We start from the raw sequence: 144,179 nt of genomic DNA on the forward strand, positions 1-144,179 counted from the left end.
TAAATGATTATCATATGTGCATGTAGAATTGCTCACATTTTCCTACCATGCATTTTAGCCATATTTATACTACAGTATCACTTGTTTACAAAAGAAACAAGTAGTTCTTTCTCCATTGCTCTTCATTCATTTCTTATGTTTCCTCTCTTATCTGGTTTTGCTGCTCTGTTCATGTACTGAGTAAATTTCTATTCTTTGTACATTCTATTTTACTAGTGTTGTAAGTGGGACTTGCTTTACGTACTTGATAGGCAAATTAGCATGCACAATCTTTAGCTTATTCCAAATATTGCCAGAGAATTTTTATCACCATATGTGTTGGTGGTCATCTACTATAGTGGTTAGAAAGGATTCTGCTCACATCACCCTTTATTTTTATAGAAAGTTTCTACAGATTTTTTCCTTTGTGTTAGAGATGAAAACTTCTATTGACTGTACCCGATTGGTTTAAATGTACCATATATCAAAACAACTTAAAAGGCTATCTCATTAATAGTGAAATATTTAAGATTGACACAATTAACTAAAATGTGTGCTTGACAGAAATTAGAGGTCTTTGAGTGTTGGTAATTTCACTGAAGGCAAGGAAAATGTATCATTTGTAAATATGCATGTAAGTTATGTTTCCACTATCAGTATTTAGCTTCAGAATGAAATGGCTTGTATGAATGAATTCTTTTATCACACATCCATGATTTATACAGTGTTTATAGAGGCACTGGTTCCTAGGTTAGTAGGGACTGATGTAAGATGGGCATCTTACGTTGGCATGGCTTTTTAAGGATTCTATAAACAGAGTTGTCTTGTTAGTCATAGTATGAAGTGTGGATAGAAAAGAATGCTGCAAAACTTATAGAAAGTAGAAAGATCATTAATTACAGATGGTATACTTGATGGGGAAGATAACAAGAGGAACCACTTGACATTGGGAGGGAAAGTGAGGTTCATTTAATGAAGTGGAGGAGATTAGATTATTGGGTGAGAGGCTGGGAAAGGGTCCAAATGTGTGTTTAGTTATGATGGAGGAATGTAAGCTTAGGTAAGTGTTGAAAGGTGGGCAAATTTTGGGCAATGTGAGAAAGAAAGGTCATAACGGGTAGATGTTGGTATATTAAAGTTTTGCAAGGCACAATTCATTATGAACTACAGGATTATAGAATTGGCAGAGTGCAAACTATAAGATAGATACTTGATGAAGGAATACTATATAAGAAGATGGAAATTGTTTGAGCTTGCTTGTTAGATCCTAGAAGACTGTATTGGATGTACATATAGATAGATGACCTTATACTAGTCATAGTTTTTAGTTGTAATCTTGACATATGCATAAAGTTTGCCGACTTTGGGAAATTGTGAATGTATATATATATATATATATATATATATATATATACCAATAATGAGTTTGTTTTATCATGTTACATCAATACTTGATATTTCAGGCAGTACAGGCTTACTTAAAAAAATTTCTTTTGTGATTGAACTTTACAAATTGTATGCTTATCTTCTGTTGATGCTTGGCTGTTTACTGCAGAGTGGGTTGGCAACTTAAAGAGAAAATCTTGGCTCATTGGGATATTGATGTCAGTTATGATGTCCTAAGCCTGCCATTGCTAGTGTTTAATGCCGTAATTGCCTTTGTGAGTTGGCTCATCCATGATGAATTAGTAAAATGAGAACATGTGTAATGCCTCAATACACAGATTTCTCAGATAAAGGCTTTGTCTTTGTCCATTCCTTCTCATAGGATTAATCTTGCAATGCTAATCCTAGTTTAGAATTTGTCTGTCATTTTAATTGTTACTTGCCGTTAAGGAAATCTCTTTGAATTATATAATATACACTTAACGCTGATAGCTTACCTCATTTACTTGTGATAAGCAATAGATTGCCCTAGTGCATGTCCCATAAGTCTCATTTTCTACTGTGTGCATCAGAAAATTAGAAGTAATGGAATAGTTTTATATTTTTCAAACTGATATTGCAGGTCTTCTTTTGTCAGTTTATTTTTGAATGTAAAATGCTGCATATATTTTAATTTCAAGGTGAGTGTTTACATTCTGATGCATTCATTTATGCATATGGAATGAGGGAGTATCTTGATTTTTCATCTTTAACTTCAGGTTATTGATTTCAGCACTACTCATCTGTCTTGTTTATGTTACATATGGCCTTAAAAGTATTATGTTCTTGAAAACTGGTAAATCTTGGTATCACTTTTAAAACAAAAATTTCTTTAATGTCTTCAAACCAGGTATAATTAATATGTCATACATCATTATCATTTATTTAAGGGTGGTACCTAGTAAATCAGTTATTTCATATTTTTGGATAGGGCTAGCATCTTCATTAATTCATGTCTGTTCTGCACACCTCTATCATATGTTAAGTTGTATGGAAATATATAAAAGTATAGAGCATTTAGTGAGTTTTAATGATAAGTCCGTGTAAAAAAGATGAGTCAGGAGCAATTGAATATGAATAGTAGCCTCCTTTTCACACAACCATTCCCAGGCTTTTGTGAGTGATGTACCAAGGCCAAGCCACATAAGTTACTTCATGGATTACCATGCATTTCAGGCCACCTCCACATCCTTCTCAGTCTCCCATTTCCTTTATCCCTATAGGATGGAGACACAAATTCCTTTTGACTTGAGTTCTGGGTATGCGAAGAATGGAAATACCATTTGTCTAAGAATTGTTTACATAGCAGAAATGTATGAAAGGCTATATTCCTTATTTCCTTTGAACCAGTAAACAGGTCATTCCAAGAGAAATTACCTCATGCACGCATTTAATTTTTCTCCATACCTAACACATGCATTTACCACTAGTACTGAGAATCCCCAGAAAGTGTAATTATGACTCTTAGCATGTTGAGTGGATTGGGAAGGAAGCAGTAGCCTGCAAAGAATCTATGTTACTTGATGACTGTATGACAGTTATATTTTAGGTTTATTTGACAAGAAGTCTAAGCATAATACACTCTTTATTTTATTGTTTCTTTTCAGGCATGACTTTTTACTTCAAATAATGATGAAAAAAAATTTCATACCTGATTGCTCTTTCCCACATTACTGAGGCAGTGCCAGAAAACTGATGAAGGAAGACACATATCCATTCACTTACACCCATATAAACATATATGCACATACACATATACATGTATTATTATACTTAATCGGTTCCCATGTCAGCGAGGTAGCGCAAGGAAACAGACAAAGAATGGCCCAACCACTCACATACACATGATTATACATAGATACCCATACATGCACATATACATTTCAATGTATACATACAGGTACACCACTGATTTTCCAGCACTCTTGGTTCCAAAGCATTGCCGAATTAACCATTTTGCCGGAACAACCGTGGTCATGTAATAATTCATCAGCACCTTTAACCCACTAATTATATATCTCCCAAGTGTGTAAAGTATACCATGGACTGCTAGAAATTTAAATTAAACAAATATGAAATGTAAATTAAACAAATGAATGAAATACATTATACACCTGCTCAGGACTGAGGTGCTTGTCAGCTACAAGTTTTGCAAATTCATCCACATACTCAGCAGCTCCTTCGTGGTTTTCAGACCTTTTTTTCTCTGCACACTTTATTCATGGAAATTCCATGACGCTTCTTGAATCTTTGAATCCATCCTTCACTATAGTCATGCTCATGTTGTAATTTAAGTTCTTAATGGAATAACTTAGCCTGATACATTATCATGCTATCTGACAAGTCCACTCCATCACTCCGACACTGTGGAAACCATTGCATCATCACTCATTCATGCTCAGTACTCTTACCATCTTTCGTAGATTATCTAATCGTCATTTTCTTCTTGGAATCGCTATCTGCATAGAATTTCAATATTTTCTCCATTTGCTTCTTTATATCATAAACAGCTGATGAACCAATACTGTATGTCAAACAGCTTATGCACCGAAATACCACGGTCCATTTTTTCAACAGTTATACTTTATCTTGGATCGACTTGGACTGGTGTTTATGTTTGACACCATGACTGACACTCTCATATGTCTTAGAAGCCATAGCTAGGGTTAAATTTAAGCAAAATAAGCTAATAACTCGCAGAATTGCGGTATCACCACTAACAAGTGCAGTGTAAAGAATGTAAATAAGTGTGCCCTACACACAACACCATCTGTGGCTGCCCAGTAAACTAGTCTGGTGGCCGCAGTAATTTCAAATGCCCTCACATAATTTTGTCCGGAGTAAAGGAGGTCCCGAACCATCAGTTGCTGGAAAATCAGTGGTGTATCTGTACGATACATATGTTTCTTTTCTTTTATACTATTTGCCATTTCCCGCATTAGCGAGGTAGCGCTAAGAACAGAGGACTGGGCCTTTGAGGGAATATCCTCACCTGGCCCCCTTCTCTGTTCCTTCTTTTGGAAAAAAATAAATGAGAGGGGAGGATTTCCAGCCCCCCGCTCCCTTCCCCTTTTAGTCGCCTTCTACGACACGCAGGGAATACGTGGGAAGAATTCTTTCTCCCCTATCCCCAGGGATACATATGTATATATATATATTATTTACTTACACATGGAATAACAACCCCCTCCCCCCCTCATGTGAGCGAGGTAGTGCTAAGAAAAGACAACAAAAGCCCCATTCGTTCACACTCAGTCTCTAGCTGTCATGTAATAATGCACCGAAACCACAGCTCCCTTTCCACATCCAGGCCCCACACAACTTTCCATGGTTTACCCCAGACGCTTCATATGCCCTGGTTCAATCCATTGACAGCATGTCGACCCTGGTATACCACATCGTTCCAATTCACTCTATTCCTTGCACTCCTTTCACCCTCCAGCATGTTCAGGCCCCGATCACTCAAAATCTTTTTCACTCCATCTTTCCACCTCCAATTTGGTCTCCCACTTCTCATTCACTCCACCTCAGACACACATATCCTCTTGGTCAATCTTTCCTCACTCATTCTCTCCATATGACCAAACCATTTCAAAACACCTTCTTCTGCTCTGTCAACCACACTCTTTTTATTTCCACACATCTCTCTTACCCTTACATTAATTACTCGATCAAATGACCTCACACCACATATTATCCTGAAACATCTCATTTCCAGCACATCCTCCCTCCTCTGCACAACTCTATCCATAGCCCACACCTCACAACCATACAACACTGTTGGAACCACTATTCCTTCAAACATACCCCTTTTTGCTTTCGGAGATAATGTTCTCGACTTCCAAACATTTTTCAAGGCTCCCAGAATTTTTGCCCCCTCCCCCACCCTATGATTCACTTCCGCTTCCATGGTTCCATCTGCTGCCAGATATCTAAAACACTTTACTTCCTCCAGTTTTTCTCCATTCAAACTTACTTCCCAAATGACTTGACCCTCAACCCTACTGTACCTAATAACCTTGCTCTTATTCACATTTACTCTTAACTTTCTTCTTTCACACACTTTACCAACCTCAGTCACCAGCTTCTGCAGTTTCTCACATGAATCAGCCACCAGCGCTGTATCATCAGCAAACAGCAACTGACTCACTTCCCAAGCTCTCTCATCCACAACAGACTGCATACTTGCCCCTCTTTCCAAAACTCTTCCATTCACCTCCCTAATAACCCCACCCATAAACAAATTAAACAACCATGGAGACATCACACACCCCTGCCGCAAACCTACATTCACTGAGAACCAATCATTTTCCTCTATTCCTACACGTACACATGCCTTACATCCTCGATAAAAACTTTTCACTGCTCCTAACAACTTTCCTCCCACACCATATATTCTTAATACCTTCCACAGAGCATCTCTATCAACTCTATCATATGCCTTCTCCAGATCCATAAATGCTACATACAAATCCATTTGCTTTACTAAGTATTTCTCACATACATTCTTCAAAGCAAACACCTGATCCACACATCCTCTACCACTTCTGAAACCACACTGCTCTTCCCCAATCTGATGCTCTGTACATGCCTTCACCCTCTCAATCAATACCCTCCCATATAATTTACCAGGAATACTCAACAAACTTATACCTCTGTAATTTGAGCACTCACTCTTATCCCCTTTGCCTTTGTACAATGGCACTATGCACGCATTCCGCCAATCCTCAGGCACCTCACCATGAATCATACATACATTAAATAACCTTACCAACCAGTCAACAATACAGTCACCCCCTTTTTTAATAAATTCCACTGCAATACCATCCAAACCTGCTGCCTTGCCGGTTTTCATCTTCCGCAAAGCTTTCACTACCTCTTCTCTGTTTACCAAATCATTTTCCCCAACCCTCTCACACTTTGCACACCACCTCGACCAAAACACCCTATATCTGCCACTCTATCATCAAACACATTCAACAAACCTTCAAAATACTCACTCCATCTCCTTCTCACATCACCACTACTTGTTATCACCTCCCCATTTGCGCCCTTCACTGAAGTTCCCATTTGCTCCCTTGTCTTACGCACTTTATTTACCTCCTTCCAGAACATCTTTTTATTCTCCCTAAAATTTAATGATACTCTCTCACCCCAACTCTCATTTGCCCTTTTTTTCACCTCTTGCACCTTTCTCTTGACCTGTCTCTTTCTTTTATACATCTCCCACTCAATTGCATTTTTTCCCTGCAAAAATCGTCCAAATGCCTCTCTCTTCTCTTTCACTAATACTCTTACTTCTTCATCCCACCACTCACTACCCTTTCTAATCAACCCACCTCCCACTCTTCTCATGCCACAAGCATCTTTTGCGCAATCCATCACTGATTCCCTAAATACATCCCATTCCTTCCCCACTCCCCTTACTTCCATTGTTCTCACCTTTTTCCATTCTGTACTCAGTCTCTCCTGGTACTTCCTCACACAGGTCTCCTTCCCAAGCTCACTTACTCTCACCACCCTCTTTACCCCAACATTCACTCTTCTTTTCTGAAAACCCATACAAATCTTCACCTTAGCCTCCACAAGATAATGATCAGACATCCCTCCAGTTGCACCTCTCAGCACATTAACATCCAAAAGTCTCTCTTTCGCATGCCTGTCAATTAACACGTAATCCAATAACGCTCTCTGGCCATCTCTCCTACTTACATAAGTATACTTATGTATATCTCGCTTTTTAAACCAGGTATTCCCAATCATCAGTCCTTTTTCAGCACATAAATCTACAAGCTCTTCACCATTTCCATTTACAACACTGAACACCCCATGTATACCAATTATTCCCTCAACTGCCACATTACTCACCTTTGCATTCAAATCACCCATCACTATACCCCGGTCTCGTGCATCAAAACCACTAACACACTCATTCAGCTGCTCCCAAAACACTTGCTTCTCATGATCTTTCTTCTCATGCCCAGGTGCATATGCACCAATAATCACCCACCTCTCTCCATCAACTTTCAGTTTTACCCATATTAATCGAGAATTTACTTTCGTACATTCTATCACATACTCCCACAACTCCTGTTTCAGGAGTATTGCTACTCCTTCCCTTGCTCTTGTCCTCTCACTAACCCCTGACTTTACTCCCCAGACATTCCCAAACCACTCTTCCCCTTTACCCTTGAGCTTCGTTTCACTCAGAGCCAAAACATCCAGGTTCCTTTCCTCAAACATACATGTATGTATATATATACATACATATACATATATGTATATATATGTATGTGTGTGTTGCGTATATGTGCGTATGTATGTGTATGTGTATATGTATATATATATGTATGTTATCCCTGGGGATAGGGGTGAAAGAATACTTCCCACGTATTCCTCGCGTGTCGTAGAAAGCGACTAGAGGGGACGGGAGCGGGGGGCCAGAAATCCTCCCCTCCTTGTATTAACTTTCTAAAATGGGAAACAGAAGAAGGAGTCACGCGGGGAGTGCTCATCCTCCTCGAAGGCTCAGAGTGGGGTGCCTAAATGTGTGTGGATGTAACCAAGATGTGAAAAAAGGAGAGATATACATATATACATATACATTATCTCGGAAAGCAAAAATGGGTATGTTTGAAGGAATAGTGGTTCCAACAATGTTGTATGGTTGCGAGGTGTGGGCTATGGATAGAGTTGTGCGCAGGAGGATGGATGTGCTGGAAATGAGATGTTTGAGGACAATGTGTGGTGTGAGGTGGTTTGATCGAGTAAGTAACGTAAGGGTAAGAGAGATGTGTGGAAATAAAAAAAGCGTGGTTGAGAGAGCAGAAGAGGGTGTTTTGAAATGGTTTGGGCACATGGAGAGAATGAGTGAGGAAAGATTGACCAAGAGGATATATGTGTCGGAGGTGGAGGGAACGAGGAGAAGTGGGAGACCAAATTGGAGGTGGAAAGATGGAGTGAAAAAGATTTTGTGTGATCGGGGCCTGAACATGCAGGAGGGTGAAAGGAGGGCAAGGAATAGAGTGAATTGGATCGATGTGGTATACCGGGGTTGACGTGCTGTCAGTGCATTGAATCAGGGCATGTGAAGCGTCTGGGGTAAACCATGGAAAGCTGTGTAGGTATGTATATTTGCGTGTGTGGACATATGTATATACATGTGTATGGGGGTGGGTTGGGCCATTTCTTTCGTCTGTTTCCTTGCGCTACCTCGCAAACGCGGGAGACAGCGACAGAGCAAAAAAAAAATAAAAAAAATTGTATATATATATATATATATAGTGAATGAGTTTGGTAAAGTGTGTGAAAGAAGAAAGTTGAGAGTAAATGTGAATATGAGTAAGGTTATTAGGTACCGTAGGGTTGAGGGTCAAGTAAATTGGGAGGAAAGTTTGAATGAAGAAAAACTGGAGGAAAAGAAGTGTTTTAGATATCTGGGAGTGGATTTGGCAGCGGATAGAACCATGGAAGCGGAAGTGAATCATAGGGTGGGGGAGGGGGCGAAAATTCTGGGAGCTTTGAAGAATGTGTGGAAGTCGAGAACATTATCTCCGAAAGCAAAAATGGGTATGTTTGAAGGAATCGTGGTTCCAACAACGTTGTATGGTTGCGAGGCGTGGGCTATGGATAGAGTTGTGCGCAGGAGGGTGGATGTGCTGGAAATGAGATGTTTGAGGACAATATGTGGTGTGAGGTGGTTTGGTTGAGTAAGTAATAATAGGGTAAGAGAGATGTGTGGTAATAAAAAGAGTGTGGTTGACAGAGCAGAAGAGGGTGTTTTGAAATGGTTTGGTCACATGGAGAGAATGAGTGAGGAAAGATTGACCAAGAGGATATATGTGTCAGAGGTGGAGGGAATGAGGAGAAGTGGGAGACCAAATTGGAGGTGGAAAGAGGGAGTGAAAAAGATTTTGAGTGATTGGGGCCTGAACATGTAGGAGGGTGAAAGACGTGCAAGGAATAGATTGAATTGGAACGATGTGGTATACCAGGGTCGACGTGCTGTGAATGGATTGAACCAGGGCATATGAAGTGTCTGGGGTAAACCATGGAAAGGTCTGTGGGGCCTGGATGTGGAAAGGGAGCTGTGGTTTTGGTGCATTATTACATGACAGCTAGAGACTGAATGTGAACAAATGGTGCCTTTGTTGTCTTTTCCTAGCGCTACCTCGCACACATGAGGGGGGAGGGGATTGTTATTACATGTGTGGCGGGGTGGCGATGGGAATGAATAAAGGCAGACAATATGAATTATGTCCATGGTTATACATGTATATGTCTATATGTGTATATATATGTGTACATTGAGATGTATAGGTAAGTATATGTGGTGTGTGTGGACGTGTATGTATATACATGTGTATGTGGTTGGGTTCGGCCATTCTTTCGTCTGCTTCCTTGCACTACCTCGCTAACGTGGGAGACAGCGGCAAAGCAAAATAAATTCCCTCAGAGGCACAGTCCTCTGTTATTAATGTTATATATATATTTTTTTATTTTTTATTTTTTTTTTTTTATTGTCGCTGTCTCCCGCGTTTGCGAGGTAGCGCAAGGAAACAGACGAAAGAAATGGCCCAACCCCCCCCCCATACACATGTATATACATACGTCCACACACGCAAATATACATACCTACACAGCTTTCCATGGTTTACCCCAGACGCTTCACATGCCTTGATTCAATCCATTGACAGCACGTCAACCCCGGTATACCACATCGCTCCAATTCACTCTATTCCTTGCCCTCCTTTCACCCTCCTGCATGTTCAGGCCCCGATCACACAAAATCTTTTTCACTCCATCTTTCCACCTCCAATTTGGTCTCCCTCTTCTCCTTGCTCCCTCCACCTCCGACACATATATCCTCTTGGTCAATCTTTCCTCACTCATCCTCTCCATGTGCCCAAACCACTTCAAAACACCCTCTTCTGCTCTCTCAACCACGCTCTTTTTATTTCCACACATCTCTCTTACCCTTACGTTACTCACTCAATCAAACCACCTCACACCACACATTGTCCTCAAACATCTCATTTCCAGCACATCCATCCTCCTGCGCACAACTCTATCCATAGCCCACGCCTCGCAACCATACAACATTGTTGGAACCACTATTCCTTCAAACATACCCATTTTTGCTTTCCGAGATAATGTTCTCGACTTCCACACATTCTTCAAGGCCCCCAGAATTTTCGCCCCCTCCCCCACCCTATGATCCACTTCCACTTCCATGGTTCCATCCGCTGCCAGATCCACTCCCAGATATCTAAAACACTTCATTTCCTCCAGTTTTTCTCCATTCAAACTCACCTCCCAATTGACTTGACCCTCAACCCTACTGTACCTAATAACCTTGCTCTTATTCACATTTACTCTTAACTTTCTTCTTCCACACACTTTACCAAACTCAGTCACCAGCTTCTGCAGTTTCTCACATGAATCAGCCACCAGCGCTGTATCATCAGCGAACAACAACTGACTCACTTCCCAAGCTCTCTCATCCCCAACAGACTTCATACTTGCCCCTCTTTCCAAAACTCTTGCATTTACCTCCCTAACAACCCCATCCATAAACAAATTAAACAACCATGGAGACATCACACACCCCTGCCGCAAACCTACATTCACTGATAACCAATCACTTTCCTCTCTTCCTACACGTACACATGCCTTACATCCTCGATAAAAACTTTTCACTGCTTCTAACAACTTTCCTCCCACACCATATATTCTTAATACCTTCCACAGAGCATCTCTATCAACTCTATCATATGCCTTCTCCAGATCCATAAATGCTACATACAAATCCATTTGCTTTTCTAAGTATTTCTCACATACATTCTTCAAAGCAAACACCTGATCCACACATCCTCTACCACTTCTGAAACCACACTGCTCTTCCCCAATCTGATGCTCTGTACATGCCTTCACCCTCTCAATCAATACCCTCCCATATAATTTCCCAGGAATACTCAACAAACTTATACCTCTGTAATTTGAGCACTCACTCTTATCCCCTTTGCCTTTGTACAATGGCACTATGCACGCATTCCGCCAATCCTCAGGCACGTCACCATGAGTCATACATACATTAAATAACCTTACCAACCAGGTAGGTATGTATATTTGCGTGTGTGGACGTATGTATATACATGTGTATGGGGGGGGGTTGGGCCATTTCTTTCGTCTGTTTCCTTGCGCTACCTCGCAAACGCGGGAGACGGCGACAAAGTATAATAAAAAAAAAAATAAAACCAACCAGTCAACAATACAGTCACCCCCTTTTTTAATAAATTCCACTGCAATACCATCCAAACCTGCTGCCTTGCCGGCTTTCATCTTCCGCAAAGCTTTCACTACCTCTTCTCTGTTTACCAAATCATTTTCCCTAACCCTCTCACTTTGCACACCACCTCGACCAAAACACCCTATATCTGCCACTCTATCATCAAACACATTCAACAAACCTTCAAAATACTCACTCCATCTCCTTCTCACATCACCACTACTTGTTATCACCTCCCCATTTGCTTTGTCGCTGCCTCCCGCGTTTGCGAGGTAGCGCAAGGAAACAGATGAAAGAAATGGCCCAACCTACCCCTATACACATGTATATACATACACGTCCCCACACGCAAATATACATACCCATACATCTCAATGCACACATATATATACACACACAGACATATACATATATACACATGTACACAATTCACAGTCTGCCTTTATTCATTCCCATCGCCACCTCGCCACACATGGAATAACATCCCCCTCCCCCCTCATGTGTGCGAGGTAGCGCTAGGAAAAGACAACAAAGGCCCCATTCGTTCACACTCAGTCTCAGCTCCCTTTCCACATCCAGGCCCCACAGAATTTTCCATGGTTTACCCCAGACGCTTCACATGCCCTGATTCAATCCATTGACAGCTCGTCGACCCCGGTATACCACATCGATCCAATTCACTCTATTCCTTGCCCGCCTTTCACCCTGCTGCATGTTCAGGCCCCGATCACTCAAAATCTTTTTCACTCCATCTTTCCACCTCCAATTTGGTCTCACACTTCTCGTTCCCTCCTCCTCCTCGAACACATATATCCTCTTGGTCAATCTTTCCTCACTCATTCTCTCCATGTGCCCAAACCATTTCAAAACACCCTCTTCTGCTCTCTCAACCACGCTCTTCTTATTTCCACATATTGTCCTCAAACATCTCATTTCCAGCACATCCACCCTCCTGCGCACAACTCTATCCATAGCCCACGCCTCGCAACCATACAACATTGTTGGAACCACTATTCCTTCAAACATACCCATTTTTGCTTTCCGAGATAATGTTCTCGACTTCCACACATTCTTCAAGGCTCCCAGGATTTTCGCCCCCTCCCCCACCCTATATATATATGTATATATATATATGTTTGTTGAATGTGTTTGATGATAGAGTGGCATATATAGGGTGTTTTGGTCGAGGTGGTGTGCAAAGTGCGAGGGTTAGGGAAAATGAGTTGGTAAACAGAGAAGAGGTAGTAAAAGCTTTGCGGAAGATGAAAGCCGGCAAGGCAGCAGGTTTGGATGGTATTGCAGTGGAATTTATTAAAAAAGGGGGTGACTGTATTGTTGACTGGTTGGTAAGGTTATTTAATGTATGTATGACTCATGGTGAGGTGCCTGAGGATTGGCGGAATGCGTGCATAGTGCCATTGTACAAAGGCAAAGGGGATAAGAGTGAGTGCTCAAATTACAGAGGTATAAGTTTGTTGAGTATTCCTGGCAAATTATATGGGAGGGTATTGATTGAGAGGGTGAAGGCATGTACAGAGCATCAGATTGGGGAAGAGCAGTGTGGTTTCAGAAGTGGTAGAGGATGTGTGGATCAGGTGTTTGCTTTGAAGAATGTATGTGAGAAATACTTAGAAAAGCAAATGGATTTGTATGTAGCATTTATGGATCTGGAGAAGGCATATGATAGAGTTGATAGAGATGCTCTGTGGAAGGTATTAAGAATATATGGTGTGGGAGGCAAGTTGTTAGAAGCAGTAAAAAGTTTTTATCGAGGATGTAAGGCATGTGTACGTGTAGGAAGAGAGGAAAGTGATTGGTTCTCAGTGAATGTAGGTTTGCGGCAGGGGTGTGTGATGTCTCCATGGTTGTTTAATTTGTTTATGGATGGGGTTGTTAGGGAGGTGAATGCAAGAGTTTTGGAAAGAGGGGCAAGTATGAAGTCTGTTGGGGATGAGAGAGCTTGGGAAGTGAGTCAGTTGTTGTTCGTTGATGATACAGCGCTGGTGGCTGATTCATGTGAGAAACTGCAGAAGCTGGTGACTGAGTTTGGTAAAGTGTGTGAAAGAAGAAAGTTAAGAGTAAATGTGAATAAGAGCAAGGTTATTAGGTACAGTAGGGTTGAGGGTCAATTCAATTGGGAGGTGAGTTTGAATGGAGAAAAACTGGAGGAAGTGAAGTGTTTTAGATATCTGGGAGTGGATCTGGCAGCGGATGGAACCATGGAAGCGGAAGTGGATCATAGGGTGGGGGAGGGGGCGAAAATTCTGGGAGCCTTGAAGAATGTGTGGTAGTCGAGAACATTATCTCGGAAAGCAAAAATGGGTATGTTTGAAGGAATAGTGGTTCCAACAATGTTGTATGGTTGCGAGGCGTGGACTATGGATAGAGTTGTGCGCAGGAGGATGGATGTGCTGGAAATGAGATGTTTGATGACAATGTGTGGTGTGAGGTGGTTTGATCGAGTAAGTAACGTAAGGGTAAGAGAGATGTGTGGAAATAAAAAGAGCGTGGTTGAGAGAGCAGAAGAGGGTGTTTTGAAATGGTTTGGTCACATGGAGAAAATGAGTGAGGAAAGATTGACCAAGAGGATATATGTGTCGGAGGTGGAGGGAACGAGGAGAAGAGGGAGACCAAATTGGAGGTGGAAAGATGGAGTGAAAAAGATTTTGTGTGATCGGGGCCTGAACATGCAGGAGGGTGAAACTCCGGAGGGCAAAGAATAGAGTGAATTGGAGCGATGTGGTATACCGGGGTTGACGTGCTGTCAGTGGATTGAATCAAGGCATGTGTATGGGGGTGGATTGGGCCATTTCTTTCGTCTGTGTCCTTGCGCTACCTCGCAAACGCGGGAGACAGCGACAAAGCAAAAAAAAAAAAAAAAAAAATATATATATATATATATATATATATATATATGCATTTCATGTGTGGCGGGGTGGCAGCAGGAATGGATGAAGGCAGCATGTATGAATATGTACATGTGTATGTACGTGTACACATATACTTAGAAAAACAGATGGATTTGTATATAGCATTTATGGATTTGGAGAAGGCATATGATAGAGATACTCTGTGGAAGGTATTAAGAGTATATGGTGTGGGAGGCAAGTTGTTAGAAGCAGTGAAAAGTTTTTATTGAGGATGTAAGGCATGTGTATGAGTAGGAAGAGAGGAAAGTGATTGGTTCCCAGGGAATCTCGCTTTGTGGTAGGGGTGCGTGATGTCTTCATGGCTGTTTAATTTGTTTATGATAGGGTTGTTAGGGAGGTGAATGCAGGAGTTTTGGAGAGAGGGGCAAGTATGCATTCTGTTGTGGATGAGAGGGCTTGGGAAGTGAGTCAGTTGTTGTTCGCTGATGAGACAGCGCTGGTGGCTGATTCAGGTGAGAAACTGCAGAAGTTGGTAATTGAGTTTGGCAAAGTGTGTGAAAGAAGAAAGCTGAGAGTAAATGTGAATAAGAGCAGGGTTATTAGGGACAAGTAAATTGGGAGGTAAGTTTGAATGGAGAAAAACTGGAGGAAGTGAAGTGTTTTAGATATCTGGGAGTGGATTTAGCAGCAAATGGGACTGTGGAAGCGGAAGTGAGTCACAGGGTGGGGGAGGGGGCGAAGGTTCTGGGAGCGTTGAAGAACGTGTGGAAGGTGAGAACGTTATTTTGGAGAGCAAAAATGGGTATGTTTGAAGGAATAGTGGTTCCAACAATGTTATATTGTTGTGAGGCATGGGCCATAGTAGGGTTGTGCAGAGAAGGGTGGATGTGTTGGAAATAAAATGTTTGGACACAATATCTGGTGTGAGGTGGTTTGATCGAGTAAGTAATGAAAGGGTAAGAGAGATGTATGGTAATAAAAAGAGTATGGTTGAGAGAGCAGGAGGTGTATTGAAATGGTTTGGTCCATGGAGAAAATGAATGAGCAAAGATTGACAAAGAGGATATATGTGTCAGTGGTGGAGGGAACGAGAAGTGGGAGACCAAATTGGAGGTGGATGGATGGAGTGAAAAAGATTTTGAGCGATCAGCGCCTGAACCCACAGGAGGGTGAAAGGTGTGCAAGGAATAGAGTGAATTGGAATGATGTGGTATACCAGGGTCAATGTTTGAACCAGGGCATGTGAGGCGTCTGGGTTAAACATGGGAAGTTTTGTGGGGCTTCGATGTGGAAAGGGAGTTGAGGTTTTGCTGCATTACACATGACAGTCACTTTCCAATCTTCCAGCTTGTACACCTGCCTTACATACTTGGTACAAACTTTTCTCTGCTTCTAACAACTTTCCTCCCACACCATATATATACTCTTAATACCTTCCACAAAGCATCTGTATCAACTCTTTAATCTTATTCCTTCTCCAGATCCATAAATCCTACATACAAATCCATCTGTTTTTCTAAGTATTTCTGACAGAAATTCTTGAAAGCAAACACCTGATCCACACATCCTCTACCATTTCTGAAACCACACTGCTCTTCCCCAATCCGATGCCTTCTTCCTCTCAATCAGTACCCTCCCGTATAATTCCCAGGAGTACTTAACAAACTTATGCCTCCGTAAGTTTGAACACTCACTTTTATTCCCCTTGCCTTTGTACAAAGGCACTATGCATGCATTCTGCCAATCCTTAGGCACTTCACCATGATCCATGCATACACTAAATATCCTTACCAACCAATCAACGTCACCCCTTTTTTTTAATAAATTCTACTGCAATACCATCCAAACCTGCTGCCTTGCTGGATTTCATCCTTTGCAAAGGTTTCGCTATCACTTATCTCTTAACTAAATCATTCTCACTTCTCTCCTAACTAAATCATTCTCCCTGACCCTTTCACTTCACACCACCCTGACCAAAGCACCCTATATTTGCCCTTCTATCATCAAACACATTCAACACACATCTCCTCACTTCATCGCTACGTGTTATTACTTACCCACTTGCCCCCTTCACTGATGTTCCAATTTGCTCTCTTGTCTTACACACGTTATTTACCCCCTTTCAGAACATCTTTTTATTCTCCCATATGTTTACTGATACTCTCTCACCCCTCTGATTTGCTATCTTTTTCAACTCTTGCCCCCTTTCTCTTGACTTCCTGCCACTTTCTTTTATACATCTTCTAGTCATTTGCACTCCTTCCATGCAAGTATCGTCCTAACACTTCTCTTTTCTCTATCACTAACAACTTTACTTCATCCCACCACTCACCACCCTTTCGAATCTGCCCACCTCCCACCTTTCTTGTGCCACATGCATCTTTTGCGCAAACCATCACTTCTTCCCTAAATGCTTTCCATTCCTCACCCACTTCTCTCACGTCATTTGCTCTCACCTTTTGCTGTACTAGACTCTTATCTCTCCTGGAACTTCCTCCCTCAAGTCCATTCCATTCTCACTTACTCTCACCACTCTCTTCTCCCCAACATTCTCTCTTCTTTTATGAAAACTTCTACAAATTATCACCTTCACCTCCACAAGATAGTGATCAGAAATCCCTCCATTTGCCCCTCTCAGCACACTTACATCCAAAAGCCTTTCATTTACATGCCATCAATTAAAACATAATTCAATAATGCCCTCTAACCATCTCTCTTACTCACATGCATATACTTGTGTATATCTTTCTTTTTAAACCAGCTATTTCCAGTCACCAGTCCTTTTTCAGCACACAAATCCACAAGCTCTCCTTCCATGCAAGTATCGTCCTAACACTTCTCTTTTCTCTATCACTAACAACTTTACTTTATCCCACCACTCACCACCCTTTCGAATCTGCCCACCTCCCACCTTTCTCGTGCCACATGCATCTTTTGCGCAAACCATCACTTTTTCCCTAAATGCTTTCCATTCCTCACCCACTTCTCTCACGTCATTTGCTCTCACCTTTTGCTGTACTAGACTCTTATCTCTCCTGGAACTTCCTCCCTCAAGTCCATTCCATTCTCACTTACTCTCACCACTCTCTTCTCCCCAACATTCTCTCTTCTTTTATGAAAACTTCTACAAATTATCACCTTCACCTCCACAAGATAGTGATCAGAAATCCCTCCATTTGCCCCTCTCAGCACACTTACATCCAAAAGCCTTTCATTTACATGCCATCAATTAAAACATAATTCAATAATGCCCTCTAACCATCTCTCTTACTCGCATGCATATACTTGTGTATATCTTTCTTTTTAAACCAGCTATTTCCAATCACCAGTCCTTTTTCAGCACACAAATCCACAAGTTCTTCATCATTTCCATTTACAATGCTGAATACCCCATGTACACTCCTTCACGTTTAAATCACCCATCAAAGCTGTTGACACACTCACTCAGCTGCTCCCAAAACACTTGCCTCTCATGATCTTTCTTCTCATTACCAGGTGCATAAGCACAAATAATCACCCATCTCTATCCATCCACTTTCAGTTTTACCCACATCAATCTAGAATTTACTTTCTTACACTGTATCACATACTTCCACAACTCCTGCTTCAGATAGGGGAGAAATTCTAACTCCGTATTTCCCACATGTTGCATGTGACTAAAGGGGGTAGAAGTGAGTGTTTAGGAAACCTTTCCCTTCTTGTATTTCAATTTCTAAAAGAGGAAACAGAAGAAGTCAAGTGATGAATGCTCATCCTCCTCAAAAGCTCAGATTGGGGTGTCTGAATGTGTTTTGATGTTCCTAAGATGAGAGAAAGGTAGTATGTTTGAAGAAAGAAACCTGGATGTTCTGGTTCTGAGTGAAACGAAGCTCAAGGGTAAAGTTTGGAAATGTCAGGGGATGGTGAGAGGACAGTGCTAAGGAAGGAGTAGCACTATACATGAAGCAGGAGTTTGGGGAGTGTTTGATAGAGTATAAGTAATCAAATTCTAGATTGCTATGAGTAAAACTGAAAGTGGATGGCAAGAGGTGGGTGATTATTGGTGCTTATGCACCTGGCCATGAGGAGAAAGATCATGAGAGACAAGTGTTTTGGTAGAAGTTGGATGTGTCAGTTCAGGGTATAATTAGTGTGCATGGGGTATTTAGTGTTATGAATGGAAATGATGAAGAGCTTGTGGATTTGTGCTGAAAAAAGACAGGTGATGGGGAATACCTGGTTTAAAAAGAAGTGGTAGAGGATGTGTGGATCAGTTGTTTGCTTTGAAGAATGTGTGTGAGAAATACTTAGAAAAATGGATTTGTATGTAGCATTTATGGATCTGGAGAAGGCATATGAAAGGGTTCATAGAAATGCTTTGTGAAAGGTTTTAAGAGTATATGGTGTGGAAGGTAAGTTGCTAGAAGCAGTGAAAAGTTTTTACCAAGGATGTAAGGCATGTGTACAAGTAGGAAGTGAGGAGAATGACTGGTTTCCAGTGAATGTCGGTTTGCGGAAGGGGTGTGTGATGTTCTCATGGTTAATTTGTTTATGGATGTGGGTTGGTTAGGGAGGTAAATGCAATAGTTTTGGAGAGAGGGGCAAGTATGCAGTCTGTTGTGGATGATAGGTCCTGAGAAATGAGTTGGTGGTTGTTCACTGGTCATACAGATCAGTTGGCTGATTTGGGTGAGAAACTGCAGAGGTTAGTGACCGAGTTAGGTAAAGTGTGTGAAAGGAGAAAGTTGAGATTAAATGTGATTAAGAGCAAGGTTGTTAGGTTCAGTAGGGTTGAGGGACAAGTTAATTGGGTTGTAAGTTTGAATGGAGGAAAATTGGAGGAAGTGTTTTAGATATCTGGGAGTGGACTTAGCAGCGGATAGAACCATGGAAGCGGAAGTGAGTCACAGGGTGGGGGAGGGGGTGAAGGTTCAGGGAGCGTTGAAGAAGGTGTGGAAGGCGAGAACGTTATCTCAGAGAGCAAAAGTGGGTATGTTTGAAGGAATAGTGGTTCCAACAATATCATATGGTTGTGAGGCATGGGCTATAGATAGGGTTGTGTGGAGGAGGGTGGATGTGTTGGAAATGAAGTGCGATTTCAACTTCATACTATCATCATGGACAAGTGAGATCATCATCATATACATATTTATATTTATTATACTTAACCGCTGTCTCCTGCGTTAGCAAGGTAGCGCAAGAAACAGACGAGGCATGGCTCAAACCACCCACATACACAAGTATATACATAAATGCCCACACACGCACAAGTACATTTCACCATATACATACACAGACATATACATACATACACATGCACATAATCATCATTGCTGCCCTCACCCATTCCCGTCGCCACCCAACCACACACGAAATAGCATCCCCCCCACTTCCAGTGTGGTAGCACCAGGAACAGTCAAAAAAAAGGCCACATTCATTCACGCTCAGTCTCTAGCTGTCATGTGTAATGCACCAAAACCACAGCTCCCTTTCCACATCCAGGCTCCACAAAACTTTCCATGGTTTGCCCTAGACACTACACGTGCCCTGGTTCAGTCCATTGACAGTACATCGACCCTAGTATACCACATCGTTCCAATTCACTCTATTTTTTGCACGCCTTTCACCCTTCTGTACGTTCAGGCCCTGATTGCTTAAAATCTTTTCCACTCCAATCTTCCACCTCCAATTAGCTCTCCCGCTTCTTCTTGTTCCCTCCACCTCTTGACACATATATCCTATATCCTCCTTGTCAATCTTTCCTCTCTCATTCTCTCCAAGTGTCCAAACCATTTCAACACACCCTCTTCTGCTCTCTCAGTCACACACACACACACACACACACACAAACATTTTTTTTCATACATATTTGCCATTTCCCGCATTAGCGAGGTAGCGTTAAGAGCAGAGGACTGAGTCTTAGAGGGAATATCCACCCCCTTCTCTGTAGTGCCAGGAAAACAGACAAAAAGGCCACAGTTGTTCACATTCAGTCTCTATGTGTCATGTGTAGTGCACCAAAACCTCAGTTCCCTATCCACATCCAGATTTGGTGGCATAACAGACCATCTATTATGTTGGTGAAGGATGAGGATCACTTACCTGGCTAGTTAGTGACATCTGCATACAAAGTTTTTATCCACCTCATTCACTAATTTCCTAAGCTTTTTTGTTTTCCAATCTTTGCTACCAGTTTAGAAATAATAAGGATCACTCTACTCCCAATCACCTCTTATGATATTTTGATTAATTGGTGGACTGATATCTTCCACCAACTGATAAGGTGGTAGCACTAGATGATCTGGGAAGGACAGACAGTTACTAACCTAGAATAAACAAACTTTGCCTAGAGATGATGAATGATCCATACCTGTTAGTTCCTCAGAGACAAAAAGCATTCTACAACTTGTGACTAAGTTTTCATAGCAGATGTCCCTAGTGGATTTAAGCATTTCCCTTTGCCCTTGCACAAAAAATTGATATTTTAGAAACGAGTTAAAAGAAAAAAACTCATGCTGAGGTAAAGGGTCAAGAAGTAAAGGTGATGCCATCTGATACTGGGTTTCAGAAACACAAATGAATTTAAAGATCTTGTATTCAAATTATTTATAATGAGCTCACAGTGAGTAACTGGTCCTTTTGGGTGAACTAGAGGTCACTGCATATTCATTATTTTGGTCTTTAGTTTGATTATACAAGTCAGCTCAATGTATGGGTAAGACTGGAGAGATGCTCATCTGCAGCTTCCTGTCAAACTCAAAACTGTAAGAAGTAGAATCCAGAGTAAAACTAACATCAGAGCTTTTATTATACTAACATCAGTATCCACAATCATGAGTCTTTCCCTGACTGAAGTCCAGCAAAAATTTCATTAGTCTGCTGAGTAACACGGATGAAAGTGGTACGTTTTGGTAGTTCCTTGAGTTTACCAGCTCCTGTGTAGGTACATGCAGATCGCAAACCACCCAGGATGTCTAGAATGGTGCCATTTACATCTCCTTTGTATGGGATCTCTACAGATTTTCCTTCACTTGCTCTGTGGGAGAGAAATAGTAAATTTATAGTTACATTTCTTACTGTATCTCTTGACACAACATAAACTTTGTTTAGCTAACATAAAACTATCTGAAACCAAGACAGTCCTGAATGATTATATGCTCTTTGTCATGGAGGAGTGGTTGTAACTAAAGACAATCCAGGGCAACCTCTTTAGGGAAACTGGATTGCACTCTCCTGAGATTACAAAGTACATTCAAGCTCTTCCACGTACAATTTATAAAGTGTGCCAATTCTTTCACTTCTAAGGCAGCTCTGCCATCCAGTCTCACAAGAAATATAAGAGCAAGCCTCAGTATTGTTTGTCTACTCACTTTCAGCCTACAGTGATCAAGAGACTATTCCCCTTTACTTCAGATTTTTCTGCTTTTTTATGGCTATTTTTCTTAGTGTGGGAATAGTGTGTGGGACTGTTAACTATGCTCAAGACTTATATGTGTAGATTCCACAACATCAATTTTGTTTGCAATGGGGACACTTTCTTTTTCTTGTGTTATTTTCCCTCATATTTATTATGTCCTAAATACATTTACTGTTTTGAATGTTTCCATCTTGTAAGTTAGTGTTAGGTGTGTTTTCTTTGTCTCTCCACTTCAAGCCTGATTATGGCCTCCAGTTGCAATTCTAATACCGTTTGTTTTCATACCAATAATTTACTCAAACACATACATACAGAACACTGCGTATGGGTATTTTTAAAATTGTGGGGTTGCGAGATGCAATTCTAATGCCATTTGTTTTCATACCAATAATTCACTCAAACACATACACACATAACACTGAGTATGGGTATTTTTAAAACTGTGGGGTTGCGAGATGCAATTTCTGGGGCTTGGCAACAGACTGTGAGCAAGCTGACTGCAGTAAGACAGGAATCTGGGGACACTGAAGCTGAAGTACCCAAAGCAGAGTAAAGCAGTGGATAGAACAGTATGTACTGTTAAAGTCAGAACATTTAGTAAAATTTATGGTCCAATATATCAGAAAAAAACAGAGAGAGAGAAATACTGGTGTCCACAAAAAGCTTTCCTTGTTCCCTATATATTTTCAAAGGCAATACACGGCTAAGGTTCATTGTGGGTACAAGTATATGATACTCTTAAGGGAAGTCATCCTGTATCTGTTTGCCAAGACTGGTGTTTCTAATGATGTGAGCTCTGGGAACCTGTTTCAGTGTGCCCTAGGCTATCATTACGGAAGTTTTTTTTTTTTTTTTTTTAGCTGCCAATTCATTAAGAAACTTCCTCTTCTGGGCACTGTATTTCTTTCATCTTTACTTCAAGATGGTTGGCTCTTACCTGTCTAAGAAGGAGAAAGCCCACATTCTTGCCTGGAAGCAAAAAATATAAGTACATGTGAAAGTTCTAGAATTAACTATCAGGTGGCTGCTTACTCTAATACCTCTTCAATGCCTCACCTCATTTAGATCAAAACCCTATTGACCCAGAATACTTCAGGAAACTTGCCATTCCATTCCCAGATATCTACAGATGGTAATCAAGGCAAGAGGAGAGATGACGAAGTACTAAAATGTAAGTGTGCCATTACCTTTGAAAATAAGTGGGGTTGACAAACAAGGCTTTTTGGGGATACTGTACAGAGTTAACCTGAGAATCAGAGGTTGCTGGACCAAAACTGATGGACTTAGCTAATTTAAGTGGATGGCAACTGAATTAGGAGGATTAGTTAACCAGGAACTCAACAAATGTAAATCTGATTATTTTTGGACTGGAAGAAGAACATACAACACATAGAAGAAAAGGGAGGTGAAGATTATATGCTCACTAAAGAGTTCCTAAAGGCAAAAGAATTATCAGATGCAGTCTCGGTGAAAAGGAAAGAATTTGTGGTTGTGATCAAGACTTAAAGGATAACTAATTATGGCTATGTTTGATTTGCAGTCATCTAGCCATACTAGGATAGGCTAAGAAATCAAAAGATGAGGAATCGGCAGTTTTCATCAAGGGGGATGTGACAGCAGTAAGAAGGCAAGAATTGGAAGACATCAAATTCGATGACAAAGCACCCCCGCCAGTGTTCGCCAAGAGGTCTGGAACACTAGTCAATAGTAAAATCAGACTAAAAGTACTGAAAACAAATGCTGATGAATTTGTAGTTATGGTAAAGGCCTGGAATTTAAGAGCTGCATGAGGGAAAACGCACCTGATTCTGTTGGAGCTGTGGAAACAAAGCTTACTAAAGAGATAAGAGCTCATCTTTTCTGTTTAGGGGTCTACATCATAGTAAGACGAGAAAGAGATGATAAAGGAGGAGGAAGTCTGGCTCTTCTAATAAGATATCACCTTAAATTTCAGGAAACGGAAGTAGATGGCCCATTTAGGCAATACATGATGGGAGAGGAGCATAATGGTGTTGATAATATATGCATAATACTCCCCAAAGAATTTTAATGATAACAGATTTCAATTATAAGGGGTGTGTACAGGACAAGTTACTACACCAGCAAGTCACTGAGCACACACTAGGATGAGAGGGACTGATTCACCCTCATTAGTAGACCTTATCTTCACAGACTCGCATGGATTTTGAAAATATGAATGATACACCCCTCGAAAAAATTATTATGTACTGCTTAAGGCTGATTATGTAGTAAATGAAGAGGAGATACAATCGTGGACACTACAAAGAGTTCAACCATATCTATGGTAATATAAATTGGGAAAGGCATTCTGTAGCCAGGAACCAGAGTATAGTAGTGAAAGGTCCTGTGAAATTTATTGTAGAGTGGGAAAACATGTACCTCTAGCCTCAAATACAGAGCAATGTTAAGAGAAGAATGCTTTAATCAAAGGTGTTTATGAGCAAGAGAGTTTTGAGATGTGCAGCAGCAGAGGGATGGGCAACACTCCAAACAGCCAGCTTATGCAAGGCATAAAGGAATAAGAAAGACGGAACAGAAATTTTGAAAAAGTACTGTGACTAAAGCAGCTGAAAATCCATAACTTTTCCATAAATTTGTTAGAGAAAGAGCAGCTACTAAGATTATGGGAATCAAGGGAAAAATAGTTGAATGTTATGTACGGATATATTAGGAACTCAAAAACAAGTTCAAAAGTGTTTTCACATTACAGCCACATCACTAGTAAATCTGCCCACCTTGGAAATGAAGAGTGAGGGGTTACCTGATAACAGTGTATAGAACAGACTGATGATGAGAACAGTTCTTTGAGAGCTGTAAGGATAGAGCAACCAGAGGACATAAAATGAAGGTAAGCAAGAAACTTGTCATATACCATTTAATGCATTCTTCCACAATTTCTCTCCCTTCAGTACTCTTCCACTCTATTTTCCCACTTCACAGGTGGTCTTCGTCTTACACCATTTTCACTCCATACACCCTACCCAAGGATATGGGTTTCCCCAATCCCCAGCTCATTCGAACTATAACCTATTTCTTCCAAAAATTACCTCCTTTTTACTCTAATCAGTCATTAACCAGTCATCCCATTACCATATACAGTCATCCCCTTAATCACTCATCCATTTTACTCCCCGGCAATAGCTGGTGGACTCCAGCGCTGCTTCTCTTCCTTTATTGCCTCATCCCTGACAGGCCACTGGCAAAGGGTGACTCCAGGACAATGTTTCCCAGAGGCAGCAAGGCTCTAAGGTTGTCTAAAAACTAATAATTGCAGTACACCTTAAGTGTTTGTATGTTTTAAAAACTACAGCCCTGATGGAGTTGGGCAACACCAAAGAGTGAACTATTGAGGACACTTCTCTGAGAAGGCAGGGTGAAATGTGGATATTTAGAATATCCCCTTAAGGCACTGAATTCTAACTTTTCCCATTCATTGAGCTCTCTGCTGCAACAGCAGCACCTCCTAATCTCATTGGTTATGATGATGCCACAGCACAGTATATTAGTGCAAGTATTAGTGAGCATGAGTGTAAATATCAGAAAAATATGTACTTAACATGTGGTCAGAGGTTACTATGGTGCTAGTAAAACTTTCTGTATGATTTTTCTGTATAATTCGTTTCATATGAATGGACAATGAATGTGTGATGTGTGGGAAATAATACAGCAGAAAGAAACATACAAACACTACCTGCATGGGTATTGGGAGGGCTAGTGATGGCTGTGTAGTACTGGTCACCACTTCATTGGTTGTCATGTTGCACTCCTATGACCCAGGTAGCTGTCTTTTCTTTCTGATTTACCCACATGTGGACTGCTGGCATTCTCTCCACAAACATAACTCTAGATTTTTCTCTAGTGAGTGCTATGTGGTAACCCTTCCTTTTGACAAAATGGTAAGAGCGATAAATAGAAGCAGTAAGTAGGAACATTTAGGTGGGAGCATTAGGTAGAAGCAGTAGATTGGAATATCAGGTAAAAGTAGCTGTTAGGAACATTAGGTAGGAGCCTCTGGAAACACTGCACTAGAGTTGCCCTATGCCAGTGGCCTGTTAAGGGTGAGGCACTAAAAGGATAAGAAGTGGCACAGGAGTTCACCAGTTATGGAGATTCTTTTGCTGTGGCCATCCCTCTTGAAGGCATTCCCAAAGAGAATGGGCATCAGAGATATAGAAAGGTAAATAGTGTCTAGAAAGAGTAATCAACCAGTCAAGCACTTACCCAGCTGGCACTCCAAGCTTAAATACTTATAAAGAAAGATGTTATCTTACCCATTTTTCTTTAATGTTTCTTTAACCAATAATACCCAAAAAATTATTTTTAATTTTTTAATAGCCCCCGTCATCCTAGGAATGCCACTTAGATTTCCTGGCTCTGTTCTGCAAGGGTTAAATGCAACAGAATTCTCAACTTCGTCTTTCATTTTCATGATTTTCAGCACTTGTAATGCTCATCACTGATGATGGGCTTCTACAGGGTTAATGAGCAGGTTGCACTACTAAAATTAGGCTGTTCCTTTTGCTTTCCATAATGCTTAACAATTGTAATAGGCAATGTTGTGCACTGATAACTAAAAAGTTAACTTCTATAATGGTAATCTGATAACCCCAATTTTTAAGTCCGATATCGATAATTTGATAATTTTAATGCCTAATCATCGGAAGTTAATGATAATTCGATAATGATAACTTTTTAATAGAAATCTTAACAAAAACAAGGAAAAAAGCTTCAAAACCCACAGAAAAGGCTTATTTATCCAGGAATAAGTAGCCATTTTTACAAGTTTTGCAACTTTTGCTTCATCATTTTTTTTAAATTTTTATTAAAAAATATAGTTTTTGAAAACCTTATTACCTAACCAATATCATGTACTTTTGTTTTACCAGATAGTTATTGCAGCAGGAACTGAAAGGTAAGTCTGAAATTTAAGTACATTTATTAAACTATCAAGCATACTGTACATTACATTATTTATATTTAAACTCAGAATTAACAATGAGTCAACTTAAAATGTAAAAAAATAGTAATTACTAATTACTGACAACTTAAGATGATATAATCATCACGTTATAACAATGAGTCTTTTTAGGGTCTATGAGTCACACACTCACACTATGTGCTGGTTGCCCTTCAGGAAGGCCAACTTCTCAAAGTTAGACCCAGCTGACATTCTTGACCTCTTGGGCCTCAGGATGTCCATTCCACTACAGCAAAGGATGGAATGGGCATGTACTTCAGAAAGAGGTCGGTGAAGACTCCAGCTCCCATGAAGTCAAAGTCAGCTATGCCCTCCTTCCCATCAGTGTCCAGCCAGGTGACAAGTTTCTTGGCCATCTGCTTGACACTGGTACTTAAGCCAGTGGCAATCCACCCAGAGAAGAGGTCATCAGGCATGCACGGAAGTGACTGCATGATGCTGTTGCTGGAGCGGGTAGTGCTGTCACCATTCCAGTCCCTCAGTGCTCTCTTGATCTTGTCCTCCATGGTGGCCTTGATAGACATTGTTAAGTTGCTGTGAACCTGTGCAGCCAGTGGAACTGGAACTTTGGGTGGAAGGCAGCTGCCAGCTGGCAGTCCTGGTTGTTAAGGTCATAGTTAAACCAGGAAGAGATGGCTGCTACCAGGGCTTCGACCAGTTGCTTACAGACGGCCAAGCTTTTCCTCACATCCTGGAGCTTCATGAGGTTGATGGCCACTGTGGAAAAGAGAGTTCCAAGGTAGGCGTTCTTCTCCCCCTGGTGATAGCCACATGGGACATGACTTAGGCCCACTCCCTCAGGAAGGCTATCCTCTGGTCATTGAAGGCTGAGAGGTTCTCCATGCGATTAAGGAACCTGTTGAGCTCAGCCTTCTTGGTGGCCAGGACGTTGTTGAGGACAATGATTGAGTCAAACAAGGCATTCCACTTTGCTTCGCCAAGGACCACCAGTCTCTTGCCCAATGCCTTCTCAATGGCATCGCTGGTGTGAGGACTCCTCTCCTGGGCATTGAAAAATGCCTTATCCATGCCATGGGCCTTCTTGTTGAGGGCAGTGATGGCAGAGCCCCTCTGCTTGAGGAGGTCCTCCCCCAAGTCCAAAGAGGCCATCAGATTGAAGGTGCGAGCCACACACCTCGTGGACTGGTAGACTGGGGTGCTTGTGTTCCTCACCAAGGAGTTCACTAAGGGTTACATCGTTGATGGTATTGTCACCATCAGCCGTGTCGTCTTTGTTGTCTGAGTCAGCCTCAGGCAGTCTGCCAACATCACTGAAGTCAGGCAACAGGTACACCTGGCCACCATACTGGGTGAAAACGCTTTCATGAAGTTTGACCCATTGTTGGTATTGTCCTGAATGTTGAAGCACTTGTGGACCTGTACCATAGCCCCCATTAAGACACCATAAGTGTGGTGACCAGTCAGAAGGGTACAGGTGAGGACAGCATGCTTATTGGCCCTGGTGACTGGGTCAATCCAGTTAGCTGTCATGCCGAGGAAAGATCTGAAACAAAGTTTAGTGATTATTGAGTAATACACTGTACAATACTGATGAAGTGATTACTGAATAATACACTGATGATTAAGTTTTACTTTAAACATTTTAAAATGAAAGTTGTTTAATTTATGCAAATTATTATAATAAGAAACATTAATGTACTACATTATGGATTTGTGATTAGTACTGGTTAATGGTTAAGTGATCATCAAATTTTATTTCAACATTTGAAAATTCAACAATTTCAGTTTCCACCAATTTTTATAAAAAAAAAAACAAACAGTGATTTTCACTCTATGTGCAAAATTACTTACTCTACTAACTACATTAAATGTACTACTTAGTACAATGAATATTTATAGATAAATGAATAAATGATAATTACCTGTTGCGAGGAGTGGTCACCAAGTATGTCAGCCCATCACAAGTGTTAATGGGGGCCTCCTTGACTGCCTGTTGTTTGTCATCAATGTGCTTGCCCAGAGGGCAGTGGGACATGCTGACCTTTGTTGAGTTGAGGGTCCTGATCAGGTCAACAAACTCCTCAAACTCATCCATGTGGAGTGGGAGTATGTTGTTGATGAAAAGATGGACAATCTTTTCGTCAAAACTGGACTGGCGTACGGCAGTGCCAGTGCTGGCAGAACCCAGGGCCTCGTGGATGGCAGGCTGCCAGACCTTCTTGGCAGGCAGCTTGGGGGTGGCAGTGTCAGAGATGTGCACGCTGCTGCTGCTACTAGAGGAGTGGTGGTGGCAGTGCTTGCCACAGACAGAGCCAGCCTTGATCTTCTCAAACTAGATGGCTAAGGATGACAGTCATCTTGATGTGGGACTTCAAATTATTAATGCTGGTGACATGGCCTCTGACAATTTTCTTGGTCAGGTGCCATTTTTTGCACTCCAAATAGAGTACCTTGTTGTTGTCCTTGTCCTGATGGCTGAGCTTAAAATAGCACTTCAGGTGGGGCCAGGGGTTTTGGAAAGGCTCCTGGTCCTGGTTGGCAGCGACCTGGCTGGCAGATGGCTGAGAAGTCTTCTCCATATACAGAGTCAGGCTGAGACTCAGAAGTGCCTGAGACAGAGGCAGTCTCAATGTTGAGAACTTTGTCTTGGTGTTCCATGGACCATGGTCCATTGTAGTCATGCACTGTTGTTAGTTAACTTGTGGAGACCAGAGTGTAAGAGAGGTTAGAGAACTGAATGCTGTCAAGTTGACGATGATACTAAACAGCGTTACCAGCTACTGCCAAATCCACAGTGTGTGATAGGGTTGCTAGGTCTGTCCTTTTTATTTGAGAAAAAAAGAACAGCCTATATCTGTAATTTTTTTTTAAAGTATTTCGTTTAGCTTTACGCATAATAATTACAAAGTTTATGAATCTTAATAGAATTTCTTCCATGCCAGATAACTGGCAACTGACAACCAACAAGATCCATAGACACATCCACTTCTGCCTGTAACCTTGCACTGCACCTGTTCAGTACGGGAACAGTATAGGGGAGGGAAGGGAGGGGGGACTGGGACAGTTAGAACTGGGATCTGAGAGGGACTCAGTAATGGCATTTTAGGTGGTTGAACTGTTACTAACATAAAATGTAAGGCAAAGATTAATCTGATTTTAATGTTTGTTTGTATTATTTTTATATTTTATTATACATAATCGCTGTTTCCCATGTCAGCGAGGTAGTGCCAGGAAACAGACGAAGAATGGCCCATCCACTCATACACATTTAAGTACATAACACCCACATACGCACATATACATACATGTACATACACTCCTATGAGTCCATGGGGAAAATGAAACACGGACTCATAGGAATATCTTGATCACGCGCAAAACTGTGATCCTTTCTGTATATATACATATCAACATATTCATACATACACATATGCAGGCAATACATACATACACATGTACATATTCATACTTACTTTCCTTCATCCATACCTGTTGCTACCCCGCCCCACAGGAAAACAGCATCACTATCCCCTGCTTCAGTGAGGTAGCATCAGGAATACAGACAAAAAAGGGTCCATTTATTCGCACTCAAGTCTCCAGCTGTTGTGTAGTGCACCAAATTCACATCTCCCTATCCACATCCAGGCCCCATAGACCTTTCAGTGATTTACCCCAGACACTTCACATGCCCTAGTTCAGTCCAATGACAGCACGTTGACTCTGGTATACCACATTGTTCCAATTCACTCTATTCCTTGCATGCCTCTCACCCTCCTGTATGTTCAGGTCCCAATCGCTCTGTTTTTCACTACATCTTTCCACCTCCAATTTGGTCTTCTACTTCTCCTTGTTCCCTCCACCTCTGACACACATATCCTCTTTGTCAATCTTTCCTCACTCATTTTCTCCATAGGTCCAAACCATTTCAACACACCCTCTTCTGCTCACTCAACTGTACTCTTTTTATTTCCAAACATCTCTCTTACCCTTACATCACTTAATCAAACCACCTCACACCACATATTGTCCTCAAACATTTCATTTCCAACACATCCACCCTCCTCCATACAGCCCTACCTATAACCCATGTCTCACAACCATATAACATTGTTGGAACTACTATTCCTTCAAACATACCCATTTCTGCTCTTCAAGATAATGTTCTCTCCTTCCACACATTCTTCATTGCTCCCAGAACCTTCGCCTCCTCCTCCACCCTGTGATTCACTTCCACTTCCATGATTCCATCTGCTGCTAAGTCCACTCCCAGATATCTAAAACACTACTTCCTCCAATTTTTCTCCATTCAAACTTACATCCCAATCAACTTGTCCCTCAGCCCTGCTGAACCAACTCTCAACTTTCTTCTTTCACATACTTTTCCAAAATCAGTCACCTACCTCTGCAGTTTCTCACACAAATCAGCCACTAAAGCTGTATCATTGGCAGACAAGAACTGACTCACTTCCCAGGCCCTTTCATGTACAACAGACTGTATACTTGCCCCTCTCTCCAAAAGTCTTGCATTTACCTCCCTAACCACCCCATCCATAGACAAATTAACAATATAATTTTCATCACAATACAGAAATGATAAAAATTAATCATTGCATGATTATGTTGGATATGTGAAACAAATAAACAATATATCTGAGCTATATATTTTATTTATATAACATGTGACATGTATACATACATGTAAATGACAACAAGCAGAATGGACAACAAAGTATATCAATTATATAACCAATTATAGTTTAGACTTTCCTATTACAAGACATAGGATTAACAAAGAATAAAAGTTATAGTGAAGAACATAAAAAAGAAGACCCGAAGAACCTAAAAAGACCGTAAAATGATAAAAATTTTATCAAACAAAAAATTAACGGACATTATCAGACAAAAAATTGACTTATAGAAAGTTAACTGGTCCGATAACAATTATGGAAGTTAACTTCCAATAATAGTCTGATAAAAAAATTTATTTATTTATTCATGCTTTGTTGCTGTCTCCTGTGTTAGTGAGGTAGCGCAAGGAAACAGACAAAAGAATGGCCCAACCCACCCACATACACATGTATATACATACACGTCCACACACGCAAATATACATACCTATACATCTCAATGTATACATATATATACACACACAGACATATACATATATACACATGTACATAATTCATACTGTCTGCCTTTATTCATTCCCATCGCCACCCCGCCACACATGAAATAACAACCCCCTCACCCCTCATGTGCGTGAGGTAGCGCTAGGAAAAGACAACAAAGGCCACATTCGTTCACACTCAGTCTCTAGCTGTCATGTAATAATGCACCGAAAGCACAGCTCCCTTTCCAAATCCAGGCCCCACAGAACTTTCCATGGTTTACCCCAAATGCTTCAGATGCCCTGGTTCAATCCATTGACAGCACGTCAACCCTGATATACCACATCATTCCAATTCACTCTATTCCTTGCACGCCTTTCATCCTCCTGCACGTTCAGGCCCCGATCACTCAAAATCTTTTTCACTCCATCTTTCCACCTCCAATTTGGTCTCCCACTTCTCCTTGTTCCCTCCACCTCTGACACATATATCCTCTTGGTCAATTTTTCCTCTAATTCTCTCCATGTGACCAAACCATTTCAAAACACCCTCTTCTGCTCTCTCAACCACACTCTTTTTATTGTTACACATCTCTCTTACCCTTACATTACTTACTCGATCAAACCACCTCACAGCACATGTCCTCAAACATCTCATTTCCAGCACATCCACCCTCCTCTGCACAACTCTATCTATAGCCCATGCCTCGCAACCATATAACATTGTTGGAACCACTATTCCTTCAAACATACCCATTTTTGCTTTCCGAGATAATGTTCTCGACTTCCACACATTCTTCAATGCTCCCAGAACTTTCGCTCCCTCTCCCACCGTATGAATCACTTCTGCTTCCATGATTCATTCCGCTGCCAATCCACTCCCAGATATCTAAAACACTTCACTTCCTCTGGTTTTTCTCCATTCAAACTTACCTCCCAATTGACTTGTCCCTCAACTCTACTGTACCTAATAACCTTGCTCTTATTCACACTTACTCTAAGCTTTCTTCTTTCACGCACTTTACCAAACTCAGTCACCAGCTTCTGCAGTTTCTCACATGAATCAGCCACCAGTGCTGTATCATCAGTGAACAACAACTGACTCACTTCCCAAGCTCTTTCATCCACAACAGACTGCATACTTGCCCCTTTCCAAAACTCTAGCATTCACCTCCCTAACAACCCCATCCATAAACAAATTAAACAACCATGGAGACATCACACACCCCTGGCGCAAACCTACATTCACTGAGGACCAATCACTTTCCTCTCCTCCTACACGTACACATGCCTTACATCCTCAATAAAAACTTTTCACTGCTTCTAAGAACTTGCCTCCCACACCATATATTCTTAATACCTTCCACAGAGCATCTCTATCAACTCTATTATATGCCTTCTCCAGATCCATAAATGCTACATACAAATCCATTTGCTTTTTCTTTGCTTTTCTAAGTATTTCTCACATACATTCTTCAAAGCAAACACCTGATCCACACATCCTCTACCACTTCTGAAACCACACTGCTCTTCCCCAATCTGATCCTCTGTACATGCCTTCACCCTCTCAATCAATACCCTCCCATATAACTTCCTAGGAACACTCAACAAACTTATACCTCTGTAATTTGAGCGCTCACTTTTATCCCCATTGCCTTTGTACAATGGCACTATGCAAGCATTCTGCCAATCCTCAGGCACCTCACCATGAATCATACATACATCAAATAACCTTACCAACCAGTCAACAATACAGTAACCCCCTTTTTTAATAAATTTCACTGCAATAGCATCCAAACCTACTGCCTTGCTGGCTTTCATCTTCCGCAAAGCTTTTACTACCTCTTCTCTGTTTACCAAATTATTCTCCCTAACCCTCTCACATTGCACTTCACCTCGACCAAAACACCTTATATCTGCCACTCTATCATCAAACACATTCAACAAACCTACAAAATACTCACTCCATCTCCTTCTCACATCACCACTACTTGTTATCACCTTCCCATTAGCCCCCTTCACTGAAGTTCCCATTGATTCCCTTGTCTTACGCACTTTATTTACTTACATCCAAAACATCTTTTTATTCTCCCTAAAATTTAGTGATACTCTCTCACCCCAACTCTCATTTGCCCTCTTTTTCACCTCTTGCACCTTTCTCTTAACCTCCTGCCTCTTTCTTTTATACATCTCCCAGTCATTTGCATTATTTTCCCGCAAAAATCATCCAAATGCCTCTCTCTTTCACTAACAATCTTACTTCTTCATCCCACCACTCCCTACCTTTTCTAATCTGCCCACTTCCCACGCTTCTCATGCCACAAGCATCTTTTGCGCAAGCCATCACTGCTTCCCTAAATACATCCCATTCCTCCCCCACTCCCCTTATGTCCTTTGTTCTCACCTTTTTCCATTCTGTACTCATTCTCTCCTGGTACTTCCTCACACAAGTCTCCTTCCCAAGCTCATTTACTCTCACCACTCTCTTCACCCCAACATTCTCTCTTCTTTTCTGAAAACCTCTATAAATCTTCACCTTTGCTTCCACAAGATAATGATCAGACATCCTTCCAGTGGCACCTCTCAGCACATTAACATCCAAAAGTCTCTCTCGCGTGCCTATCAATTAACACATAATCCAATAACGCTCTCTGGCCATCTCTCCTACTTACATACGTATACTTATGTATATCTCTCTTCTTAAACCAGGTATTCCCAATCACCGGTCCTTTTTCAGCACATAAATCTACAAGCTCTTCACCATTTCCATTTACAACACTTAACACCCCATGTACACCAATTATTCCCTCAATTGCCACATTACTCACCTTTGCATTCAAATCACCCATCACTATAACCCAGCCTTGTGCATCAAAACTAGTAACACACTTACTCAGCTGCTCCCAAAACACTTGCCTCTCATGATCTTTCTTCTCATACCCAGGTGCACATGCACCAGTAATCACCCATCTCTCTCCATCCACTTTCAGTTTTACCCATATCAATCTAGAGTTTACTTTCTTACACTCTATCACATACTTCCACCACTCCTGTTTCAGGCGTAGTGCTACTCCTTCCCTTGCTCCTGTCCTCTCACTAACCCCTGACTTTACTCCCAAGACATTCCCAAACCACTCTTCCCCTTTACCCTTGAGCTTCATTTCACTCAGAACCAAAACATCCAGGTTCCTTTCCTCAAACATACTACCTATCTCTCCTTTTTTCTCATCTTGGTTACATCCACACACATTTAGACACCCCAATCTGAGCCTTCGAGGAGGATGAGCACTCCCTGCATGACTCCTTCTTCTGTTCTCCTTTTAGAAAGTTAAAATACAAGGAGGGGAGGGTTTCTAGCCCCCTGTTCCTGTCCCCTTTAGTCACCTTCTACAACACGTGAGGAATGCGTGGGAAGTATTCTTTCTCCCCTATCCCCAATAATTCAATAATTATCTGTTATTAGATTATCGCTTTAGTGCCCACCTTTACTAATAGGCAGAGTAACCTTTGGCATGCACTTGTCATTTCCTAACCCAGTAATCACCAAATAATTGACAGCATCTAATATCCCCTCCAACAAGTGGTACTGACTGTGTTCAGTGGTACTACATCGATGGAATAGAACTGTAATGCTCTTAATTTGGGGTTAGCAAAGGGGTTATACACATTCTTTTTAAATAATATTGTCAATAAACTTGCCCACATCGGAATGAAGGACAAAGGGAGACATGATTAGATCTAAGGTTCTAAGAGAATCTTTCAATAATAATGAGGCAAAGTTGTAAGAAATAGGGAGGAACTGATCAACTAGGGCAAAACATGAAAATAAGTTCAAAATATGAAGATATACTTTTAAAAGAACAACAATATAAAAGTAGATCAAGCTTAGTAAGGAAGTACTGAGTGTGGTGAAAAGAAATTCAACAGACTGCCTACAAAAATAGAGGGGATATGATCACAGACAAAAACTTGCTAAAAGACCAACTGCCTTGATTTGGGATATATTGTCTATGACATTTTGTTGGGCAAGAAACACACAAAAACTTTCATACACACTAACTGCTTTGATCTGGTATATAATGTCTATGATAACTTGTTTAGCAAGATTTAACAAGATTTATTCTGTATGTGATGTGAGATGTAAGGGAGGAGTATGCAGTGATTTCATAATTCACTATACAGTCATAAATAACTCATTTTCATACCTGTATTCAGCTACTCCACCAGAATACTTCTGCATTGCTGTTGCACTTGACATGCCATAGAACTGCTTCCACTTCTTTCCATTACGTTCTATCATTTCTCCTCCCGACTGATCATGGCCGGCCAACATTCCACCCATCATAACAAAATCTGCTCCGGCACCGAAAGCCTTGGCAATATCTCCAGGACATGTGCAGCCACCATCCTGAGAATTACAGGGAAAGGGAAAACTTAAGCAAAACGTACTCCATTTAGGCCAAATACTGTATATCCGTCTTTCTATATACTGGTATTACTGGACTCCATCTGCATCTGGCAAGGCTGATCATCAGAAATACAGTCTTGTTGAAGAACTTCTCACTCCCAAGGAGTCCATCATTTCCCTATTACTGAAAGTAATGCAGCCTTGGAGCTACTGGGGTTATTATTAATAAATAAATGCATATATACATATATAGTATATTGCAGAAAATGCAATTGAGTGGGAGATGTATAAAAGAAAGAGACAGGAGGTCAAGAGAAAAGTGCAAGAGGTGAAAAAGAGGGCAAATGAGAGTTGGGGTGAGAGAGTATCATTAAATTTTAGGGAGAATAAAAAGATGTTCTGGAAGGAGGTAAATAAAGTGCGTAAGACAAGGGAGGAAATGGGAACTTCAGTGAAGGGTGCAAATGGGGAGGTGATAACAAGTAGTGGTGATGTGAGAAGGAGATGGAGTGAGTATTTTGAAGGTTTGTTGAATGGGTTTGATGATAGAGTGGCAGATATAGGGTGTTTTGGTTGAGGTGGTGTGCAGAGTGAGAGGGTTAGGGAAAATGATTTGGTAAACAGAGAAGAGGTAGTAAAAGCTTTGCGGAAGATGAAAGCCGGCAAGGCAGCAGGTTTGGATGGTATTGCAGTGGAATTTATTAAAAAAGGGTGTGACTGTATTGTTGACTGGTTGGTAAGGTTATTTAATGTATGTATGACTCATGGTGAGGTGCCTGAGGATTGGCGGAATGCGTGCATAGTGCCATTGTACAAAGGCAAAGGGGATAAGAGTGAGTGCTGAAATTACAGAGGTATAAGTTTGTTGAGTATTCCTGGTAAATTATATGGGAGGGTATTGATTGAGAGGGTAAAGGCATGTACAGAGCATCAGATTGGGGAAGAGCAGTGTGGTTTCAGAAGTGGTAGAGGATGTGTGGATCAGGTGTTTGCTTTGAAGAATGTATGTGAGAAATACTTAGAAAAGCAAATGGATTTGTATGCAGCATTTATGGATCTGGAGAAGGCATATGATAGAGTTGATAGAGATGCTCTGTGGAAGGTATTAAGAATATATGGTGTGGGAGGCAAGTTGTTAGGAGCAGTGAAAAGTTTTTATCGAGGATGTAAGGCATGTGTACGTGTAGGAAGAGAGGAAAGTGATTGGTTCTCAGTGAATGTAGGTTTGCGGCAGGGGTGTGTGATGTCTCCATGGTTGTTTAATTTGTTTATGGATGGGGTTGTTAGGGAGGTGAATGCAAGAGTTTTGGAAAGAGGGGCAAGTATGAAGTCTGTTGTGGATGAGAGAGCTTGGGAAGTGAGTCAGTTGTTGTTCGCTGATGATACAGTGCTGGTGGCTGATTCATGTGAGAAACTGCAGAAGCTGGTGACTGAGTTTGGTAAAGTGCGTGAAAGAAGAAAGTTAAGAGTAAATGTGAATAAGAGCAAGGTTATTAGGTACAGTAGGGTTGAGGGTCAAGTCAATTGGGAGGTAAGTTTGAATGGAGAAAAACTGGAGGAAGTAAAGTGTTTTAGATATCTGGGAGTGGATCTGGCAGCGGATGGAACCATGGAAGCGGAAGTGAATCATAGGGTAGGGGAGGGGGCGAAAATCCTGGGAGCCTTGAAGAATGTGTGGAAGTCGAGAACATTATCTCGGAAAGCAAAAATGGGTATGTTTGAAGGAATAGTGGTTCCAACAATGTTGTATGGTTGCGCGGTGTGGGCTATGGATAGAGTTGTGCTCAGGAGGGTGGATGTGCTGGAAATGAGATGTTTGAGGACAATGTGTGGTGTGAGGTGGTTTGATCGAGTAAGTAATGTAAGGGTAAGAGAGATGTGTGGAAATAAAAAGAGCGTGGTTGAGAGAGCAGAAGAGGGTGTTTTGAAATGGTTTTGGGCACATGGAGAGAATGAGTGAGGAAAGATTGACCAAGAAGATATATGTGTCGGAGGTCGGAGAGAACGAGGAGAAGTGGGAAACCAAATTGGAGGTGGAAAGATGGAGTGAAAAAGATTTTGTGTGATCGGGGCCTGAACATGCAGGAGGGTGAAAGGAGGGCAAGGAATAGAGTGAATTGGATCGATGTGGTATACTGGGGTTGACGTGCTGTCAGTGAATTGAATCAGGGCATGTGAAGCGTCTGGGGTAAACCATGGAAAGTTGTATGGGGCCTGGATGTGGAAAGGGGGCTGTGGTTTCGGGCATTATTGCATGACAGCTAGAGACTGAGTGTGAACGAATGGGGCCTTTGTTGTCTTTTCCTAGTGCTATCTGGCACACATGAGGGGGGAGGGGGATTGTATTCCATGTGTGGCTGGGTGGCGATGGGAATGAATAAAGGCAGACAGTGTGAATTGTGTGCATGGGTATATATGTATGTGTCTGTGTGTGTATATATATGTGTACATTGAGATGTATAGGTATGTATATTTGCGTGTGTGGACATGTATGTATATACATTGTGTATGGGGCTGGGTTGGTTGGGCCATTTCTTTCGTCTGTTTCCTTGCGCTACCTCGCAAACGCAGGAGACAGCGACAAAGCAAAATAAATATAAAAAACAAAATAAATATATATATATATATATATATATATATATATATATATATATATATATATATATATATATATATATCCCTGGGGATAGGGGAGAAAGAATATTTCCCACGCATTCCCCACGTGTCGTAGAAGGCGACTAAAAGGGATGGGAGCGGGGGGGCTAGAAACCCTCCCCTCCTTGTATTTTAACATACTAAAAGGAGAAACAGAAGAAGGAGTCACGTGGGGAGTGCTCATCCTCCTCAAAGGCTCAGATTGGGGCGTCTAAATGTCTGTGGATTTAACCAAGATGAGAAAAAAGTAGAGATAGGTAGTATGTTTGAGGAAAGGAACCTGGATGCTCTGACTCTGAGTGAAACGAAGCTGAAAGGTAAAGGAGAAGAGTGGTTTGGGATTGTCTTGGGAGTAATGTCAGTGGTTGGTGAGAGGATAAGAGCAAGGGAAGGAGTAGCACTACCTGAAACAGGAGTGGTGGGAGTATGTGATAAAGTGTAAAACAGGAAACTCTAGATTGATATGGGTAAAACTGAAAGTGGATGGAGAGAGATAGGTGATTATTGGTGCATATGCACCTGGGTATGAGAGAAAAGATCATGAGAGGCAAGTGTTTGGGAGCAGCTGAGTGAGTGTGTTAGTAGTTTTGATGCAAGCGACCGGGTTATAGTGATGGGTGATTTGAATGCAAAGGTGAGTAATGTGGCAGTTGAGGGAATAATTGGTGTACATGGGGTGTTCAGTGTTCTAAATGGAAATGAAGAGCTTGTAGATTTGTGTGCTGAAAAAGGACTGGTGATAGGGAATACCTGGTTTAAAAAGAGATATACATAAGTATACGTATGTAATTAGGAGAGATGGCCAGAGAGCGTTATTGGATTACGTGTTAATTGATAGGCATGTGAAAGAGAGACTTTTGGATGTTAATGTGCTGAGAGGTGCAAATGGAGGGATGTCTGATCATTATCTTGTGGAGGCGAAGGTGAAGATTTGAAGAGGTTTTCAGAAAAGAAGAGAGAATGTTGGGTTGAAGAGAGTGGTGAGAGTAAGTGAGCTTGGGAGGGAGACTTGTGCTAGGAAGTACCATGAGAGACTGAGTACAGAATGGGAAAAGGGAGAACAAAGGACATAAGGGGAGTGGGGGAGGAATGGGATGTATTTAGGGAAGCAGTGATGGCTTGCGCGAAAGATGCTTGTGGCTGTAGAAGCGTGATAAGTGGGCAGATTAGAAAGGGTAGTGAGTGGATGGATGAAGAAGTAAGATTATTAGTGAAAGAGAAGAGAGAGGCATTTGGATGATTTTTGCAGGGAAATAATGCATATGACCGGGAGATGTATAAAAGAAAGAGGCAGGAGGTGAAGAGAAAGGTGCAAGAGGTGAAAAAGAGGGCAAATGAGAGTTGGGGTGAGAGAGTATCATTAAATTTTAGGGCGAATAAAAAGTGTTGTGGAAGGAAGTAAATAAAGTGCGTAAGAGAAGGGAACAAATGGGAACATCAGTGAAGGGGGCTAATGAGAAGGTGATAACAAGTAGTGGTGATGTGAAAAGGAGATGGAGTAAGTTTTGGTCGAGGTGGTGTGCAAATTGAGAGGGTTAGGGAGAATGATTTGGTAAACAGAAGAAGTAATAAAAGCTTTGTGGAAGATAAAGCCAGCAAGGAAGCAGGTTTGGATGGTATTGCAGTGGAATATATTAGAAAAGGGGGTGAATGTGTGATGACTGGTTGGTAATGTCATTTAATGTATGTATGATTCATGGTGAGGTACCTGAGGATTGGCGGAATGCTTCCAAAGTGCCATTGTACAAAGGCAAAGGGGATAAAGGTGAGTGCTAAATTTACAGAGGCATAACTTTGTTGAGTATTCCTGGGAAATCATATGGGAGGGTATTGATTGAGAGGGTGAAGGCATGTACAGAGCATCAGATTGGGGAAGAGCAGTGTGGTTTCAGAAGTGGTAGAGGATGTGTGGATCAGGTGTTTGCTTTGAAGAATGTATGTGAGAAATACTTGGAAAAGCAGATGGATTTGTATGTAGCATTTATGGATCTGGAGAAGGCATATGAGAGAGTTGATAGAGATGCTCTGTGGAAGGTATTAAGAATGTATGATGTGGGAGGCAAGTTGCTAGAAGCAGTGAAAAGTTTTTATCAAGGATGTAAGGCATGTGTATGGTAGGAAGAGGGGAAAGTGATTGGTTCTCAGTGAACGTTGGTTTGCGGCAGGGGTACGTAATGTCTCCATGGTTGTTTAATTTGTTTATGGATGAGGTTGTTAGGGAGGTGAATGCAAGAGTTTTGGAAAGAGGCAAGTATGCAGTCTGTTGTGTATGAGAGAGAGCTTGGGAAGTGATTCAGCTGTTGTTCGCTGATGATACAGCACTGGAGGCTGATTCAGGTGAAAAATTGCAGAAGCTGGTGACTGAGTTTGGTAAAGTGTGTGAAAGAAGAAAGCTGAGAGCAAATGGAATAAGAACAAGGTTATTAGGTGCAGTAGGGTTGAGGGACAAGGCAATTGGGAGGTACATTTGAATGGAGAAAAACTCGAGGAAGTGAAGTGTTTTAGTTGTCTTGGAGTGGATTTGGCATCAGATGGAACCATGGAAGCAGAAGTGAGTCATAGGGTAGGGGAGAGGGCGAATTTTCTGGGAGCGTTGAAAAATGTGTGGAAGATGAGAACGTTATCTCTCAATGCAAAAATGGGCATGTTTGAAGGAATAGTGGTTCCGACAATGTTATATGGTTGTGAGGCATGGGCTATAGATAGAGTTGTGCGGAGGAGGGTGGATGTGCTAGAAATGAGATGTTTCAGGACAATATGTGGTGTGAGGTGGTTTGATCGAGTAAGTAATGAAAGGGTAAGAGAGATGTGTGCTAATAAAAAGACTGTGGTTGAGAGAGCAGAAAAGGGTGTTTTGAAATAGTTTGGTCACATGGAGAGAATGAGTGAGGAAAGATTGACAAAGAGGATATATGTGTCAGAGGTGGAGGGAACAAGAAGTGGGAGAACAAATTGGAGGTGGAAAGATGGAGTGATAAAGATTTTGAGTGACTGGGGCCTTGATATGCAGGAGGATGAAAGACGTGCAAGGAATAGAGTGAATCGGAACGATGTGGTATACCGGGGTCGATGTGCTGTCAGTGGATTGAAACAGGGCATGTGAAACGTCTGGGGTAAACCATGGAAAGTTTTGTGGGGCCTGGATGTGAAAAGGGAGCTGTGGTTTCGGTGCATCATACATGACAGCTAGAGAGTGAGTGTGAATGAGTGTGGCCTTTGTTGTCTTTTCCTAGTGCTACCTTGCACACATGAGAGGGAAGGAACCCGGGTTGTCATTTCATGTGTGGTGGGGTAGCGATGGGAATGAATAAGGGTAGACAGTATGAATTATGTACATGTGTATATATGTACATGTGTATATATGTATATATGTCTGTGTGTGTTTATATGTGTAAATGTTGAGATGTATAGGTATGTATATGTCCATGTGTGGACGTGTATGTATATACATGCGTATGTGGGTGGGTTGGGACAATCTTTTGTCTGTTTCCTTGTGCTACCTCGCAAACAAGGGAGACAGCGACAAAGTATAATAAAATAAAAAATATATATATATATATATATATCCCTGGGGATAGGGGAGAAAGAATACTTCCCACGTATTCCCTGCGTGTCGTAGAAGGCGACTAAAAGGGGAGGGAGCGGGGGGCTGGAAATCCTCCCCTCTCAATTTTTTTTTTAATTTTCCAAAAGAAGGAACAGAGAAGGGGGCCAGGTGAGGATATTCCCTCAGTGGCCCAGTTCTCTGTTCTTAACGCTACCTCGCTAACGCGGGAAATGGCAAATAGTCTGAAAAAAAAAAAAAAAATATATATATATATATATATATATATATATATATATATATATATATTTTTATTTTTTTTATTATACTTTGTCGCTGTCTCCCGCGTTTGCGAGGTAGCGCAAGGAAACAGACGAAAGAAATGGCCCAACCTCCCCCCATACACATGTATATACATACGTCCACACACGCAAATATACATACCTACACAGCTTTCCATGGTTTACCCCAGACGCTTCACATGCCCTGATTCAATCCACTGACAGCACGTCAACCCCGGTATACCACATCGCTCCAATTCACTCTATTCCTTGCCCTCCTTTCACCCTCCTGCATGTTCAGGCCCCGATCACACAAAATCTTTTTCACTCCATCTTTCCACCTCCAATTTGGTCTCCCTCTTCTCCTCGTTCCCTCCACCTCTGACACATATATCCTCTTGGTCAATCTTTCCTCACTCATTCTCTCCATGTGCCCAAACCACTTCAAAACACCCTCTTCTGCTCTCTCAACCACGCTCATTTTATTTCCACACATCTCTCTTACCCTTACGTTACTCACTCGATCAAACCACCTCACACCACACATTGTCCTCAAACATCTCATTTCCAGCACATCCATCCTCCTGCGCACAACTCTATCCATAGCCCACGCCTCGCAACCATACAACATTGTTGGAACCACTATTCCTTCAAACATACCCATTTTTGCTTTCCGAGATAATGTTCTCGACTTCCACACATTCTTCAAGGCCCCCAGAATTTTCGCCCCCTCCCCCACCCTATGATCCACTTCCGCTTCCATGGTTCCATCCGCTGCCAGATCCACTCCCAGATATCTAAAACACTTCACTTCCTCCAGTTTTTCTCCATTCAAACTCACCTCCCAATTGACTTGACCCTCAACCCTACTGTACCTAATAACCTTGCTCTTATTCACATTTACTCTTAACTTTCTTCTTCCACACACTTTACCAAACTCAGTCACCAGCTTCTGCAGTTTCTCACATGAATCAGCCACCAGCACTGTATCATCAGCGAACAACAACTGACTCACTTCCCAAGCTCTCTCATCCCCAACAGACTTCATACTTGCCTCTCTTTCCAAAACTCTTGCATTTACCTCCAACAGCCAGGATCAAACCCGGGACCTTTGTGTAACAGGCAGGAATGCTACCGCTACGATATGGGCCCATAGCCTAGTGGTAGCATTCCCGCCTGTTACACAGGGGTCCCGCGTTCAATCCTGGCTGTTGGAGGTTTATATGTTCTATGAAGGTGCACGTTCCTATGCACTTTGTTCGTATATATATGTAAGTGTATATATATATATATATTTTCTTTTTTTTTCATACTATTCGCCATTTCCCGCGTCAGCGAGGTACCGTTAAGAACAGAGGACTGGGCCTCTGAGGGAACAGCCTCATCCTGCCCCCTTCTCTGTTCCTTCCTTTGGAAAATATATATATATATATATATATATATATATATATATATATATATATATATATATATATATATATATATTATATATATATATATTTATTTATTTATTTATTTATTTATTTATTTTGCTTTGTCGCTGTCTCCTGCATTAGCGAGGTAGCGCAAGGAAACAGACGAAAGAATGGCCCAACCCGCCCACATACACATGTATATACATACATGTCCACACATGCACAATATACATACCTACACATCTCAATGTACACATATATATACACACACAGACATATACATATATACACATGTACATAATTCATACTGTCTGCCTTTATTTGTTCCCATCGCCACCTCGCCACACATGGAATAACAACCCCCTCCCCCCTCATGTGTGCGAGGTAGCGCTAGGAAAAACACCAAAGGCCCCATTCGTTCACACTCAGTCTCTAGCTGTCATGTAATAATGCACCGAAACCACAGCTCCCTTTCCACATCCAGGCCCCACACACTTTGCATGGTTTACCCCAGACGCTTCACATGCCCTGGTTCAATCCATTGACAGCACGTCAACCCCGGTATACCACATCGTTCCAATTCACTCAATTCCTTGCACGCCTTTCACCCTCCTGCATGTTCAGGCCCCGATCACTCAAAATCTTTTTCACTCCATCTTTCCACCTCCAATTTGGTCTCTCACTTCTCCTCGTTCCCTCCACCTCTGACACATATATCCTCTTTGTCAATCTTTCCCCACTCATTCTCTCCATGTGACCAAACCATTTCAAAACACCCTCTTCTGCTCTCTCAACCACACTCTTTTTATTTCCAGACATCTCTCTCACCCTTACATTACTTACTCGATCAAACCATCTCACACCACATATTGTCCTCAAACATCTCATTTCCAGCACATCCACCCTCCTGCGCACAACTCTATCCATAGCCCACACCTCGCAACCATGCAACATTGTTGGAACCACTATTCCTTCAAACATACCCATTTTTGCTTTCCGAGATAATGTTCTCGATTTCCAAACATTCTTCAAGGCTCCCAGAATTTTCGCCCCCTCCCCCACCCTATGATTCACTTCCGCTTCCATGGTTCCATCCGCTGCCAGATCCACTCCCAGATATCTAAAACACTTTACTTCCTCCAGCTTTTCTCCATTCAAACTTACCTCCCAATTGACTTGACCCTCAACCCTACTGTACCTAATAACCTTGCTCTTATACACATTTACTCTTAACTTTCTTCTTTCACACACTTTACCAAACTCAGTCACCAGCTTCTGCAGTTTCTCACATGAATCATCCACCAGCGCTGTATCATCAGCGAACAACAACTGACTCACCTCCCAAGCTCTCTCATCCACAACAGACTGCATACTTGCCCCTCTTTCCAAAACTCTTGCATTCACCTCCCTAACAACCCCATCCAGAAACAAATTAAACAACCATGGAGACATCACACACCCCTGCCGCAAACCTACATTCACTGAGAACCAATCACTTTCCTCTCTTCCTACACGTACACATGCCTTACATCCTCGATAAAAACTTTTCACTGCTTCTAACAACTTGCCTCCCACACCATATATTCTTAATACCTTCCACAGAGCATCTCTATCAACTCTGTCATATGCCTTCTCCAGATCCATAAATGCTACATACAAATCCATTTGCTTTTCTAAGTATTTCTCACATACATTCTTCAAAGCAAACACCTGATCCACACATCCTCTACCACTTCTGAAACCACACTGCTCTTCCCCAATCTGATGCTCTGTACATGCCTTCACCCTCTCAATCAATACCCTCCCATATAATTTACCAGGAATACTCAACAAACTTATACCTCTGTAATTTGAGCACTCACTCTTATCCCCTTTGCCTTTGTACAAAGGCACTATGCTCGCATTCCGCCAATCCTCAGGCACCTCACCATGAGTCATACATACATTAAATAACCTTACCAACCAGTCAATAATACAGTCACCCCCTTTTTTAATAGATTCCACTGCAATACCATCCAAACCTGCTACCTTGCCGGCTTTCATCTTCTGCAAAGTTTTTACTACCTCTTCCCTGTTTACCAAATCATTTTCCCTAACCCTCTCATTTTGCACACCACCTCGACCAAAACACCCTATATCTGCCACTCTATCATCAAACCCATTCAACAAACCTTCAAAATACTCACTCAATCTCCTTCTCACATCACCACCACTTGTTATCACCTCCCCATTAGTGCCCTTCACTGAAGTTCCCATTTGCTCCCTTGTCTTATGCACTTTATTTACCTCCTTCCAGAACATCTTTTTATTCTCCCTAAAAGTAAGGTTATTTAATGTATGTATGACTCATGGTGAGGTGCCTGAGGATTGGCGGAATGCATGCATAGTGCCATTGTACAAAGGCAAAGGGGATAAGAGTGAGTGCTGAAATTACAGAGGTATAAGTTTGTTGAGTATTCCTGGTAAATTATATGGGAGAGTATTGATTGAGAGGGTGAAGGCATGTACAGAGCATCAGATTGGGGAAGAGCAGTGTGGTTTCAGAAGTGGTAGAGGATGTGTGGATCAGGTGTTTGCTTTGAAGAATGTATGTGAGAAATACTTAGAAAAGCAAATGGATTTGTATGTAGCATTTATGGATCTGGAGAAGGCATATGATAGAGTTGATAGAGATGCTCTGTGGAAGGTTTTAAGAATATATGGTGAGGGAGGCAAGTTGTTAGAAGCAGTGAAAAGTTTTATCGAGGATGTAAGGCATGTGTACTTGTAGGAAGAGAGGAAAGTGATTGGTTCTCCGTGAATGTTGGTTTGCGGCAGGGGTGTGTGATGTCTCCATGGTTGTTTGATTTGTTTATGGATGGGGTTGTTAGGGAGGTGAATGCAAGAGTTTTGGAAAGAGGGGCAAGTATGAAGTCTGTTGTGGATGAGAGAGCTTGGGAAGTGAGTCAGTTGTTGTTCGTTGATGATACAGCGCTGGTGGCTGATTCATGTGAGAAACTGCAGAAGCTGGTGACTGAGTTTGGTAAAGTGTGTGAAAGAAGAAAGTTAAGAGTAAATGTGAATAAGAGCAAGGTTATTAGGTACCGTAGGGTTGAGGGTCAAGTCAATTGGGAGGAAAGTTTGAATGGAGAAAAACTGGAGGAAGTAAATGTTTTAGATATCTGGGAGTGGATCTGGCAGCGGATGGAACCATGGAAGCGGAAGTGAATCATAGGGTGGGGGAGGGGGCGAAAATCCTGGGAGCCTTGAAGAATGTTTGGAAGTCGAGAACATTATCTTGGAAAGCAAAAATGGGTATGTTTGAAGGAATCGTGGTTCCAACAATGTTGTATGATTGCGAGGCGTGGGCTATGGATAGAGTCTGTGTGTGTATATATATGTGTACATTGAGATGTATAGGTATGTATATTTGCGTGTGTGGACGTGTATGTATATACATGTGTGTGGGGGTGGGTTGGGCCATTTCTTTCATCTGTTTCCTTGCGCTATCTCGCAAACGCGGGAGACAGCGACAAAGCAAAAATAAATAAATAAATAAATAAATAAATAAATAAATAAATATATATATATATATATATATATATATATATATATATATATATATATATATATATATATATATAGCACAAGGAAACAGACGAAAGAAATGGCCCAACCCACCCCCATACACATGTATATGCATACATCCACACACGCAAATATACATACCTACACAGCTTTCCATGGCTCGCCCCAGATGCTTCACATGCCCCGATTCAATCCACTGACAGCACGTCAACCCTGGTATACCACATCAATCCAATTCACTCTATTCCTTGCCCTCCTTTCACCCTCCTGGATGTTCAGGCCCCGATCACACAAAATCTTTTTCACTCCATCTTTCCACCTCCAATTAGGTCTCCCACATCTCGCTCCCTCCACCTCCGACACATATATCCTCTTGGTCAATCTTTCCTCACTCATTCTCTCCATGTGCCCAAACCATTTCAAAACACCCTCTTCTGCTCTCTCAACCACGCTCTTTTTATTTCCACACATCTCTCTTACCCTTGCGTTACTTACTCGATCAAACCACCTCACACCACACATTGTCCTCAAACATCTCATTTCCAACACATCCACCCTCCTCTGCACAACCATATCTGTAGCCCATGCCTCACAACCATATAACATTGTTGGAACAACTATTCCTTCAAACATAGCCATTTTTGCTTTCCGAGATAATGTTCTCGCCTTACACACATTATTCAATGCTTCCAGAACTTTTGCCCCCTCCCCCACCCTGTGACTCATTTCCACTTCCATGGTTCCATCCGCTGCCAAATCCACTCCCAGATATCTAAAACACTTCACTTCCTCTAGTTTTTCTCCATTCAAAATTACCTACCGATTGACTTGTGAGGACCCTACTGTACCTAACAACCTTGCTCTTATTCACATTTACTCTCAGCTTTCTTCTTTCCCACACTTTACCAAACTCAGTCACCAGCTTCTGCAGTTTCTCACCTGAATCAACAACCAGCACTGTATCATCAGCGAACAACAGCTGACTCACTTCCCAAGCCCTCTCATTCACAACAGACTCCATACTTGCCCCTCTCTCCAAAACTATTGCATTCACCTCCCCAACAACCCCATCCATAAACAAATTTAGCAACCATGGAGACATCATGCACCCCTGCTGCAAACCGACATTCACTGAGAACCAATCACTTTCCTCTCTTCCTACTCTTACACATGCCTTACATCCTCAATAAAAACTTTTCACTGCTTCTAGCAACTTGCCTCCCACACCATATATTCTTAATACCTCCACAGAGCATCTCTATCAACTCTATCAGCCTTCTCCAGATCCATAAATGCTACATACAAATCCATTTGTTTTTCTTAATATTTCTCACATACATTCTTCAGAGCAAACACCTGATCCACACATCCTCTACCTCTTCCGAAACCACACTGCTCTTCCACAATCTGATGCTCTGTACTTGCCTTCACCCTCTCAATCAATATCCTCCCATACAATTTCCCAGGAATACTCAATACAGTTATACCTCTGTAATTTGAACACTCACCTTTATTCCCTTTGCCTTTGTACAACGGCACTATTCTTAATACCTCCACAGAGCATCTCTATCAACTCTATCAGCCTTCTCCAGATCCATAAATGCTACATACAAATCCATTTGTTTTTCTTAATATTTCTCACATACATTCTTCAGAGCAAACACCTGATCCACACATCCTCTACCTCTTCCGAAACCACACTGCTCTTCCACAATCTGATGCTCTGTACTTGCCTTCACCCTCTCAATCAATATCCTCCCATACAATTTCCCAGGAATACTCAATACAGTTATACCTCTGTAATTTGAACACTCACCTTTATTCCCTTTGCCTTTGTACAACGGCACTATTCTTAATACCTCCACAGAGCATCTCTATCAACTCTATCAGCCTTCTCCAGATCCATAAATGCTACATACAAATCCATTTGTTTTTCTTAATATTTCTCACATACATTCTTCAGAGCAAACACCTGATCCACACATCCTCTACCTCTTCCGAAACCACACTGCTCTTCCACAATCTGATGCTCTGTACTTGCCTTCACCCTCTCAATCAATATCCTCCCATACAATTTCCCAGGAATACTCAATACAGTTATACCTCTGTAATTTGAACACTCACCTTTATTCCCTTTGCCTTTGTACAACGGCACTATGCCTGCATTCCGCCAATCCTCAGGCACTTCACTGTGAGCCACACACATTGACTATCCTCCCCAACCAGTCAACAACATGGTCACCCCCTTTTTTAATAAATTCCACTGCAATACCATCCAAACCCACTGCCTTGCCATCTTTCATCTTCCACAAAGCTTTCACTACCTCTCCCCTGTTTACCAAACCCTTCTCCCTGACCTTCTCACTTCGCACACCATCTCGGCCTAAACACCCTATTTCTGCCACTCTATCATCTAACACATTGAACAAACCTTCAAAATACTCTCTCCATCTTCTCACATCACCACTACTTGTTATTACCTCCCCATTAGCCCCCTTCACTGATGTTCCCATTTGTTGTCTTGTCTTACGCACTTTATTTACCTCCTTCCAAAACATTTTTTTATTCTCCCTAAATTTTAATGATACTGTCTCACCCCAACTCTCATTTGCCCTCTTTTTCACCTCTTGTGCCTTTTTCTTGACATTTACCCTTTTTTTTACACCTCTTGCGCCTTTCACTTGACCTCATGCCTATTTCTTTTATACATCTTCCAGTCATTTGCACTATTTCCCTGCAAAAATTGCCCAAATGCCTTTCTCTTCTCTTTGACTAATAATCTTGCTTCTTCTTCCCACCACTCACTACCCTTTCTAATCTGCCCACCTCCCACGTTTCTCATGCCATAAGCATGTTTTGCACAAGCCATCACAGCTTCCCTAAATACATCCCATTCCTCCCCCACTCCCCTTACGTCATTTGCTCTCACCTTTTTCCATTCTGCACTCAGTCTCTCCTGGTACTTCCTCACACAAGTCTCCTTCCCAAGCTCAATTACTCTCACCACCCTCTTCACCCCAACATTTTCTCTTCTTTTCTGAAAACCTCTACATATCTTCACCTTCGCCTCCTCAAGATAATGATCAGACATCCCCCAGTTGCACCTCTCAGCACATTAACATCCAAAAGTCTCTCTTTCATGCGCTTATCAATTAACACATAATCCAATAACGCTCTATGGCCATCTCTCCTACTTACTTATGTATACTTATGTTTTTTTTTTTTTTTTTTGCCTTGTCGCTGTCTCCCGCGTTTGCGAGGTAGCGCAAGGAAACAGACGAAAGAAATGGCTCAACCCGCCCCCATACACATGTATATACATACGTCCACACACGCAAATATACATACCTACACAGCTTTCCATGGTTTACCCCAGACGCTTCACATGCCCTGATTCAATCCACTGACAGCACGTCAACCCCGGTATACCACATCGATCCAATTCACTCTATTCCTTGCCCTCCTTTCACCCTCCTGCATGTTCAGGCCCCGATCACACAAAATCTTTTTCACTCCATCTTTCCACCTCCAATTTGGTCTCCCACTTCTCTCGTTCCCTCCACCTCCGACACATATATCCTCTTGGTCAATCTTTCCTCACTCATTCTCTCCATGTGCCCAAACCATTTCAAAACACCCTCTTCTGCTCTCTCAACCATGCTCTTTTTATTTCCACACATCTCTCTTACCCTTACGTTACTTACTCGATCAAACCACCTCACACCACACATTGTCCTCAAACATCTCATTTCCAGCACATCCATCCTCCTGCGCACAACTCTATCCATAGCCCACGCCTCGCAACCATACAACATTGTTGGAACCACTATTCCTTCAAACATACCCATTTTTGATTTCCGAGATAATGTTCTCGACTTCCACACATTCTTCAAGGCTCCCAGGATTTTCGCCCCCTCCCCCACCCTATGATCCACTTCCGCTTCCATGGTTCCATCCGCTGCCATATCCACTCCCAGATATCTAAGACACTTTACTTCCTCCAGTTTTTCTCCATTCAAACTTACCTCCCAACTGACTTGACCCTCAACCCTACTGTACCTAATTACCTTGCTCTTATTCACATTTACTCTTAACTTTCTTCTTTCACACACTTTACCAAACTCAGTCACCAGCTTCTGGAGTTTCTCACATGAATAAGCCACCAGCGCTGTATCGTCAGCGAACAACAACTGACTCACTTCCCAAGCTCTCTCATCCCCAACAGACTTCATACTTGCCCCTCTTTCCAAAACTCTTGCATTCACCTCCCTAACAACCCCATCCATAAACAAATTAAACAACCATGGAGACATCACACACCCCTGCCGCAAACCTACATTCACTGAGAACCAATCACTTTCCTCTCTTCCTACATGTACACATGCCTTACATCCTCGATAAAAACTTTTCACTGCTTCTAACAACTTTCCTTCCCACACCATATATTCTTAATACCTTCCACAGAGCATCTCTATCAACTCTATCATATGCCTTCTCCAGATCCATAAATGCTACATACAAATCTATACTTATACTTATGTATACTCTCTTTTTTTAAACCAGGTATTCCCAATCACCAGTCCTTTTTCAGCACACAAATCTACAAGCTCTTCACCATTTCCATTTACAACACTGAACACCCCATGTACACCAATTATTCCCTCAACTGCCACATTACACACCTCTGCATTTAAATCACCCATCACTATAACCCAGTCTCGTGCATCAAAACTACTAACACACTCACTCAGCTGCTCCCAAAACACTTGCCTCTCATGATTTTTCTTCTCATGCCCAGGTGCATATGCACCAATAATCACCCATCTCTCTCCATCAACTTTCAGTTTTACCCATATCAATCTAGAGTTTACTGTTTTACACTATTACATACTCCCACAACTCCTGTTTCAGGAGTAATGCTACTCCTTCCTTTGCTCCTGTCCTCTCACCAACCCCTGACTTTATTCCCAAAACATTACCAAACTAACCTTCCTCTTTACCCTTGAGCTTCGTTTCACTCAAAGCTAAAACATCCAGGTTCCTTTCCTCAAACATACTACCTATCTTTCCTTTTTTCTCATCTTGGTTACATCCACACACATTTAGACACCCCAATCTGAGCCTTTGAGGAGGATGACCACTCCCCGTTTAACTCCCTCTTCTGTTTCCCCTTTTAAAATACAAGGAGGGGAGGGTTTCTAGCCCCCACTCCTGTCCCCTTTAGTCGCATTCTATGACAGGCAAGAATGCATGTGAAGTATTCTTTCTCCCCTAAATATTAGAAAAAAAAAAAAGAATGGATGTGTTTAATAAGTAATAAATAAGTAGGAGAGAGCTGTGGTAATTGGAAGAGTATGGTTGAGAGAACTAAAGAAGGTGTGCTGGAATGAATGGTTTGGATATATCAAGATTATAAGTGAGGAGTCATAGATAAAGAGGATGTATATGTCAGAAGTGGAGGGAACAAGAAGTAGGACTCCAAAATGGCCATGGAAGGAGTGTAAAAAGATTCCGAGTGCTTGGGGCCTGAACATGGCATCCACAAGATAGAGTGGACTGGAGCAATGTGGTATCCAGGTGATGTGCCATTGATGGATTGAGCTAGAGCATATGGAGCAGCTGGGGGAAACCATGGAAAGGTCTGTGGGGCCTGGCTGGGGACAGGAGGCTATGATTTCAAAGTATTATACAAGATAGCAAGAAAATGGATGTGAGCAAATAAGGCCATTTCTCTGTCGGTTCATGGCAGTAATTCACTCATGCAGGAAAAGATAAAGAAGTATGAATATGTACCTCCCTAAATAAATTAAACAACCATGGTGACCTGACACAACCTCACTCTCCTCTCTTCCTACTTGTACACATGCCTTACACCCCTGATAGAAACTTTTCACTGCTAGCAGCTTACCTGAGAGTTAATGTGAATGAAAGTAAGGTATTAAATATAACAGGGTAGAAAAACAGGTTGGATGAAGTGTGAGGTTGAATGGAGAGGACCAGGAGGAAGTGGAGTGTTATAGATATCTGGAAGTGAGACTGGCTGTGGACGGAAACATGGGAGCTGAATCAACCATAAGGTGGGAGGGGATGCAAAAGTACAAGGCACACTGAGGAGTATGTGGAAAGTGAGGTCACTATCTATGAAGGCAAAAAAGTTGTAAATGTTAGGCTTGGGCCCTATATGAATAAGTATGGATGAGGGTGGATGTTTGAAGACAATATGTGGTATGAGGATGGTTAATTGTATTAAAAATGACTGGATAAGAGAAAGGTGTGGTAGCATGATGAGTATGTGTGAGAAAGGTGTGCTGAAATTAGTTGGACATAAGGAAAGGATCAGGGAGAGGCTGACAAAAAGGGAATATATGTTGGAAGTGGAGGAAACAAGGAGAAAGGGGAAACTAAGGAAGATGTGGAAGGAAGGAGTGAAACATGCTGTGAATGTTGAGGGACTGAACATGCACGAAGGTGTGAGGCATGCATAAGACAAAGCAAACTGGAATGATGTGGTATGCAGGAGACGACGTACTGTCAATGGGCTGGACCTAGGTATATGAAGTGGTCAAGGGAAACCATGGATAGATCAACCTCACTAAGCCAGATGTAAGAGGCCATTAGGTTTGAAAGATGGTATATTTTACAGTAAATGACACAGAATGAGAAAAAAACATGCACTAATCAAGGCTAGCTTGAATGATTACAAAACAAGGAGGGCAAGAAAAAGAAACAAATTATTTTAAAATGAGCACATTAGGCATTTGTAGCCTTGATTCTTACAGGTACAGAAAGGTTCTGGGAAGAAGGAAAGACAAAAGAAGGAAGAGAATTCCAGAGCTTTCCAGCATGAGGATAGATGGAAGCACATAAAAATTTACAATTCAGGTAAACAATAAGGTAAAAAGAAAAAAAAATAATCATGTCCAACATCTCAAAGTGCCAGAAGTAAGGGCCTACAAAGTGAAAACACAGCAACTGATGAAACTGAGTAGCATTACTGATCAGTAATACAAAATGAAAACGTGAACAAGTGAGTATGAGGGTTGTAGGCCATGACACATTACCTATACCTTTGCGTCAGATACATCATGGGCCTGGGTGGAATACTGTACAGCTGCTGGGTTTCTACAAGGGAGCATCAGCAAACCCTACAGATATTATGACAGTGAAAAAGATTGAAACCCTGGTAGAAGCAGCCCATTAAGGGAGTAAAGCAGTGTTCTGACTCCCCTGTGAGCAAGTGCTCTTTCTGATGCTCACAGGGCTCAGGCTTGAAAGAAGAAATTAAATGGTATGTATTATATAGTGTCTCTTACAGATATAATGTGTCCAGCAAGACCATGTGCTGCATCAGCACACTCTATCACAGCTGAGAGTTGAGGGTACCCGACACCAGCCTTCCTCCTGGTGGTGCAGACTGATCCAGGACCAATGCCCACCTTAATGATGTCAGCACCTGAGAGAATCAATTCTTCAACCATCTCTCCTGTTACTACATTCCCAGCCTGAGGAAGAAAAAAGGGCAGGAAGTGTACTGGCTCTCAGGTATGGCAAATGCTACTAAATATAGTCTACAATCAAGTAAAAATTTAGACATAGCCAAGCCTTTTAACCTTAAATACAACGAACTGTCATTCATTCACATTTCATTTTTTATGAATTCCTCTTATCCATATGGTCACTGAGAGAAGCAAACCATTTTAATATATTTTTCTTTTTTTATATATATCTGGACCCCCCATTATACAATCCCAGAAAGCATTCCAGGATCAGAGTAGTAAATTATTCATGTATCTCTTACTTATACATGCTAACAAGTGACAAACAGAAAATAAGAGGTTACTACTGGGGAGAGGTTGTAGTAGCTAAAATTCTGTTGGTGAGGTACATGAGCAGCAGTTTCTGAAGGCTTCTGTGATGATGTGAACTATTTTAGTAACATGTTAAAACAGCTGCTCCTCATAAGTTTAGTACATGGGTGAGGACTCTTATCATATGAGTATTTTGTTTCATCCCATTTGCTTCTCATCTTCAATCTTTATCCACCGACTTTTTTAATAGTCTTTCCTGCTCTTGTATTTTACTTGAACTGACATTAAAAGCTTTCAAATTTAGAAATCAGTTATGGGAAAAGTACCCCAACATGCAAGCTTCACCTTAACTTACATTACATTCATTATTTTTCTTCCATGGATGAATGTATGTTACTGTCATCTTAACTTCCCTAGAATTATCCTTTCTGAATATAACCCATATGTGATTTACTTAATTACAATGTCTAATTCTCCATTCACCCAGAAACTGCCTTGTAACAGCATATCTCTTTGAGACACTTGAATCTTTCATTCACCATCAACATTCCTTTTCCAGCACACATCAACAAAGTGACTCACAATTTGATCCATCTCTTCCTCTGATTCAGCTACCAAAATAACATCATCATCATCCAACAACTGAGGCAACAGCCATTCCTTTGCACCATGCTTCAATGTTAAATATTACCCTATCTTACTGTCATCTCACATAATCATCCATAAAGGCATTAAACTACCAAGGAGAAATTACAAAGTAATAATGTAATCCCTTAATTTTTCAAACTGTTAAAGCACATCCCCATATACTCCCATGAAAGTAATACTTCCACTATAAAAGCTCTCAAGAGTGTTCTAAAATCTCAGCAAACTACAGCTGAAACTTCCTTTTCTATTAACTTTATCAAAGCCTTTATCAACTACATTACCTGTCTAACTTCAAAATCTTATGTGCACACTTCTTACCCTCATAAATCCACCTTTTTCTTCACTTACTGGTATTAACATTCTTTTAACATGATCAAATAAATCACAACCCATGCTACAGCACTTTCCAAATCCAGTCAACATCAACTGCTTGTCAAATCTTCACCATTTCACTCATCATTCCATCTTTACCTCTTTAGGTGAATGACTGCTATTTCTCACCACCTCAGTTGTCTTTCTCTGTCCGAAAAATGCTAATTCCACATTATCCTGACCACCAATCCAAATATAACAATATTCAAATGTCATTTACCATCATTAACTATTATTTCTTTAAAGTATTCCCCACAAACTTCATCCTTCATTCCAAGTAGTCTCCCTGACTTGCTATCACCTTCTCCTAATTACTTCCTTTCATTATATCTTGTCCTTTCTTAGATTAGATTTCCACCATCCTACATCTGAGATCCTTATTTGTTTCCCCTTTATCAGTATGCACCACTTTTTGGACTTCATATTCTCCACTCCACCCTCCATACATAATTTTTTTATAACCTACTTCAACCTCACTTTGTAAAGTTTCATCAGTATCTCTTAGTCTGTCATCTAAGTTCCCACTACAGTTATACTTTTACATCTTTACTCTTGTACCTTCATTATCCCTGCCTTTTCTTTCACATTTCCAGCCGTGGATCAATCAAAATAAAAGGGAAACTTATATACAGCTATTATATGGTTTAATGAGCCCCAATTCAATCCAATCATATTCCTTACATCATACACAGTACCACAACTCTTATCAGAAATATATCAAGCATTCTCATGTACCCTTTCTACATTGCACCGGTACCATATGTACATACGTACAACTAGTGTTGAAAATTGGCATTTGCAATGCTCATACTCCAGTACAAACATGGTCCATGTGTCCTTTCACCACTAACATTTTCTCTTGGAGCCAAACACCTATCTATCACTCCTACAGCTGTTCATTTATCCCTTCATATCACCCATCGCACATAGTTTCTTCATTATATCCACATACTCAAGTGCTCTCTGTGGCTGTCTAGAAAGTATCCTTAACCTCCTCTTCTTAATCATTGCGTGATGCAGTTGCAATGGTATCATTTTAAAGCAACCCTATTTGAATTCTTTTTTAAATAAATTTCTATCTATATCTTTGATGCCTGTTCCCTTTGGGAATTCCCTCGAGGGGTTAGCCTGCTTAGCTTTTAGTGCCTCACCCTTAACAGGCTACTGGACGAAGGCTACTCTCGAGCAGTACTTGTTCCTACCGACTACTTCTACCTAATGTGTCTACCTAATGTCCCATCCAACAACTTCAACCTGATGATCCCACCTGATGTTCCTATGTACAACTTCTACCTAATGTTTCAACCTAATGCTCCTGTCTAATGTTTCTACATACTACTTCTGTCTACTGCTCCTATCTTTTTGCCAAAAGGTGGAGCCAGCACACACCACTTCCTCTAGGGAAATCTAGTTATGAAGGATGAGCTGTGTGATGTTAAGTGTTGTCAAGTGTTATTCAAAATAAAACTTTTAACTACACCATGAAAATTACCTCAACTTCCTTTGCATTACCATTTAACACTGCTGTTGCACCTCTCTCTCCTCCAAGTGTGTATTCCTCACAAACATACCATATCTGAATTACCCTTTAACAAAAGCATTAGCTTTCTTCCTTGTACATCCATCAATTCACTCATACAGGCCTTTATCAATTGATAAAACTGGTTGCAGGCAAGAAAAGTAAGTTTTGAGGAACAACAATTATTTCTCTTTGGGGTAGTGTTCCATGAGCCTCATGAAAACCTCTATGATTCCCTATCTGTTTATATCTCAAACTGGAACTCCCTCAAGGGGGTGGCCACATCAACAGTCTTCATAAGTACAGAACTCCAATGCAGCTTCTTATCCTTTAGTGCTTCACCCTTAACAGGTCACTAACAGAGGGTAACTCTAATGCAGTGTTTGCAGAGGCTCCTACGTAATGTTCCTACTGACTACTACCTAATGCTCCTGCCTACTACTACTACCTAATGCTCCTGCTACTACTACCTAATGCTCCTGCCTACTACTACTACCTAATACTCCTGCCTACTACAGGTTGTACCTCTTTAATCCAGCAAACTTGGAACCTGGCCATTGCTGAACCACAGAAATTGATCCCTTTAAAGGCCCAAGGTGAACACCCTTACCAATTACCATCAGTTTGGTTTTATGTGTTCCTGCAGCACTGCTGCAACCAGAATTGTTACCTTATCTCTGGAATCCTTACCCCCAAATGGAGACTCCTCAATATCTTGGGCAAGGGTTTTTTTGTGGCATACGATGCCAATACAGGGAAGATTCATCAGCATTATACACTTGTTCTGGGGCCATAAAAAATTAACAGGACTGTTAATTAGCTCGGCTGTACGGTAAACAGATTTTGGCTCCTTGATACTGTTAACAGTACCACTCTAGTGGCAGATCCACAAACTAATGGTGACAGATTCAAAACGTGACAAGACCATGGGAGTTGCTTGACCACAGAGCACCAGATTGGAGAGGTACAACCTTTACTTCTACCTAATACCCTTGCCTAAATGTTCCTGCTAACAACTTCTAACTACTGCTCCTACCATTTTGCAAAAGGGGCAGGGCTAATGTACAGTGCTCAATGCAGGAAAATTTAAAGTACAAAGAATGAATTGAGTGAGTTCACTGTTATCAAGGGGAGATTTGTATGCATGTAGACAGAATGCCAGTAGCCCATGTGTGGGTGAGGCAGAAAGAAAAAAACAGCTACCTGGGTCAGAGGAGTGTAACTTGCCAACCACTGAAATGCTGGCTCACCACACAGTCATCACTAACCCTCCTGACACCCATCTGGGTAGTATTGGTAAAATGATTCCCCAGGGTCCAAAAACCTCTAATTCCAAATCTTCTGACGAGATGAATGTCTCTCAACCCTTGCTAACTTCCTGTTTGGTGCTAGTGGCCTGCTGGCTTGGCCTGAATGTACTCCCCAACCAATCAGGATCCTCCACTCAGTGATATTGCCGTTGTCCCATTGACTGTTAGTAATGACCTGCCTTATAGTTCTTGGAAAATGGACATCAACCAGAAGATGAGCAATAATTGTTTACAAAAAGATTTCTGAAAGATAGGACATGATAAAAACAACCTAGAAAAACTGCCAGTTGGGCACTGCTCCAGAGGGAAAGTTTTTCATTATCAAAACTCACATTTCTCTTCCAGGTCAATTCATCCCAGGAGCACTGATATCATACTAACATAGAGGAGGAGGGTTAGAAATACACTATCAAAAATAATAGCGGATTGTCTGAACAAAAACATTTATCTGAACCTTTACATGGTTGCCATAACCTTAAGATCTAATTTGGGATTGTAGCCATCATCATGTCATGTTTTTGCCTTTCCCATCTCGGTTTAGATATCCAGCTACCTAATCATACCATCAGTAGCCTAGAAATGTCTCCTCCATCAACAGGTAGGCTTGGGGAAAAAATACTTGTCTGTATTTCTATAACCCTGCTTGTGAGTGTACATCCACTGAACTCTTAGGTCATGCACACAGTGACCTTGTGGAAAATACACAGATTGTTGGATGACCTGGGCGATACACAGGGACATTCATACATATCAACTGGCAAGGGAAGTGGAAAAGTATACAATGTTACATGTGAAGATCACATGACTTAGAAAGTGATTTTACCATGAGTATGGAGGAGGGATACCAGCGTGAACACCACCACCCTTGAACTTTGACTTTGTCTACTAACTGGTAGCAGTGAAATTTTCATGGCTGTATGTCTGAGGTGAACATGGGGTAAAGAACTAGAATATTTCCTAGCATATTTTGACAGTAAAGGTAAGCCCTATATATAATACCCTGTTTAGTAAAGTTTCACATTAATGCCCTCTGTCACTCAGGGAACAGATTCACTATAAGGAGAGAGATCCACATCTGAGTTGCTGAAGTAGTGCAACTATGATATCGATTTGGAATTGGGTGCCAAGTGAGTGACTTTGCACCATGCTGTAAGCAAGACATTGGTTGCCCTCTGCCCTGTGCCATCTTCAAGTCTCCTTATGCTGTCGCAGTGTCTGGGTATGTTTATTATTATGTATTTGTTCATACTTCCACAATTACCAATTCTGGTTCTAGTGTTTTTCACATGTTCCACTATGAATATTTAAATGTACATTTTTAAATTTTCTTACACTCTCTAATTCATTTTACAAAAGCACATGTTTATTTAAGCTAGGCTTTGATGGTAAATGTACTTATATTCTTCTCCTGATACTTGTAGCATATTCATTCTTCTTTACCACAACATTCTCTGCAATCAAGAAATCCAAACAAAAGTGCTCTCATATACATTTAGAGGTGATTTTACTCATTTATTGAAGTGCTTACAACTGTTTGCATGTAATGTTGTCTGCTGTTGCATTTGCTGGTGCCTCTCTATTTTCTTCACCTTTTTCATACTATCCTCCTTTGACTTTGTTCTTGTGGTTATATTCAACATACATTTATCAATTTCACCTGCAGTTTTCCACTGTCTTTCATATTACTCGATCAAGTTTACATTTCTGTTGGGTATGTGCATTTTCTTTTCTTTCTTTTCTTTCTTTCTTTCATACTATTCGCCATTCGTGACTGTACTCTCAATAATATACCTTGCCAAAGGTGGTTTTTCACTCATGCCATAACCCTGAGCAGGCACAGTCCAGAAACACCTACCACAATCATTTTTCATTTGGTAAAAAAAGATGAAACTCACAAGGATAGTGTGCTGTGGAAAGTGCTTGCGAACTTTTCTTACATACTCCACAAACACTTCTGAGTAGCCATTGGCAACATCAAGGCAGATGAACTTAATCTGCAAAAATATTTAGTTTACATTACAAAAAAGAAACAGCAATTACAAGATCAATGATACAAAACTGCATAATTAACTTTCAAGAAAAACTCTGTCTTGGAAAATAGCAAGAATTCTTGCAAAAGCTTAATTAAATGAGATTGACATGCATTTCTTTAAAAGCCAAAAGTCATGGGAAAAATTATTCATACAAATTTAGAGTATTTTATTCATGATATCAATAAAACCATACAACGATGTCACTGAGATAATCATAATTACATAACATAAAGATGGTTACAGCTTTCAAATAAAGCTAAAAAATTAAGAATCTAATTAATTATGATTTACAATATGTGGTGTGAGGTGGTCTGATCAAGTAAGTAATGAAAGGGTAAGAGAGATGTGTGGAAATAAAAAAGGTGTGGTTGAAAGAGCAGAAGAGGTTGTGTTGAAATGGTTTGGATAGGGAAAGAATGAGTGAGGAAAAATTGACAAAGAGGATATATGTGTCAGAGGTGGAGGGAACAAGGAGAAGTGGCAGACCAAATTGGAGGTGGTAGGATGGAGTAAAAAAGATTTTGAGCGATCGAGGCCTGAACATACAGGAGGGTGAGAGGCATGCAAGGAATAGATTGAATTGGAACAATGTGCTATACCAGGGTTGACGTGCTGTCAATGGATTGAACCAGGGCATGTGAAACATCTGGGGTAAACCATGGAAAGGTCTGTGGGGCCGAGATGTGGATAGGGAGCAGTGGCTTTGGTGCATTACAAATGACAGCCAGAGACCAAGTGTGAACGAATGTGGCCTTTTTTGTCTGTTTTCCTGGTACTACCTCGCTAAAGCAGGAAGTAGCAATGCTGTTTCCTGTGGGGTGGGGTAGAGTGATTTGAGAAAGTTTTGGGAGTAAAGTCAGGGGCTGGTGAGAGGACAAGACCTAAGGAAGGAGTAGCACTGCTCCTGCTCCTGAAGCAGGTGTTGTGGGAGTATGTGATAGAGTGTAAGAAAGTAAATTCTACATTGACGTGGGTAAAACTGTGAGTGGATGGAGAGAGATGGGTGATTATTGATCCCTATGCGCCTGGTCATGAGAAGAAAGATCATGAGAGGTAAGTTTTTTGGGAGCAGCTGAATGAGTGTGTTAGCAGCTTTGATGCACGAGACTGGGTTATAGTGATGAGTGATTTAAATGTGAAGGTGAGTAATGTGGCAGTGGAGGGTATAATTGGTGTACATAGGGTGTTTAGTGTTATCAATGGAAATGGTGAAGAGCTTGTGGATTTGCGTGCTGAAAAAAGACTGGTGACTGGGAGAATACCTGGATTAAAAAGAGAGATATACATAAGTATATGTATGTGAGTAGGAGAGATTATGTCTTAATCGATAGGCGTGTAAAAGAGAGACTTTTTGATGTTAATGTGTTGAGAGGGGCAGCTGGAGGGATGTCTGGTCACTATCTTGTGGAGGAAAAGGTGAAGATTTGTAAAGGTTTTCAAAAAAAAAAGAGAAAATGTTGGGGAGAAGAAAGTGGTGAAAGTAAGTGAGCTTGGAAAGGAGACGTGTGTGAGGAAGTACCAGGAGAGATTGAGTGTAAAATGGCAAAAGATGAGAGCAAATGATGTGAGGGGAGTAGGTGAGGAATGGGATGTATTTAGGGAAGTACTGATGGCTTGCACAAAAGATACATGTGGCATGAGAAAGGTGGAAGGTGGGCAGATTAGAAAAGGTAGTGAGTGGTGGGATGAAGAAGTGAGGTTGTCAGTGAAAGAGGAAAGAGAAGCGTTTTGATGATACTTGCAGGGAAGTAGTGCAAATGACTGGGAGGTGTATAAAAGAAAGTGGCAGGAGGTCAAGAGAAAGGTGCATAGGTTGAAAAAGAGGGCAAATGAGAGTTGGGGTGAGAGAGTATCATTAAATTTTAGGGAGATTAAAAAGATGTTTTGGAAGGAGGTAAATAATGTGTGTAAGACAAGAGAACAAATGGGAACATCGGTGAAGGGGGCAAGTGGGGAGGTAATAACAAGTAGTGATGAAGTGAGAAGATGGAGCGAGTATTTTAAAGGTTTGTTGAATGTGTTTGATGATATAGTGGCAGATATAGGGTGTTTTGGTCAGGGTGGTGTGTGAAATGAGAGGGTCAGGGAGAATCATTTGCTAAAGAGAGAAGAGGCAGTGAAAGCTTTGTGGAAGATGAAATCTGGCAAGGCAGCGGGTTTGGATAGTATTGCAGTGGAATTTATTAAAAAAGGGGGGTGACAGTGTTGCTGATTGGTTGGTAAGGATATTCAGTGTATGTATGAACCATGGTGAAGTTTCTGAGGATTGGTGGAATGGATGCATGTATAGTGCAACTGTACAAAGGTTAGTGTTCAAACTACAGAGGTATAAGTTTGTTGAGTGTACATGATAAATTGTATGGGAGGGTATTGATTGAGAGGGTGAAGTTATGCACAGAGCATCAGACTGGGGAGGAACACTGTGGTTTCATAAGTGGTACAGGATGCATGAGTCAGGTGTTTGCTTTGAAGAGTGCAAGTGAGAAATAATTAGAGAAACAGATGAATTTGTTTGCAGCATTTATGGATCTGGAGAAGGCTTACGTTAAGGTTGATAGAGATGCTTTGTGAAAGGTCTTAAGAATATATGGTGTGGGAGGTAAGCTGCTCGAAGCAGTGAGAAGTTTTTATCAAGGATGTAAGGCGTATGTATGAGTAGGAAGAGGGAAGAGTGAATGGTTCCCAGTGAAGGTTGGTCTGCAGCAGGGGTGTGTGATGTCACAATGGTTGTTTAATTTGTGTATGTAGAGGATGCTGAGAGAGGTAAATACAAGAGTCTTGAAGAGGGGGACTAGTATGCAGTCTGTTGGGGATGAGAGGGCCGAGGAAGTGAAACAGCTGTTGTTTGCAGCACTTGTAAATGATTCAAGTGAGAAACTTCTGAAGTTGGAAACTGAGTTTGAATGGAAAAAAATTGGAGGAAGTGAAGTGTTTTAGATATCTGGGAGTGGATCTGGCAGTGAATGGAACCATGCAGGTCTTGTACTTCTTCACTTTAAACATACACATGAATGTTCAATCTCTCACTTGCTTCATTCATCACTTAATTTATTTTTATAAATTATCTACACCAACAATGTCTGAAAAAGCCTGCAAGAATAAAGTACAACAAAGGTGACAAGAAATGCATTACTTTGGAGGTGATAGTGTTAATGCTCATAGGTAAGAAATAATGATGTCAGGAACTTATTTTCACATCATGTATGTTATAGTGACTCCTTTGAAAGATGATTCGTTGAAAGCTCCTTCAGGAATGTACCATGAATATTCACAAGGTATCTCAGTACTGATAAAGTTATCAAAAAAATTAAGTTATGAATTATTTAGTTTATTAGGGAATAAAAGCAAAACAACAATTATTCTGTCCACAAGTAAGGTAAAGAAAAAATATATATGAAGACATACATTACACCAACACTAATTAACAATTTGTGCAGTACAGGGAGAGGGTTATACACTTGTGGGGCCCTCTCTCCTGAACTTTCTATCACTTCATGTGGACTTTTAAACCTTTGTAAACTGTTAGCATTCATTGCCTCATTTGTCACTTTGTATATTTCAACCATCTACCACCCTAATACTAAACCATTACTTCTCAACATTCTTTCTGAATAACTTTTTACCTAGCATTTTTATAGCCTCAGGTTACTCTTGAAGTACTGTTCTGTATGAATATCATTCCACTGATTTAGAAACCTGAAGGCTGCTACCATCTCTCTCTCTCTCTCTCTCTCTCTCTCTCTCTCTCTCTCTCTCTCTCTCTCTCTCTCTCTCTCCATGGTGGACAGCTTTGTAGCCCTCAGCCTCTCACTGTGGCTCAATGCTCTTAATTCAGATACAGTCCACTTTAATTTCTGATGTTGATTAAGCAGTTGCCCCTCATTGGGTATAATAGTTAAAATTACTTTTATGCTGTTTATTTTTCATTCTGTAAGGGTCAAACCAATATCTGTGAGAGTACAAAAACCTTGAATGTTTGGGGAAAGGAAAAGAGTGTATAAACATTGTAGGGTTAAAACTGTATTTCTTGTCTTCACTAAGCCTGTAATGCATGCTGTGCCCTTTGAAGTCTGTTAGTAACCCTGTTTCATTTCATAAAGTTATACAATTTCACCCTGCTTCACTGACAAGCTATACATACTATTTTTTCTGCTTCAGAGATGAGGTATACACATATTCTTTTGTAATTCACTGAATCTGATTTTTCTTACCTCACAAAATAGAGCTAAAATCTGTTGGAGGCGGTCCCAGTCAGCACTGGAGGTACCAGAGGAGGCAGCAACAAATGCTAGTGTATCTTTGTTTTTCTCTCCAAATTCTTTCCACTCCTCAACACTATAGTGCTTATGGATGGTTGTAAAGCATTTGTGCTGAAAATGATTGAAAGGATCTGAGATCAAGAATATCTACATCTAAAAAGCATCACTAAACATTAAACAAAGCAAAGAAACTTTTCATCTGAAAACAAGCTAAAATTTTTAAAATGTTCTTGTCAACATGAGTATCTTTGGCATTAATGAAACTGTATTTTTTCATACTTATTCACTGCCTCCCAAATTAGAAAGGTAGTAACAGGAACAGACAAAGAAAGGCCTAATTTTCTGACATTTACTCCTTAGCTGTCGTTTATAATACCCAACTGCCCTGATTCAGTTCAAGGATGGCACTTTGCCCCTATATAACCACACTGCTCTGATTATCTCTATGTATGCCTAACATCCTCTTGCACCTTTCACTCCATCCTTTCCTTTCATCCTCAGTCTCCACCTCCTCCTTGTTTCCTCCATTTCTGACACATTTATCTTCTTAGTCAGTCTCTCCTCATTCATCTTCTCTGTATGTTTAAACCATTTCAGTACACCCTGTTCAGGTGTCTTAAACATACTCTAGCTTACACTGTCATTCCTTACTCTATCATTTATCCTAAACATACTCTAGCTTACACTGTCATTCCTTACTCTATCATTTATCCTCATACCACATATTGTTCTAAAACATTTCATATCTAACTCTTCTGTATTTCTGTACTGAGGGCATCCATACAGCACCATTGGGAATATTATATTGTCAAACATACCCATCTTTGCTCTCACAGACAGTGAATTCTCATTCCATGCACTCCTCAAAGCATCCAGAATCTTTGCAAGAAGCAGAGCTCATGTTACCTAGACAGAACTAATTTTTGTACCAACCAACCAAATCAAGTGAATGCTGTGAAGACAGGGATGGAACCAGTTCGAAGTCTCTCTGTTACATATAAGCATTTAGTAGATACTTGTGCTTTTACATATATTTTTTCCAAAAGCATCTTTTGTCCCATAACCAAATGAACAATGAGGATGTGTATGTTCATATATTACTTAAAAAATAACCATATCAAGTCAAAAAATGGCCATGAAGATGGGATCGGATGCAGCAGAGAAGCACCAAGAGTGATGGTATGGGGTAAAAGAAAGCTTTACCTTTCTAGTGCTCCATGAAGTGTTATCAAGAGACAGACAGGCCACCACTGGTTCACCATAATGGGACTACTGCCAGGTAGAAGGAAGGAAAGAACTGGGATGATTATGTGGAACAGTTTGACCAGTATTTTCTAGTTTATGATACTGAAGTTACAGACAGAAAATAAAAGAAAAGGCACATGTCTCTGAGTGTACTTGCGATCAAGACTTAGGGATTGACTTAAGGAGTCAGCCCTAAAGTGTAACCAGTACTCCATACTGGGACAAATAGAACCCCTGTTTATATGAAAGAGCTGCTCACACTTATGTAACATATATACACACCTATACTTGCTGAGAGAAAAGAAGAAATTGATATTCATATAATACTGTAAATGTTTTCCTTTAACCTTTCAAAATTATATAAAATCCTTATCTTCAGTAACTTTCACTTAATCTGATACACTTCCTTGCAAAATGCTGGTTGCACCTAACACACAAAGGAGAATAACATACCTTTGCTAAGGCCTTTGCCATCTCAAAGGTTCCTACAGTATCCATATTAGCTGCTACAACTGGAATACCAGTCCACGTCTGTTTTGAGTTCTTGAAGGTGATGGTCCGTTCTAGATCAACCTGCCAAAACATGTAATGTTACTGTGACAAGTATTTTTTCTTAAGAACTTGCTGAAAATATATCCATTCTACCATAGAAGTTCTTCCAATGATTAAAAGTACACTGCCATGCATTCCATAATTTTCTGTAAAAAGATGGTCATTAATACTGAATTAGCAAATTAATGATGAGCCTCTGAGAAAGTGACTTTTGCACTAGGTCCAAGCAGTAATTGTTCATATGTCCTAACATAACAAGTTTTAACAAATAGTCTCCCTACCAGAATTTTCAATGAAATGGACTGAACTTAAGATTTATGTTAAACTGAAAATAAATGTATTTAGTGTGTAACAACACAGTGAAAACTCACATCTGAATTTCAAATAATGTAGTGCAATTCAATTATGAGCATAAGGAGAAGCTTCCAGATTAAACATACACTTGTTACTAGAGCTGTGAAAGCAATGATGGTATTCTAAACTAATGCTGCACAAAATGAATAGCAATCAAGTATACGGATAAGGAAATATTCAGAAAACTGTTCACATCTTATGTTATGCAAATTTTAGAGTATGGTTCTCAAGTTTTGTAACCTAACTTAAAGAAGCACAAGGAGCTACAGCAATAGAGGTGCAGAGGAGAGCAACAAAGATAGTACCAGAATTAGATGAGCTGGGTGACAAGTTAAGGTTTTAGGCCTTAAATATACCCAACATGGAAGAAAGAAAAACGAGAGGTGATCTGATCATAACCTTTGAATTTTAAAACCAGACTAATTATGTAGACAATGAACAGTTTTTTGAAAGATGTAGGGATAAAGCAGCCCAAGGATATAAAATGAAATTAAGCAAGAAACAAAAAAAAAGATTAAAGAAATATATAATTTTATAGAATAAGTGAGACAAAGGAACAGAATAATCAGAAAGAGGATGTGGTAAATGTAGAGAGCATACAGAAGTTTAATAGATTGTACGAAGGTGAAAATTTAATTGAATGATGGTAGAGATAGCTCAAGAGATGGGGGCCCCAAGAGTGTGTAACTCTCTCCCTGTACAGTAAAAACAGGTAATTACTATCAATAGTGACTCTTGGTTTAAAACATAAAATGCTTATCATTTACAATGTCATGATCTGTTTCAGAAAATAATAGTCTCAAAAATAAATTTCACAGAAAACTCTCTGAATCTGTCATGGAAGGTACTTAGTGCTGAGGCCTCAGGATCTCTAACACTATCCTAAGACAATAGCTCAAGAGTTCTTACTAACTTGTATCATTAACTCTTAAGAGAACTGGGTAAAATTTAAACCATAATATCCATGTGAGTATATACAGAACTTGGCATTATTTGCAATGAGAGGAAGGGCACTGGCAGTAGTAGTACTGGCCCCTCCCATGACCTTTACCTCTCAGTTAGACCCTCCTCTTTTTCTATTCACTATGCCAACATTTGTGGTCTCTCTCGTAACCTCTCCTCAGTTGAACACCATCTGTCTAATATCTTACTTTTCTCTGGGACACAGTAGTCCAATGATGTTCTCACTAGTCCCTTTTTCATATCTAACTATAAACTCCACTCATGATTCCAGTTCAGACATGGTGTTTGTGCTTATTCCAAAATCAACATACCTGTTGCATGCCTCAAAGCCCTTGAGTCCCCAAACTGTCTCCATTCTAACATATTTTTTCTCTGTTTCATCCACTGCTCTCCTAATTGTAAAAAATTTATATACTTCTTTGACTAAATGCCAGCTATGAGACTGTGACATCCTCTCACCTGCAAGCTGAGATCTTCCTCAGGGATTTCAACGTTCACCATAAGGAATGCTTAAATTCCTCCCATATGGATAATGGAGAGATTGAATCCTTCATGTTCTCCATTCTCAATGATTTAGAGCAAATTATCTCCCATCCTACCCATATTCCTGACCGCTGAGACCACTCTCTTAATATTCTGGATTTGTTTTTCAACTCTAGTCCATCCCACTGTAAATACACAGTCTCATCCCAATTGGTTCATCTGATCACACTCTCATAAATGTATCTATTCTAATGGCACCTACCCCTTCAGCAGCCCCTTCTAAGTGTAAATACTGGCACCTCAACAAAGCTGACTGGAATAACTTACATAACTTCTTTTCTGACTTTCCTTGGGTAAATTACTCTCTCTTATGTGATGATGCTTCAGTCTTTGCCAGACACAGCAGAAGTTTTCTTGTGAGAATGAAAGCATTTATCCTCTCTCCCTCCAAGGTGACCTCTTCCTCTAATCCATGGTTCAACTGTTCCTGTTCTGAGGCTACTCAGGCATGGGATCAGGTGCACTAGGCTTAGAAAACTTTCCTTCCTGTGGCTCCCATTCAGCTTTTATCACTGCCCGTAACTGCTGCAAGCCCATTATCCGTTAAGCAAAGCGTTCCTTTATTCAAAGGGAATGCGATACCCTCTCTTCATGATCCACTGATGGGTCTTTCTGGTCTATAGCTAAGGGCATCTCTAACAACTTCTGTCACTCTACCTTTCCTTCACTTTTCTGACAGTACTATAGCTATCTCTCTCACAGACAGATCAACTCTCTTTGGTTCCTGTTTCTCCTCTAACTCCACCTTGGATGACTCTAACATTCCTTCACCCCCTGATGCTCCTCTTTACTAATCCTATGCCTCTTCTCATTAGCTCTTCGGACTGTCCGAAAAGAGCTTCTTTCTCTGGATACAAGCAAGGATTATGGTCCTGATGACATCCATCATCACGTACTGAAAAAGTGTACCTGTGAACTTGGACCTGTGCTAGCTTATCTGTTCTGTTTCAGTTGAAAAAACAAAACTTTTCCCTCTCCTTGGAAGCATGCATTGATACATCCCATTCCTAAGAAGGGTGACCGTTCTGACCCCTCAAACCATGGTCCTATTGCTTTGACATCTACCATTTCCAAAATCTTTCAATCCCTCTTCAACTCCTGTATCCTTAATCTTCTCTCTGATTACTAGTATGGCCTCTGTAAGGCAAGATCCATTGGTGATATTCTTTCCTATCTTACTAATGTCTAGTCATCATCCCTGAAAGATTCTGGGGAGTCATGCGTAGTTGCCCCAGACATATATAAGGGTGTGGCATCGGAGTCTCATTTCTAAGTTCCCCTCTTTTGGCTTCCCTTCCTCACTTTGTTCCTTCATATTCAGCTTCCTCTACAGCTTATTTATCTCTGTGGTTGTTGATGGATCAGCCCCCCTTTTATCCATCAACAGTGGTGTCCCTGAGGGTTCTGCCCTGTCTCCTACACTTTTTCTCCTTTTTCAATGATTTCCTCTCTTCCACAAATAATCCAATGCACTCACATGCTGACAACTCAATGCAGCATTCATCTACAGCCTTCAATTCTGCATATCCTCCATAAACTCAGACTTGGACAGGATATCTCAGTGGTGGTAGACAAAATCTTGTTAAATTTACTGCCTCCAAGACCCAATTTCTACCCATCTCTGTTGAAAACTCTTATACAAGGGATTGATTTGTCCTTGTATAAAGCACTGCTTTCACATATGGGGTGTTTCTACTTCTGCATCCTTACTTGATAGAGTGAGTTGAAAAAGTCAGACTTATAAACTGTCTCAGGCTAACTTCCAAACTTGACCCTCTTACCCTATGTTGCAATGTTGCTTCATTTTCCCTCTTCTATAGGTATTACTTTGATTTTTGTTCCCAAGACCTGGCTGCTTGTGTTCCCATACCACTAGCTAGACCACGCGATACTCAGCAAGTTGTTGCATCACATGATTATTAAGAGGCCATCAGGCCATCTGCTTCTTTCCATACATGTCAGAGGTTTGGAACTCTACCTTCTCATGCTTTCCCAATAACTATGACCTGGTACTTTTCAAAAGACAGGTTTTTCACTTTCTCAAAAATTCTTGAAAATAAATATAGTAATTCTGGTTTGTCTGTTTCCCCAACATCTACTTTGAAAAAAGTATACATAAAACAGCTTTCTTGATTCATCATTATTTAAGAGTTTAGGAAAATCATTTCAGCTCAGTTTTAGTTAATATATATCACTTAATCTTACACCATGTATTTAACGGTGGAGCTTATAGCAACAGGTCTTCAACTTCACTTGACAGGGGCAAGGTTATCACAGCCACTACTCAGGGTCTTGTCTCTTCAATAGTAGTCTCCTCACCTAGTTAAGTTCCATGTATCTGCAACTCTCCTAATATTTTAGTATTTCTTTACATCTTTCTAGTTATTTTTACCATGTTTCTAGCTACTGCCTTTTGTCAACCAGGCATTTCTATTTCTGGTGAACAAGTCAATAAAAACTTCACACTGATTTAGAAATTTGTATGTTATAGTAATCATTTAGTCCCCTTTTCCTTAATGTCTTCCAGCATTGGTGATCTCATGGTTGCTAGGCCCTCCATGTAGCCTTCTTTTTTTACTTTAGAAATAACCTTTGCTTCTTGTTATGTATCATGCATCATGTATATATTACATAGTTGCTACTGGTATTAGCTTCTAATGATTGTAGCTGCATTTCAAATGAAGCACTGGCACCCATTGAACTGACTACTATTCATACATTCCTACTGTGACCCTTCATTGCTGACTCCTGATCACTCTACTCTTATTAGCAGTAGAAGAAAGATGCAAAATTACTTTGTATACTTATTCTCCCCATAGCACTGTTAAGGCAGGTATATGTGATGCATAGCTGTGGAATACACCTTAACAATAAGGAATTAAACTTTAAATATCTATATTACAAGTAAGTGGTAATCAAATGAACATAATGCTGGTGACACTGTCATATTATGAGTAACTATGATGTAATTTGACTTCAAAGCATAGGATAAATAAATTATAGGGTTTTTGTCTACATTACAGGTATGTGGTGAATAACTGAGCATGAAACTGACAATGAAAGTAGATGATTCCACGCAACAGCCAAGATGTGAGGGACGGTGGTCATTATTTCTTTCATATCTTCGAGAAGAGGACACTTTGGTGACCTACGAAAAACAACTACAGACGGGGCATTACACTTCAGTAACAAGAAGGAATGAGTTGGTGAGTCTGGTATGCCCAAAAATTCCTTCAGTTGCTACCCTGTGTCACATCCCTCCTCACCCTCCGTCCCCCCAGCCACACCTACTGAACCCTCCACACCAAGGGTCGGTACCATGAGCAAGGAAAGATGTCCCTGCAAACAGCACAAGCATTTTTCATGTATGTTAGAACCACAGCTATTAGTTACAAGATGGGAAAATAGGTTTAGCCCATGGGAATTCTCCTAGAGGGAATGTATTACTGCAAATTTTGATAGACAATGTGAAATACGAAAGATAACTGCAGTAATTCTCTCATCCACTTAGCCAGAAGCGGTTAGCATGTATCATAAGTAGAAAAGGTGATAAGTCCACCCTTGGGAAGGTCCTACAGATTTTGAATATTTCAATCATGACAGAATGAAAATGTTTGCATTATCAAAATTCTGTCATACAAATCCACAACCAAATAATACCGAACTCTTATAGCATCAGATTGTGTATTGCAACAAAACACTGTGAATTTACATACAGAGATGAAATAGTAGATGAGAGCTTCTCAAGCAAATATTCTAACAGATTAATTACAACTAAATTACTAGATCAGAAAAAGGTGCACTTAGACACACTTACTGAAACTGCTAGAAGTATGAAAGTGTGCCTCATACCATGCACAATATCAATAATAATGATAATGCGTCTCACTAAAAATTTGTCAACCATAAAGAATTGGTGCCAGAGTTGAGGAAAACAAAACAGTTATAATATCTATGGTGTAAAACAGTTGGTGCTACACGAGGGTGGAGGTTGAGGTTTACAAGGACAACTTCACTGAGCAAACAACACAGATAAGCCTGCTATGACCTGCTCCTGGTGTCAATGTGTGAGATATTTTCTTAGTAACAGTAATAAGTGTCCTGTCACTGACTTGTTACAGATGTCATACCTTAGGCCATTTTGCAGACATGTAGGGCAAGCAAAGTAAAATCCTCACAGTAAAAACCAAGTAAACAGTATGACAGGTAAGCACAAGCACATCTATCAATCATAGCATTGATGAAAGCACCTAAACCAGTGATGATACCTTTGTGTACCACATTAACTCCTTGAACAAGATGAACCATGGTAGATGTGACCATGAATGGACAACCTCTCTAAATTCAGCTTGACACAGCAGAGATGATAGTAATTTTGCTATGACAATATCTTAAATACACACAAAACCTCATTCCTCTGATTGACAAGACTATAACCGGAACCCAATACCCATGCAGGGCAGAGCTTCCAATGAGATTTATTATGACAATAACAATTACAGCCTTTTGCCATTAAAAAAAAGTAAAAGGCAAGAAATATTTGCTGTTACTCCCTTGAAGTAGCCAAGGTTACTTGAGGCAGAGGCCAAAAAAGTGTCCAATGAAACTTTACTGGCTGACTTTAGAGATGTAGTTGGAGATGGCTTAGGGCAAGCCAAAGGTTCTCAAGCACCTCTCCAATCGAAACCAAATGCTTAACCAAAGTTTTCCCCTCTCCTAAGACTCTTACATTCGTACTGAAGTCAATGGTAGAATACGAAATGCACAAGTTAGAGACTAGTACAGCTTGGGAAAAGGTGACATAGGCAGAATGGGGCATGCCATTGCAGGCATTACAAAATAATGGTAATATTCAGATGCAAGTGAATCAGCAGCTGCAGCTGAAATATGAAGATATTTGCAGCACTAGAAGGACATCATTTCTTCTCTAAGAATGACATAAACTGAGCATTTCAGTAACAACATATGGACTACAAGTTCTATGATTACAACTATCATGACACACATAGGTCTGTTTTTGCATTGCTGGCAACCCTAACTTGTGGCAGCAAAGCATGGATCAACTTTTTGATAGCGTTTGGTACAATTTGTTTTGTGGATGTTAAACTGGTGGCAGGGAAGATTCAGGAAGAGCACTAGAGAGAGAGAGAGAGAGAGAGAGAGAGAGAGAGAGAGAGAGAGAGAGAGAGAGAGAGAGAGAGAGAATCAACAAAAAGGTCTCAAAATATGTTAGATAGAGTTTGGTTCAACTAATGGCATTCATTAGACTCAGGAGAAAATAAAAGAAATCACAAAAGCCAAACTGCAAAATGTTAAAGAACTAAGGCCCTTCATAGATTTAGACATCTTTAATGGGAAATTTATGCCACGGCAGTCAACCAATGCAAAACCCCTGTACCATTTGTTGAACAAAGATGTAACATGGGACTGGGATAATTGGTGTCAGCATGCTGTCAATCACATCAAGAACAAAACAGTTTCACAGGCAGGAATTCCTTCAATGGTAGCAGCAAAACCATAACACTGGGGTATCATAACTTTTGCTTATATTTACGACTTTGAGTACTGCTCCACCCAAAAGATGGGGAATACAGGTGCCTTATTTTACATACCTGGCTCAAAACCCAGTGTTACACCATTCATGAGAATGTAACCAAGATTAAAGAATCAATTTCACTAACAAAAATAGAGTCCAGATTAAGAAATCCTGTAATCAAAAGAATAAGATAGGGTTTGCAAGATCAGAAGAGTATATCGTTCAATTCTACCATTATTTGTGCTACAATGCAAAAGCTATACAAATGCTTATGAGAAAAAAGGAAGTTGTCATCTGTAGAAACTTTCTTAGTTTAAGTAGTCATTACCTGCATACACAATTCTTAGTTTAAGTAAAGTCTGATGTGATAAATTCAGGAGGCATCAGAATCTCCATAACATCAAACTCACAAGGCAAGGCTGCCAACAACACTGCCATTAGATTTTCACTAGAATTTAAGGCAGTTGAAGAAGGTGAAGGTTACAAGCAGCAGTAAATATATAATGCTAATGAAAAATGGTAGTTTTGGAAGCATATGCCAAGCAGGGTCTATATCTCCCAAGAAAAGAAGGACTGCTTCAAACTTCAAGAAAGCAAAGGGCAGATTGAAAGTGCTACTTTTTGGGAGTGAAGGTGATTACGTAAGAATAGAAATAACTGCTAGGTAACCATTCTTAGAACCCTCAAGCCTTAAACGTCTCAATCAGAATACCCTACCACTTAAAGAGTCAGCCAAGAAGAGTGCATGAATAACTTTAAATGTGTTTTGGGAGTGGTTTATGTGTTTTGTGTTGAGGTATAAAGATACAGAATCAACCTCACTTTCAACACCTGTACACATCTTGTGAACATGAATGACAAACCCCTTAATTCATCCCTTTAATTAAGGTATCATAGCCTCTTTCAAGATGTACTGACAGTGGTAGATATTATAAGCCATTAATGGAACCAATAAGTTTTTAGTTTATCCCTAGGGATAGGGGAGAAAGAATGCTTCTCACGTATTCCCTGCGTGTCGTAGAAGGCGACTAAAAGGGGAAGGAGGGGGGGGGGGGGGGGGGGCTGGAAATTTTAATTTTCCAAAAGAAGGAACACAGAAGGGGGCCAAGTGTGAATGTTACCTCAAAGGCTCAGTCCTCTGTTCTTAACGCTACCTAGTTAATGCGGGAAATGGCGAACACTACATAAAAAAGTTTTTAGTTCATGACTTCTATAATATCCTCTATGCAATAAATATAATGAAGAATGCATGGGATGAAGTGACAGGCACCAGCAAGAATGGAATTTGGGAGGGCATGTGAACACATGTTCAAAAATTCTTTGAATCAATGAACCTGCCCTTGGAAGTGGCAGGAAAATTAGAATGGCCAACCTGTTGGACTTGACACCTTTAATGATACGACACAACTGTGATTTTTAAGTACCAAGAGGACTGACTGGAACTGACAAAGAAGGATTGGGAGACAAGAGGAGGAAGAAGCTAATGTAATCTCGTATCAAATGATAGTTAAGGAGTTGGCTGACTTCATGCTCATGATCCACTGTAATATGTGGCAGCAGATAGTCTTGGATAGATGTTTCACGTATGGATGGGCATTAGATAAGACATGACAATGGTATCTACAGGATCTACAGGGAAAACAGAGTTTGGTTAAACAGACCACCACAGTGCTTTAATTCCACATCTCTTCCTCAGCAGAGTGTCTCCGGGACCTCTACCACTCCTGCTAGTGCAGTTGCTCTGACTCCTACTCTGCTTACCACAGCAGCACACCTGCAAGTTTAGTGATTAGTGAGCTTGGCAGCTCAGTAGAGCCCTCCTCTCTACTCCATATGACTGGCATTCTAGCTGATTGCCCTCATGGCTCATTACCCCATAGAGTAATGCTTCACCTCATGTTACACCACCATTATCTTATAGTAAAAACTAGCCTTGTTAGGTATTCACTTACATTGCACTTATAAATTAATTATATTACTGAATGTGCATCATCAGTGTTTGCTATGTAACACTGAATAATACTAAGTCTTGGAATGAGTCTGGAACACATCTCCCGTTCTGGTTTACTTTAAAAGATATCACTTGAAACACCATGAAAATCCTTTCTTTACAGAGGGAGTATTGTACAGTGGCAGCCACTAGCCACATCTTGATTCTATAACCCAATATTCTGAAATTAAAAGCATTTCGGAACATTCCATCCTACTTAAACTTAGATGAATATAAAATTACTTGATTAACATCTTGTTGGGTGAGAAATATAAGTTGCGAAGTGTGAAAAACCATTACTCTCAAAGGCAATCATGTGAGCCTTGAGAGAATCCCTAAGAACCTCATGGGTTGGAAATTTTTAGAATTTACCCTTTGGTGAGATAAATGCCTCACCTCTATATACTTATTCGATGCTAGCGGCCTACTAGCTTTAAAAGCTAACAAAAAAACGTCTTTTTTGTTACAAGAGGCAATTGCTAACAATCTATACAAGTTCGGGAATGCAAATTGTATAGTAGCAGCCCACATGAAATGATATATTGTGACTATACATTTCCAGTACCTCATGGAGGACAGGATATAGCAATCGAAATTAAAAAGGCAATCAGCAGCCCATCATTTATTAAATACAATAAAACTCTAAAGCATGCAGAGAAGATTATCAGTATGAATTCTGAATAATTTTTTCAAATATTCAAGGTCTTAATTGTGCTTCATGAAAATATAGTTTCTTTCTTATTATGATTTTTAAAAAGAGTTCTTGGGAAAGGTGGACGGAGGCCAACATTTCGTCCGGGAGCCGTCTGGTGGCGTCCTCCTTAAACCAAGTTGACATCAACATCGTTGGTATTGCGTATGTTTTAGTTTGTCAGCGTTTGTGTGTTATTATACGCATCTAATGTGAACAGAACTATGCAAACTATGGCCCCTTGAAATACTGGCGTTAAGGAATAGCAAGTGGATTTGAGTGTTGCTGAAAAACTGAAGGTAACTGAGTGCATCACTACTCAACCTGCTGCTGAGGTGCCACTTGAACATCACTGGCTGCTCCTCAGGAACCAGACTCGATCATGGCAGTATAAACTCATGCAAGAATCACGACCAGTAAGTAAAAATACTATAAATTACATTATTTACAATAATTTACAACTTTCATTTGGTAAGGTAGGAAGAGAAGTGCCACTGTTAATGAGTTTCTCAGTTTTTTTTTATTGTTTTTGCTACTGTAAGGAATGACGTGTAGTATTTTGCTTTTCTTCCATCTAAGACCATCTTCCTGTATTAAGTAATATGTCAGTGGTAGAGTTTTGAGAAATAATGAAAATGTGTTCAACATAATTATACTGTAAAATGTAGAAAATTTTGGGTTAAATACAATAATTGAAAAATGTGGAAATAAACTAATTTGCATTTTCAACGCTGCATTTGTGAAGATTTCAATATTGTTACGTAATCTTACAAAGGTAATTTTCTACTTTATGCAAGCATTCTAAATTATAGACATAAACGAAATTCTCAGTAATGCATCATGTGTAAAGGTCATATGGAACGCGAGATTTCAGGTGAAGCACCTGGAACTTCAGTTTTAGATTTCGTAAAGTGGGCAAAACCTTGAAGTTGAGGGAAATTGTACGGTAAAAACACTCAAAATCCACACAAACCAGTGGTTTAAAGTGTACGGTAAAACACACAAAATCTACAATAGATAGTTTAGGTTATGCATTCGTTGAGACCATGTTAACAATAGTTGACTTCCCGGCGTGGATTTGTAATGTTCATAGTAGAAAAGTGACTCGAATCTATAGAAATTTATTCTGTTTGTACGTTGATTATAGAAAGCGAATTATGTTGTACTAATGAACAAAAAACTTAAGTGTAGATTGTAGACATGCCTATTATCTTTCATCATTTATGCATTTGCGTGAATGACGCCATGCCTCTTAACGTTTGAATTCAACTGAGTTTTGCAAGTAAGTTGGGCGACTTCATATTTTTACATTAATTGAGGCCTAGAATTAATGCTAGAGATCTCCCGAACAGGATCAGGATTTCCACGAAAATGTTAAGAATACAACACTTACACTGTCCTATGTGTATTTCGAGTGTTTTTACCCCTCCATTTCTCTCTGCTTCAAAGTCCTGCCCACTGTACATAAACTTGAGATTAATAAAGTTACCTTAAAAAAATCCTTCCTGGAACACCTCGACTCACTGTAACGATGCTTTCCTGAATTTTTGATTTTTATCATCTAGAAAAGTGGCGTCCGGAAACTAGAAAATTTCCTATTATCCATTTATTAATACTGCCGTAGTGGCTATGTGGTCTGAAAATCTGGTTAAGATGCTGTCAAGGAGCTGCGTTAGGTTTTGATTTGTCAGGACTACTTTATGTTTTGACGGGCTTTACGGAGTAGCACAGCTATTCACGGCAGTACGTTGTGCCGAAAATTTAAATGAGTCCCATACTAGCTTTCTTGAGTTGGTGTTTTCTTGTATTTGGCACTTGCTTCAGATTTAAGCATAATTTCTCGACCTCGACCCCTCTTGGATGTCCATTAGTTCCATTTCTCCAGATGCTTCCCGAAGCATAGGTTCGAGAATACGTCAACCGTCGTTGACCGACATCAATCCATGTAAATTAAACGGGTAATCTTCGAGCATATGATCTTTTACTTCGATATCAGATAGGGAAAGTGGTTGAAGGTTCAGACAGTATGTCTCTGCAAAATCCTTATTTAATTTTGATAGCTGAAAACTGAATGAGGTTAGACAATTATATTCTTTCCCATAAGTGCCAAGTTGAAAATTTGTAGGTGTTTCATTACATCAGAGCATAAATATCAGTTGCTGCATCGATTCGTCATTTTCCAACTATAAAACCATATCTTCATATAGTGATAGCCATCAACAGTTCCACAAATATATTCAAAATGTAGCTGGTTAACAACCATCTAACATAAAGGCGATTCGTTGGGTGTCAAAATTCAACTCTTCAATAAAAGCTTTGAGCTGTTGTTGAATGTTGGGTGATTAAACACAGTTTCAAGGATGTTTCCATAACATTTTTGTACTTGAACTGCCTGGCTGCAAGATGTTTACTGTAAAAGATATCGAATAGGAATAAACACACAGACTGTTGGTAGTTCAAACGACAGCCAAGATAGTAGCAGCATTGGTGGTTCAAACGACAGTCAAGACAGTAGCAGCGTTGGTAGTTCATACCACAGTCACGATAGTAGCAGCGTTGGTAAATCAAACGAGAAATATCTAGCAAAATTGGCAGTTCAGACCACATTCAAGATTGTATCAACGTTGGATAGGATAGATTGAAAGATTTCAGGCTTACAATGACACTGGTGCCTGGGTAGCTATTGCCACGTCTCAAGTGACAAAGGGCACTGAGGCGTCAAGTCACTGTCGACACCCTCTTTAATATACACATCGACAGCAGCCCTGTAGGTATGTGAGTTGGTGACTCTAACCATCAGTGGTTCTGTCAAGCAGTGTTGCTCAAAATCGTTCTCTCATTAGTATTTTCCAGCACCTACTAATGTCAAGTAAGTCAAGGGATATCATCACAAACAACACCCTACTTACTTGGGAAGTGCCCTCTGAGGCGTCAGAGGTTAGACTTGGGTCCAAAAAAGGGGTCAAAAGGCTGACCGCCAAACTGCTGTAGAGTGCCCGACACGTCTTACACCCAAGGGTTGAGTACGTAGTGTTTACAATTTGTGTGTTACGGGGAGAGAGGTTTACACTCGTGTTGCCCCGTCTTCTTTACCTTGTTTATATGTACCATGTTTTTCTTGATATGTATGTTTGCACACTTATCCTGGCTTAAATCAGATGTGAGTACGTGATTAATATTTGTGTTTTTACGGGAAGAGAAAGCAGCTTTACATTCGTCTTACCGCGTCTTAACCTTGTTTATATATGTACTATGTCTACTCCCGTTTGTATGCACACACACACACACGCCTTAGTCTATGCCTGGTACCCACTCTATTGACCAGTCCATTGAGGAGGATGAACCTGTGCGGGTTTGATCCCAGGCGGCTAGTGCAGGCGTGAGTCAGTAACGCTAATTGCTACACCAAGTGTGTGTGTGTGTGTGTGTGTGTGTGTGTGTGTAATTATCTACTGTATTTGTGCTGTACGGAAAGAGAGTTATACACTCACAGAGCCCCAGTTCTTTCACTTTCAGTATCATTAAGAAACCCCGTAAACATTTGTATACTCCTAAAATCCACAAGTTTCCCCTGTTTAGTCTATTTCCAGTCATCTTCCAGCCATACAGTAAACGTGTACTTATTTACGTTCTTTCTATCAAGCTTCTTGCCGAGCTTTTTATCGTAGCTTCTGAATACTCTTTATGCTGCAACGCATAACTGATTAAGAAACTCTCCGTAAATGCTGTAATCAAGTCCTCTTCCTCTATTATCTCATGTTAGGCAAGCAGATATGTAGCCCTGAACCTCATTATAGCTCAGCTTTCTTAATTAAGATACCATCTTCACTATTCCTCCCTGGACCCTCCTAGTTAGATCTCTGCGATTCTTTTGATGCGGTGACCATACTTGGGTATAATCAGTTTTGGTCGAATGATACGATGTTATTAGGTTACCAGACATATCCTAACCCTTTCTTGACGTGTAGCTCTGGCGACAGGATATGCAGTGTCGATCCCTAGATCTCTTGTCACGCTTAGATGTCTGAAGTTTGTTTTCCTTTATGTAAACCACGAGACCTTTTAGTGTGTTCCATCTTCATTACCTTGCACGAACTTGGACATAATTTCATAGTTCATTTATCAAAGTAACTTTGGAGTTTGTGTCGCTCTAGAAGCTTAAATGATCATTCTTTCTTTCCCTCATAACCGTGGCAACATACACAGAGGTTTAGTTAGGAAAGTCATTTACTTACACTAAGAACAGCAGTGGGCAAAAGATCGAACCCTGTTGCATGCCACATGTAACCCCCAACCTATTTTGAGAATGTTCTAACATGGGTCCTTTGCTTCCTACCAGTACGGTAATGGGTATAGTGTCAAAAACTTTCTCACAGTCCAGGAATACATTTCTTTGAAGTAAAATGGAGTTCACCTTGTCGATGAAGTCTGGCGAATGTTCTGGAATCCGGGTAGTGTCTCAGTAATTTTTCTTGTTCAAGTAGTTATACATTTTCGTAGTGTCTTTTCTAGTGTTTTACTTTCTACACTTGTTAACGAAGCAGTTCGTTGTGATTTCCCGATCTTCATTCCTAATTACACGCACACAACATAAATTTACCTTTTTCATATCTTTGTAACTAAACCGTCCACCGGTGATCTGGCCCCGCAGGTACCTCTGCAACATTCCTAAAGCAAGTGTGTATAGAGACTTTATGAATAATACGAAACTTACATGGGCCAAATTGCTTTAATAGCTTTATCATGTTAATTTACGGCAAGATTTCTACTCCATCCCATCTTGGTAATGTTTGGACAGTGTTGTCCTTCATCGTGAAGACACTCCTTAAACTTTCATTATGCAATTGGCCAACCATTTTTTGTCACTGTTGTCCACGGTGGTTTCAAACATCTTGGATGAGGAAATGTCAGTGGATGGTGTCATATGCTTTTTTACTTCTTTTGCCATTAATACAATGTGGAGGGGGGGGGGGGGGTTGTTGTGGCTGGTTGAAGCCTCCCAGTTTGTGTTTGCGTTGTCTATGTCGTGTGGTAGTGCCTGAAGCCTGGTTGTGTTTGTGAGAATGGGATATTTTACTTCATTCTGTTGTTGATCACTCTTTCATTGAGTTTCGATACTGAAAATAGATGTGGTATACGTAGGGTGATTAGAGGAGGGTTTAGAGAGTTTTAGGATTGGAAATATGTTGGCAAGTTACCAAAGGGTAAGGATTTTGTTGTGTAAGCATATGTGGTCGTAACTGGGCCGAAGTGTTTTATGGGAAAGTTGCAATATATATATATATATATATATATATATATATATATATATATATATATATATATATATATATATATATAGTTAGGAGAATTCTTAAGAGGTTTTATTGCAATGCGCGTGTCATTGGATGAGCAGTTGTTTCAGGATGGACTTTGTGTATTTCCTATATCATGACATTCTGTTTAAGGATGTGGTTCGTTTGTGGCTAATTTCATGTAGTTTCTTGAGTATGTCTGTCTGTTCTCTGGGAGATGAGTTGTTGCATGGGATCAGAAGCGCTTCACGTGTAGGGGGTTAGGTTAATTGGTTGTTGTGGTTGTTTTTGTTCTTAGCGTTCAGAAGGACTGCCAGCTTACTGCTTTCCTTTTAGTGATTTGATTAGTGACGGTGTTGTTGAGAGTTTGGGATCATTGAATGATTCCTGGAGGTGGTGAGAAATTTTGTCAAGGCATCTTTGATGTATTAACTACACAACCCCAGGACCCATCTTCTGGAGTTCTTGCAGCTCCGACGTTGCACTCCAGTCAGGAGGAAGGGGGGATGACGTTCATTCTTGGAGGGAGGTGATTCTCAACGAAGATGACAGTCGATGTTACAGCCTCGCCGAAGGATACTTTTCATTCACGGTGTAACCTCCTGTAGGCGGGGTCGCGTAACACCACTTGGGCATGTTTCATTCATGAGATCAACTTGCGGGGAGAAGCTTGGATTATCCTTCCTTCTGTGTCCTTGTGGTACGAGTTTCTTTCTGGCTTAGTTGATGGTGGCGATGTAATGTGAGATGGCGTTATACAAGGATGGGAAATCACAATACGATTATTATGAGCTGGGATTCCATGCACTGCATTAATGTTGGCTAATCTGTATATATATATATATATATATATATATATATATATATATATATATATATATATATATATATATATATATATATGGCTTGCGCAAAAGATGATTGTGGCATGAGAAAGGTGGGAGGTGGGCTGATTAGAAAGGGTAGTGAGTGGTGGGATGAACAAGTAAGATTATTAGTGAAAGAGAAGAGAGGCATTTGGGCGATTTTTGCAGGGAAGTAATGCAAATGACTGGGAGATGTATAATAGAAAGAGTCAGGAGGTCAAGAGAAACGTGCAAGAGGTGAAAAACAGGCCAAATGAGAGTTGGGGTAAGAGAATATCATTAAATTTTAGGGAGAATAGAAAGATGTTTTGGAAGGAGATAAATAAAGTGCGTAAGACAAGAGAACAAATTGGAAGGTTTGTTGAATGTGTTAGATGATAGAGTGGCAGATGTAGGGTGTTTGGGTCGAGGTGGTGTGCAAAGTGAGAGGGTTTGGGATAATGATTTGGTAAACAGAGAAGAGGTAGTGAAAGCTTTCCGGAAGATGAAAGCCGGCAAGGCTTTGGATGGTATTGCAGTGGAATTTATTAAAAAAAGGGGTTGACTGTGTTGTTGACTGGTTGGTAAGGATATTTAATGTATGTATGGCTCATGGTGAAGTGCCTGAGGATTGGCGGATTGCATGCATAGTACCATTGTATAAAGGCAAAGGGGATAAAGGTGAGTGTTCAAATTACAGAGGTATAAGTTTGTTGAGTATTCCTGGGAAATTATATGGGAGGGTATTGATTGAGAGGGTGAAGGCATGTACAGAGCATCAGATTGGGGAAGAGCAGTGTGGTTTCAGAAGTGGTAGAGGATGTGTGGATCAGGTGTTTGCTTTGAAGAATGTATGTGAGAAATACTTAGAAAAACAAATGGATTTGTATGTAGCATTTATGAATCTGGAGAAGGCATATGATAGAGTTGATAGAGATGCTCTGTGGAAGGTATTAAGAATATATGGTGTGGGAGGCAAGTTTCTAGAAGCAGTGAAAAGTTTTTATCGAGGATGTAAGGCATGTGTACGAGTAGGAAGAGAGGAAAGTGATTGGTTCCCAGTGAATGTCGGTTTGCGGCAGGGGTGCGTGATGTCTCCATGGTTGTTTAATTTGTTTATGGATGGGGTTAGGAAGGTGAATGCAAGAGTTGGAGAGAGGGGCAAGTATGCAGTCTGTTGTGGATGAGAGGGCTTGGGAAGTGAGTCAGCTGTTGTTCACTGATGATACAGCGCTAGTGGCTGATTCGGGTGAGAAACTGCAGAAGCTGGTGACTGAGTTTGGTAAATTGTATGAAAGAAGAAAGCTGAGAGTAAATGTGAATAAGAGCAAGGTTGTTAGGTGCAGTAGGTTTAAGGGACAAGTCAACTGGGAGGTAAGTTTGAATGGAGAAAAGCTGGCGGAAATGAAGTGTTTTAGATATCTGGGAGTGGATTTGGCAGCGGATGGAATCATGGAAGCGGAAGTGAGTCACAGGGCGGGGTAGGGGGCGAAAGCTCTGGGAGCGTTGAAAAATGTGTGGAAGTCGAGAACATTATCTCGGAAAGCAAAAATGGGTATGTTTGAAGGAATAGTGGTTCCAACAATGTTATATGGTTGCGAGGCGTGGGCTATAGTTAGGGTTGTGCGAAGGAGGGTGGATGTGCTGGAAATGAGATGTTTGAGGACAATATGTGGAGTGAGGTAATGAAAGGGTATGAGATGTTTGGTAATGTAAAGAGTGTGGTTGAGAGAGCAGAAGAGGGTGTATATATATATATATATATATATATATATATATATATATATATATATATATATATATATATATTTTTTTTTTTTTTTTTTTTTTTTTTTTGCTTTGTCGCTGTCTCCCGCGTTTGCGAGGCAGCGCAAGGAAATAGACGAAAGAAATGGCCCAACCCACCCCCATACACATGTATATACATACACGTCCACACACGCAAATATACATACCTACACAGCTTTCCATGGTTTACCCCAGACGCTTCACATGCCCTAATTCAATCCACTGACAGCACATCAACCCCGGTATACCACAATCGATCCAATTCACTCTATTCCTTGCCCTCCTTTCACCCTCCTGAATGTTCAGGCCCCGATCACACAAAATCTTTTTCACTCCATCTTTCCACCTCCAATTTGGTCTCCCACTTCTCGTTCCCTCTACCTCCGACACATATATCCTCTTGGTCAATCTTTCCTCACTCATTCTCTCCATTTGCCCAAACCATTTCAAAACACCCTCTTCTGCTCTCTCAACCACGCTCTTTTTATTTCCACACATCTCTCTTACCCTATTATTACTTACTCGATCAAACCACCTCACACCACATATTGTCCTCAAACATCTCATTTCCAGCACATCCACCCTCCTCTGCACAACTTTATCTATAGCCCACGCCCGCAACCGTATGACATAGTTGGAACCACTAATCCTTGAAACATATGAGATAATGTTCTCGACTTCCACACATTCAATCCAAGGCTCCCAGAACTTTCGCCCCCTCCCTCACCCTACGATTCACTTCCGCTTCCATCCGCTGCCAAATCCACTGCCAGATATCTTAAACACTTCACTTCCTCCAGTTTTTCTCCATTCAAACTTACCTCCCAACTGACTTGTCCCTCAACCCTACTGTATCCAATAACCTTGCTCTTATTCACATTTACTCTCAGCTTTCTTCTTTCACACACTTTACCAAAGCCTTTTCCAGATCCATAAATGCTACATACAAATCCATTTGCTTTTCTAAGTATTTCTCACATACATTCTTCACAGCAAACACCTGATCCACACATCCTCTACCACTTCTGAAACCACACTGCTCTTCCCCAATCTGATGCTTTGTACATGCCCTCACCCTCTCAATCAATACCCTCCCATATAATTTCCCGGGAATACTCAACAAACTTATACCTCCGTAATTTGAGCACTCACTTTTATCCCCTTTAACTTTGTACAATGGCACAATGCAAGCATTCCGCCAATCCTCAGGCACTTCACCACGAGTCATACACACATTAAATAACCTTACCAACCAGTCAACAATACAGTCACCCCCTTTTTTAATAAATCCCACTACAGTACCATCGAAACCCGCTGCCTTGCCGGCTTTCATCTTCCGCAAAGCTTTTACTACTTCTCTGTTTACTAAATCATTCTCCCTAACCCCTCTCACTTTGCACACCACCTCGACCAAAACACCCTATATCTGCCACTTTGTCATCAAACACATTCAACAAACCTTCAAAATACCCACTCCATCTCCTTCTCACATCACTACTACTTGTTATCATCTCTCCATTAGCCCCCTTCACTGAAGTTCCCATATATATATATATATATATATATATATATATATATATATATATATATATATATATATATATATATGTGTGTGTGTGTGTGTGTGTGTGTGTGTGTGTACACCAACCTAGGCCAGGAACCCATTTATCGACGAGCCTCGACGGCAGGATGAACACCGGGGTTGGGTGTAAGCCGACAGTCACGTCCAGGATTCGAACACCTGCGGGTCCGACTGCTTCGGGCTGGCCCGTGATGAGTACTGGAAACCAACAGATTGGAATATCACAATAATGTTATCATAACGTCTGAGGGTGGCGTAGTGGGCCTAAGGCCATCACTCGAACATCCACCCAGTAACATCAGCTTGTTCGAATTCTTGCAGTTGTCAGTCACGGCTGAGCCGAATGGTAACCGACAGAATTTGAATTTTTCGGGAATAATCGATCCATGTAATCGATCGCTTAAAAAAAGAAATACAAGATTCATTTATTGGTATTCGTCCTGAGATATAGACGACCAGATGCTTGAGTAATACACATGATCTCAGTAGACGGTCCTTCATAAGCTTACTGAACGGTGAAAGTATGACGAGAAATGTGCGGCCTGGTCGTCTCTCAACTTTACAGTAAACTCAAGCAGGACGGTTCCGGCATAAGTTGATGAAAGGCATCCTCTAATTTAGAGAAAAATAATGTACAAGGAATCACAGGCTTAATCATAATAATGAGAAATCGGTAAATGATGTTATACTTTTCAAATTATAACGACTTCCCAGAGGTCGCTTGGTCGTAAAATCCATCAACCAACCAATTCTTCTGATGGCTGTACCAGAAGTAAAACTAAATATAGAAATGTATCAGGTTAATGCAGTCTCAAACTCGCGGGCAGAAAAGGATAATATCCAGTTCAGTAATCACATGAAAGAGTTCCACATCCTATCGTTGCGAGGTGGGAGAGAGAGAGAGAGAGAGAGAGAGAGAGAGAGAGAGAGAGAGAGAGAGAGAGAATCACCGCAACTATATGCTAAAGCATATATTGCAAGAGGTCACAGTGGTGCGTGTGATCTAGTATTTGCTGATAACCACTTTCGTACAACGATCACATCGTCTAGGAAGATATTTGAATAAGATGAAAAACTCCCAACAGTCAGTTTATATGCAGAGAAGAGGCAAAGCTAAGACACCATTGGTAAACAAGTGTTTTCGGTTAATGGCGTTCGGTTGGTGGTGGTCGGGTCTAGCATCAACAACACAATCACCCCCTTTCTTGATAAATTCAACTCCAATACCATCCACTCCCGCCGCCTTGCCGCATTTCATCTTATGCATGGCTTTCACCACCTCTTCTCACTTCACCAAACCAAACCACTCTCCCTGACTGACTTCACACACTACCCGGACCAAAACACTATAAATCTCCCATCATCAAACACATTCAACAGTCCCTCAAAAGAGGGACTCCTCCTTACTTCATCACTACCTGTCATCACTTCCCGTCTAACCCCCTTCATCGATGTTCCCATTTGTTCTCATGTCTTTCGCACGTTATTTCCTCCTTCCAAAACATCTTTTCATTTTCCCTAAAGTTTAATCATACTCTCTCACCCCAACTCTCATTTGCCCTTTTTTTCAACCCTTGCACCTTCCACTTGACCTCCTGCCGCTTTCTCTCATACATCTGTCAGTCATTTGCACTCTTTCCTTGTAAGTATCGTCCAAACGCCTCTCTTTTAGCTTTCAATAACAACTTCTTCATCCCAACACTATCCTTTCTAATCTGCTCACCTCCCACCCTTCTCATGCCACATGCATCTTTTGCGCAAGCCATCACTGCTTCCTAAATACATCCCATTCCTCACCAACTTCACTCACGTCATTTGCTCTTACCTTTTGCCATTCTACACTCGATCTCTCCTGGTACTTCCTCACACAAGCGTCCTTTCCGAGCTCACTTATTTTCACAACTGTCTTCTCCCCAACAATCATTCTTCCTTTTTGAAAACCTCTACAAATCTTCACCTTCGCCTCCACAAGACATTGATCAGACATCCCTCCAGCTGCCCCTCTTAGCACATTAACATCCAACAGTCTCTTTTTTACACACCTATCGATTAACACGTAATCCAGTAATGCCCTTTGACCATCTGTCCTACTCACATACGTATACTTATGTATATCTCTTTTTAAACCAGGTATACCCAATTACAAGTCTTTTCAGCACACAAATCTACAATCTCTTCACCATTTCCACTCACAGCACTGAATATCCCATGTACACTAATTATACTTCCCAATGACACATTACTCACCTTTGCATTTAAATCCCCATCACTAATACCCGGTCACGTGCACCAGAGCTGCTGACACACTCACTCAGCTGGTCCCAAAACACACACACCCTCAACTCCTGCTTCAGGAGTAGTGCTACTCCATCCTTAGCTCTTGTCCTCTCACCAACCCCTGACTTTACTTCCAAGACTTTTCCAAACATTCTTCCCCTTTACCTTTGAGCTTCGTTTCACTCAGAGCCAAACATCCAGGTTCCTTTCTTCAAACATACTACCTGTCTCTCCTTTTTTCCTCATCCTGGTTACATCCACACACACATTCAGACATCTTGTTTCCCCCTTTAGCGTTTGGGAATTATATAGAGGATGGGAGAATTTCCAGCCATCCGTTCGCACCCCTTTAAGTCGCCTTCTACGACGCACAAGGAATCTGTGGGAAGTATTCTCACTCCCCTATCCCCAGGGATAATTACATCTATATATATATATATATATATATATATATATATATATATATATATATATATATATATATATTTTATATTATACTTTGTCGCTGTCTCCCGCGTTTGCGAGGTAGCGCAAGGAAACAGACGAAAGAAATGGCCCAACCCCCCCCCCCCCCATACACATGTATATACATACGTCCACACACGCAAATATACATACCTACACAGCTTTCCATGGTTTACCCCAGACGCTTCACATGCCTTGCTTCAATCCACTGACAGCACGTCAACCCCGGTATACCACATCGCTCCAATTCACTCTATTCCTTGCCCTCCTTTCACCCTCCTGCATGCTCAGGCCCCGATCACACAAAATCTTTTTCACTCCATCTTTCCACCTCCAATTTGGTCTCCCTCTTCTCCTTGTTCCCTCCACCTCCGACACATATATGCTCTTGGTCAATCTTTCCTCACTCATCCTCTCCATGTGCCCAAACCACTTCAAAACACCCTCTTCTGCTCTCTCAACCACGCTCTTTTTATTTCCACACATCTCTCTTACCCTTACGTTACTCACTCGATCAAACCACCTCACACCACACATTGTCCTCAAACATCTCATTTCCAGCACATCCATCCTCCTGCGCACAACTCTATCCATAGCCCACGCCTCGCAACCATACAACATTGTTGGAACCACTATTCCTTCAAACATACCCATTTTTGCTTTCCGAGATAATGTTCTCGACTTCCACACATTTTTCAAGGCCCCCAGGATTTTCGCCCCCTCCCCCACCCTATGATCCACTTCCGCTTCCATGGTTCCATCCGCTGCCAGATCCACTCCCAGATATCTAAAACACTTCACTTCCTCCAGTTTTTCTCCATTCAAACTCACCTCCCAATTGACTTGACCCTCAACCCTACTGTACCTAATAACCTTGCTCTTATTCACATTTACTCTTAACTTTCTTCTTCCACACACTTTTCCAAACTCAGTCACCAGCTTCTGCAGTTTCTCACATGAATCAGCCACCAGCGCTGTATCATCAGCGAACAACAACTGACTCACTTCCCAAGCTCTCTCATCCCCAACAGACTTCATACTTGCCCCTCTTTCCAAAACTCTTGCATTTACCTCCCTAACAACCCCATCCATAAACAAATTAAACAACCATGGAGACATCACACACCCCTGCCGCAAACCTACATTCACTGAGAACCAATCACTTTCCTCTTTTCCTACACGTACACATGCCTTACATCCTCGATAAAAACTTTTCACTGCTTCTAACAACTTTCCTCCCACACCATATATTCTTAATACCTTCCACAGAGCATCTCTATCAACCCTATCATATGCCTTCTCCAGATCCATAAATGCTACATACAAATCCATTTGCTTTTCTAAGTATTTCTCACATACATTCTTCAAAGCAAACACCTGATCCACACATCCTCTACCACTTCTGAAACCACACTGCTCTTCCCCAATCTGATGCTCTGTACATGCCTTCACCCTCTCAATCAATACCCTCCCATATAATTTACCAGGAATACTCAACAAACTTATACCTCTGTAATTTGAGCACTCACTCTTATCCCCTTTGCCTTTGTACAATGGCACTATGCACGCATTCCGCCAATCCTCAGGCACCTCACCATGAGTCATACATACATTAAATAACCTTACCAACCAGTCAACAATACAGTCACCCCCTTTTTTAATAAATTCCACTGCAATACCATCCAAACCTGCTGCCTTGCCGGCTTTCATCTTCCGCAAAGCTTTCACTACCTCTTCTCTGTTTACCAAATCATTTTCCCTAACCCTCTCACTTTGCACACCACCTCGACCAAAACACCCTATATCTGCCACTCTATCATCAAACACATTCAACAAACCTTCTCCATCTCCTTCTCACATCACCACTACTTGTTATCACCTCCCCATTTGCGCCCTTCACTGAAGTTCCCATTTGCTCCCTTGTCTTACGCACTTTATTTACCTCCTTCCAGAACATCTTTTTATTCTCCCTAAAATTTAATGATACTCTCTCACCCCAACTCTCATTTGCCCTTTTTTTCACCTCTTGCACCTTTCTCTTGACCTCCTGTCTCTTTCTTTTATACATCTCCCACTCAATTTCATTTTTTCCCTGCAAAAATCATCCAAATGCCTCTCTCTTCTCTTTCACTAATACTCTTACTTCTTCATCCCACCACTCACTACCCTTTCTAATCAACCCACCTCCCACTCTTCTCATGCCACAAGCATCTTTTGCGCAATCCATCACTGATTCCCTAAATACATCCCATTCCTCCCCCACTCCCCTTACTTCCATTGTTCTCACCTTTTTCCATTCTGTACTCAGTCTCTCCTGGTACTTCCTCACACAGGTCTCCTTCTCAAGCTCACTTACTCTCACCACCCTCTTCACCCCAACATTCACTCTTCTTTTCTGAAAACCCATACAAATCTTCACCTTAGCCTCCACAAGATAATGATCAGACATCCCTCCAGTTGCACCTCTCAGCACATTAACATCCAAAAGTCTCTCTTTCGCACGCCTGTCAATTAACACGTAATCCAATAACGCTCTCTGGCCATCTCTCCTACTTACATAAGTATACTTATGTATATCTCGCTTTTTAAACCAGGTATTCCCAATCATCAGTCCTTTTTCAGCACATAAATCTACAAGCACTTCACCATTTCCATTTACAACACTGAACACCCCATGTATACCAATTATTCCCTCAACTGCCACATTACTCACCTTTGCATTCAAATCACCCATCACTATGACCCGGTCTCGTGCATCAAAACCACTAACACACTCATTCAGCTGCTCCCAAAACACTTGCCTCTCTTGATCTTTCTTCTCATGCCCAGGTGCATATGCACCAATAATCACCCACCTCTCTCCATCAACTTTCAGTTTTACCCATATTAATCGAGAATTTACTTATATATATATATATATATATATATATATATATATATATATATATTGGCGGAATGCGTGCATAGTGCCATTGTACAAAGGCAAAGGGGATAAGAGTGAGTGCTCAAATTACAGAGGTATAAGTTTGTTGAGTATTCCTGGTAAATTATATGGGAGGGTATTGAATGAGAGGGTGAAGGCATGTACAGAGCATCAGATTGGGGAAGAGCAGTGTGGTTTCAGAAGTGGTAGAGGATGTGTGGATCAGGTGTTTGCTTTGAAGAATGTATGTGAGAAATACTTAGAAAAGCAAATGGATTTGTATGTAGCATTTATGGATCTGGAGAAGGCATATGATAGAGTTGATAGAGATGCTCTGTGGAAGGTATTAAGAATATATGGTGTGGGAGGCAAGTTGTTAGAAGCAGTGAAAAGTTTTTATCGAGGATGTAAGGCATGTGTACGTGTAAAAAGAGAGGAAAGTGATTGGTTCTCAGTGAATGTAGGTTTGCGGCAGGGGTGTGTGATGTCTCCATGGTTGTTTAATTTGTTTATGGATGGGGTTGTTAGGGAGGTGAATGCAAGAGTTTTGGAAAGAGGGGCAAGTATGAAGTCTGTTGGGGATGAGAGAGCTTGGGAAGTGAGTCAGTTGTTGTTCGCTGATGATACAGCGCTGGTGGCTGATTCATGTGAGAAACTGCAGAAGCTGGTGACTGAGTTTGGTAAAGTGTGTGAAAGAAGAAAGTTAAGAGTAAATGTGAATAAGAGCAAGGTTATTAGGTACAGTAGGGTTGAGGGTCAAGTCAATTGGGAGGTAAGTTTGAATGGAGAAAAACTGGAGGAAGTAAAATGTTTTAGATATCTGGGAGTGGATCTGGCAGCGGATGAAACCATGGAAGCGGAAGTGGATCATAGGGTGGGGGAGGGGGGGCGAAAATCCTGGGAGCCTTGAAGAATGTGTGGAAGTCGAGAACATTATCTCGGAAAGCAAAAATGGGTATGTTTGAAGGAATAGTGGTTCCAACAATGTTGTATGGTTGCGAGGCGTGGGCTATGGATAGAGTTGTGCGCAGGAGGATGGATGTGCTGGAAATGAGATGTTTGAGGACAATGTGTGGTGTGAGGTGGTTTGATCGAGTAAGTAACGTAAGGGTAAGAGAGATGTGTGGAAATAAAAAGAGCGTGGTTGAGAGAGCAGAAGAGGGTGTTTTGAAATGGTTTGGGCATATGGAGAGAATGAGCGAGGAAAGATTGACCAAGAGGATATATGTGTCAGAGGTGGAGGGAACGAGAAGTGGGAGACCAAATTGGAGGTGGAAAGATGGAGTGAAAAAGATTTTGTGTGATCGGGGCCTGAACATGCAGGAGGGTGAAAGGCGGGCAAGGAATAGAGTGAATTGGAGCGATGTGGTATACAGGGGTTGACGTGCTGTCAGTGGAGTGAATCAAGGCATGTGAGGCGTCTGGGGTGGACCATGGAAAGCTGTGTAGGTATGTATACACGTGTGTGGACATGTGTATGTACATGTGTATGGTGGGGGGGGGGTTGGGCCATTTCTTTCGTCTGTTTCCTTGCGCTACCTCGCAGACGCGGGAGACAGCGACAAAGTATAAAAAAAAAAAAAAAAAAAAAAATATATATATATATATATATATATATATATATATATATATATATATATATATATATATATATATATATATATATATATATATTTAAATTTTCTAAAAGGGGAAACAGAAGGAGTCACGCGGGGAGTGCTCATCCTCCTCGAAGGCTCAGACTGGTGTCTGAATGTGTATGGATGTAACCAAGATGAGGAAAAAAAAGGAGAGACAGGTAGTATGTTTGAAGAAAGGAACCTGGATGTTTTGGCTCTGAGTGAAACGAAGCTCAAGGGTAAAGGGGAAGAGTGGTTTAGGAATGTTTTGGGAGTAAAGTTAGGGGTTGGTGAGATGATAAGAGCATGGGAAAGTGTAGCACTACTCCTGAAAAAGGAGTGGTGGGAGTATGTGAGTGTAAGAAAGTAAACTCTAGATTGATATTGATAAAACTGAGTGGATGGAGAAAGATGGGTGATTATTGGTGCCTATGCACCTGGGCATGAGAAGAAAGATCATGAGAAGCAAGTGTTTTGGGAGCAGCTGAGTGTGTTGGTAGTTTTAATGCATGAAACCGGGTTCCAGTGATGGGTGATTTGAATGCAAAGGTGAGTCATGTGGCAGTTGAGGGAATAATTGGTATACATGGGGTGTTTAGTGTTGTAAATTGAAATGGTGAAGAGCTTGTAGATATGCGTGCTGAAAAAGGACTGGTGATTGGGAATACCTGGTTTAAAAAGAGAGATGTACATAAGTATACGTATGTAAGTAGGAGAGGTGGCCAGAGAGCGTTATTGGAATACTTGTTAATTGATAGGCGCGTGAAAGAGAGACTTTTGGATTTAATGTGCTGAGAGGTGCATCTGGAGGGATGTCTGATCATTATCTTATGGAGGCGAAGGTGAAGGTGAAGATTTGCAGAGGTTTTCAGAAAAGAGAGAATGTTGGGGTGAAGAGAGTGGTGAGAGTAAGTGAGTTTAAGGAGACTTGTGTGAGGAAGTACCAGGAAAGACTGAGTGCAGAATGGAAAAAAGGTGAGAGCAAAGGACGTAGGGGGAGTGGGAGAGGAATGGGGTGTATTTAGGAAAGCGGTGATGGCTTGCGCATAAGATGCTCGTGGCATGAGAAGCGTGGGAGGTGGGCAGATTAGAAAGGGTAGTGAGTGGTGGGATGAAGATGTAAGATTATTTGTGAAGAACAAGAGAGAGGCATGTGGACGACTTTTGTTGGGAAATAGTGCAAATGAGTGGGAGATGTATAAAGGAAATAGGCAGGAGGTCAAGAGAAAGGTGCAAGAGGTGAATAAAAGAGCAAATGAGAGTTGGGGTGAGAGAGGATCATTGAATTTTGGGGAGAATAAAAAGATGTTTTGGAAGGAGGTAAATAAAGTGCGTAAGACAAGGGAACAAATGGGAACTTCAGTGAAGGGGGCTAATGGGGAGGTGATAACAAGAGTGGTGATGTGAGAAGGAGATGAAGTGAGTATTTTGAAGGTTTATTGAATGTGTTTGATGATGGAGTGGCAGATATAGGGTGTTTTGGTCGAGGTGGTGTGCAAAGTGAGAGGGTCAGGGAGAATGATTTGGTAAACAGAGAAGATGGTAGTAAAGCTTTGCAGAAGATGAAAGCTGGCAAGGCAGCGGGTTTGGATGGTATTGCAGTGGAATTTAATAGAAAAGGGGGTGACTGTATTGTTAACTGGTTGGTAAGGTTATTCAGTGTATGTATGACTCATAGTGAGGTGCCTGAGGATTGGCAGAATGCTTGCATAGTGCCATTGTACAAAGGCAAAGGGGATAAATTGAGTGCTCAAATTACAGAGATATAAGTTTGTTGAGTATTCCTGGGAAATTATATGGGAGGGCATTGATTGAGAGGGTGAAGGCATGTACAAAGCATCAGATTGGGGAAGAGCAGTGTGGTTTCAGAAGTGGTAGAGGATTTGTGGATCAGGTGTTTGCTTTGTAGAATGTACGAAGAGAGGAAAGTGATTGGTTCTCAGTGAATGTAGGTTTGCGGCAGGGGTGTGTGATGTCTCCAATAAGAGCAAGGTTATTAGGTATATTAGGGTTGAGGGACAAGTCAATTGGAAGGTAATTTTGAATGGAGAAAAACTGGAGGAAGTAAAGTGTTTTAGATATCTGGGAGTGGATTTGGCAGCGGATGGAACCATGGAAGCGGAAGTGAATCACAGGGTGGGGGAGGGGGCGAAAGTTCTGGGAGCGTTGAAGAATGTGTGGAAGTCGAGAACATTATTTTGCAAAGCAAAAATGGGTATGTTTGAAGGAATAGTGGTTCGAACAATGTTATATGGTTGCGAGGCGTGGGCTATAGATAGACTTGTGCGGAGGAGGGTGGATGTGCTGGAGATGAGATGTTTGAGGACAATATGTGGTGTGAGGTGGTTTGATCGAGTAAGCAGTAATAGGGTAAGAGAGATGTGTGGTAATAAAAAGAGTGTGGTTGAGAGAGCAGAGGAGGGTGTTTTGAAATGGTTTGGTCACATGGAGAGAATGAGTGAGGAAAGATTGACCAAGCGGATATATGTGTCAGAGGTGGAGGGAACGAGGAGAAGTGGGAGACCAAATTGGAGATGGAAAGATGGAGTGAAGAAGATTTTGAGTGATCGGGGCCTGAACATGCAGGAGGGTGAAAGGCGTGCAAGGAATAGAGTGAATTGGAACGATGTGGTATACCGGAGTCGACGTGCTGTCAATGGATTGAACCAGTGTATGTGAAACGTTTGGGGTAAACCATGGAAAGTTGTGTGGGGCCTGGATGTGGAAAGGGAGCTGTGGTTTCGGTGCATTATTACATGACAGCTAGAGACTGAGTGTGAACGAATGTGGCCTTTGTTGTCTTTTCCTAGCGCTACCTCGCGCACATGAGGGGGTTGTTATTTCATGTGTGGTGGGGTGGCGATGGGAATGAAGGCAGACTATGAATTATGTACATGTGTATATATGTATATGTCTGTGTGTGTATATATATATGTATACGTTGAGATGTATAGGTATGTATATTTGCGTGTGTGGACGTGTATGTATATACATGTGTATGTGGGTTGGTTGGGCCATTCTTTCGTCTGTTTCCTTGCGCTACCTCGCTAACGCGGGAGACAGCAACAAAGCAAATAAATAAATGAATATATATATATATATATATATATATATATATATATATATATATATATATATATATATATATATATATATATATATATTATCATTTCATTCTTTTTATTACACCTAATCGCTGTTTCCCCGCGTCAGCGAGGTAGCGCTAGGAAACAGACGAAGAATGGCCCATCCAATCACACACACACACACGCACACACACATATATATATATATATATATATATATATATATGCGGGAAATGGTGAATATATGAAAGAAAAAAAAAAAAAAATATATATATATATATATATATATATATATATATATATATATATATATATATATATAAACACCCCTACAGGCACATATACATATATACACATGTACATATTCATACTTGCTTTCATCCTTTCCTGTCGCTACCCCGCCACACCGATTTGCAGTTGAATTTCTCAAGAATGAGTGTGACTGTGTTGCTTATTGTTTGGCTACGATCTTTAATGTATGTATGGCTTAGGGTGAGGTGCCTGAGGACTGTAGAGTGCCTGTATAAGTACCACTGTATAAAAGCAAGGGAGGTAAAAGTGACTGTTCAAATTGGTCGGGTATAAGTTTGCTGAGTGTGTTGGTGATTGAGAGGGTAGTGGCAAGCGCAGAGCAACAGACTGGTGAGGAACTACGTGGTTTTCGGAGTAGCTTAGGATGTGAGTATCAGGTGTTTTACTCTGAAGAATGTGTGCTACAAATACTCAGAGAAAACAGACGAATTTGTATTTGGCATTTATGGATCTCTAGAAAATGCATGATGTCTGTGGAAGGTGTTTCGAACGTATAGTATGGTAGGAAAGCTGTTAGAGGAGAAGAGCTTCTATTAAGGGAGTAAGGTGTGTGTGAGAGTAGAGAGGAGGGTGACTGGTTCCAGGTGAAGGTTAGTCTGCAAGCAGGAGTGTCTGGTGTTACCATAGCTAGTCAGTTTGTTTAGGGATGGACTCCAGTACTTTCTTCTGATAGTAATTTTTTCTTTTAGGTATTCCTTTCTTGTCAAAATGCCCTCTCCTGAGATTACTATTCGTGTATTACTGGGAGAGAGTTTTATATTTGCGTTGCTTCATCTTTTAACTTTGCATATGGTTTACTCTTCCTGTTCATATGGGGCAGGCAGCTTTACATTCGCGAGTCCTCATTTATTAATCTCACATTATGGTGAGAAAGATTTCTGTTGGTTTGTGCCTATGTGATTACATGTATATATGAAACATACACAAACGTGTGTGCACATATTTACCTTTTTGTACTAATAGGAGGGAGTTTTACTCTTCTGGTGCCTCCACTTCTTGATTTTTCTCTATTATCATAAATTTTCTTAAACCTCTGTATGCCGTCCACATCCACAAATCCATTATTTAGTCTACTCCATTCATTCACTCCCCTGGCACTATAATAAGAGTACGTCTTTACATCTTTTCTAACAAGTTTGTTGGTTAATTCTTTGATGCTGGTATCATAGGAGGTTTAAAAGTTACAGGTTGTGATCATGTCAAATCTTACTTTTCTTTCTTCCGCAGTGGACAAATATAACTTTTCTCTTTGATTCCGTTTGTAATTCTGGTAACATCTATGTTTCCCTTGTCTAGATCCCATGTTATTTTTTTGTGTGTGCACTAAAGCAGCATATTCTAGTTCTGGGATACTGTAGGATGTGAAGGCTTGCTGAATAATCCCGTATCCACATATTTTAATGACACTGAAATATTTGCCAGTGGACAGTTTTTCTGTTTTACTACGACCCTCCGAATAAGGGGCTCTGGCAACAGGTTAGGGACGATGTTTACTTTAAATTTCTCACAGATAGATATCTGCGGTTTATATCCTGCTCATGATATTCATATCGTATCGTGGCCTTCCTTGGCTGTCTCCGATTGTCATTATTACTTACTCAGGTTGAACTTCATCCCCCATGCGTTTGACCTACTTCGGAGTAAGTCTAGTTCCTCTTCCCTTTCACTCCCTCTTTGGCATTAGTACCAGCCACACACACACATATGGAGGCAGGAGTCCAAACCTTCTGGGAAGTCATTTACATAGATCATGAAAATCAATGGACCCAGAGCAGACCCGTGCGGCACGCCACTGATGACCATAACCCATTTTGAGAAGGCTCCCCTGACACGCATCACCTTCTGTCCCCTCTGCTAATATCATCTATCGATCGAAGTGGTCTCTACTGTTATTCCTGCCAGATCACCCAAGCCTCTTTACGAGCCTCATGTGTGGCCTAGTGTCTAGAAGCTCTCTGGCAGTCCAGGTACAGACAATTCAGCTAGTCTTCTCTCTTAAGAGGTTCGTTACGCTTGATCTCTTTTCTCGGAAAACGTGTTGTTGCATTTCACTCATGTCATCCTCTGCAGGAAGGCATCCATTGGCTTTTTATTACCTTTTCCAGGATCTTCCAGGCAATAAGTCACTACGGTGACCTGGAGGTTCAGCGCAACCTCCCGGTCCCCGCCTTATGGAAAGGTATGACGTCTGGCCTCTTCCATTCCCCTGGGGATTTTATCTCTCTATACAGTGACATCTTGAACAACATTTCAAGGCCAGTTTGCGAAGTGTCTGTACACACGTCTTCAGTAGCACGCATGGCAAACTTTCATGAGGTTCATGAGGTTTATATGGATCGAGTTTGACTCGTTATCCACCTTATTGGGGTTGGGGCTGTAGTGTCTTCCACTTATTGGGGTCGGGGCTGTAGTGTCTTCCACTTATTGGGGTCGGGGCTGTAGTGTCTTCCACCGGGTAATCACTTTCGATCTTGGTCATTCTCCTCTTCGCATTTTCTTCCACCCTCCGCCATAACAATGGTTCTTAAACTGGGGAGAGAGAGAGAGAGAGAGAGAGAGAGAGAGAGAGAGAGAGAGAGAGAGAGAGAGAGAGAGAGAGAGAGAGATTTCAGCCGGCGGGGTGGAGAAGCAAAGGGTCAGTAGAAAATACGCATGAGGGGCTTAAAAGCAAAAAGTGTGTGTGTGTGTGTGTGTGTGTGTGTGTGTGTGTGTGTGTGTGTGTGTGTGTGTGTGTGTGTGTGTGAGTGTGAGAGTGAGTGTGAGAGAGAGAGAGAGAGAGAGAGAGAGAGAGAGAGAGAGAGAGAGAGAGAGCTGGTTGTGCGTGAACCCCCCATGTGGCACAGCTGATGGTACGACACTTGGTTTACCCTCGTATCGAGCGCGTCTGGCGGCTGGTGGCTGCACAGTACACATGCAAGAGCGGCGTCAGGACTGGTGCATCGTGGGCCACATGCCTAGTGAGAGTGTATGTGTTCTTAGAATTATCTTTAACACCTGAAGAAGGTGTTAAAGATCTCTCGGTCGGTGGATGTTGTAGCTTGTCGTTGACGCCCTTAACGACCCCGGCTGTTGATAGGCTTCAAGGCCAAATAACCAACCAGGAATGAAAGGCTTACAGGAGTGAGGTTGGGCAGCAGCGGACCTTTCGACAGCAGTCAGCAGGGGTTGTGTAAGTATCATGTCAATTATCTCCCATGATAGCCGGGGCAAAAAAGACCCACACAGCACTTGCGAAAATCTTGGGAAACCGTGCATTCTGGTGCTGCTGCCAAAGCTGCTACGTAGGGAGGTGACCAGCCAGAAGTTGGCACAGATGTCACTCTCCAACTCTATAGTTCAGGCTTCGGGCTGATGAAACGGCGGAGGACTCGTGTAGCATAGCTCAAGTCGTCACCCAGGCATTGCTATTCAGTGCGATGAAACCACAGACGTAGCTCAGGGTCTGTAGTTTATACACGATTCTTTGAAGCTGAGGCCGTGGAGGAAGATGTGTTGTTTTGCTGTTACATCGCTGACACCAATGGGGAAGTCGTCAGAGTACTTCCATGGCGCAGTTGCATCCATGATGGCAGCGTTTACGTGGGATCAGTAAGCTCCAACGTCTCATCTTGGTGACGTGTGGGACGCCACTGCTGAGGGACTGGTAGGTGGAGATGGCCGTTCATAGGTCTACAGCTTGGCAACGGTCACTGAGGACATTTGCAAGCTATGGAAATGAATTTTCCAGTCTCGTGTGGATAGTGTTATCAGTGATTGTTTTATGACAGGTTTACTGTTCTAAAGTAATCAAAGAGGCTGAGAGCCATTAATGTCGTGTGTCTCGTAGTTTTTTATGGCTCCAGTCACGGATAAAAGTCCACATCGAGGCCGGGCCTTAACTGAAATATAATTATGAAACGGAAAAAGAAGACAAGGGAAAGTATCCACGAATTTTTGAGAAAATGAAAGACCTGCCTTTTGAAATGGACCAGACCATAGTTATTGGGAAAGACATGAGAATTTAGAGAGTTCCAAAGCTTCGACGTATAGGGAAAGAAGTAGGTATCAAAACGGCCCACCCATGAGTTGCCGATGGCCACACAATAATCATGTGACGCATCAGCTTGCCCAGCATTGCGTGGTCTAGCTAGTGGTGGGGGCACACACGCACCAGAGTAATACCTATTTAAGAGGGAAAGTGAACCAACATTGCGGCTAAAGATAAAATCTAGGAAGCTAGAAATGATGGAGGTTAAGGAATTTATGGTGTGTTTAAATCCACTTCAGCGCATACCTTTCTTGAGTAAGCTGAGATTCGGGGTAATGGCAAAGGCTTGTAACGCAGTAAGATACCTTTGAGCTTGTTGACTTCAATAATGGAGAGAAACGGAGTCTTCCTGTCAACAAGGTATTTTGACCGTTGGAGGAGCAGAGGAAACTGACAAGGTCAGGGGAGAAAACTCCTTTGTACAGTTTCAGTGGTAAATATCCACTAGGACTGGAGGTCAAGTGGTGTCGAGGTTTCGAACTCTCTGACAGATGGTTGCGAAGTGTTTGTTTATAAGTTGAAGTGCTTCTTCATTGGAGGGAGTGATACACCCGCTCTCACAGTCCGTAGGGTAGTGCCCGAGGTACATCCAGTGTTGTGCCCAGGGTACATCCAGCCCAGGTGTTTATCCTCCCTTGGAAGCTAGTCGATAAATGAGCACGTGTGTGTGTGTGTGTGTGTGTGTGTGTGTGCAAGTAGAAGTAGAGACATGGTATATACGTAAAAGGTTAAGAGACAGGACAATACTAGTGTCAAATTATCTCTAACAATAGTAATCCCGCACATACAGATCACATCTCACCTGTGCTCCCTAAATAGATACGTGATAGTAAGGAGGGAAAGAGACGGTAGAGTGATGATTCGCGTCAATATGAAAAATAGCCATAAGCTTCAGGAAATAGTCGACAGTGACCCATACAGACAGTATATTATAGGAAGAGTGACTGTGGGGATGTTATGCACAGTGGTGTTCATATGTAATCTACCAAAGAATTTCAAAGTTCCAGAACATATATATACAAAGCTGTCAACGAAGAGACAGTGAGAATGGCACATGAGGCAGTAAAACATGCATTTCTCAGAGATGGAGATAAAACAACATTGAAAATGGAGGATTCCAGTTTCGTGAAACACATTCGGAATTTGTAAATATCCTGAGCCAACATGTCAGTGAGCACTCTAAGATGAGAGGAAATGACACATCATCATTGCTAGATCTTATCTTCACACGCATACTAACATGGATACTGAAACTATTATATATGATTCACAGTGGTGGGGGGAGTGATCATGTAATGCACAAATTCGACGGTGGTCACTGAGAATGTTAGAAGAGCCGAGATAACACAAGACTTAAAGTGGAGATATGATCGTGGAAACTTCACAAACCTCAACAATATCTATGATAATAAAGACTGGGAAATGGAGCTCAGTAGCCAGGGAAGGGCATTTTGGCGAGAGGTTCTGTGGATGTTGCAGTGGAGAGGGGACGTGTTTACCTCTACCCTCAAATTCCGAGGGGTTAAGAAACTGGGAATCATGGTTCAATAAAAGATGTCAAAAAAGCAAAGGAGCTTCGGGATGTGCGGTAACAAAGATGAAAGCAGCCCTCCAGTCAGACAACATCTACTGAACACTGTAGTAGAGTAAGGAACGAGTATGAGAGGATAAGAGTAAGAATGAAATAAAAAAAGAAAAAAATTGAAGACAAGACGGAAGAATATCTAAAACTTTTCCAAAAACTTACCATGATCAAATTATCAGTTAAAAATCATCTAATCAAGGCTAAGGGACTCTGAGGGAAGAACTGTTGCGGATAATATATGTGAGAAGTAAATTGCAGGTTTAAAAGTGTTTCACTGTGGATGAACTATAACCCAACACTAGGGCGGTGGAATGGGGAGGAGCTTTAGAAAACATTCGGATATAAGACATCAACTTAATGTTAAAAAGACTAGGCCCATGCAAGACTCATAGCCCTAATGAAAATTCACCATACGTTCTGAAGATGTGTAGGAACACTAGACAAACCTACTGAAATGCTGTTCAAGACGAGGTAGATGAAAGGCTAAGTGCCAGTGAAATGGAAAAGAAAGGAGAGCAGTGAGAGGCGCAGACTAGCCTCAGTGATGAATCTGGTCTTTAGTGCTCTGAAAAAGATCATCAGAAAGCAAATGGATGATGCTCTATAAAGGAGAAAGTACCTAAGAAAGATAGCACGGTTTTAGGAAAAGGAGGTCATAATGTGCTGAACGTCTTAGATTTCTATTAAAGTAACAAAATGGAAGGCTGCATGAATAATCATTTGTGTCTGGATTGCCAGAAAGCTTTTGACACTGTGCCCCGCATGGGAGGCTAATCAAGAGACTGGATCACCAGTCAAGATTAAAGGAGAGTGCCGCAGGGTTCTGTTTAGGAACATGCGTTTTTTGACCAGTGTGAATGATTTGCCAAAGGCTATAAACTCTTACCGGAATATGTTTGCAGATGATGCAAAGGTCATTAGGGAAATGAAAGCGTAAAGAATTGCACTAAGTTAGAAAAAGACTGACAGATTCCAGCGTTGGTCTGATACACGGTTGATGAAATTCATCTCAAGTTCAGCGAAATAATGAGGATGGATCACAGCGAAAGAAGTCTTCGATGTGATTATCGTTAAGCAGGAAATAAGCTGCAAGAAGGATAGCTAAGGAAACAAATATTATAACTGCATTCATATTCATGAGTAAGGAATCATATATCAAGATGTTCACATCTTCTTTACGACCAAAACTAGAATATGCTTCTCAAATTTGGTTACCGCAGCAAAAGAAACACAAAGAGCAATTAGAGAATGTCCAGAAGAGAGCAGCAAGCGTCGCACCATAATGAAGACAGCTAAGTTACAGGGGAAAGCTAGAGGCCTTAAAATTGTCTACTGGGAAGAGGAAAGAGTGAGGGGTGGTCAAATCACAACCTTTAAGTTTTTAAAACAACCTGATGATGTAGAAAGCGAATGGTTCTTTGAGAGATGTAGGGATAACAAACCAGAGGACTAAACATAAAATTAAGCACGAAACTTGTAAAAAAAAGTACTTTCATTAAAAAGTGTGGTGGATAACTGGAAGAAAATGAATAGAAATATGGTAAATACAAACAGCACACACAATTTAAAAAGGTATTGTTGTAAATGTTTCAGATAGGCCCCCCAAGTATAAACTTCTCTCGTATAGTACAAATAAATCATTTGACATATAAATACAGGAACAAAATGGGCCAGATGGGTTTTCTGTGGATGTTCTTTGCAGAAATCAAAAGGAGGTATAACCTGTTCATTCAGATCTGATAGCTGGAGCCTAGAAACGTTTGAATTAACTGTTCTGATTGGTTAATGCAACACTCAGGAGCGAGGTAAATCTAAAACTGTTCTTATTTTAACACATTTATATTTATAATTGCAAATTGCTTGCAATATTAATAGCCAGTTTAAATGAGGAATAATTTTCGAAGCTAAAGAGGTAAAAAAAAGTAGCATAAAACGTTTACCGTTATCAAAGAAAATTACAGTTGATTATCAAGTTTTATAAAACGACTAGCGACGTTTGAATTACACGCGGGCATGGAGGTGTTTTCAATCAATGAGGTTACGTGTTTTGTCTCAAAAGGCAATGGTACCAACTGTATGGACTCGTACTGTAAATATTGGTTAGTGCCAGTTTTCATTATTCTGTAGATAATCATTGTCTGCCAGTTTACGTAATTTTTTCAATGATTTGTTTGGATTTATTTTACATGACAAAGAAAAAAAAAAATAGGCAAATTCGACATCAGAAGTTCAAAAGGCTTACATTTAGCACCAGCGCATTGCATGCGCTTCCAGATGGTCAATTAAATATTTTTATATTCATTCGCCACGATGCGTTTTGCATTGGTCACTATATTTCAGGAGATACAGGATCAATCAAATACTGTTCCTGAAATGTTATACCACCTCTTATTTCGTTTTATTTCTGGCTGAAGAAATATTTGAAAATGAAGAAATGGGAAACTAGGCGGTTGTGCCAAAGTCTGCCGCACTGCAACTTCCCATTATCTAAAGGTTTTTGGTTGTTTATGTCACACCTTCCTACTGTAATGTGATGATATTATGAAAACCTTTCATTATAGTATGATGTATTAGACTTGACAGGTGTCGTAAACAGGTAAGGTTTACAGTGCAGGCGGGTGAGCTAGTGTTATATAATGTCTGATTTTCGTCTTAACTCGCAGTAATTACATCTGATAATCATAAAATATCAAGATTTAAGAATATTCTAATTAATACAGTTCCTTGATCTGTCTAACTATAAGTAAACCAATAGATGACAATAAAAACTATGCTAGGCTATTACAGCAGCCTGACTGGTGCCATGTCGCCACGCTCTGGCCAGGAGATGCTCCCGCGGCGGCGTCATTGTTTTGTGGTAACCAAAGTGACTCCCTACTCCACGCACACCCTACACCTGTTTATGTTCAACAATAGCAGCTAAGCTTTGTGTTAACCCAGCTAACAGATATGAGTGAACAGGGTTTAGTGCCGATAACACGAGACCACTGGCTAGTGAAAATAGGGGGGAGGGAGCAGTTGCAATATCTGGGTCTGATTAAGAGGAACAAAGCCTGATACCTTACAGAATGGAGCGGAGATCTTGGGACATTGAAACAAAAGTATACGGGGAATTATTCAGTGAAATTAGAGAAAGGTAAACAAAAGTCATAAAAAGTCAGGAGTAGAACAGTGAAGGAAAGAATTTACGGTCCATTAGATGGAAGGCTTAAAAAGTGAAGAATATCCAGGATCGATGTGTTGACAATAAAGATTTTAGATAAGGGAAGAAACGTGGAGACTGACGAATCAACACCGAAGGACATAGAAAGCAGATAGGCCAGCACAAAAAAAGAAAAAAAAATCGAAGCGGGTTGAAACAAACTGCTGGTTTGCAGACTAAATCATACTGCTAAGAAAGAGGAAAAAGCGTAGAAAGTAGGAATACTTAAAGTAGGAATGTTTAAAAGACTACTAAAGGCTCCAGACTTGCCAGGCGTAGTTTTTCTGATTGAAGAAACAAGAAGAATTGGTAGATATGGGTAAGACATAAGAGAATGCATAGTCATGGCTACGTTCAATTTCGAGATAACGTAACCAGAAGGTTCTTAAGCTAATAAGCATAGGAAGATGGTAAAGGTAATTTACCGAGGAGAGATAGACAGAGATAGATAGATAGATAGATAGATAGATAGATAGAGAGAGAGAGAGAGAGAGAGAGAGAGAGAGAGAGAGAGAGAGAGTCAAAAGGTAAAAATGGAAGGACATCATAGTGCGGCAAGAGGATGGGACAACCCTGCCAGAACTAGAGAGAGAGAGCAGGAATGTTAATTGATGGTAATTTCAGACAATATAATGTATGCAAATGCAGATGGATTAACATTAAATGGTGAAGCGCTGGAATTCAATGACTGAATTTAAGGAAAATGCATCTGATATTGGTAAAATTAAGGAAACAAAAGCTTACTAAGAGATAAGATTACAACTGTTCCTTCCAGGGTGATACATGATAGCAAGGAGGGATGGAGAAGAAAAAGGAGGAGAATTGGCGCTCTTAATGAAGAAATCATTTAAGTTTTTGGGAAAAAAAACCAAGTCAATTAGAGCGGTGAAACTCACAGGAGGGGTCATTAATGCAACTATCTGAGCCATCCCTCTAATTATTAGCCGCAGCGGTAGGCAGGAGCTAGGAGACCTTGGAACACCATGATGCTGGGGATTAGGGACCATAAACTTGCTGGACTGTACCATATTTTCATTCAAAGGCTTAAAGCGAGAAGAGAGAGGGAAAGAGAACTAATGAGAAAAGAAGGAGGGAAAGAGAACTAATGTAAAGAAAGAAGCTACGCTGGCGACATAACAGGAGGTATCGTTCAAGCAAGATCCTGACAAGGATTACGGTTTTTATACCTGTCACTTCTATCAAGCTGGGAAGCAATGCTATACAGTTACATGACCGTCTGATTTATAAATTCGAAGTTATGACCGAAGTTAATTTGCAGTTTAACGTGCGACTCCTTAAGACGAAAGACGGACAGAGCTATCTCTAAATGTCTGCCATCGTCTGCCGGAGTAAGAAAGACGTGGAGGAGGGGGGGAGGCGAATCATTGAAAGCATGACGAGAACAGACACCGAAAAATTACACTTATCTAACTCGTTTCAAACTTCAAGGTGCAGCATAACATAAGCGATCATATCGGTAATAAGATTATGTTCTTTTGCAAGTTGCACAGTCCCGCGAAAATCCGAGCATACCCTAGTCTTCGTAAACGTGTATTTAGTGGTGACCGACGTGGTACAGGCAAGACATGCCCCAGTCATGGCCATCGCTGGTGAAACAAAAACTGGATGAGTTGTGTTGAAAATATCAAAGTAAAAAAAAAAAATCTGCCGTCGTACAAGGTAAGGTCATTATTAGGTGAAAGATTACTGACATTTACCAACAAATTACGAAAAAAAAAAATAGGTACAGTCTCTTACAATAATTTTCTATATAAAAAAAATCTTTCAGGAAGGGTAATATTTAAATGTGTAAAAGACCGAAAAGCGGGTGTCACCCACTCAATATGGGCAGTACGAGTTCTGCAGTAATGCGAATTGTGTTGTAATCGGGTCAAGAGCGCTGTTGCCAGTGGTGTAAATTATACGTGTGTTGTACGCAAATTTAGACGGCTGGGCCACAGACCAAAATGCGCCGATTCATAATTCGTAATGTTTTGTATCCTGTTCCCAAATAAATGTCTTTACCTACAATATTGTTAAAAAATAATCACGGTAATCTGTTTATTATCATTAAGCCCGCATTTTATTTGTTCTCTGTAGAGGTCTCGTTGATTTCCCGAGTCTCCTAAGGATGCCCACAACAGTTTTATATCCATTTCTGGTACATTAATGTCATATCTTGGAGGGAATAACCCTTCGCTAAGTATGTACCTTCTATCACCAAAACTAACAATCGCGAAGATAAAACCTGTAATCGCTGTGAGGGGAAAAAGGTTCCTATGTGTTGAAAGTGCTCATCTTACGACAGATTATGTGAATAGAGCCATGAATTTCAGGTAACAATGCAGAGGGCCGCCACCCTTAAGCACATTCAATTGATAGATGAGCAGACGAAAATCGCTCAGATGACAGAGAAGTGCTAGCTGCGGGCCGGAGTTAGTGCAGCCAACAGCGATATTGCTGACCTTTCCATAGCATTTTACCAAGTTTGTCATATTTTCAGTTTCAGTATTTTCCTCTGTTGCAAACGAGACGATTCGTCGTGAGATACTGCCATGAAATAACGTTAAGTACAATGCACGGACCCGGTATAGTGAATGTTTGTGGAAACAACCGACACTGGTTATTTTGGGTGCGTGGTTGCAATGCCTACAGCTCGAATAATGTGGATATTTAGAATGCTTTTCGTATATCTTGAGCTCACAGATCTAATTTCACACGTTTAAAAAATCATTTGCAATAATTTTCGCACGCCACATAGAATACTGTTAGACCCAATCACAATAAGAATAGAGTTACTACGAGGGCGGCACAGACAAGATGCTCCGTCAGCTGATCAATCGTCTGCTGCCACTGTTTGTATATCAGAAAGGATTAAAATGTACTTACATCTGATCGACTTTTGAGAGTGGATCTTTTGGGTCGGAGGAGGACGTCCTTAAAGTCCAGTTTGACATCATAGTCGATACGTGGCATTTCAATAAACTTTCACTCAGAGAAGCTCTAGGGCTCGTGTTAACACTAGGGCGCTCGATCAGCGAGTGGGGCTTTGGCAAGGCGCAGATGACACTGTTGCCAACTCGCCTGTTTTTTTTTTCATCAAATGTACAGAGTTAATTTTCCTCGTTCATTCCTTCAATAACCTTGTGATATTACGTTTTTTGGCAAACGTGTTACTGGAATAATCTCAGTAGCTATCACAGATTATTATTTAAGAAAATTATTAGATATCTTGTGCAGTGGAAAGGTATCACTGGTCTTTCCCCATGAGTACAAAAACTAATAGAAAACGCAGATAGAAAATGAAACTTTATTTCCACAGTGTATTGTTGAAAGGGTAAACTTAAGTCGTGCTGTTGATGTACCATGAGAAGAAATATTGACAAATTTATCGCTACCAAGGCCGTAAGCTAAAACATGTGTAGCTTATTGTAAGATATAAACATTCATACCACCCGCATGGATTAAAGATATTAATTTACAAAATGAAATAATTTATATCGCAATATTTCATATAACGATATGAATTACTCCATGAAGTTTTCATAATGTATTGGGATCAGAGTGAGGAGTTAGCATTTACAACGAAATTTGAGCTCACGGCAGGAAAAATCAGAGCTACGATGAACGAGGTGTGTGTTACATGTTAAAGGTCAGATGGGTGTATTAATACCGGTAGAACCTCCGCGATTAGATATTACCTCCCATCTACTACAGAGAGAATAAAAGAGGTAGCATTAGATATTATTAGCATTTAAGTATCCATGACAAGATTTTGCCATTAAGTAGGGCTAGCTAGCAGCTAGCATGTAGCGCTCATCACGTATGCTAACTGTACCTTGAATATAAGTTACCTGTCCAAGTAATAACCAGACCCAACGTTGCTTGACTTTTCCATTCGTTTAGGGGACACTGTAGCTGGATTCATATACTGCTGAGAAAACGTGGATCAATATGACAGCGAGATGTGACTTGTAAGCCCATAAGCGAACATGAAAAGACTTAGCAAATACAGCAAAAAGAAAACTGGCAACATTAAGGAAAATTTCAATACATGAAATTTATAACTGATTTGTTCAGTACAGTCAAGACTACACCTCACTTTACTATGAACCAGCGAATCCAAGAATTAATGGTGTACCTTCAAGTATAATACTCAGTCAAACACTTCAACAGTCCTTTGAAGATCAGTGGTAAGATGGCATTTCTTTTTCTCATCTCTGACTACGAGGTAACCTCCAGCACCGAATAAAACGATTCTTTTACAAGCAAACACCACCCGTCAGACCTACTACTATCCGGGAGATCCTACCACCACCCGGTAGATCCTTACATCACCCAGGAAGACTTACCACCACCTGGTAGGAGCTAGTGCCACTCAGCATGACCTAACTCCACCCAGCAAGACCAACTACCACCCAGCAGGGTCTACCATCACCTAGTAAGACCTACTACCGCTCAGTAGGACCTATTACAACCCGTCAAGACTTGCCGCCACTCAGCAGGACCTACCACCGCCCAGCAGGACCTACCACCGCCAAGCAGGACCTACCACCACCCAGGAGGACCATTACCACTCGGCAGACCCTGTTATCACCCGTTTGGACCTACCATCATTCATCAGAACCTACGCCACCCAGCAGGACCTACAACCACCCAGCAGAACCTACCATCACTCAGCAGGACCAACCATCACCTAGCATGACTTACCACCATCCAGCAGGACCTACCAACACCCATCAGGACTCAACACCATTCAGCAGGACCTACCACTAAGCAGCAGGACTTGTCGCCATTCAGAAGAGCCTACCATCACCCTTCAGGACCCACTACCGCCCGACAGGACCTACTACCACTCAGTAGGACCTCATCACCGAACAGGACCTACCACCACCCAGCAGGACCAACCACAACTCAGTAGGACATACCACCACCCAGCAGGACCTACCACGACTCAGTAGGACATACCACCACCCAGCATGACCTAACACCACTCAGTAGGACCAACCAGCATCCACAAGGACCTACCACCACTCAGCAGGACCTACTACCACCTAGCAGGACTTATCACCGAACAGGACCTGCCTCCACTCAGCAGGACCTACCACCGTTCAACAGGACCTGCCACTTCTCAGCAGGACCTACCATGCCAACAAAGTCAGTAAAGTGGCCGAGTCTTCGTGGAGGAGACAGTCATGGACATGGCTGAAGGCCTCAGGGCACCTCATCTCACCTTCCTCAGTAGCGTGAGCTTGCAATATATGAGGAACGGGAGCAACCACCTGGAATTCCACTATTCTTGTGAAGAATCACCATTAACCACGCACGCCACATCTGACCCTGATTTGGGACGTCTGTTCAGCAGATGAACAACAAAGGAATCGGGTCCCTTAACCATACGAAATTACTGGCTCACAACTGGTCTGAGCTGTACCATCTCTAAAATTAGTCAGGTAAAATGAATCGATTATTGAGTAACAGCAGTTACATTGATATAGAGTTCAATGTTTGAGATGTGATAGAATTGAACTAAAGATATCCTTCTCTATTTCTCAGTGATTAACATCAGTAGTGTGGGGGAGATTTTTATATTAGCTAAAGCAGGATTATGATTGTTAGGTTAAGCATGCAAAACATCTTGAAAAGAGCCGACTACGCTATAGTTACACACGGGCCGTACTGTGTCAGTAATGGCATCCCGAGCACACACATCCGACTTGAGCCACTAATATCACACCGGAGATGGCCTGTCATTGACAGCAGCCAGTGCCAACCACAGTCTCGGCAAATGTTGTACACACACACTCTGAAAAGCTACAGCAGTTGCTTCTTTACCCTCGTCTGTCGTTAGGGGGGCATGCGATTGGTTTCTTTAAGAGAAAATGTTATTCTAAATCTTTCTGAACCTATCTTACTCGCAAGATGTGTTCATTGAGAGAAAGGAACTGAGAAAGCAGCATTTTAATGGGTTCTTATAACACTCGTCGACTGTTTCTAGTCCTTCCACTGCTGTTTTTCTCTCCTGCCGCTGCTGCCGCCTCTATTAACATCACTGCATCTAGTTACTGTTTTCCAACGACTTTATATGCAGTTTTTTGGATTTAATGGTCACAGAAATTTAACGGTCATTACGCCAGAATCATAAATATGTCAAACGTCTTGTCAGTGTGGTCTCAGTCACTTTGAGCTATGGGTCCTTGTTGGAATGCAGTTGTATGAAGATTGATGTGGATGATTCGAGGCTGATTCATATATATATATATATATATATATATATATATATATATATATATATATATATATATATATGTATATATATATTCTTTTTTTCATACTATTCGCCATTTCCCGCGTTAGCGAGGTAGCGTTAAGAACAGTGGACTGAGCCTTTGAGGGAATATCCTCACTTGGCCCCCTTCTCTGTTCCTTCTTTTGGAAAATTAAGAACGAGAGGGGAGGATTTCCAGCCCCCCGCTCCCTTCCCTTTTAGTCGCCTTCTACGACACGCAGGGAATACGTGAGAAGTATTCTTTCTCCCCTATCCCCAGGGATAATATCCCCAGGGATATATATATATATATATATATATATATATATATATATATATATATATATATATATATATATATATATGTTATCGCCATTTCCCGCGTTGAATCGAGGTAGCGCCAGGAACATGAAGAAATGGCCTCATTCGCTTGCATTCACCGTAACTGTTATGAATAATTCACCGAAACCCTCCATAACCAGGCTCTATAGAACTTGCCGTGGTTACGCATGTACCATTACATAAGAACAGTGATCATCGTTAAAGAGTGGTTATGTATGTTGTAATGATACCTGTTTCAGGATGTGATAACAAATCCCAAAGATATTGAATGAATTTTCGTGTCAGTATGTAGCCTCCACCTCAGAGAAGCCCACTGCATTTGAAAACTTTTCCAGTGCACACACTGTTATAAGAATCTGCTTGTTCTTATACTCCCTTCATGCTCTGTGATGTTCCTCCTCAGGTTTTTTTCTACCGTCTGTTGTGCTTGAGGGAGTGGTGGGTGGCAAGGTGTCGTGTTTTACTATCCTGATTTTTACACACACAAGGTTATGACCATTAGGTAACTTGTTATCTATATTTACCCTGTACTTGAACACGGAACTCACTCACGGGCTATCTCTAGCTTCAACGTCAGTGTCCTGAGCTCCGTCCACAGCAAATCAATAAGATGGTGTTAACGAGGCTACACCATTCTAACACGCACGTTATGACCCCAGCGGCCAGACTGGCTTTCACTCCTGTGCTCGTATTTTGTTGGAATTACTGGCTCTTTATTGCTGATTGGTTATTAGACCGGAAATCGTTACCTACAAGTTAAACCTACAAATGAAAAAGATACATTGCAGTGCGTATGATTTTAGAGTAAGCAATACTTATCTCGCTTAATAATATGTCATGCCAGAGCGAGAAGCACCGATATTGCATTCTGACCATCACCGTCCATAGCTTTGTTCTGCGAATTTCAACGACTTGACAATTCTCGATAAGTGTGGGAAAAGCTCGTGTGGTAGATACGACAAAACCAAGTAACTGTAGTCCCGTTTATGTTCTCCGTGTGAGGTTAGAAATGCTGGAACTTAAGGCAACCCATGAAACATGAGTTCAACTTTGGGGTGTCAGGCGGGGTTTTAATGCTCAACATATTGGAGCCTTGATCCGATTTCCGAAAACCCTCATTAGACCGTGGCCTACGGCAGCTCAAGGTGGGGGCTGCAAATTTATAGAGCAAGAGTTGTATAAGAAAATAAATATATAGTCTGTAAAGCTGGTAAATGTATAAGATTAAAATTCAACACTCGATCTGCTGAATTTATAGTAAAGTCGAGAGTCTGCGTGCTAGCGGATATAGTAGCGGCAAAAAGGGTAAATCCAGCCTTGGTTGTACCGTAATTGCTAAGTTTAATGCTGTTTCAGCAAGTGTAATCATATGGGTTTTAAGGCTTTATTCTCTGGAATAGTACAAACTGGTGTTGTCAATATGTCTGCATATAATTTGTAAGCATGACCAGGCGTTCTATATGTATCATTTAGCGTATATACATACACATGCTATGTGTGCCCCTCATAGAATAGAATTACTTTTCCTTACAGATAGAGATAAGATGCTTACTCCTTGCCTTACTCCGTACGTCTGATAGATTGTGGGCCAAAAGGTTTGCACAGACGAATAACGCAAGTAGTGTGCAATATTTTTCTGATGCAGAAGATACCCAGTTAAGCACTGAAACCAAACGGACCACACTGTTGGCAAGGTCACTAAAAACAGGAACCCAATATAGGAACGTGTGAATATAAGAAAAAAAAAGATTTTAAACCTTGAATTATCGAAGATGTGATGCACTGAGGCTGGAAAGTGAAGTTACTATCATTACTTTGGGCAATGGGTTCTGGTTGTAACGTAAGTGTATGGAAGTTGATGGAAACATTCAGTCACTGGCTCAGTGGACGAGTTGTACAACACCTTTATGAGAAGTTGTGGATATGTATACTCAGTTCAGCAGGGCGATCACTAAGGGACTGTACACAACATGGACAGCTTCGGCTAGGTTACGCTGACGTGTCGCGCCACGGGGTGACCGGGTTTCAGTTGTAGAACTCTTTCCACACGCTTGTCACATCTCGTATTCAGCTGCAGACTTCTGCTGAACATATGCCACAGCTCGGATACAACGGCAGAACTGCTGACAGTGCTTAGAATACTAATTGTGGATGAAACAACAGAAATGAGCTGGCCTTGTTAGATTTAATGCCGATAGCCCAGTGGGAAAGTTGTTTATTATGAAATATATAAAGGTCTAGGATTTAATATATATGAAAAGATCAGGTACAAGAATATGCACGTAGGTAAATCAATCTAGGATACTAAAATGGTTAGAAAAATGGGATGCTTTGAAGATGTTGATTGAAGATGTAAGATTTGCGTTGTGGAGGCAGAGTGCATAAGAATTATATTCAAGAATGTATTGTTTAAGTTTACAATAAAAGTCGATGATGTGATGAATGGTAATGTAAGATTGAGAGAACAGTTTGATAGTTGATAAACTTGGGAAGTAATGCAGAATTGCTTATTGTTGCCTTTCAGTTGAACTAAGTGAAACTGAAAGGCAACAATAAGCAATTCTTCATTACTTCCCAAGTAATGCAGGGACCTCACAATTTCATGGATGGGGTCCCTTTTCTTGTGAATTAGATTTTTTGAAATTGAAATTTCATTGACTGCTGAATAGTCGTTAAACCAGCAATCGTTACATAATTACATAGAAATTGAATATGGATTTTCTTTCTCCGTGGCCGCCTCCCTCGGTGCCTTGTTTATAGATATAACCCATCACCATTATCGATGATGCATAGGTAACTGATTACTTAATGTTATCACTATCGCCTGAGCGCAAAGGTATCACGCCTTATATCGTATCTGTGGCGGTCCTACGACCAACGTTAACATGGCCCCCTGCCAAGACTGTTGTTGGTCCGACAAATTACTGACGATATTACTAAATTACATCAGAATCGACTAAATCTATATCACCGGATTCCTTATAGTTACTAGAAATTTATGCCACCTTCAGCGATCAATTTAAAGAATTGAAGGTTACGGCAGATGTTATATAATATGCTAGGTTTTGGGATTGGGATTCTTCTTTTTATGAACATACAACAGTGGTTATACAAAAGTATATTACACACCAAGGTAATCTATATAACCAACCATAACGTAACTTAGTCACTTAATTGATTACGGCAGTTGGAACCGAGTTCTACTTGTCAGAACGAATCCTTATCTGGTAGTAACATTGTATTGGCCTCACGAAATTTGTGCGCGGTTTGTTCACGCTTCGCACTGTGTTTGATTACCGAGTACAATACGCAGGTGTCTCAGTGTGGCCTTCTGACAGGTGAATGGCGTTATTCTAGGTAAGACCAATCACTGCCTCGCATGATCAGCTCGCCTTAATTTCTTGCACCACTGAAAATATTTGGCTGATTGCTACCACTCATTGTGCAGGTGTTCCATCCTATTACACGTCAAGCACGGTCCCACGTCCTGCTGTCCACCGCTTGTGGGTTGTACCCTACTGTTAATGAGTTACCTTACCTAGCAAGACCTTACAGTCGCGCTTTCAGTGGACATCATATCTGCAGGGTTAGCATGCGCTTTGGGACCTGCGTTGTTGTTTCTTTCCTGCTGACGCAGAAGCTAGCAGGCCTTTCTTGAACAGGTACTGCTGCATGACGTCTGCTGTATGGCTCGTTAAACCTCCTAGCTCTGAAACTTGTGTTACTTGAAGTTTTCGTCTCACCCTGGCCGGACTATACTATGGAATCGACCTCCAGCGCGCTAGCTACGGCATCCAGTAGATGAGGAGGCTTGGTCTGCTTGACCTACATCTTGGGAGTCACGTTTCCCAGGGCTTCAATGAATTGGGCGTGCAGGAGCACATCAACAGTTCGAACTGCTTGGTCGAATACGTCCTGTGTGCCATCCCTCACGGATCCTGTGCGAGCTTCTGTCTCTCTCTTCCTCTGACCCAGGTTCTGAACTTAGCCCAGAAGACTTGGTTCTTATGAGGAGCGCTGTAACGTTCCCCCAGTGCGTCTACCAAGGTCTTGTAGCAGTGCCGCGCCTCCTCGGACAGGTGCCGCTGGATGTCCAGTGCTGACACCTTCCCACTCAAGGCCGGGTGTGTGGCTCACTCCTCCAGTTTCCAGTGTCTTGTCTGTGAAACCAACTGCATTGCCGATCCAGTCGCTGTTTGTGTTGGTACATTCGACCCTTTACTGTTTCAGTGGCGCTGCTCAAGCTTATCTTTACTCCTGCTGGTGGAACAACCCTGCTGTGCTAATCCTGCTGATCCAGCCGTTCTGCCTGCTGCCCAAGTTTCTCCTGTAATTCCTGCTTCTTCGTAACAAGATATTCTATCTGCTGCCTCACATGGGTCTGCAACTGTTCCTTTACTTTTTTCAGGACTGATGATTGTTCCTTTAAACTTTTTTTTTTAAGCAGATCCACTTTTTCTGCCTGCTGCTGTTACTACTGCTGCTACTGTTGGGTAAGGTTGTCGGACTGTAGGTGATGTTGGGTCAGGTTACCACATATCTGCTTTTGTTGTTGAGCCAGGCACGTTCATCACCTGTGCTAGGCTAAACATCGGGCCTGTATAGTGGTTCACGATTTGGTTAAGGCTCCTGGTGCGTATCTTAGTTTACACCATTTCTTCAGTGCAGGCACCATTCGTAACGTTGGTCATTGTCACTGGAACTGGGGTTTTGGATGTTGCAATGTGTGCGGATGACAAATAGTAAATATGTACCGACGTAATTCGGTAAGGAAGTCATTGACAGGCTTTTCACAGCACTGATTCGATGTGGTGACGTTAATCTGAGAGAGAGAGAGAGAGAGAGAGAGAGAGAGAGAGAGAGAGAGAGAGAGAGAGAGAGAGAGAGAGAGAATGGCATAAAATCTTTAAAAAAGAAAAACTAATTCAAACGTGTATGTTCAGCGAAACATCGCCATCCTATGAAAATGCAGTGATTGTAATAAAAGGAGCAGAGATAGTGTGAAGAAGGAAGTTCGGTTTGGTTCACTTCAGGAAAAATGCAAAATGAGGATGTGAATATTATCGTTGACTGACATAAAAACAGAACCTAGGAAAGACCCCAGTGAAGCCAGGGGTACAGGAAAGCACATCCCAGTCCACGCAGAGATGACTTCCATATCTTCTCATACAAAGGACATCCATTCAAAAGGGCCACCGAAACTGCCGCTGGGGTAAGAATGTATGGTATTCATGAACTCTCCCATGTGAGACAGCAGCTGCATTATCCTGCCCCATGGAAAGTAACCTCCTTGACATCAGTGTTTTCGCCCTTTCCCACAAATCATTGATCAGATCACAGCCCAAGTTAACGTTAAGAGTCAGTAATGATGTCCATTGTCATATTCACACCATCACCACTAAACATCGTCTCCGACAAATTACTTATGCAGTTGGGTCCTTACAGCAGACCACTGATGTTGCTGGTGGTTCTGTTATTGTAACACTATTTTTCATATGTTGGAGGCTTCACTCACGGACAGAAGTCCACATCAAGGCCGGGCCTTAGTTGAAACATAGAGAGAATTATGGAACGGAAAAAGAAGAGGCAAGGGGAAGTATTTACGAATTTTGGAGTAATTGGAAAGCCTGTCTTTTGAAATGTGCCAGATCATAGTTATTGGGAAAGATTTGAGAATGTAGAGATTTCCAAAGCTTCATTGTGTAGGGGAAGAAGCAGGTATGTAAACGGCCCATCCTTAAGTTGCCGATGGCCACACAATAATTATGTGACGCAGCAACTTGCCGAGTGTTGCTTGATTTAGCTAGTGGTGAAAGTACACAAGCAGCCAGCTCTTGTAAGCAAAAACCAAAGTAATACCTATAGAAGAGTGAAAGCGATTAGCTTGGGACATTTTATAAGTTGGACCGCTTTCGACTCAGTTCTGTCAAGTAAGGATGCAGAGCTAGAACATCCCCAAATGTGAGAGCAGTACTCCAGACAAAGGACGAATCAATCCCTCGTATAGATGGAGCAACTGTTCAGAAAAGAAGTTTCGATATCTAAACAGAACACCCAGTTTCTTAGAGGGTAAAAAGTGAGTCTTGGAAGCATTAAACTTCACAATATTTTGTGTACCCCACTGAGATATCCTGTCCAAGTCTGAGTTTATTGAGCAAGTTGTGTCAAGACGAGATGCAGATCGAGTGAGAGAAGAGGGAGCAGAATTAAAGGATGTAGATGAATGCAGTGTTGGGTCGTAAGCGTATGAGTGCATTGGATTATTTATGGAGGAATGGATATTGTTAAAAAAAAAAGAAAAAGTGTAGGAGACTGGACAGAACCTTGAGGGACACCGGTGTTGATGAGAAATGGGGGAAGGTTGATCCATCAACAACCACAGAGATAGATCACCCTGAGAGGAAGCTAAATATGAAGGACCCAAGTGAGGGAGGGAAGCCAAGAGAGGGAAATTAACGTACTGATATAGCCTTTAAGATAGGTGGTCATTGATTCTCTTGGCTCACTAACTGTATTGAACTTCTTTCAGCATGACTGTACCATGTCTGTGTTTGAAGCACGACGCAGGTGTAATCAAATTACCCATAATGGAGTTGGAATTCAGTTTCTCTGGATTCCTTCACATATTGGGCTCAAAATGCATGGTAAGGTTAATGAATTTGCAAGAAGTTCTGCCTCAAAGTAAACGATTAACCCATCGGTCTGTCTGCGAGTAGCCTTAAACCAGTTATTTAGAAACATGAACAAAATCCTTTGGGCTAAAGACGACTCATATACCATCTCCTACCATACAAGAAGAACCATACACTTACTGCATGCATGATTCCACAAACAGGGTCACAAAATGCCTGCTGATCATGTTAGTGCCCTTTACAATTCCATTATCCATTGTACCGAGTTAAGGTTAAGAAAGAACGAATATGCAGAGAAAAGAAAGGCATTTCTGTGGTCTTCATTTACACCCATCCACTCTTTAGCCGTCATGTGTAATGCACTGAAACCACAGCCCAGGCCCCCACCGACTATACCATGGTTTACCTTAGCCACTTCATATACTCTCACAACGCGTCCCCCCCATATACCTCTTATATTCCTAAAATTCTTTAGTTCTCACTAAGAGGTGGCTCTCCTTGAACGCGGACGAAGTAAAGCTAATTTCAAACAATTTTTGCACTAAAATGAACGCGTTAATGGCATGGTCAGTCCGTAAACTGTTGTCTTTTCGGCTCTGATATCACAGGACGATGGATCGAGGGTCTCATACGAGAGTTGTCATCATGACAACTGCATTTCTCTTGCAGTGAAGAGAGATATGGTAATCAGAATAGTTTTGTTGTTAGTAAAGATAATGTGCGGAAGTGATATAGGTTTATGAACAGAATGTTTGTAGAAAGAATGAGTACATGTGTGCCTATGAGTGCGGTGGGCGGGGCTGGTAAGTGTAAAGATCGATGGTAAGGTGGGACAACTCGGGAGGTGTATGTGCGTGATTCGTTAGAAATACGTCGACTGTCATGTTGTATGAAGGAAGCTCTTCATATCATGCTTATACTGTAGGTCTTTTATATGAATGTACTTCGGGAAATGAAGATATAACCAGCATATTTATTACAGGAAATTTATATAACCAATATACACATTACCAAAAAATTGAAAGATGTAACTGTTCACCCTCGTATGTAAAAGAAAACGAGTATACTATTAAAGAGAATAGTAACTTGCGAGCTTTATAAGGGTACCTTATCTATTTTTATAAAGGTTTCTCAAAAGATGACAATAAAGTACAAATCCTCCTCTCCTGTATTTCATTCCAGAGAAGGAACAGATAAAAGAGCCGAATGAGAATCTCTTTCTCTCAAAGTCTTTGACATCTATTTTGGGCGCTACGTCGCTTACGTGGGAATTAGTGACACCTAGACCAACCTTGTACGAGAAGTCTCAGTACTTCATCTTCACGGGTTCGACCCAGCTAGACTATCAGCACCGTAGGTCTTAGAATTAGATGCTGCTCAGCCTTCTTAATATCACGGCACATTTTCGAGTTTGCTTGAGCCATGCGCCATACCAAATCCGTTTTGCCAACATTCTAATTTCATTTTTTCATTGAAAAGATGGAATACGAAAGTCTTCCTACACACGGACATTAGTAAAGCAAATAGAGTGCCTTTATAATGACACATACAGTGACCATGCTCATAACATGTTTTAAACTTTGCTAACGTCTTGACTCTGTAAGGTCATTGAGAAAAAGTAGAGTTGGAAGTAATGTTGAATGCGGGTGTACCAACGAATACTTAACTTACTGCTTCATCGTCGCTCAGTAAATGCTTAGTAGAACACCATAGTTATGAAATATATTTTCATGAGATACATATTGCTGCTGCTTGTTGAGGAAGTGCGATATCCGTTTTTATTGGTCGAATCAGGAATGTTAGGTGGCATACATGGAACACCGATAGAGGAGTCGTTTCCCAGATGTTCATTTGTCAAAATACGGTCGACTTTTATTAGGAAGGTTCCTAAATGTTGGGAGGCCTCTGGAAAAATTTCCCATATGCCCTGTTTTTTTATGTTTTTGAGTATCATATAAATCTGAGTTATGGGTATGGCCAGATGATAAATGTTAAAGTAAATGCGTTACCCCTCTAATATTTACTGTATTTGCTTTAGCTATAGTTTAAAGAAAATGGTATACTTTAAGGGTAACCTTATATAATATTCTTAATCTTAAATAGAATTTCTATTTTTCATATTTTTTCCCTAAATCGATTGTTACCCTCTTTCTCGCAAAGTTAGTAAACATAGGTACGGCGGAGCATCTGTGTACACTAAGAGACTGGTTTATAGCGAAAGTCTGCTCGCGTTACGATCAACTCCCGTTATGGTTTATAACGAAAGTCTTTTCGCATTACGATCAGCTTCCATTACGGGGAAAAATTCATAGCGTAGCACACTACGGCAAAAGTATATGTAAACTGATCGAATTCCTTTTGTTAAAACATTGTAGAGGTCATTTTAAGAGTTTTAGTTGGCTTTTCATAAACCAAGCAGATTCTTTGACCCTGATATATCAGATTCACGTGTTTAATGATGATGCGATTATGTTTTCCTTTTGATATTTCATGAGCAGGTGAACACAGAGAACATTCTTTGAACACCTAGCATGTATATGAAGACACTACATGGTTGACTGCTGTTTGTCTTAGACATGCAGTATGTCCTTCCACGGAGAAGGAACCTTCGTGATGAGTTTTGCTGTCCACCAGCAGTTTGCTGAGAACTGAAATATGACACAGCCGATGCTTAACCCATGTCCCTAAACGAGGATATATAAATAATTAAAGAACTGGTGATTTATTATTGATTTAGCTGTTTGTCATAGCTGACTATTAAAGGATGGTGTCCTGAGCCTTAAAAAGTCCTGAACTCGAAAATGATCGTTTTGAGAGTAACTGGACACATTTTCACTTGACTAGGGTTAGATGATTTTGATGTTTGAGTATGAGGTGGGAATTTTAAGTGCACATTATGCACGAATAATCAAGAGAATAGAACGAAGGTAGTGGTCCCTGCCAGCCATATACTTGGCGAATGTAACCACAACAAAAATGGATTCCCTGGTGTCTCAGTAGCAGAATTGTTGTTGCACTTCTACTAAAAAGAAAGACGAATTACGTCAAGACTTGATAGTAAAAAGTGATATGAATCTGAGGCAGTTTGATGGACATGAACTTTATATATAGAGTGTTACAGGAGAGGAGCACCATATATTTGTTCCCGCCAGGAGAAGAGGCTCGGGAGGAACCAAGACATGTTGGTGACCGCTAGGAAAAAGAGGCCCAGGAGGGGACCACCACATGTCCGTGCCCATCAGGAGAGGCTCAGGAGGGGACCAGCACACGTCTGTGCCCATCAGAAGAGGCTCAGGAGGGGACTACCACATGTTTGTGCCCATCAGAAGAGGCTCAGGAAGGGACTACCACATGTTTGTGCCCATCAGGAGAGGCTCAGGAGGGGACTACCACATGTCTGTGCCCATCAGAAGAGGCTCGGGAGTGGACTACCACATGTTTGTGCCCATCAGGAGAGGCTCAGGAGGGGACTACCACATGTTTGTGCCCATCAGAAGAGGCTCAGAAGGGGACTACCACCTGTTTGTGCCCATCAGAAGAGGCTCAGGAAGGGGCAAACACATGTTTGTGCCCATCAGGAGAGGCTCAGGAAGGGACCAACACATGATGACCGCCAGATTTCTGATATGAACATTATAATGCAGACTTACACTTCGAATGATTAACTAGAAATTTTTGCTATCATGGAAAGAACAGAACAATACTGGTCTATAAGGAATCACGATAAGTTCCCAGGTGCACTTTCGTGTAATGATCACATCATCAGGGAAGATACAAGAATCAGAAATATAACAGTCAGTTGATATACAATGAAGAGACGTAGCTCGGACGCCATTTGGTAAACAATCACCACCAGTTCAAACTTTTTATTGCAGAAATTCAGTATTGCTAGATAGAAGGTATACAAGAAGATACTATCCAGAAGGACAAGCAAAAAAGTTGAGCTTTTAACCTTCTATGGTGGCGCTCATCATCACAAGCAAAAATCGCTTAGCTTTGAACCTCTTCTGGTGGTATGACTCAGGTTCGTCCCAGTATAACATCCAGCAGTAATATGCAACCATTCCATCATTCCAGAAACCCTGGTATCGATGCTCCATCCCGCTAATGTCCTGATGGAAGCGTGCTTCTTGTTCTTCAGACACTGCTGCGATGTTCTCTGCAAAAAACGTCCGGATGTGAATGGAAGAAACGCCCCTTGAGCGACATCCTACCTCCCATAGCAGCATAGGATTTCAGAAGTCTTTTCACACCGCCTTCAAAATCTGGTGATCTTATGTTTCCCCAAGGTTTGTTCACTCAGCCAACCGGGAGAGTTCCAGGCCTCCAGCTCCAAGTCATCCAGATGTGTCGTGCTGAAACTGTGGTCTTTCAGGAGTTGTTTTATCTGCGGACTGACGAAGATGCCCTCTTTCAAGTTGCCCTCGATGATCTTGTGAAATTTTTCCACCACATACTCGAGTCCTTTCGAGGCTTCTTTTGGCTAATGTTATCACAAATTGCTTCATGAGACCAAGCTTTATGTGGAGCAGCGAGGGAAGAACATCATTTTGTGGATCACCCAGAGGTTTGTCTTGGACATTCGAAATTCCTGGCTCGTATAATCTTCGTTAAGGTCGGTCTGACTCCATATAATACCTGGGAGTTGCTCGACTATCTCAAAGGCATATGAAACAGTAGTATTTCGTGAATCCCGACTGCATTCCCATTAGCATGCCGATCCTCACATATTTTCCAGTTGTAGTTTTTGTATTTTAATGGCATCTAGGAGCGCCTGCATGTTCTCACAACTCTCTCTCATGTGCACTGATGCCCTACAGGAATGGAGGGTTTCCTGTTCCCATTGTGGTGCAGCACCGCTTTCAGACTTCTCTTAGATGAGCCTACGGAAAGTAGATGTGACACAAGAAAACGGATCGCATTTTCGAAATCTAGAGTCCAAAACTACACCAAGTACAGCACAAGCCATGTGTGGTGAAAATTAGTTGTTGACCAGTGTAATGAGGCTTGGTGTCCACCTGCCTTGCCAGCAGGCGACACGCACACTCACCCACCCACCCACCAACCCACACACACACAGGTACATTACTCACAGCAGCAGCAGTGCAGAGCTCCCCATTGACCCACAGAGCTTATTAAGGGCAAGAACAGTGTTTTGACATAGATAATGACATCTGGTATAACTGCTCAGAGATCTTATCAGAAACGTCAACCTCCCATCCTGGCTTTTACGGTGAACAAAGCGATCTTGTTTCTCTAATTGACACTCTTTCAAATTAGCCTTAAGATATAATTCATAAATAAAGGAGGGGCAGCCGTAATTAGCATACACTCGTATGTGCAACAGCAAATTTGACGCCTCGCCCACCCTCCCTCTCCCTCGACAGGCTCTGAACAACATCTCCTTGTGCGGCTGACGAATATGATGTTGGTCAGCGGCGGGGTTCCCCTGGGACCACACACCACACTAATGAACCCCAGCGTCTGCCAGGGGGGGCGCTGCCACGCCTACTGGGCCGGCGCCAGGATCCGACCAGCTCGAGAGAGAGAGAGAGAGAGAGAGAGAGAGAGAGAGAGAGAGAGAGAGAGAGAGAGAGAGAGAGAGAGATCAACGAATAATTTCACTAAAAGGGCGTAGTGGAGGGAGGTTAGAGACAGAGTATAAAGCTGGTCATGTTAACACTTAACGTCGAGGTCGAATCTCAATGGAGAGGAGGTAGTTCTGTTGGGGTTGATGGAGGAGGCTGTAATAAGGCCAGACAACACTGCCCTGTATAATGAAGCAGGGGAACGGAAGGTGCGTTCAGCATACCACCCAGGAACAATGGCTGAGTACACCTGGCGACCAGCCCGAGGAAGGAGGACGTAGGGGGATACGAATGACGGACGGGAAGACTGAAGGTTGTGTCGGGATTATATGGGGACACATGGAGGTATGACAGGCGTTGGGGCTTAACCCCTGAGTGGGAATAATGCACTCCTCCCACTGGAACGGCCAGACGGAGGGCCCTACACAACGATAAGCTGAACAAGGTCCAGGGAAGGTCGGTCAGCTGCCTGGAAGACGTTAGGTGTTGCTGTTGGCCTTATTACCGAGCAGAAATTGTTGTGCTCGCACGTCAGCATGGGTGTATGGAAGTATGATTGTATGGCTGTGTGGTTGGATGGTAGCATGATTGTTTGGCACACGGTTGTATGGTCGCAAGGCCAACCGGTGAACTGAGCCTCGGGTGGGGACGTGTGTGTGTGTGTGTGTGTGTGTGTGTGTGTGTGTGTGTGTAATTATATATTAGTACTGCATGGGAAGGGTTTTACGTTCGTGAGGGCCCCGTCTCTTTAACATTCACTGTTATCATACAACCTCTTAAACTTATGTATCCTGTTTGTATGAACCATGTCCTCAGTCATTCATATTCTACAAGTCTCTTGCTTGATTCCATGTTATGTCCGCTTGCTGCTGTATCTTTATCCCTCGAAGAACTGATCACTGTCCACATTATAGTTCCATGTTAAACACTTAAAGGTTGTGATCAGGTCACCCCACACTTGAACTTCTTCTAAGTTGGACAAATTTAAAGTCTTTAGCCATTCCCTTTAACTTATCTCTCTTATTTCTGGTACCTCCCTTGTTGCCCTCCTTTGGACCTTCTCTATTAGCTCTTTGTGTTTCTGTAGGTGAGGTGGCCAAACTTGAGAAACATATTCTAGTTTTGGTCTTGCGCAGGATATGAACAGCTTAGTGAGTATATTCCTTATCCGTATATTGGATAGCTATTCTGATGTTTATCGGAAGACAGTTTGTTTCTTTTATAATGTTCCTAATTTGGGTCTCTAGTGGCAGGTCAGGGACGATGTTCTCTCAAGTCCTTCTCACACACGGAATCCTAAAGCAGTTTTTGCTAGATGATAATCACGTTAAGGTCCTCTTTCACTTTGTCCCATCCTCATTACATTTGCTTGGGTTGAGTTTTATTTATCATGTATCAGACCAACTTTAGAGTCTGTTCAGGTCCCCTCATCGCATTCCATTTCTCTAATGACTTTTGCATCATCTGCAAACATATTTAGGTAGTAGCTATGCCTTTGGATGTAGAAGAGTAATTATATCAGATGGTCTCTGGCAGTAAAGATATAAACAGTCCACTCAGCCTTCCTGAAACACAACTCACTCTCTCGTAGAAATCTAAGATGTTCGTTACAATTGACCCTCTTTTCTCGAATCCTGTTGCCTCTCACTTAGGTAATTTCTCCTCTGTAGAAGGTCATCTATTTCGTTCCTGATTAGCATTTCCACCACCTTGCACATTACAGATCACGGTTAAGGAGACTGGTCTGTCATAGTGTTAAGAGGAGAGTTTTTTTTACACTCGTATTGCCCCTCTGTATTTATGCACACATACACACCTAGCCTGAGCCAGGTACCCATGTATCGACCAGCCTCGAGGAGATGAATATCAGGGTTAGGTGTAAGCTGACTGCCACACCCAGAATTTGAACCCATGTGGATCCGATTTCGGGTTAGCCTGTGCTTGCTCGTGGTTGGTAACTCTAACCACTTCGCCACGGGGGCCCATAGAGTGTGGGTTTATGCATAAACATTTCTTCTTCCTGAATCTCTCAGTCAGATAGTATGAATTTTGAATAACTATTTGATCCAAATGAACTTATGAAACATTTTCGGATCGAGTTGTCCCGTCGACTATTTCATAATTTCTCTGCTCCATTTTCCTCTATTCATTTTCTCTTGGTTTTCATACTATCTGGATCATCCTCAGGCCACATTGCTGTTGTCATCAGCTCTTGGACGTCTGCTGGTGAATCAAACATCATTCCTCTCAGACTGTATTTCATCTCTTGCTGATCTATTGACTTCCAATAACAAATTCTGGAACACCTCTTGTGACTCTGGTCACAAGAATATCTTCAAGCTTATATTCTCATGTATCTTCTAGCGTTTCGTTATATATCTTATGTCATTTCTTATCTCGTCACTAAACTCGTGATCCAATTCAGTCACAGTCTGGTCACTTTTCCTTAAACTGTATTATTTCTGAGACTTTCTGTGTCCAGGCAATAAATGATGCATCGGGTCCTCTGACTCTCGTGTGCACAGCGGAAAGCTGGTGCCGGTAGGATATTTGGCCTCACTCTTCCCCGGTCCCAGTCCAGTTGTTCTCATTTGAAACCCCTGATGCTATAATGTCCCAGTGTTACATATTTTCCGTATCCCGAGCAAGTCTTTCCTTGCTGCGCATCTGCGCCATCCTGACTGAGCCTCCGTCATTTTTGTTGACCCATTGGCTTCGTTTTCACTGAATCTTCCCGGATGATGGTATACTGACCAAGCGATTATGCAGATCTTTCTGCGTTCGATCTCCTCCTGTCTCCTCTCTTTCCCTCACTTGTTTCCGTGAATCCTCAGTGAAAGATTAGATCTCCTTAGTTACCTCGGTCTCAACAACTTGAGAGACATCTGCTCTGAGAAACTCGATCCCATCCATTAGATGTGAACTCCACCTCCTTAGTTAACTAAACGTTGGTCTTAACGACTTCGGAGACATCTGCTTCGATAGTTTTGATTCCATCCATTGAATGTGAGTCCATCTCCTTAGTTACATTGGTCTCAGCAACTTCAGAGACATCTACTTTGATAGCCTTTATGCCGCCCTCATACTCCAGTCCCTTGGCCCTGACCACTACTCACTCACATCACATACAGTACACAGCTGTGAGCTCCACTCCTCCACTGTCTGGTGTTCCTGGCCTCTATATGTTAGTGATGTGGGTGGATGTTTCTCTGGCTTTCTATTTTTTCCTTTCCGTTGGAATGTTTCTCTCTCTCTCTCTCTCTCTCTCTCTCTCTCTCTCTCTCTCTCTCTCTCTCTCTCTCTCTCTCTCTCTCTCTCTCTCTCTCTCTCTCTCTCTCTCTGTGGTCTGCCTTTTCAAATGACCTTCCCATGAAATACTGTTGCCTCTCACTTAGGTAATTTCTCCTCTGTAGAAGGTCATCTATTTCGTTCCTGATTAGCTTTTCCACCACCTTGCACATTACAGATCACGGTTAAGGAGACTGGTCTGTCATTCAGTGTTAAGAGGAGAGTTTTTTTACACTCGTATTGCCCCTGTGTATTTATGCACACATACACACCTAGCCTGAGCCAGGTACCCATGTATCGACCAGCCTCGAGGAGATGAATGTCTGGGTTAGGTGTAAGCTGACTGCCACACCCAGAATTTGAACCCATGTGGATCCGATTTCGGGTTAGCTTGTGCTTACTCGTGGTTGGTAACTCTAACCACTTCGCCACGGGGGCCCATAGAGTGTGGGTTTATGCATAAACAATTCTTCTTCCTGAATCTCTCAGTCAGATAGTATGAATTTTGAATAACTATTTGATCCAAATGAACTTATGAAACATTTTCGGATCGAGTTGTCCTGTCGACTATTTCATAATTTCTCTGCTCCTTTTTCCTCATTTTCCTCTATTCATTTTCTCTTGGTTTTCATACTATCTGGATCATCCTCAGGCCACATTGCTGTTGTCATCAGCTCTTGGACGTCTGCTGGTGAATCAAACATCATTCCTCTCAGACTTTATTTCATCTCTTGCTGATCTATTGACTTCCAGTAACAAATTCTGGAACACCTCTTGTGACTCTGGTCACAAGAATATCTTCAAGCTTATATTCTCATGTATCTTCTAGCGTTTCGTTATATATCTTATGTCATTTCTTATCTCGTCACTAAACTCGTGATCCAATTCAGTCACAGTCTGGTCACTTTTCCTTAAACTGTATTATTTCTGAGACTTTCTGTGTCCAGGCAATAAATGATGCATCGGGTCCTCTGACTCTCGTGTGCACAGCGGAAAGCTGGTGCCGGTAGGATATTTGGCCTCACTCTTCCCCGGTCCCAGTCCAGTTGTTCTCATTTGAAACCCCTGATGCTATAATGTCCCAGTGTTACATATTTTCCGTATCCCGAGCAAGTCTTTCCTTGCTACGCATCTGCGCCATCCTGATTGAGCCTCCGTCATTTTTGTTGACCCATTGGCTTCGTTTTCACTGAATCTTCCCGGATGATGGTATACTGACCAAGCGATTATGCAGATCTTTCTGCGTTCGATCTCCTCCTGTCTCCTCTCTTTCCCTCACTTGTTTCCGTGAATCCTCAGTGAAAGATTAGATCTCCTTAGTTACCTCGGTCTCAACAACTTGAGAGACATCTGCTCTGAGAAACTCGATCCCATCCATTAGATGTGAACTCCACCTCCTTAGTTAACTAAACGTTGGTCTTAACGACTTCGGAGACATCTGCTTCGATAGTTTTGATTCCATCCATTGAATGTGAGTCCATCTCCTTAGTTACATTGGTCTCAGCAACTTCAGAGACATCTACTTTGATAGCCTTTATGCCGCCCTCATACTCCAGTCCCTTGGCCCTGACCACTACTCACTCACATCACATACAGTACACAGCTGTGAGCTCCACTCCTCCACTGTCTGGTGTTCCTGGCCTCTATATGTTAGTGATGTGGGTGGATGTTTCTCTGGCTTTCTATTTTTTCCTTTCCGTTGGAATGTCTCTCTCTTTCTCTCTCTCTCTCTCTCTCTCTCTCTCTCTCTCTCTCTCTCTCTCTCTCTCTCTCTCTCTCTCTCTCTGTGGTCTGCCTTTTCAAATGACCTTCCCATGAAATACTTCACGAAGGTCCAGTTTCTATGGCTTTGTTAACGTCAACTTTACAGGTTTTCCCCTTTGAGTCTCGTCTGTTCTATGGTATGGTCTTAGTTGTCATAATTTCAAGTATTGCGTCTCATCCTATTTCCTTATTTTACTGCTTTCTTCATTTCTGTCTCTCTCGTCTCGCTCTTCGTTTGCTCGAACACGTCCTGCTAGCCGACCCCTGAAGCTTGGTTTCATCGGCTCTAAGAAGACTTCTCCCTCTCTCAAGGAGCACCATTTTCGCCCCCAAGTATTCATTCTTAGTGGTGTGCAGTTCACTTATCTTGCCAACATAACCTCGTCTGTATGTGTGTGTGTGTGTGTGTGTATGTGTGTGTGTGTGTGTGCCGCTAGCCCGGGGGAGGAGAGCAGGACGTGGTAGGGAGCTTGGTTGTGCCTCCTGCTCCCCAGGGGGTCTACTTTATGGCCAGGATGCGTTCATCCACTAGAGTTTCACTAACTTCTTTCACAGTAAATGTCACGGTTATTAAACCAATATATTTTTTTATCTGTAACTTGTGACACCCACGCACGCAGGCACACACACAGACACACCCACTCTCTGTCATAAGCTCTTAGAAACATATATATATATATATATATATATATATATATATATATATATATATATATATATATATATATATATGTTTCTAAGAGGGGGGCGAATATATATATATATTATTTTTTGTATTATCAAACATAATCGCCGTCTCCCGCGTTGCGAGGTAGCTCAAGGAAACAGACGAAAGATTGGCCCAGCCCACCCACATACACATGTATATGTATAAACGCCCACACACGCACATATACATACCTATAAATTTCAACGTATAAATACATACACATACACAGACATATACATATATATACACATGCACATATTCAAACTTGCTGTCTTCATCCATTCTCTTCGCTACCCCGCCACACATGATATAGCATCATCCTCCCTCCCCGCGTGATAGCGCTAGGAAAAGACAACAAAGGCCACATTCGTTCACACTTAGTCTCTAGCTGTCATGTGTAATGCACCGAAACCACAGCTCCCTTTCCACATCCAGGCCCCTCAAAACTTTCCATGGTTTACCCCAGACGCTTCACATGCCCTGGTTCAATCCATTGACAGCATGTCCATCCTGGTATACCACATCGTTCCAATTCACTCTGTTCCTTGCACTTTTTTCACCCTCCTGTATTCTCGAAATCTTTTTCACTCCACCCTTCCACCTCCACTTTAGTCTCCCACTTCTCCTTGTTACCTCCACCTCTGACACATAAGTCCTCATTGTCAATCTTTCTTCACTCATTCTCTCCATGTGACCAAACCATTTCAACACACCCTCTTCTACTCTCTCAACCACACTCTTTTTATTACCACACATCTCTCTTACCCTATTATTACTTACTCGATCAAACCACTTCACACCACATATTGTCCTCAAACATTTCATTTCCAACACATCCAACCTCCTCCTCACAACCCTATCTATAGCCCACGCATCGCAACCATATAACATACTCATTTTTGTTCTCCGAGATAACGTTCTCTCCTTCCACACATTCTTCAACGCTCCCAGAACCTTCGCCCCCTCTCCCAACCTGTGACTCATACGCTTTCATGGTTCCATCCGCTGCTAAATCCACTTCCAGATATCTAAAACACTTCACTTCCTCCAGTTTTTCTCCATTTAAACTTACATCCCAATTAACTTGTCCCTCAACCCTACTAAACCAAATAACCTTGCTCATATTCACATTTACTCTCAGTTTTCTTCTTTCTCACACTTTACCAAACTCACTCACCATCTTCTGCAGTTTCTCACCCGAATCAGCCACCAGCGCTGTATCATAAGCGAACAACAGCTGACTCACTTCCGAAGCCCTCTCATCCTCAACAGACTGCATACTTGCCCGTATCTCCAAAACTCTTGCATTTACGTCCCTAACCACTCCATCCATTAACAAAGCATACGGCACGGTCTCCCGACACATCCTTACATAAAAGATACGAGACACCACCCTTCACAATATTGATAAAAAGCCGGCCACCATGGCAGAGTCACTTACGATGGTATCACGTCTAAATGCTTGAGCTCTACCATGGAGTCCCCTAAGGTGCGGTTCTTTCTCCAACCATCTTCGATCTCACCTAAACGACCTCTTATTACCTCTGACAAACCATAACATAAAGGTCCTCTCAGATACCTACGACCTCTTAATCACATCACACCTCAACACCCTTAATTATGCCTCACCTGCCTGTTCTTCTACCCTCTCAAAAGCAGATATAACAGACCTGCAAGCCGCACAAAACAATGCGCTCAGAACACTCACTGGGTGTTAGACAACCGCAAACACTTAACATTCATACAGTGAAACAAAGACCCTCCCATTGCAGTCCCACCTCGGCATGCCCGACATTTAATTCTGTGCAGTAACACCAGACTCCCAGCCAAACCACTCACCAAGACCACTCACCTGGACCATCCACCAGGACCACATACAAGGACCTCTCACCAAGACCACTCACCAAGACCACTCACTAGGACCACTCACCAGGACCACTCACTAGGACCACTCATTAGGACCACACACCAAGACCACTCACCAGGACACTCACTAGGACCACTCACCAGGACCACTCACCAAGACCACTCACCAGGACCACTCACTAGGACCACTCATTAGGACCACTCACCAAGACACTCACCAAGACCACTCACCAGGACCACTCACTAGGACCACTCACTAGGACCACTCATTAGGACCACACACCAAGACCACTCACCAGGACACTCACTAGGACCACTCATTAGGACCACTCACCAAGACCACTCACTAGGACCACTCACCAAGACCACTCACCAGGACCACTCGCCAAGACCACTCACCAGGACCACTCGCCAAGACCACTCACCAGGACACTCACTAGGACCACTCACCAGGACCACTCACTAGGACCGCTCACCAGGACCACTCACTAGGACCACTCACTAGGACCGCTCACCAGGACCACTCGCCAAGACCACTCACCTGGACCATCCACCAGGACCACATACAAGGACCTCTCACCAAGACCACTCACCAGGACACTCACTAGGACCACTCATTAGGACCACACACCAAGACCACTCACTAGGACCACTCATTAGGACCACTCACCAAGACCACTCACTAGGACCACTCATTAGGACCACTCACCAGGACACTCACTAGGACCACTCACCAAGACCACTCACCAGGACCACTCGCCAAGACCACTCACCAGGACACTCACTAGGACCACTCACTAGGACCACTCACTAGGACCACTCATTAGGACCACTCACCAGGACACTCACTAGGACCACTCACCAGGACACTCACTAGGACCACTCATTAGGACCACTCACCAAGACCACTCACTAGGACCACTCATTAGGACCACTCACCAGGACCACTCGCCAAGACCACTCACCAAGACCACTCACCTGGACCATCCACCAGGACCACATACAAGGACCTCTCACCAAGACCACTCACCAAGACCACTCACTAGGACCACTCACCAGGACCACTCACTAGGACCACTCATTAGGACCACTCACCAAGACCACTCACCTGGACCATCCACCAGGACCACATACAAGGACCTCTCACCAAGACCACTCACTAGGACCACTCATTAGGACCACTCACCAGGACACTCACTAGGACCACTCATTAGGACCACTCATTAGGACCACTCACCAAGACCACTCACTAGGACCACTCATTAGGACCACTCATTAGGACCACTCACCAGGACACTCACTAGGACCACTCATTAGGACCACTCACCAAGACCACTCACCAAGACCACTCACTAGGACCACTCACCAGGACACTCACTAGGACCACTCACTAGGACCACTCATTAGGACCACTCACCAGGACCACTCACCAAGACCACTCACTAGGACCACTCACTAGGACCACTCATTAGGACCACTCACCAGACCACTCACTAGGACCACTCATTAGGACCACTCACCAGGACCACATACAAGGACCTCTCACCAAGACCACTCACTAGGACCACTCACTAGGACCACTCACTAGGACCACTCATTAGGACCACTCACCAGGACCACTCACTAGGACCACTCACTAGGACCACTCATTAGGACCACTCACCAGGACCACTCACTAGACCACTCACCAGGACACTCACTAGGACCACTCATTAGGACCACTCACCAGGACACTCACTAGGACCACTCATTAGGACCACTCACCAAGACCACTCACTAGGACCACTCATTAGGACCACTCATTAGGACCACTCACCAGGACACTCACTAGGACCACTCACTAGGACCACTCATTAGGACCACTCACCAGGACACTCACTAGGACCACTCATTAGGACCACTCACCAGGACACTCACTAGGACCACTCATTAGGACCACTCATTAGGACCACTCATTAGGACCACTCACCAGGACACTCACTAGGACCACTCATTAGGACCACACACCAAGACCACTCACCTGGACCATCCACCAGGACCACATACAAGGACCTCTCACCAAGACCACTCACTAGGACCACTCATTAGGACCACTCACCAAGACCACTCACTAGGACCACTCACCAGGACACTCACTAGGACCACTCACTAGGACCACTCATTAGGACCACTCACCAGGACCACTCGCCAAGACCACTCACCAGGACACTCACTAGGACCACTCACTAGGACCACTCACCAGGACCACTCGCCAAGACCACTCACCAGGACACTCACTAGGACCACTCACCAGGACCACATACAAGGACCTCTCACCAAGACCACTCACCAGGACCACTCGCCAAGACCACTCACCAGGACCACTCGCCAAGACCACTCACCAGGACCACTCGCCAAGACCACTCACCAGGACACTCACTAGGACCACTCACCAGGACCACTCACCAGGACACTCACTAGGACCACTCATTAGGACCACTCACCAGGACACTCACTAGGACCACTCACTAGGACCGCTCACCAGGACCACTCGCCAAGACCACTCACCAAGACCACTCACTAGGACCACTCACTAGGACCACTCATTAGGACCACTCACCAGGACACTCACTAGGACCACTCATTAGGACCACTCACCAGGACCACTCGCCAAGACCACTCACCAGGACACTCACTAGGACCACTCACCAGGACCACTCACCAGGACCACTCACTAGGACCACTCATTAGGACCACTCACCAGGACACTCACTAGGACCACTCACCAGGACCACTCACCAGGACACTCACTAGGACCACTCATTAGGACCACTCACCAGGACACTCACTAGGACCACTCACCAAGACCACTCACCAAGACCACTCACCAAGACCACTCACTAGGACCACTCACCAGGACCACTCACCAGGACCACTCACCAAGACCACTCACCAGGACACTCACTAGGACCACTCACTAGGACCACTCACTAGGACCACTCACCAAGACCACTCACCAGGACCACTCACTAGGACCACTCATTAGGACCACTCACCAAGACCACTCACCAGGACCACTCATTAGACCACTCAGCTCAAGACCACTCACCAGACCACTCACCAGGACCACTCACTAGGACCACTCATTAGGACCACACACCAAGACCACTCACCAGGACCACTCACCAGGACCACTCACTAGGACCACTCATTAGGACCACACACCAAGACCACTCACTAGGACCACTCACCAGGACCACTCACTAGGACCCCTCACCAGGACCACTCGCCAAGACCACTCACCAGGACCACTCACTAGGACTTCTCACCAGGACCACTCACCAAGACCACTCACCAGGACCACTCACTAGGACCGCTCACCAGGACCACTCACCAAGACCACTCACTAGGACCACTCACCAGGACCACTCACCAAGACCACTCACTAGGACCACTCACCAGGTTTCCAGGGAGGGACTCGTGGTCCAGGATTTCAAAAATCATGGTCATCCGAGTTGATACCACTTTGACCGTCAACCAGCGGTGTTGTCCTCACTTGACCGTCAACCAGCGGTGTTGTCCTCACATGACCGTCAACCAGCGGTGTTGTCCTCACTTGACCGTCAACCAGCGGGTGTTGTCCTCACATGACCGTCAACCAGTGGTGTTGTCCTCACTTGACCGTCAACCAGCGGGTGTTGTCCTCACATGACCGTCAACCAGCGGTGTTGTCCTCACATGACCGTCAACCAGCGGTGTTGTCCTCACTTGACCGTCAACCAGCGGTGTTGTCCTCACATGACTGTCAACCAGTGGTGTTGTCCTCACTTGACAGTCAACCAGTGATGTTGTCCTCACATGACTGTCAACCAGCGGTGTTGTCCTCACATGACCGTCAACCAGCGGTGTTGTCCTCACATGACCGTCAACCAGCGGTGTTGTCCTCACTTGACCGTCAACCAGCGGTGTTGTCCTCACTTGACCGTCAACCAGTGATGTTGTCCTCACATGACTCAACCAGCGGGTGTTGTCCTCACATGACCGTCAACCAGCGGTGTTGTCCTCACTTGACCGTCAACCAGTGATGTTGTCCTCACATGACTGTCAACCAGCGGTGTTGTCCTCACTTGACCGTCAACCAGCGGGTGTTGTCCTCACATGACTGTCAACCAGTGGTGTTGTCCTCACTTGACCGTCAACCAGCGGGTGTTGTCCTCACTTGACCGTCAACCAGCGGTGTTGTCCTCACTTGACCGTCAACCAGTGATGTTGTCCTCACATGACTGTCAACCAGCGGGTGTTGTCCTCACATGACCGTCAACCAGCGGTGTTGTCCTCACTTGACCGTCAACCAGCGGTGTTGTCCTCACTTGACCGTCAACCAGCGGGTGTTGTCCTCACATGACTGTCAACCAGCGGTGTTGTCCTCACTTGACCGTCAACCAGCGGGTGTTGTCCTCACATGACCGTCAACCAGCGGTGTTGTCCTCACTTGACCGTCAACCAGCGGTGTTGTCCTCACTTGACCGTCAACCAGTGGTGTTGTCCTCACTTGACTGTCAACCAGTGGTGTTGTCCTCACTTGACCGTCAACCAGCGGGTGTTGTCCTCACATGACCGTCAACCAGCGGTGTTGTCCTCACTTGACTGTCAACCAGCGGTGTTGTCCTCACATGACCGTCAACCAGCGGGTGTTGTCCTCACTTGACCGTCAACCAGCGGTGTTGTCCTCACTTGACCGTCAACCAGCGGGTGTTGTCCTCACATGACCGTCAACCAGCGGTGTTGTCCTCACTTGACCGTCAACCAGCGGTGTTGTCCTCACTTGACCGTCAACCAGTGGTGTTGTCCTCACTTGACTGTCAACCAGTGGTGTTGTCCTCACTTGACCGTCAACCAGCGGGTGTTGTCCTCACATGACCGTCAACCAGCGGTGTTGTCCTCACTTGACCGTCAACCAGTGATGTTGTCCTCACATGACTGTCAACCAGCGGGTGTTGTCCTCACATGACCGTCAACCAGCGGGTGTTGTCCTCACATGACCGTCAACCAGCGGTGTTGTCCTCACATGACCGTCAACCAGCGGTGTTGTCCTCACATGACCGTCAACCAGCGGTGTTGTCCTCACTTGCGTTACAAAAGATATTGTAACGCAAGTTGCCCGATGACTACAAAGGTATCGTCCCGTTACCTGATAACAGTATAGCCATTACCACGTTATCTGATGGCAGTATAGCTACTGTCAAGTTCCCTGATGTATCAGCGAGACAGAAACAATAAAAAGTTGCCTTTAAAACAATGCCAGGAGGGACGACGAGGAGGAATCATCCACGCCCAAGTCGTAGTTTCTTGAACGACCTGTCGTGTGTGCCGGGAGGGAGGAGGAGCCGCCAGCCAGCCTGGACACGGTTAAACGAATGTTGTATATATCTCGTTATTCATCATCGTTAATTCACGGTTAATTACAGCCCCACACCCAGGATGAACCCGCGGGATTCGACGTCGTAAAATAGACGCTCGGCCTCTAATTGGCAGGTGGTATCATTGATCACACGTCCTGCCACGGGAATAGAAACAAGCGAGCTTTTATATATTGTATATATGACCCATCGGCGGCAGAGCCCGATCAATGGACGCAGTCGAGAGAACAAGGTGTCCCCGACGGGCGAAATCCATTTCCCAGCCAAGGAGGGTAAATTGAAGGAGGCCCCTGCAGAAGGTGTGTGATACGCTGTCAAAACTCGGAGAGGGAAAAATCCTAAAGGAATGGCGAACGCAAGTGTTACGTCGTCAGGTCACAGAGCTTGTGCAGAGGTGAGGGGTAAACACACTATTTGATGACAGAAAGAATCAATGTTCTCGACAGAGGAGACGGACTCTCCCTGAACAGAAGCTGCGTTGTGCTTTGTTTCAGCTGTCGTAAAACGCTCCGAGGTTAACCAAGATGGACAAGCTGCAGCAGGCGGTGAGAGGCAGCTGTTCTGTATGACCACAGACCAGCTGTACACACGTATATACGTTCCTGCTCTTTGAAAGACATGGTACACACACACACACACACACACACACACACACACACACAACACACACACACACACGCACGCAAACACATTATTACCAAAGAAACAAAGAGGAATTTCTTAATATCGTATCACATCTGAGGGTGTAATATGCTTCTGGTATTGTTGGCGCATTTGTCATGCATGGAACTCTTATTTATTGATGTTATGTTCAATTGGAGGCTACAGTCATGAACCAGGGTTTACATCAAGACGCGGTCGTATTTGAAATATGAAAAAAGGTGAGACAGAGAAATGATAAAATGATAATAGAGAGTTATGGAGGGAGTGTCTTCCTTGGTAAGGGACAGGTCATGATTGCAAAGAAGCAAATAAGGAGGTCAAAAGTATCCAAGTTTTGCGGTTTATGAAGATAAACAAATTTCACCGCGAGTCACCCCAGAGTGTTCGTGGCCACATGGTAATCATGTGGTGCCACAGCCCGGCAAGTATTACGTGGTTTACCTCACAGCGGTGCAGCACAGGTAGCCATTTCTCAGGCACGGTCACCAAAGTAATACCTACATAAGAGGGAAAAGTGAACCAGTGCTGCGGCGGAGGGCATCAGGGCCGAGTTTCGAGGTCGGTCTCGTTAGGACTTGACTGTGTGTCGTGAATATGTAGAGCGAGAACCTCCTCCCAAATGTGAGAGTAGAAGACCACACAAGGATGGACCGATCCTCTATATAATCGGGTCTGTCGTTTAGGAGGGAAGGTTTGACTATCACTGAACAGGGGACCCCAGTTTCTCAAAAACAGACTAGGGTATTTGGTTACTGTGGAGTTTCCATCATTGGCTGCATGTTAAAGTGATACCCAGTATGTTCATCGTGATGAGTGGTGGGAAAACAGATCCGTCAAAAGAAATCTGAGAACTGTGAGAGGTTTAAGAAAGGGTGGTTTGCTGGCTACGTATTTTTGATGCCTTATTTGTGTTCCTTCGGTGTACTGTGTGTGTGTATGTGTGTGTGTGTGTGTGTGTGTGTGTGTGTGTGTAGTAATTTTACTTGTTGCTTTACGAAGGGAATAAGCTAAGGTCGGCGAAGAGGTGTTCATTGTGTATATCGATGAATGACTGAAGCTTCTTCCAAGGCTGTATGGGACCGTGAGAACCAAAATTGTTCCATATTCTTTTAGGTGTCGAGGACTTGAATGGTTGTGACTTATCTTCGTTGTTGTCATCTAGTTCCGGTCATATTTTCATGTCTTTTTGTGTTGAGTATGTATCAAGGGGTCGGTTTTACCTCACCTCGTTACTGGTGGTCTTTGATATTTTCGGTATCATCATTAGTGATAGATCGTTGTTCCTTATTTTGTACCCTTTGCAACATCAGCATGTGTGGCTGAAGGTGAGATGAGTGGGTATTGCGGAGTAATTCAACATAAAGTGGATCTTAGCCCTTATGAGATGTAGTTTTTGCCTTTCCAGGAGACGATGGAACCTAGAAAAGCTTTTCAAGGCTGCTTCAATTTTTGCTTGATTTTTTTTACTTGGAGGCTCCAGTCAAGGACAAAAGGCCACATTAAAGAGAAAAAAGGAGAGGCAAGGGAAAGTATTTACGAATTTTGGAGGAAGTGAAAAACTCTCTTTTGATATGGGCCTGGTTATAGTTATTGGGAGAGACATGAGAGGGTAGAGTGTTCCGAAGCGTCGAGGTGCACGCAAAGAAATAGTTATCAAAACGGCCCACCCTTGAGTTGCCAGCGATCAGTCAGTGATCATGTAACGAGGTGCATGATTTACCTTTAAAGTACTGTACAGTTTTTACAGTGCTGTATCAGTTATCCTTCGTTTTGAACTTGTTTCTTTCGTAGCTGTTGAGTGTGGATGCCTCCAACTGTGTAAGGTGAGGTGCGTGCCAGGAGTGTGTGATTATAGACTACTATCTGAGAGGTGTCATCCGCTCAGAAGAGGTCTTGGCTCGTATTCGCTCCTGGAGTAAGGATGTCTGCTGTATGATTTCTAGATTGCGTTGATGACAAAGGGCTTCCTTGTGAGACGCCACTTTGGTGACGCTGCAGGTAGGATGGTTACGGAAATGACAGTAATATTTCGGTGATTGCGGCCATGCGTAGCTATGGAAATTCATACTGGAGGAAACTCGTCCCACACTTTGTCGAAGCCTTGGCTAATGTTTGCGTTGTATGAATGTGCTGTCTATTCCTCTGATGATCCATATTTTTCTTCTTCGGCGATCGAAACTGCCCTTCCACAAGCCATAGTGACCAAGACTGAAGAGGTTGTTGTCTTTTAAGTGACAGTTTAATCTAAGGTCAACTTTTCTCTCAAATTGTTCTCCCTGGGATTCTTAAGAGGATTTAAGAGCAATTGATTTTCTGTCTGACTTGTAGTAGTGAGGACTGAGAGAGCGGCACTGAAACAGTACAGTGCTCCAATTAGTAAATACAGAGGTGATTCAGCCCGGGTAAAGATGCTGTAAGTTGTGCAAGAATAAGTAAGAAGGTGAGCTGAGGGTGGCAGGGTTCCCTTGCCTCTGTTATTGGTACAGAAGGTGAAACAGGCATTTCATACGTGGGAAACACGTCTCGTGCAGCTGTTGCAGAAGAGAGGAGTTGCCGAGTTCCTGAGTTAGTGAGCATCCTGGAATTCAAGATGCTTCGGGAGACAGGCATTGGCGATATCCTGCGGGAGTCTCACTCAAAGGGGAGGAGCCAGAGTACTTGCGGGCTACTGTCAAAGAAAGAAGAAGCAGCGGGGAATGAGGAATCACAGAACCCACACCGATGGAGAGAGAAGAGCTGGGAGTTGCAGGGTGGGACATTTCTAGGTATAGATTACGCCTCTCTGCCTCCGCAGACTGACTGTGCTGATGCTTGTGTATGTATGAGACAAAATGAGTCAGCCTTACCACCAAGGTCATTGCTAATGGTCCTTTGGAAGATCATATATCCGCTGTAGTTTACGTCAGGGTCATCCACCTGCTTGGGTGCTTGGCTCAAAAGATCACAGAAACTTGGTGTAAGTTGCTTGATGAGATGATTGGTCCAGATACGAGGCCGCCAGGTACTTTTTCTAGTGCTGGTTCTGTTCCCTGTGCAAGAGGACTAGGGACTTCTTTTGATGTTGGTACTGAACCATCAGGTACTGTTCCTGGTGCTGGCTCACCAGGCACTATTCCTGGTGCTGGGTTACCAGGGCCTCTTGTCAGTCATTATCCCTGGAAGTGGACCACAAGATATTAATCCTGGTGCTGGACCATCAGGAACTGTTCATTGTGCTGGATAGACTTAACATCATTTCCTCACAAACACTAGACAGAATCTCCCTATTTCGGCTTTTGTCTTGCATACTTTCTTCTTGTTTACTTTCTTTTTCCTTACTTACAGCCAAGTCCTACCGAGGGTCTCTGGCCTTTATCACAGTTACTGACCTGCTGCTTGTTATTGTTCCCCGAGGTGGATGACCAGGTACTGCTACCTGTCTCTTCATGGGGCTGGATCACCAGGTGATGTTTGCCTTCCACAGATCATGAGACTAGAACGCGGGTTATTCCAGTTTGTTACTGTTCTTGGAACTGAACCACCTGGTAATGTTACCTGTTGCTGTTCCTAGAGTTAGACCATCAAGTAATACTCCGTATCATTACACTTGGTGGTGGAGCATGGGGTAAAGTTCCCTATTGTTGTTCCTGGCTGTGGACGTCTAGTAATGCTCCCTGTTGTTCCTTGATGTAGGCCAAGCAGAGCACTGGTGAGGACCAACCAGTTCAGTGTTGACACTAAGAAACTCCTCCTAAGCGGCCGTCCAGACGCCAGCTGTACCATTGCCTTACATCTCTGTGTCCCTGGTTTTGGCACGTGACTTTGATATTACCTGAGAATAAACAATTATGCTGTTCTGTGTTGGAGGTTTCTGCCCTCCCCCACAATAAACCCCTGGAGGCAATAATCGTAACGTTTTATCGATGAACTCACCTCGTTACTTCATGCTTTGAAAGCGTGTCTGGTGTTCTGAAGCCGATGATTTGATTATGAAAGAAAATATATGGTTTTGTATGTCTTGAGACCCCCATGAACCCCTTGAGGCAATATTCTAACAGAACCCCATGGTCACGTTTGTACCCAGCTTGGGTGATGACGTCTTGGTCTGCATCTGTGTCACGCCAGGACCTCACCACACAGCCTCGTTTCTTTGGCTGTCACTTACTCCGGATTCACTTTAATTGCTTCTGACGAACTCAGTTTGAATTACTCGCTGCGTTAGAGGAAACGTATCAGCGGCGGTTATGATAGTTTAGCCTTTTGGCTAAATTTCTTTAGGTTTTTTTTTTAAATCTGTGGCAAAGAGGTAAAGAAGTACCTCGACAGCTACTGTTCTAACAAGAGAACCAAACCCTCCGATGGGGACAAAGAATACTTCCCACGTATTCCCTGCGTGTCGTAGAAGGCGACTAAAAGGCGACTTTAAGTTCCAGAGCAAGCAGAATATTTTTCACAATGGGAGGAGACGCAAATGATCTCAAAGGCTTGGTTAGACAAAAGAGAAAAACGGTGTAAGCTTGCCGACGTTATGCTAGACGACAACATGAACACAGTAACAGGTGGGATACAGCAGCCATCAGACTGGAGGGCGGAGCCTGGTCGAATGCGGGAATCTGATCCAACAGCATCGCACATAACCCCCGTGAGACATTACTGTATCATATTCTCCTGAGGAAGACAGTTACCGAGACGATAAGAATTAGATCTTGATTAGCAGTTCGTGTTTCAGAATTTTTACATATGCGATTGGAACAGTCACTTTGTATCGTTACTTTTAAATAATGGCACTGAACAGGCATTCCTCCAGTCATCAAGCACCACACCATGAACCATACATACATTGGACTAACCAGAGCAGCAGCACAGGCAACTCATTGCATGAGAAATCATACTGCAATTTTATCTTCGGTAGCCGCCTTGCCACATTTCATCTTAAGCAAGGCTTTCACTACCTCTTC

The 144,179-nt window shown here is 42.0% G+C and overlaps 2 protein-coding genes and 1 long non-coding RNA gene across 6 annotated transcripts; 1 reads left to right on the top strand and 2 right to left on the bottom strand.

The window, feature by feature from the left end:
* Positions 1 to 21,118: 21,118 nt before the first annotated feature.
* On the bottom strand, positions 21,119 to 109,776 carry LOC139760490 (GMP reductase 2-like). Of its 3 annotated transcripts, none has more exons than XM_071683774.1 (7): positions 109,613 to 109,775; positions 67,543 to 67,662; positions 65,797 to 65,955; positions 61,448 to 61,546; positions 55,209 to 55,397; positions 36,231 to 36,433; positions 21,119 to 21,577 (listed from the first exon to the last, which is right to left on the bottom strand). In XM_071683774.1, exons 1-7 carry the CDS (start codon positions 109,697 to 109,699, stop codon positions 21,373 to 21,375), a joined length of 1,062 nt encoding a protein of 353 aa, XP_071539875.1. In that variant the 5' UTR covers positions 109,700 to 109,775; the 3' UTR covers positions 21,119 to 21,372. The 3 variants fall into 3 exon arrangements, with proteins under 3 accessions (XP_071539875.1, XP_071539876.1, XP_071539877.1); XM_071683775.1 differs by lacking the exon at positions 109,613 to 109,775 and adding an exon at positions 76,699 to 76,811; XM_071683776.1 differs by lacking the exon at positions 21,119 to 21,577 and adding an exon at positions 22,885 to 22,927 and having other exon boundaries at positions 109,613 to 109,776.
* On the bottom strand, positions 26,899 to 36,222 carry LOC139760492 (uncharacterized). Of its 2 annotated transcripts, none has more exons than XM_071683778.1 (2): positions 28,841 to 36,222; positions 26,899 to 28,461 (listed from the first exon to the last, which is right to left on the bottom strand). In XM_071683778.1, exons 1-2 carry the CDS (start codon positions 29,011 to 29,013, stop codon positions 28,149 to 28,151), a joined length of 486 nt encoding a protein of 161 aa, XP_071539879.1. In that variant the 5' UTR covers positions 29,014 to 36,222; the 3' UTR covers positions 26,899 to 28,148. Both variants share the same exon structure in this region, with proteins under 2 accessions (XP_071539879.1, XP_071539880.1).
* Positions 55,300 to 75,232, top strand: LOC139760494 (uncharacterized). Its single transcript, XR_011715356.1, has 3 exons — positions 55,300 to 55,437; positions 60,594 to 60,771; positions 72,525 to 75,232. It is a non-coding gene; the product is annotated as an uncharacterized lncRNA (long non-coding RNA).
* Positions 109,777 to 144,179: the final 34,403 nt, after the last annotated feature.

Source organism: Panulirus ornatus, chromosome 37 (assembly GCF_036320965.1).
Source record: "Panulirus ornatus isolate Po-2019 chromosome 37, ASM3632096v1, whole genome shotgun sequence".
NCBI lineage: Eukaryota > Metazoa > Arthropoda > Malacostraca > Decapoda > Palinuridae > Panulirus > Panulirus ornatus.

Bases quoted from the DNA above. Each gene is read 5' to 3' on its own strand.
- LOC139760490 (XM_071683774.1), bottom strand. From the start codon at position 109,699: ATGCCACGTATCGACTATGATGTCAAACTGGACTTTAAGGACGTCCTC. The intron at 65,956-67,542 runs GTATGTTATTCT...AATCATTTTCAG, and splicing joins TGGCAAAGGCCTTAGCAAAG to CACAAATGCTTTACAACCAT. The intron at 21,578-36,230 runs GTATGAAAATGA...TCTCTCCCACAG, and splicing joins GGTGGAGTAGCTGAATACAG to AGCAAGTGAAGGAAAATCTG.
- LOC139760492 (XM_071683778.1), bottom strand. From the start codon at position 29,013: ATGGATGAGTTTGAGGAGTTTGTTGACCTGATCAGGACCCTCAACTCA. The intron at 28,462-28,840 runs GTAATTATCATT...ACTTTGTTTCAG, and splicing joins GTGACCACTCCTCGCAACAG to ATCTTTCCTCGGCATGACAG.